Raw genomic sequence first — 110,590 nt, forward strand, 5'->3', positions numbered from 1 at the left:
TAGTCCTTTCTCTGGATACAGATGCCTCTCTATATCACAAATCTATTGAAATTGATCTGAATCACCTCAAAGAAAAGCACCAAGTCCATCACAGTTGATCACCACATAATCTTATTGTTGCTGTGTGCAATGTTTTCTTGATTCTACTCACTTCACTTAGCATCAGTTCATGTAAATCTTGAAATCAGCCTGCTGATCATTTTTTATAGAACAATAATATTCCATTATATTCACATACTACAACTTTTCAGCCATTTCCCAACTGATGGGTATTATTTTCTCTTTTTTATGATCTCTTTGGGATACAGACCTAATGGAGACATTGCTGGATCAAAGAGTATGCACAATTTGATAACCTTTTGGGCATAGTTACAAATTGTCCTTTAGAATGGCTTGGATCAGTTCACAACTCCACCAAAAATGTATTAGTGTTCCAGTTTTCCTACATCTCCTCCAACATCCGTTTATTATCTTTTCCTGTCATTTTAGCCAATTTGAGAGGTGTGAAGTAATATTTCAGAATTGTCTCAATTTGCATTTCTCTAATCAATAGTGATTCAGAGCATTTTTTTCATATGCCTAAAAATGGTTTTAATTTTTTCATCTGAAAATTGTCTGTTCATAATTTTATGAATTTTATTTATCAATTGGAGAATGGCTTGCATTCTTGTAAATTTGAGTCAATTCTCTACATATTTTAGAAATGAGGTCTTTATCAAAATCCTTGGATATAATTTTTTTCTGCAGTTTTCTGCTTCCCTTCTAACCTTGGTTGCATTGCTTTTGTTTGCAATGAAAACTTTTGAGCTTAATTTGATCATATTTTGCATTTTGCATTTCATAATGTTATCTAATTCTTCTTTGACTATGAATTCCTTCTTTTCCCACAGATATTAGAGGTAGACTATCTCTTGTTTTCCTAATTTGCTTATAGTATCACCTTTTATGCCAAAATCATACCCATTTTGATCTTATCTTGTTATAGGGTTTTAAGTGTTAGTCAATGCCTAATTTCTGTCATACTATTTTTAATTTTTCCCAGTAATTTTTATCAAATAGTGAGTTCTTATCCCCAAAGCTGAACTCTTTGGGTTTATCAAACATTAGATTATTATAGTCATTGACTATTGTGTCTTGGATACCTAATCTGTTTCACTCTTATTTCTTAGCCAGTCAGTACCAAATGGTACTGACTGCTGCTTTATAATATAATATTAGGTCTGGCACAGTTAAGCCATCTTTGTTTGCATTTTTTCATTAATTCTCTTGAAATTATTGACCTTTTGTTCTTCCACATGAATTATGTTATAATTTTTTCTAGTTCTATAATTTCTTGGCAGTTTAATTTGCATGACACTCATTCATTTATTTTTCAAAAATTTTCACAGTATTTTCTTTTTCTAATTACATGCAAAGATAGTTTTCAACATTTATTTTGATAAGATTTTGAATTTCAACTTTTTTTCCCTTCCTCTCTTATTTTCTCCCTCCACAAAACACCAAACAATCTGATATAGGTTACACATGTACAATCATTTTAAACATGTAATATTTGTTTTTAAAAAAAAATGTTTAACACAGTGTCTGGCACATATGAATGTTTTTCCTTCTTTTCTGGATGTGAGGGGAAAGCTCAGAGTTGTTTTGATTCACAAGTCTTTAGGTATTAACAATTTGGAGCACTCTAATTGAGGAAAATAACATATATAGGAGAATCTAATTGTAGAGCAGGCCCAGAGGTCTTAAGAGTGCATAGGGTATAAGCCCTTCATGGAAGGTAATATGGAGGGAAATAGTCCATCATTATTGGGAAAAGGTCTAAGGGTTAGAGAATGATGAGGTATAACCAAATGATGAGGTCTAGATAAGGGATACCTAAATAAAATTAGGTTTAGTTGAGGTCTAGTGGCAGGTTGGGGGTACAGGGAGTCAAATGGAGCTCCCCTGCAACCCCTTTGGATTTGGTGCAAGGATATAGAGTTAAATGAGTTCTAGTGGTGGCACTAGAGTCCCCTGTAAATGAATTTATAGGCCCGAAAACCTAGATTGATAAAAAAGGTTTATTGTAGGGTTTGGAAGTAAAATTAAAGTCTGGTTAGTAAAAGGAGTTAGATAGAGAAAGAAATACACCATAAGTGGTGGACAGAGAGTCCGTGATGCAAAGCATGGTGCTTGCATGTTTTGACCCTCTGCAAAGAGATGATTCCATCTTGGCTCTTTTATTTGCTTGAAGGGGCCTATAGGTGGATTCCCAGGATGATTCCTCGAGGGCCAGAACCCACCAGGTGAGGGTTGGGAAACCTGAGCAGATCATTAAAATGGGGGCTGGGTACAGCCCAAATTAGCTCAGATAGGGATCTCTCCCCTTGGAGTACAAAAGGGTGGTTTTGACCAGATCTTGTAAATCAAAGGTCAGTCCCAAAGGGGTTTGGGGATCAGAAAAATAATCTTAAAGGGGCTACTGCCCCCATCATTTTCCCCCTCAAGCAATTAAATGTTAAATTATTTTAAGAAAAAATTTTGGGGCAGTGTCTCTTATTTGAGGCAGGGTTGGAAGATTTTCTCCAAGGATCTTCAGTGTCGCAGAGTCCCCTTTTCAGAGAAGGTAAAGATTCTGGATTGCATTGGGAAGAAGTAGGGATGGGTGTCACTGGAAAAGAGGAAATCTACTAGATTTTGTCTTCATAGCAAGATCTATACCTTGGGATCTTTGGTGTTACACGTGGTTGAAGACTGGAAAGAATTAGAGTAGGAAGAAGGTAGTGATAGATAGTTCTATGGTTAGAGCAATAGTCACAGTCATGAAGACCTGAATTCAAATTCAGTTTTAGACACTTAATAGCTTTGTGACTCTGGGCAAGTCACTTAACCCTTGTTCATCTCTTTTTCTCAACTTTAAATTGGGGATAATAGCACCTCTCTCAGCATAGTTAAAGGCATCAAATAAGATAATAATTGTTCCTTCTCCCCTTCTGGCTTTAATGCAGGCCATATCTTTCCCAGTATAATAGCTTTTATATGGTAAGCACTTAACAAAATCTTACCCTATACTAAACTGGAGACATTGATGAACTAGTCACAGAGCTGATAATACCTACCATAATACTTTCCAATTAGACAGTAGAGTGAGAAAAAAATGGGATTCTCATGGGAGTATTGTGCCAACAACTTTCTTTAGTGCAAAGAAGGAAGAATTAGATGACAAAATTAGGAAACATCATAAACCTGGGAATGAAGCATTGTGTAACAGTGGGATATCTATTAGAACCCTCCCTGCAAAAAAACAACCCAGCTGATAAGTTGATTTGAATTCATTGAAATTTAATTCTTTGAAAGGTGGAGGAAATAATAAAGGGAACTTCTATTCTGGGTTGGATTGTGACCCATAAGGAGGAACTTATTGCACAAGTAAAAGTTCTGTAACCTTAGGGAGAAAACACTAACTTTATTTAGAATTCATAATAAGGAAGGTGAAGAAAGTCTGATATACATTAAAGATTTTGGAAGAAAATATTTTAATGTCCAGAGACATGAAGGTTAAGGAGGAATATAGTCACCCTAATTGTAATTTTAGCTCTTAAGTCCCCACTGATATGCCTCTATTTGCATAGACCAGTCACTAATAATAATAACAACACTTTGATATTTTGTTTGATATATTAAGCATGCTTTTTACTTGACATTGATTCAAGAGAAATAATAATTACTTCACAGGTAATTATATGTTAAAGTGCGCAAAAAATAAATACAGCCTAACCCATACATATATTGGAGTCACAATTTCCCAACAATATATTCTATATCTATGAGGGAGAGTGCCTTTTCCTTATCATGGAGCCTATGAATGACAAAACAAAACCTATGTGTTTGGGGGTAACTTAAAATTTCAGAATTATAAACTTCTTTGTCCTCATGTCTCAAAAAAGTTCATTAAGATTCCTTTATGGATATAGCTTCTGTGTTGGACATGTGTCTACTACAATGTGAAATCATTTTCTCTGAAATGAATTAATCCATGTTATACTTAACAAACATTTCATAGAACATGATACATCAGCCAAACTAGTCAATCTATTGGTCAACATGATTGATTTTTTTTTTTCTAAACTGTTCCTCTGATCAGTTGGACTTATTTTTCAAACATCACAGCAATCGAGGGGCAGCTAGGTGGCACAGTGGATAGAGTATCAGTCCTGAAGTCAGGAGCACCTGATTTCAAATCTGGTCTCAGACACAACACTTCTTAGCTGTGTGACCCTGGACAAGTCACTTAACCCCAATTACCTCAGCAAACAAAACAAAACAAAGTAAAACAAAAAAATCACAGCAATCACTCCTAGCTTCAAGATTAGTTGATACAATTTCAAAATTTGTTCTTTCATCTTCTGTTCTGCTCTTTCATATTTTTATTGGTTTCTGATCTCTCATATTTTTATTGGTTCTGAGAATGTCATCCCCAACTTTCGCTTAGGGTTGGTAAGCAAATTATCAGCTCTCTTTAAAATTGGATAAATTACATTTGTTCTACAATCACAGAATGTTCTTGGTATTCAAAGCTCCAAAGTATATTATAGCTTATCATATTGAAAACCAACAACTATCTTGGAAATTATCATTAGAGTAACTGCTTCAGTAACTGCAGAAACTTGAAAGGATATCATCCTTCACACAGGCAATTAATTTATAGGAAGGAGAAGGTACTAACAATCAAAGGGAATCGGGAAAGATTTTGTACTCAAAATGTTACCTCAGTTGGATCTTGAAGAATCTACAGATTCTAAGAGGCAGAGATGAGGAAGGCATAAATTCTATGAATGGAGCTAACTTGTTCAGAAGCATAAAAGAGAAGTGGCATGTTAAGCATATTAAACAGATAATTGAATAGTTTAATTAGAATGGAAAGTTCATTAGAGTAGTAATTTGAAATATCTGAAAAAGCAGATTGAAATATAAATAGTAATTGTCTGCATCAAGCAGCATAAAAAAAAAAAAAAAGATGGGGATGAGGAGCCTGAGAAGTGTCCATAAGTCAAATTAAAAAAATAAATTTAGTTTAATGGAGAGAAGATATTAGGGAAAATTTAAGATTATTATGTTGGGTCTCAGGACACATGGTTTTATTTGGAAAGAAACACTGACTCAGTGCATCTGTAAAAGGGAATGACTCTCCCTTAATTTCTCTCTTTCTCTTTTTTATTTCCTGACTGCATATCATATTTGTACTGTTTTAACCTGTTTCATGAGGGATAAGTGTATATCAACTTCTCCCATTTGGCAATTCAAGTAGGAGTTATGGGGTCAGTTCGACAAGTTTGACTAGATTTTTTGGCTGCCCCCTCAATTTTGGGTTTATTTGGCTGATCCAAAGTGATCAAACATTGACCATAAAGTGTACACCTAAAGGTTACCTTGTGAATTCCAGAGGTCTGGAGGTTCTGGGTCTCCAGAGAGTGCCAGATGGATTTGGGAAGGAGTTCCTGCTAACTACTATGATGTCTTACAGGAAAAATGACATCTGGTCATAAGATGAAGGATGGTGCAGAGATGAAGTGAAATGTAAAATGGGTATTCAGCAGTTCTAGCAAATGTTTTATGTTTTGATGGTTGTAATTGTCTCAATTAAGGAGCTCATTAATGGAAGGGAATTGGATAGAGCAATCCTTGGGCTTAATAGCATTTATACTGTCAGATGAGGCATATTAATTTTAAAACTGTATGTCAGATGGATTGGTTGGGGAAAAGATTGAAATCAGGAGAGATAGGGACAGAATCAAGAGTTGTGGAAGTAGAATTGACAAAATTTGGCATTTGATTGGAGATGGGGTGGGGTATGTGGTGGTATAAAAGGAAAAAGACGGTGATGATTCCAAGCATGCAAACACAGGTGGTGGGAAGGGTAGTGGAGCCCTTAACAGAAATAAGACCATTTGGAGGAGGGATATGTTCTTGGATAGGTTTTAAAGCTTATTCTTCAATATGCTAAATCACCTCTCATCTGAGAGGAATAAAATGTAAAAAAATAAAAATTTCTTTAAATTCCAACAGGTAATAGTACTGGGGAAATTCATATATTCCTCTGACCGTTTGATGTCATCCCATTACATCTATAGTCATTATTTCTTCACATTTTTCTGGATAATATTTAAATTCTTCCCAGATGATCTAAGGAAAGCAAGAAAAGCAAGAGTTATGTTTTAGAAGATTTGCATATAAATTGAGTCATTTTTCCTCCTGTAGAAATATTAGAAAGGGTTAATAATACTAGTGACCAAGAGAAGAGATCAGAAATGCAGATAAAAGTGTATAGTCCTTGTAGGTAACTCTATGTGATCCCTAAATTAGGGATTGGAAGACCCTTGTGTATTAGCTATATGCCTTAAAACATAACCTCTTTGAACTTTATCATCACATCTGCAACTCATACTATCTCCCAGTGTGGTATCATGGAAAGGGTTCAATTTGTAATGAGAGGACCTAAATTCCTAATTCTGGCTCTGCTATTTACTATCTTTGTGATTCTGATTAAGACATTTATGGACCTTAGTTTCCTCAAATTTAGAATGAGAGTTGGACTAGGTGACTTGAAAGTCCTGCCCTATTCTAAATCTCTGATCCTGTGATGCAGGTTTGGTGTTCTATTATGAGAAGAAAGGATGTCTCCAGTCTTTGAATATTTCCTTCTGATATGTGACAATGGGCAAGTCTCTTTATTTCTCATCATCTTTTTAAAACCGTTTCTGTATTAGCGGAAGGAGTTTTCACACTGGGAGTTCTTATTCTGATGAAATCATAAGACCAACCCTTTTATCTCAAACAGAAACCACTCATTTGGTTCCTAAAGAGATGAACGGCCTTGTACTATTATTTAACTTGTAGTGATTTGAACAACTTGTTAGCTTTTTCAAGGCAAAGTTTCTATCTGTAAAATGGGGATACAAATAATATCTATATATCCCGGTTTGTTTTGAGGATAAAATGAAGTAAAATTTATAAGGTGTTTTGTAAACTTTGAAGTTCTGTATAAATTCTAGTTGTTCTTCTTAAGAATAATCATTCTAAAACATCAGGATTTTGCTTAAAGCTCTCTGTAACAGAAGTATGATTCATGGTAGAGAGCCTTAGTTGGAGTTTTCTTGTGGAAGATGCTAGGGAGCTTCTTCCAGGAGAATTGTGATTAAGTTTAAGGGAAATACCTTATAGAGACAGACTGGAGCATGAGTAGACATTGTAACTGATTGTTCTGAGTTAGCCACAAGTTGAGAAGGAGGATCTTTGTCATTCAAAAAGCCTTATGTGCTTCAGTTAGGTATCAACTTAATTTGCTTTTGGAGAATTTTGGTGACTAGGTAGTTGATGATTCTCCTTTAAGAGAGTGGAGGTTCTGATCTTGGGAAACCAAATTGTGGGAATATGAGATCAAGTACTTAGGTTGGTTTTTATAGTCTTTGCAGCATTGGTGCCTCAGGCAGCAAAGAGCAATCTTTGGGAGCAACCTTTCAGATTCTGACATGGTGGAAACTTTCCTTTGGCATTTGTGAGGCACTTGGATTCTTCTGAAGAGAGTAGGAAAAATTCTATGTGGAAATTGAGCTAAGTTCTGAGCCTACTCTATTGGAAACTAAAGTAGTATAAGGGAGAGTATGCCCCAGAGGTGTTGGGGGAAAATATTTATGTATTTTGTTACCCCATTTGAAGTAAATGTTGTACAATCATTTTTTCCCAATCATTCCTGACTTTTTGTAATATCATTTTGGGTTTTCTTGACACAGATGCTGGAATGGTTTTCCATTTCTTCTCCAACTCCTTTTACAGACAAGAAACTGAGGCAAACAGAATCTTGCTTAGAGTCACACAGCTAGCAGGTGTCTGAGGCCAGATTTGAACTTGGATCTTACTGATTCCAGGATTGTCACTCTATCTACTGTAGCAAAATATTTCTTTATTAAAGGTATCTGATATGAAGTGGTTAAAATGGTATTGGGGGTGGTAATCACTGTCTGCCTAAAATGAGAAGAACACAACTGATGGGAAGTCTACCTGATAGCAGGGGAAGAGAAAAATCCACAAATCTCCTCTGAGTACCCAGGAACTCTAAGGAGGAGTTATAGACATGGCCCTAAGAGAATGAGGGCAGAGCTTACATGTTCCTCCTCCAATGAAGGAGTGTCTTCAACTTTTTTAGGGACTCTATTCCACTTTTGAATGGATCTAATTATTAGGAAATTTATTCTGACATCAATCCCATGTATATCAACCTTTACAATTCTTGTGAAATGAGGTTGAAATTTGTTGATTTCTGATGAGTCTTTCATATAGATTTGTCTCCCTGTGAATTTTCCCATGTGTTTCTTAGTAACCTTTGGAGCAAGACTGAATAAGTCAAATCCTGTTTTCACCTGACATCTCTTCAAATGTCTGACAAGTCTTTTCTTATCTAGATTAAACATTCACAATTTCTAGAGGCTGCCTTGCAGCACATTGGACAGAGCTTTGTTCTTGCAGTCTGGAAGACTTAAGTTAAAAATCTGGCCTCAGACACTTATTAGCTGTGTGACCCAGGGGACTTAACCTTGTTTGCCTCAGTTTCCTTAATTGTAAAATGAGGGTAATAATAGTGGCACCTACTTCTCAGAACTGTAGTGAAGATCAAATAAGATAACAGTTTCAAAATATCTAACACAAAGTAGGTGCTTAAGAAGTACAGTCTTCAAATGATCCTCAGAAGACATTATTTTCCCTATTATGGCTGGACTTTCCTAGATTCTTTTCAGTTTATAATGCCTTTCATAAAATAGGGTGTTCCAGAGTGAATTCAATACTCTTATTTTGGTCTGAACAGAACACTGAGATGACACTTTTTTGATTCTTAAAGTATGCTGAGCTTACAAGACACTAAAAAGCACAGATCTTTACCTTCATCTTTAAAGTGCCTCCGGTTAATGAATAATTAGGAAAATGAATGCCTTTGAAGTTGTGCACTTTAGGGAGGGGCTAGATTTTTTATTTATCTTGTCCCTTGACCTTGCCTTACTTTTCATTGCTCTTCACTTTTCCCTCACTTCTTTTCTCTTTTCTCTCTTTCTTTGTCTCCCATCTCTTTCCTTTGTCTGGCATTCTGTCACTTTTCTCTTTCCATCTGTCCATCAATCTCCATCTGCCCTTTTTGTGTCTCTTTTAGTTATATATGTACAGATTTCAGGAATACAGAGTTGCAAAAATATATAGGCAAACAAGTATTGCAGGGATTCACATATGGATGTGTGAGAGATATGAATTTTCAAGGGGACACTGAATTTGGTGAACTGATGAGGGAAAAGAACAAGATTGAGAAGTTGAGAGGGGTGTTTTAGAGAGAAATTAATCACTCTCTGGAGGGCCCATAATTAAAATAAAGAGGAAAACATCAATATAGGTAGATATCTCCTTAATCAGGTAGTAACTATTCCTGCTCCCAAATAATATGTAAGGGGGGGAAGAGGGGAGGCAGGAAAGGGGGGAGGTTGCAATAGGGATTCTTTGGGGTCTTTTTTTAACTTGAGAATGTGGAAACCTGAACTCATCCCTTCCAGATGTTAGAGTAGAGAGAATAATGGTTGAGGAGCTGGGTTTAAGCCCTGCCTATGACCCTTTAAATCTGTATGAATCTGAGTCCATTTGAACACCTCCTAGCCCTCAGTTTTCTCAGCTCTAAAGTGGGGGTGGTGGATTATATGGTTTGTAAAGTCCTTCCAGCTCTAATTCTATGATACCTGTAGTGACAAAATACAGTGAGATTTCTGCTCATTGGTATCCCTGGCATTTAATTACACAAGTTACTCTTGTCCTTTTGTGGTCAGATAATAAACAAAGGCTTTCCCAAGACTGCTTTTGTAGATAGGAAGATAACCCCTTCTCCCATCTTCCCTAAACCAAATATCTACATCTTTATCACAGTTTTTGAAATGAGGACAGTATATGGTATGGCAAGGATATCCTACCTGTCTATCCAGGTGATCACAGATGTTCACTTTGTCTTTAATCTGAGGAATTGGGGGGAATAATTTTTGCATTATACGGTATCTTGGAAAAAAAAGAGGAGAAAATAAATGAAAACCATGCAATAAGAAAGACTGTTCCAATCTGCCAAAGTCAATATTGCTCTGACAAGGAAGCCCTTTAATGCCAATGTTCTGGTGACCCATGGTGATTCTGATCTTTATCCAGAAAAGGTCAACTGAGCTATTAAATACCTGCCCAATTTTCTACCTACTGCTCTGAACATTCTAGATACTTAACAAATCATTTGGATTTAAATTTGTATTCTAGAAGGAAATACTTTAGAGATAAGGTAAAACAAACAGTATTTGACAAATGCCCTTCTATACTGAAAAGGTTAGATAGCCCAAAGCTCTTTCTTGCTTTAATCTAGTCTTAGAAAACAATATTAATGGTGTACTATTTTCAGATCCAGTACACTATTCACATTTCATGACTTTAAATATTGAGTTAAAAAAAAATCTCCCTTTGTGATCAAGATAAGATTATTTGCATTTTGATCTGCATTCCAATATGTGTATTGCTTTTTTTTTTTAGGGACAAATTCTGCCTGTGAGTTCAACCATCCTCACATTTGTAAGATGTCAAAATTGAATCATTCAATTAATAGAAATAATTCAGGGTTCAAAAAGTGCTCAAAACCTTTATGAGGTTGTGTGGAGCAAGTATGGAATAAGATATGGTGAAGAACAGGAATGTTAAATTCCTTTTCTGTATTCTATCTTCTCTAGGTCTTTGTGACCTGCATAAGTATGCTGACTATTAGCCAATATTCATTTAGATTTTAGATATATGTATTTAACCCAAGATGATGACATTTATCTCTGTTCAAGCTATCAATGTTTAGGCGACTTGTTTGATGTATGTTCCTCCCTGAACCGGAGAATCTGCTGTTTTTGGCACAAATAATAACATCCAATTAACTGGTAGGGGGCCACCTATCCCTTAATGTTCCCCAAACTCATGATGTAATCCTTTTCCAATTAAACCTATAAAAACTGTATATCTTCTCCTAGTTCTTTAGCCCTTCTACCGTGAACTTTCTTTCTTTCCCTCCTCATGGTGGAATTGCTCATTCTCAGAATTTATTAAATAAACAACTTTTCTGCTTTTTACTTTGAGAGGTCTCTGAGAAGTCATTTTTGGATATGATTTTCTATCCCCCTCACAAGGTGAAGCAATGTAGGTAGCAGATTTTTCCAGATGGTATGCTAGCTTTTGAATAGTATTATATTGTTAAACATATGCAGAATTTGGTCCAGTATCATCTCTGCATCTTTTTCAACTATTCTTATACATGATCCATCATTTTAATCTTATTGTGGACAATAGGACAGAAATTAAAAATTATGGGTATTATTATATCCATAATATGTGCAAAAAAGGCAAAATTCATGAAAAGGATAACTAGGTAGATAGAACATTTTTTCTAAGCCTAATACACACAATACAAATTATATTTGCTTGATTTAGGCAAATTTGATAAGTCAGAAGATCCATTTTTCAAAATGTACTCTATGGGAAATGCTTTAACCTTTCAATGAATCTGTCCTCTAATTTCTTATTGGGAAGAGAATACATTAACCAGCTGAAACAAATTCCTTCAATAGTGAAGAAAGTGATCCCTACTCTGTAATTCATATTTGTATTCTTTATTAATTCTCTTAAGGAAGAATCTACCTGATATGTTAGAGGTCTTTATTATATTAAGCTACATTCCATTATTATTGTTATTACATAATACTATTATAATGTTACAGGATCCATGGATCCTGGCAAAAACACTTAATCTATGTGTCTGTCATTCCTTGTTCTTTATATGTGACTAACCTATCTCCTTTTCTAATCATACATGTCCCTTTAGTGGCATAAGACTGTGCTTTAACTACTTTCACATACTCTCTCTCTCTCTCTCTCTCTCTCTCTCTCTCTCTCTCTCTCTCTCTCTCTCTTGCATTTTGGGAAAACTGCAATTTTGATTCTTTGGATTTTATATTATTCTAAGATTTGCAATTATAGAAATCTTAAGAAATAAGAAAGATCTATCTTTTTTTTTTGTATTGGGTGATAGCACTGGAACATTAAATATATAATAATATTATTATATATAATAATTGTTATTATGTAATACATATATAATAATAATTATATATATAGCATGTATAACACTTTACATTATTTACAAATATTATTGCATTTCATCCTCACAACAATCCTGGTTTATGAGTATTATCATTGAATCTCTTTTACAGATGAAGACACTGAAGCAGACAGAAATTAAGTGACTTCTGCAAAGTGATTGAGGCCATATTTGGATTCAAATCTTTCTGACTTGAGGTTCCCACTTTGCAGCCTAGTTGTTTATAAACAAAGCATAGGTTCAATAACAATACCCACAATCCAGGGTTGTTGTAAGAATCGAATGAAAATCACTTAATTCCAGTTATATTCCGGTTTCAACAGTGAGGATGATCTAAATTTATCTTTATCTTTGTCATCTCTTCTGCTGACCCACCTTGGAGTGACCTTGAATATTTTAAAGTTATAAGCCTTCTCTTATGAATTAAAATGCATTCTTGAGAAACACTAATTTCTTTGCATTGGTAAAGAGTCTAATTCTTTTGCAAAGTTCTTTTTAAATTGTTGAAACAGTATAACACAGCTGCCATGATATGAATATTCCACTTCTTTTTGTAGATAAGTCATTTTAGTAATCAACAAGGAACATCAGAGATTATATTCCTTCTTAAAGATTATTTAACTCCCCTATTTCTGTTTGTTTGCTTATTTGTTTATTTTGTGAGATAACTGGGGTTAAATGATTTGGCCAGAATCATACAGACAGTAAGTTTCTAAGTCTGAGGTTGGCTTTGAACTCGGGTTCCCCTGACTCCAGAGCCAATTTCTCCTATTTCTGACATCATATCTCCCAATTTACTTTCTCGTCTTAAATTTGGTTTCTTTGAAGTCTTTTCTTACTAGGAAGTAAAGACACTGACTAACTACTTTAAATATCTGCAGCTATTGGTAATTTTATTTCTCATTGTAAATTCACAAAAGGGCATCTAAGTGGGCCAGAGAATAGAACACTTAAGTTTGGGTTCAGAAAGATCTGAGTTCAAATTTGGACTTATACATTTACAAGCTGTGTGACCCTGGCCAAATCACTTATCTCTGTTTACTTTAGTTCCCCATCTAGGGAGATAAAATGAACTGGAGAAAGAAATGACAAACCATTCTGGTATCTTTGCCAAGAAAACCCCAACAGAATCATAAAGAATCTGAAGTGACTGAACAACAAAATTCACAAAGCACCTATCTAGGATGAACCTCTGCTTTTCTTATTTGTTAACAAAGCTTAATTACAAATATTATTTACCTTTTTCTAAAGAGAAATATGATAATTAATACAAAGACAACTGTCCCAAATACCATCAATATATAATTATATATAGGACTTCTTTTTTGTTCTGCAGAACTTCCTAGAAAAGATAAAAAAGAAGAAAATCCCCCAAATCTTCAATTTAATGAAATTTAACATTATCTATTTCAGCTTTTAATAAGTATTATGATAAATCACTGAGAAATTGTCCTCAATAAAAATATAATCCCATAACTATTAAAAATATTCATTAGCCTAATGTTACTGATAAAGTGAAAAACCAACAAACAAATAACCAAATATCTTCCATGATATAATTTTATCAAATAAGTTATTTACTTCTTTAAGTTTTTTATTAAAACTATCTGATAATCAAAATATAACTAATAGAAGTAATGAGGGAGATTCAAAACTGTTAGACAATGTTTGATTGAAGGAATTTATGAGATTTATTCAGCTTGGAGAAGAGACTTAGGATGCTCTAATTATTGTTTCCACATATGGAAGGAACTTGAAGTGTAAGATGTTATATTTATTTTTCTTAGCCTCAGAGAGCAGATCTGTAAGTAAGAGCAGTAGCCATATTTTTTAAAAAAGGACTTGTAATATGTATTTTTCCCCTGAGGCAATTGAGGTTAAGTGACTTGCCCAGAGTCACACAGCAAGGCAATATTAAGTGTCTGAGGTCAAATTTGAACTCAGGCTTCCTGCAGTGATGATGCTCTTTCTACTGCATCAACTAGATGCCCTTTGTCTTTTTTTTTTTTTTTTCAGAAGCAAGGAAGACTATTTCCTCTCCTCCCATATTAATCATGACATGAAAGAAGAAATAGACCAAAAGGAAAAAAAAAGCATGAAAAAAAAAATAAAGCAATTGGAAAATAGTATGCTTCAATCTGTATTTGAACCCCATTAATTATTTCTCTGGATATGGATAGCATTTTTTATCATGCGTCTTTTGGAATTATCTTCGAATTGCATTGCTAAGAAGAGCTAAGTCTATTATAATTGATCGTTGCATAACATTACTATTACAATGTTCTCCTGGTTCTGCTTCTTTCACTTAGCATCAGTTCATCTTTCCAGCAAACCTTTCCAGGTTTTTTTGAAATCTGCCTGCTCATGTCTTCTAAAACAATAGTAGCATTCCATTCCATTGATATATTGCATTTTGTTCAGTCATTCCCTAGTTGATGGGCACAACTTCAATTTTCATTTTTTTGCCATCACAAAAAGAACTGCTACAAATATTTTTGTACATGCAGATTCTTTCTCCCTTTTTATGATCTCTTTCAGATATAGACTTAGTAGTGATATTGGTGAATCAAAGAGTATGCACAGGTGGTGGGCTTCTTTGGGAGGGACACGTTGCTCATCTCTGGAAGTTTTTAAATGGAAATTACATGACTATTTGTTAGCTTGGTGTAATGTCTGGGCTAGCTTTCTCTAGGATCTCTCTGGAGTCTGGAGTCTGAGATTGAGCTCAAACACACACACACTGGAGTCTGCTTATTTCAAGTCCTCTCAGCCCTTATATACCATAGTGCAATTACATCACTACAGCACACTGAGCATGTGTCAATTGTAGAACCATTACACCACCATACTAAGTACTAAGTATATGTAAACTAGAGAACCATTATCTCAATAATCACCCTGAGTAAATACCCTGTTGTAAGTATGCTTGTTTCAAGTATACTTTTCCAGAATTCCTGCCCTCTACATCTCCCGATTTTTTTTTTTGTTTGTTTGTTTTTGTTTTTGTTTTGTTTTGTTTTTGAATAAAACCAATTAGAACACAGGTGATCACCCCTTCCTGACTTCTCAGGAAGTGAAGTGAAAACACCTCACCAAGGGAGGTGATTCTTTGTTGTAGAATAAACTCTTGTTGAGTTATGGGTTGAAAGAGTTGGCCTATGAGGTCCTTTTCAACTCTGTGTTTCTGAAGTTTTGCAGTTCTAGAAATAGGAAAGTTGAAGCTAGTTCAATAATAACTGATAAGAGCTTTTGTTGTTGCTGTTCAATCATTTCTGACTCTTCATGATACCTTTTGGAATTTTCTTGGCCGAGATACCGGAGTTGTTTGCCATTTCCTTCTCCAGCTCATTTCACAAATGATGAAAACTGAGGCAAATAAGGTTAAGCAACTTGCCCAGTGTTACATAGCCAGTAAGTGTCTGAGGTCAGATTTGATTTAGATCTTCCTAATTCCAGCCCAGTGTTCTATCCATTTCACCTAGCTGCACTAACAGCTTTGTTAATGACAAAGGCCTATACTTTGAGGTGGGTGTATATTTCTGTAATTCCTACTCTATATCCTATTATTAAAGGATAATCATTACAGTTGGTATTTAATTGAATAATTTGTGTTCTTGCTTTAATAGAAAGGGTTTATTTCATTTATCAAAAGGTTAAGAATTTGAATTATAAGTTTGAATTTATTTTCTCCCAGTTTTTCATCTAGTGGTAACTCTGAAAATGGAAAGCCTCACTATTCATCTGGTAGCAGCCATAAATAAATAAAGGGTAGGTGGGTTAGATTCTTGAAGAACTTAGTATCTCCTCCAAAAGTGGCTCTGCATTTTAAATTTTATTCATAATTCACTTTTTTAAAAAGATAATTGGGCTTTAGTGACTTGCAGAGGTAGTAATTGTATGAGGTCAGATTTGAGCTCAGGTTTTTCATCTATGTTCTATTCATTGCATCAACCTAGATGGCCCCATGTATTCTTTTAAATAAAAGAGTAAAATTCCCTGCATGTACATGCTATCTTTCCAGGCTTCTTAGGCCTTGCAGATCATCACATACTCTGTGATACAGTAGCATTGACCTCCTTGCTTTTTGAATAAGACACTCTATCTTTCTGCTGTGAGCATTTTCATTGGAGATCCTCCATGTTTAGAATGTTCTCCCTCCTTGCCTCCTATTCTTGTTTCTCCTGACTTTTTTCAAATCTATCTAAACTTCCAATTGTAGGAAACCTTTCTTCTATTGATTATTCTTCAATTATTTATCCTGTGTCTAGCTTGTCTGTACATAGTTATTTTCATGTTGTCTCCCCATTAGATTGTGAGCTACTTGAAGTCAGAGGTTATCTTTTTCTATCCTTCCTCCTTTTCTCCTTCCCTCTCTCTTCCATTCCTTCCTTCCTTCCTTCCTTCCTTCCTTCCTTCCTTCCTTCCTTCCTTCCTTCCTTCCTTCCTTCCTTCCTTCCTTCCTTCCTTCCTTCCTTCCTTCCTTCCTTCCTTCCTTCCTTCCTTCTTAATATTTTTATTTTCCCAGCTTACATGTAAAATAATTTTCCATTTCTTTTTAAAACTTTGATTTTTAAATTTCTCTCCCTCCCCACCAATTGTGAAGGGACATGTGAAGTTATGTAGAATATTTCCATAAAAATCATGTTGTGAAAGAAAACATAGATTTCCCCTCCCCCAAAAAACCCTCAAGAAAAATAAGGTTAAAAAAAAAGAGTATGCTTCAATCTGTATTCAGACACAGTCAGTTCTTTATCTATGTATGGATAGCATTTTTTATCCTAAGCCCTTCAAAATAGTGGGGGATCACTATATTGCTGAGAATAACAAAGTCATTCCCTGCTGATTATACCACAACTCTACTATTACTTTGCACAAAGTATATTTATCTTTGCTTGAGTTCATGGAGGATTTCCCAGGTTTTTCTGAGAGTACCTTGCTCATCATTTCCCTTAGAACAATGTGATTCCATCATAATCACATATAACAATTTATTCAACCATTCCCCAATTGAAAGGCATCCCCTGAATTTTCAATTTTCTCTAAGAAGAGAGCTATTGTAAATATTTTTGTACATATAAATAAATTTCCTTTTTTTTTTTTTTTTAATCTCTTTTGTGATTCATGCCTATTAGTGGTATTGTTAAGTCAAAGGATATGCATGACTTTATAAGTCTTTGGGCATAGTTCAACAGTTCATATCTTTTGATCATTTATTAATTGGGGAATGATATATACATATATGTAAATTTGACTCAGTTTCTTATATATTTGAGAAATGAGACCTTCATCAGAGAAACTTGCATCAAAATTCTTTCCCCAATTACTGTTGCTAAATTTATTCCTCCCACCCCGCCCAATTTATTCTATTTTCTCTCTCCTTTCACTCTAACCCTCCTCAAAAGTGTTTCAATATTAATTACTCCATATCCTTTCTTTTGTCACCCTCCCACCCCTGTCACCTATCCTCCTCCCCTTCTACTTTTCCAAAGTTTAATATAGATTTCTTTACCCAATTAAGCATGTATGTTATTTCCCTTTTGATTCCATTTTGATGAAAGGAAGGTTCACTCATTCCCCCTCTCCTTGCCTTCTTCCCCCCTCCAATATAAAAACTTTTTGTTGCCTCTTTTATGGAAGATAATTTACATTATTCCATCTCCCTCTTTCCCATTCTCCTGGTACATTCCTCTCATTCCTTAATTTAAGTTTTTATATATTACCCCTTCATATTCAACTCACATCTGCACCCTTTGTCTATATATACTCCTGCTAATTGCCATAGTAATGAGAAAGTTCTAAGGATTTACAGATATCATCTTCTCATGTAGGAATATAAACAGATAAACCTTATTAAGTCCCTTATAATATTCCTTTCCTGATTATCTTCTTATGCTTTTCCTGAGTCCTATATCTGAAAATCAGATTTTCTATTCAGCTTTGATGTTTTCATCAAGAACTCTTGAAAGACCAGTTTTGCTGGGTAGGAGGTTCTTGGTTGTATTGTACTCTGGAATATCAAATCCCAAGTCCTCTGATCCTTTAACATAGAAGCTGCTAAATCTTGTGTTATCCTTACTGTGGCTCCCCTGCACTTGACTTGTTTCTTCTGGATACTTGAAGCATTTTCTTCTTGACTAGAGAGTTCTGGAATTTAGCTACAATATTCCTGGAAATTGTCATTTTGGAAATTCTTCCAGGAGGTGATAGGTGGATTCTTTCAATTTTTATTTTACCCTCTAGTTCTAAAATATCAGGACAGTTTTCCTTCATAATTTTTTGAAAGAGGATGCCTAGGCTTTTTATTTGATCCTGGTTGTTAGGTAAACCAATAAATTTTAAATCATTTCTCCTTGATCTATTTTCCAGGCCAACTGTTTTTCCAATGATATTTAACATCATTTTCTATTTTTTTCACTTTTGATTTTGTTTTATTGTTTCTTGATTTCTTACAAAGGCATTAGCTTCCATTTGCTCAACTTTAATTTTCAAGGATTTTTTCCCCCTTTTGTTTCTCCTTTTCTATTTGGCCAATTTTGCTTTTTTCTCCTCATTAGCTTTTTGTATTTTCATTTGCACCACTTTCAATTCTCTTTCCAGTTTTCTCCCTATCTTTCTCATTTGATTTTCAAAATCCCTTTTGAGCTCTTTCATAGCTCATTTCTTGGAGGCTTTAGATGCAGGAACTTTGACTTTTTTATCTTCTTCTGAGTGTATGTTTTGATCTTCCTTGTCATCATAGTACCTTTCTATGGTCAGAATCTTTTTCTGTTGTCTGCTCATTTCCCCAGACTATTTTCTGACTTTTAATCCTTTGTTAAAGTAGTGCTCCATTTTCAAGGTGTCGGGTGCATTGTCCCAAGCTTTAGGGGTTTTGTGAAGCTATTTTCAGAGATTCTTTGACCACAAACATCCTTTTCTGATCTGGAACTCTGAAGAGTGTCCCACTCCACTGTGATTGTAAGTTCTAGTGTACTAAAGCAATAAAATCCTTCTTAAATGCTAGTTAAGAAACTTCCTGTGAGCTGAGGTTTCTGAAAGCTGTGGCAGCTATGACCATTCATGCCCACTCCTAAATTCCCAAGGCCATCTCACCTTATTGACAAACTTTCCAGCTGACCTTCCAAGTTGTCTTTGTTGTTTCTGTGCTGAGAGATCTGGAAAATGCTAGTACTGTTGTTGATTCAGAGACTCCTAGGATCATTCCTGCCTTGCTGGCATGGGGACTGGGGCTGGGGCTACACTGCACTGCCACAAACCTTTCCTGCTGAACTTTTAAGTTATCTTCAGCTGAAAATTTTTCCACTCCATCTTTTTGTATGTCTTAATGCTCTAAAATTTGTTTAGAGTCATTATTTAAAGGAATTTGGAGGACCTTAAGGATAGCTGGGTAAGTCCCTGCCTTTACTCTATCACCTTGCTTAACTTTATATCAATTGAAATTAGTATAGTGTTTGACACATAGTATAGATACTTAAAAATGTTTATTCACTGGATGATTCCTTAATGAAAGGTGCTACATATACCTATTATGGGAGCTTCCTGAATTGTAGGAACAAAGTAGGAATAGATGGGAGCAAATCTATGTCTGTAAAGTTGCTTTTGCATTTCCAAAATGATTGAGGTCAAATGAATCATCTAGTATTTATATATTTATTTAATAAAACAGAAATGTGCTTACCAAACTCTATAGGTTTACTCCAATAACCCCAACTTGCTCTTCGATGTCTTGCTCTTATTTTCAAGATATACTTTTCTTCCATGTCAAAATTTGTGTATACATATTCATTTTTTGTAGATCCTGGTGTCTCAATCTTGGACCAGAAAAAAAGAAAATAAGGAAGAAAAACAACATTTGTTATTGATTCCATGTCATGAGAATTGCCACCGAAATGTAAATTGTTTTATTATTATTATTTTTTTTTTAATGGAAAACTTGAAATCTCTAAAATGTTAAAGTGTTTAGTGTTAAATTTTCCTCAGCTTTGTGCTGATATGTAAATAAAGGATACTGTGGTACAAATAATAGATATATCTAATAAAAACTAATGGAGCATGGTAGAGATAGGGAGTATGTAAAATACCCATAGCTATTCTCTTTTAGATACAGAAATGAGAATTTGATTGATGGGAAAATGATCTACCACCTTTTTCTGTCAATTTTTAGGAAAGTTATTTAACACAAGTTTTAGAAATCAGTCAACCAATCAATCAATCAATCAACCAGTAGGAATTTATTATGCACCTGCTTTGTGCCAGATATTGTGCATAATAATATGCACCTCCTCTATTTCTTCCTCATTATGCTGGGACAATTGCAGTAGTCTCATAATTGACTAGAATTTGGTATCTTTCCTCTCTTCCTCATTTCCCACACAGCTGCCAAAAAGATACAAAATACTCATTTGAGCAGGTATGTCACTCCTCTGTCCAAGGTATTTCAGGTCTCATGACTCATCTTTTTGACATTTAAATCTTACCTTCTGCTCTAGCACAACTTTCTGGATTAATTACATATTGCTCTTCCCTTGTGTACTCTATGCTTAAACCTATTTAATCAAATGAGATAATACTTGTAAATGGCTTAGCACAGTGCCTGGCAGACAGATGGAGTTTAATAAATGCGTATTCCTTTTGTCCTCTCCTTCCCTTACTATTCTTCCTAATAAACTTTCCATCTTCTACTTCCATGTTTTTATATAGGTGAATATCCATAGATGGAATGGTTTTCCTTTTCACCTCCAACTCTCAGAACCACTGGATTCCGCTAAGAATCAACGATAAATCCACCTCTTCCAGAAAGCCTAGTTCTTAGTGTCTGCCTCTCCAATCACCATATTTTTTTTTATCTCCCTTTTAGAATGTAATATTTTAAAGGCAAGGACTGTTTTCATTTATTGCCTTTGTATATTCAATGTGTAACACAATGACTGGTGATCAAACTTAATGATTGGTTTATTGATTAATATGTTTGTGATCTTGGGAAAGTTTAAGAATCATAAAATTATAGCATACCCTCTATAAGGGCATCAAATCTATTTTCAGCTCTATTCTATTTCAAAAGTTTATAGACAGGATGGTAACAAATTTGAGTCATTAATTTTTAATTTTAGGTGCATTTTGGCATAAAATCACAACAAAAGACCAAACTTACCTGAATATCAATATCTGAGCCCTGTAATGAAAAACAACAAGAAGAAACCTGGTAAGTATTTTTACTTTGAAAAATCATTAAGAAAGTATATGGTTTAAGCCTCCCCTTTTGTGTCCTACATGGTACTTCCAGTAGACCTTCTTGATTAGGAGAGCTAATAGCTTCCCCTTCAACCCCAAGCTCAAGAATATGCCTGCATTGCAATTGTGGGTAATGGTTTGCTGCTAAATGTTTAACAACTGGCTTTATAAAAATTTAAGACACATATTTAAATTTAATCTGTATTATTGTCATCCTCTATCACTTTCTTAAATCTAGAAATCAACAAAACAATAAATCAAGCTGATTTGATTTTTGAAGTATAGATACTTACACTGAAAATTTAACAATAAGCTCTCCCAAATTGCTTTAGTTGGCTCTAATACAACTCTATGAAGACCCACTGCCTCCTTCCTTGACTACTTCTTTTCTATGACTTTTTATATAAACTCAGTCTTTATCTCTGGGCCTTAGCATCAGGCCATATTACCTGAATATATCTGAACTACTGTTCAGGAGGATTGTTTGAATACTATTTTTTCATTTTGTCAAATCCCCAGAAGACCTGAAGGACATCCCTCCATAGTTTTACCATAATGAAAATGAAGGTGTATCTCCTCTTCAATTTACAAAACCCATGTTTTCCTTTCTTTGTTGAACATTGTATCAAAAGAAGGTATAGATACAATAATTTACTACTCACACAGTACTTTAAAGTTTTTAAATAATTTTATGCATACAATTTCATTCAATCTTATAATAACTCTAAAAAAAGTACTTTTATCATCAGCCCTACATTACAGATATGGAAACAGAAAAGTGAGAGAGACTAAGTGACTTGCCTCAGGTCACCTTTAAGGATCTGAAGTAGGATTTCAATTTAGGTCTTCCAGAATCTAAGGCCAGCGATCTAAAACACTTAGCTGTATGAGTTCATTACTCAATGCATGTAATGATAGTGGCTTTTGGTTGTATCTGGCAGCCTGCCTAGTAGTACTCTGTGGTAAGATCCATTTGCATATATAACCAAATCTGAGTCATTGTAGGAAGAATCCAAAGGTGAGCCAGCTGTATTATTGGCAAGTTTTACAGTGATATGATCATCGTGTCTCCACCAGTCTGCTAAGATTGGGTCTTTTTTTGGTGATTACAATTCTGGCATGTGTGGGGGCTATATAATTCTGTCATATTTGTGTCTGGATGAAATAACAGGAGCACAACAAAGTGAATGGAAGACTGACTTTGGAGGGAGCCTCATTCTGCTTGTGACACTTAATAATCTGTTTGGGACCAAAATCATCTCTCCTCTCTGAGTCCAGATTTATTTATCTGTGAAATAGGGGAAATAACATTTGGGTATTACCTTAGATATATACCGTAAAAATCCTATCAGATTAATGTATGTAAATTGGTTTGCAAACTTCAAAACTCTATACAAATATCAGTAATATCAAATATCAGAGAAAAAATTCTTCTGACCTATAAAGTCATACTACAAAAAAACTGAGACATAGCTTTACAGAATCATATTGGAGTTGTGCCTTTGGGTCTGGACCTATGGCTTAGTGCAGTGGCTTAACGTAAAGTAAATAAATTCTTGATGATTGACTCTCTTCAGTCTTAGTGGAGTCTCCAATCCCATTTTATCCTCATACAGGGTTTTATTACTCTCCTTTAAAAAATCATTTTTATTTTTACAAATGAAGAAGTCCTGGTTTAAGGGACTTGTCCAGGTCACACAGTTAATAAGTATCTGAGACAGGATTAGAGCTGACACCAAGTCTCAGTACTCTATTCACTGGGCCACTTTTTATCTTTGAATCTTATTGAATAATATTTGATCTTATGAAGTAAGGGAAGCAGGACTTAATATTTCCCATGACCTAACTTGTTCTCTGGTTTCCATTTTAAAAAGAAATATGTGGGTTATCTTTAAATATAGCAAAGTTATAGCCCATGGGAAAAGCAGAAAGAATAAGAAAGAAGGGGTTTACAAGTTGCAGCCTTCATCAGCTGGCTGACAAGAGAGCTCCTGAAGAGGAAGCAGGACAGAAGTGTATGAAGGCAGATCAATGGCATTTGGTACCACTTTCCTTCCTTCCTTCCATAGTTAGTATTTAATGACAATCAAAATGACTTGCTTCATCATTTTTAATTTTAATGTCTCCTGGGTACATGAGGCAAAACAAAATAACAAACAAAAAAACCCCTTTCTTTCTCTGCTTCAGAGAATCTCTGTAAAGATGGATGGCACATTGTTCACTTCATTGCATCCACAAACAACATTACCTCTAAGTCAGTTTATTATGTTGGCCAACAGGCCTGCTGGCCTTTTTCTGTAACTAGACAGGTTTGTCTCATAGTCAAGGTTGTTGCAAAAGCAGTCCAGTGAAAATAGTGTGGAGTTTCTTAAGACCATTGGTGCACATTTACACAGAGCATTCACAACAAAAAAGGGGTATAAAGAAACATTTCAAACCATTTCATACTTACTAGTTTTTGTATGCAAAGCATGTATCTAAATTCAGAGTCACCAATTTCAATTCTTGTTCTTGGTTTCTGCCACTGTATAAGACAATCTGACTTTGAGCAGTTCACAGTGATATTAAATGGTGCATTATATTTTTCTGCAATTCAAAAGCAGTTCACAGTGATATTAAATGGTGCATTATATTTTTCTGCAATTCAAAATACCAAGATAAAATACAAATTAGAGAATTCCCCTAAAATCTTTTTCTTGGTCTTTTTTACCACCTGGTAAGTCTGATTTTAAGAAGCTTGTACTTAGCACTTATACTGTGTCTCACACATAACAAGTTCTCAGTAAATATTTGGTGAACGAATGTGTGCCTTACTAAGTCCAACCACATGCTAAAATCTAACAACAATTCTTCCCTCTTCTCTCCCTCTTTCTTTGTTTTCCTCCCTCCCTCCCTCCTTGCCTCCTTATCTCTTTCCCTCCTTCTGTCCCTCCCTTACTCCCTCTTTTTCTCCCTTCTTACTTCCCTCCCTTCCTCTCTTCCTTCCTTCTTTCTGTGCTCCCTCCCCTTTTTTCTCTTTATTCATACATCAAAAACTATCTTTTAGGCATTCTGAGCTCTCAAAATCAAATAGAACTCATCTTTCCTTCAAAATGTTTATTAAAACTTCATTATTTCTTTCATGGACACCACCAACATTCCAGTTTCATATATTTGCAACCATGGCATCTTCCTGTGCATCTCATCTATTCTTATCCCATATATCTAATCTTTTGTCAAACCTTGTAAATTTTAACTCCACAATAGATCTCAAATCTGTCTCTGTCCCTCATATGGCCATTATTCTGATCAGAGTCTCAATACTTTTACCTGAACTATTACAACCAGTATTCTATTTGGACTTTCTGCCTTAAGTCTTTCCCCTCTTCAATCTATCCACCATGCATTTATGATGTGATTTTGTTAAAGTATGGTCATGATCATGTCATTCTCCAGCTTAATAAACTTTAGTGGAATCCTTTTGATTCTGAGGATCAAATGCAAAGTCTTGTGCATGACACTTAATTTTTTTCTTATGCTCAATGGTTCAGTCAGACTGGTTTTCTTGCTGCTTTCTCATGAACAGATTCCATCTCTTATCTTTGTACATAGGTTTTTTCCAAGCCCAAGAATATATTCTCTCCTCAACTCTAGCTCTTAGAATTCCTAGTTTCCTTCAAAGTTTAGTTCAAGTGCCACCTGCTATATGAAATCTTTCTTGAACCACCTCTCTCCCAGGTACTAGTGCCATCATCTCAAAATTGCCTCATATTTTCTTTTCACATTTGATGTACACACTTATATGTATATATGTTGGTTCTCCAAATAGAACATAAGCTCCTTGAGATCAGGACCATTTTATTTTTGTTTTTAAATCTTCAACAGTTAACATATTCCTGGCACATAAAAAATTCTAAAGAAACACTTCTTGATGGTTTGATTGCTTTTTCAACTATTTCAACCTTCATTAATGCTAGAAAATAGTGATAGCATCAAGGGATTATAGATGGAATTTAGATTATGATCTTTGTCAACATTGCCAACTATGACAAGGCTCATGAGAGGAATTGTCACTAGAATACTTCCTATTTTTCCTTGGAGTTCAGATACCCAAGTCAATCACTCATTGGGGAGCCATTGAAGTTCATTGTGGAGCCACTGAAGTTCATTGCTTAGGACATTGAATGCTTATACCCATGCTTTAAGAAAAATACATGGTAAATGTGTGGAGTCTGTATTGGAGAAGGGATAAGCCTAAGACAGAAAGCCCAATTGGGACTCTGTTGTCATATATGGTTCAGATAAGAGGTAATAAGACTCTGAATTAAAGCAGGAGTTGTGTGAATAAAAGGCAGAGACAGATCTGTCTTGGAGTCATGGAGTTAGAATTGGTAAGGCTTAGCAATTCTGGATCTATAGGATGAGAGGCTATGAATTGCACAGTAAGATGTGATAATTGCATTTTTGCCAAGCTGAAATGAAGTCCTGTATTTCATTAACCAAAAAGTAAGTTGTCATTATATATGAGGAATCCTGTAAGTTTTAGTCATTCAATATATTACCAATATGAATATATCTTGACTGTTAATGTATAGGTAAGGTCATTTGCTTCTTACCTATTGAAAATAGTGAAATTTTCTCAGAACAAAAATTTTTGATTTTTATTCTTTTGCTGCTACCAGTTACAAGGAAATAAGCCTTGCCTCTAAATCTATTAAGTTCATCAAAGTGACATCCCACATGCCTCTTCTGGGAATCCTTTATGTAATTTGTACATTCTCTTTCTTGATTTTTCCTGCAATAGACCAAATGTTTCAGATTAGCAGGATGTAAAGCCTTGTATCATAATTCTAATGATTTTCATCTATAGTTAAAACTTACTCAGCATTCTGTGAATAAAGGTAATATTGGACATCATCTGGAGCTGCTTTGCCTACTGCCCAAGTGCAATTCATGAAATAAATATTGTAAATCACACAGGAGAAGTTTTTTGCAGCTGTATCTTCTCCTGGGTAGATACAGAAGGGACATTAAATGTATTTTAAAGTTAAAAGTTAAAATAAGATCTGATACTAATTTTCTGATGAGAAACAAAAGCAAGGACTTAAAATTCAAGATTTCTTACCAGTGGTATTAAAAATGAGTTCTTCTTTGGATGTGTTCTGATAAATAGTCAGATTATCTATAAGCTTAATTCCATGATTTAAATTACAATTTAAAAAGTGACAGCAGACTTTCTTGATATAGTCCGTGTCCTGAAAAAACAAACAAACAAAAAAAACAAAAACAAAAACAAAAAGAAAACATCATATTTACAGTAAGCATTTGTTAAATCAAAGAATGGAGCTTTAACCTACTTCTAAATATTGTTTTACCTTGTTTAAAGCTATGCCTTGCTGTGAATAAATCTTGCTATGAGCCTTGGTTAAAGATATATTTTCTCAAAGATATGTCACATATCTGAATGGCTGATGATGAAATCAAGGAGAATAAGTTATATGTATCTTAAAAGATCCTATTAATTACAGAAGCTCCTTTTAAATAGATTGTTCCAATATCATGTATCAAAAGAGCAGCTGGTTCAATATGGAGAACACAGAGGCTGGAAGTCAGGAATATATAAGTTCAAATCCAGACTCACGTACTTACTAAGTGGTGTGACCCTAATTTGCCTACCTCTGTAAAATAGGACACAATGGAACAGGAAATGACAAACCACTCTGGTATCTTTGCTATGAAATAGCAAATATAAAACTATGTCCATGGTTTCATGAGGAGTTGAACATGACTAAACAATAATGAACAATAGGTATCAAAAGGTCCCATTTTACATCTGATGAGACCAATAAAAAAGGAAATGAGACATGGTCATGCTTACCATCACTGGTGAATAGGATGTTTGCATTACACTTGTGGGTGTTGTGATATTGCCACTGTTGTCCCAGGTTAACTCCACTGTCTTTGGATCTTTTTTTGAGATTGTGACTGATAGTCCTGATACTTTGGCTGCAAGATCTTCAAAGGATCATTCATTGAGATTTGAGGTCATAAATTTGCCCCTCTTCTCCCTGATCATTTTTTTTTGCCTTTGCCTTAAGATCTCATTCTTTCCTCCTTCCCCAAAAGTTCTTACTTCCTCTCTATCATCCCTTTCTCCTTCATCTCTTAATTTACTATCTATATGAGGTAGAGTATCCACACAGTGATTCTAAGAACAGCTCACTTATAAGAATGCCATTGATGCCATTATTAGTGCTAGATATTTTTGCTGAAATATATGTATCAAAGAGGCAAAGCCAGTTGAAGACAATTTAATAAAATGAAACTGTGCTCAGTTAGGCATGTTATTATACATTTGTGGTCCTTGCTACTGGGAAGGTTGATGGATTATTTGAATTAAGTCTAGAACCAAAATAGTGAGCATCCCACAGGAGAGGGTCACAATGTTGCCTTAAGGAAAGAAAAATGGTTTCAGTTTAGAAAAACAGGAGGTCAAACCTTCTATACAAAAATCATTATTGGAATTGGTTTCATGAGTGGCATCCAATTTGAGCCTGAATGAGATAGATAAGAGAAACACCCCTCTCCCTCCCCACTGACTAAATAAAATAAAAGAAACTGCCCAGATCTTTGCTAATGTCCCTGGGGACACTCAACTAAAGTTACTTAATTATAATCTTGTGCTCACCTTCTTGTTCCTCTGTCAGACAATATACTGAGGTCAGTAATATTGATATCCAAATAAAGGCCATTAGATCAGCCATGAAGTAGGCCATTAGGAGCAGAACTTGTGAACTGGAAGAAAAGAAACAGTTTTCAGCATATTCTGAGATTTTAGAAAATCTGCTCCTTTATGCTTCTAACCATGAGAAATACTGGTAACATTCTCCAGAGGGGCAATTTAAGGTAACTTTGAATTAGACCCTACAAAAAAGTTAAGGATCACATGCCTCAAACCCAGTGTTGGTCTTCATAGGGGAAAATGACTCCATTTATTTTGTGGTGAAGTAGTCTTTTCTTCATGGAGCTAGGTAGCACAATGGATAGAATGCTGGACCTGAAGTCAGGAAAACTCATCTTCAAAAGTCATCAAATCTGCCCTCAGATACTTACTAGCTGTATGATTTTGGGAAAATCACTTAACCTTTTTTTACTACAGTTTCCTCATGAGCTAGAAAAGGAAATAATAAAGCACTCCAGTATTTCAGCCAAGAAAACACTACAACAGTCATGAATAGTCAGACACAACTGAAATAACTAAATAACAGAGGTGTTCTTTTTATTCATTTTGAATAGCTTGAAAGTGCCAGTCTCACTAACCAGGTATGATGATGGAGGAAAACACTGAACACTTGGCTGGTCCATGATCCAACTCTGACAAATAGGATAAAGAATCTGAATTTTCCTGATTTCAGGCTTGGTATTCTATCCATCACACCATCTAGCTCTGTCCCCATCTCAGGACAGTCTTGTATATTGTAGGTACTTAATAAATGTTTCTTGATTGATTTATAGTGCAGGTAGAGGACCAAATCCAATCCAACATCTATTTTATACATCCAGGATGCTAAAAAAATATTATATTTTAATATTGTTTTTAAAATATTAAAAGAAAGTATTTAGTAAATACTAAAGTTATATTTAGTAAGTACTTGTTATGTCCCAGGCCTTTGTGCCAAGCAGAATTTAATTTCTTAGTCATTGGAAAGCATTCTGCAGAAAAAACTAAAAGCATTAAATAGATGCTAACTATTTGGAGGGGAAATATGTTAGAAGACTACAAAGACAAAAAAAAACAGGCTAGAAAATAAAGCCACAAGTGACCAAAAAAAAAAGGTTTCATTTGATATTACTCATTATATTTTATTTAATAAGCCAGTATTCTTCACCTACTGATTTAACAAAAAAATTAGTCAGTTAGTCCATGAGTAATAATTTGCTGACCCCTGGTGTAATGGAAAAAGCACAAGTGTTTAGTTAGAAGATCTTGTGTTTCCCTCTCCTATCTTACCATTTACTAGATTCATGACTTTAGATAAAAGTCACTTTCTCTGAATCTTAGTTTCCTTGTTCCTAAAGTATAGTTATTAACTAATAAGATCATAATAAGGAAATATCTCATAAACTTTGGGGTATATATAAATGCAAGATTAGCATTATAATAAAACTTTCTATGGTAGTACAATACAATGCATGTAATCTTCAAGACTTTCTTATGGTGCAGGCATTTTGATTTGAGCATGACCCAGTGCTTCCTTGATTTTTCTGTTTTCTTCTCTATGTTCTCTATCTACTCTTCCCTAGCTTATTTAACCTTCTGTAGTTCATATCCCATTATGCCGATAAAACTGACATGATTAATCAAGGTCACTCTGTGAAAAGTTTTTAAGAAGAGATTTTGGTGCAATTGTCTTTGTAATTTTAATTGTACCTGCCAATTAGACTTTTTTAAATAGTTGCCCTGTAAACATCTCAAACTCAATCTACCCCAAACAGAACTTATTATTTATTTTATCTTCAAATCTTCCTTTTAATTTTTTTCTCTTTTCTAAGAGTACAACCATCCTCCCAATCCTGCAGGCTCTCAATCTGTTAACCTTTTTCAGCCTTAGCTTCTCACTCTTCCTCATCCTATATATCCAATTAGTTACCAAGTCATGTCAATTCTCCTTCTGCAATATCTATTGGAGATATCTTCTTTTTCCCACTCACAGATTTAGTACAAATCCTTATTATGGAACAATGTAGTAGTTTCCTAATTGGTCTCCTGTTTCCAGTTTCTCCCCATTCCTCTTCATCTTCCACACAGTTTTCAAAATGATTTTCCTAAAATATGAATCTGACCATGTCACTGACTTATTAAATAAAATATAATAGCCCCCTATTGTGACTAATATCAAATAAAACATTTTTTTGTCACTTGTGGCTCTATTTTCTAGTTTTTTATCTTTGTAGTCTTCTAACGTGTTTCCCCACCAAATACTTAGCATCTATTTAATGCTTTTAGGTTTTTCTGAAGAATGCTTTCCATTGGCTAAGAAATTAAATTCTGCTTGGCACAGAGGCCCGGGACATAGCAAGTACTTACTAAATTGACTAAATGAGAGTGGAAAGAGGTACTTTTGGTGTTGATGTTAGAAAAAACTTTATAAATGATTAGAATTTATCAAAAGTGAATTAGGCTGCTTTGGAAAGGAGGGAGCTCCTTTTTACTGTAAGGCTTTAACCAAAGATTAGATGGATCATTCTTTATCTATATTGTAGAGAGAATTCTTTTTCAGATGTAGATTGAACTAGATGGACTTCTAAGTCTAAAATTCTATAGAATGTCTTTTAGCAAAAGAGTATCCTCAGAAAGCTCTGATGATATTTAGGTACTATCTAGAAACATATTTATGCTATTTGTCAGAATTATACCAGGTATAGCACATACTTTAATAAGCCAGTGCAGTAGTATATATTTTCCTAGATACATAATACAATTTATAATGACAATTCCTAAGAATTGATAATAGGAAGTAAACAGGATGAATTGTATTTCATAGATTGCATGGAACTTTTTTTGATCTTAAGATGCACCCTGAAGGAGAAATATATCTTCCTGATACCAATATTATCCTACTCCCTTCATACCACTCTATTCCAAGTGATGTGGTATTTTTACATTATGAAATACTGTAGCCTCCAAAAAGATCACAATCACAGGAAGCTCAAAGAGTAATTGGGGGAAATATATATATATATATATATATATATATAAAACAATATTATAAATGACAGTATGTGGTAATATAATATAAACAATATCAATGATGTCCAAAAAACAATATAAAAGGCAGAAACCAGGAAATGTATGATTGGTAAAGGAAGTTGTCCAGGTGTGGGGAGGAATAACAGACAGATGAATTCTGTAGTAGTGCCCAAATATTTTCTCAAGTTTGAGGAGAAGTCTTCTAGTATCTTGATTGACTGTTATATAGATGATGTATGGGAGGATGTGGACAAGTCATAGAGGATGAGAAGTGTGGGTAAAAATTTAACTGCTCCAGTTAAACTGCTCCATTTAGAGATAGAAGAGACCTCAAAAATCATTTGGTCCAATGTCCTCATTTTATAGCTAAGGAACACTAGGGTTAGAGTCTGACAGGTAATAAGTGAAAGGTCTGAGATTCAAATCCAGGTCCTTTGGCTCAAATTTTCAGCGTTCTTTTCATTGAAATGGTAAGATTTGAAGTGGTACATGGGAGAAATTTTGGTAATTTATACTACAGGGAAAAGACTGTTAACTTGCATCATCAGTGTACTGGATACACACTGAACGTTTCTTGTCAAGATCCCATTGTAAAGATTGGGTCCTCTTGAGAAATAATACAAGTCAACTGAAAATAGAAGTATAAGGTTGAAATTATCTGTTCAAGTCTATTAGAATTGCAGGTCTGACTATGAGTATCACATGATTACTTTAGGTAACTGTCAGGGAAATCTGCTTTTTGAATATGTGTTATAATAATATCTATTCATGTCCTATTCAAATGGATTATTGTGATCTAGAGGTGATCCTGGGATCCCAAAAGCTATACTGGGAGGATAGAAGCTTTAGTATACTTTGATGGGCTGCCTTTGCATGTGAAGGGACTAAAATGAGATTGAACTTGTAGCAGAGCCAATGTACTTTGTCCTTTGTTCTCAAAGAGGACCATGACATCAGGGAGGTGATACCATGACATATAGATGGATTAGATTTAAATTGTGGGAGAGCTATGCAAAGTCACCAGCCTTACTTTCTCCTCCAGAGCACTTATGTGTCCAGTAGCATGATATAGAAAAAGATGACTGGAGATAGCCCTGGATATACAGTAGGATGTTTTGGCCTTTTTAAACTAAGGTCTTTAACAAGTCTCAATTTAATTGAGACAACCACTCATTCAGTTAAGAAAGAAAGGAAGCAAAAATAACCTTTTTTTTCTACTAGTTAAAAACAACAACAAAATCTATACCCTGGGGGAAGACTCCCAGGATTTTTGGCCTCAAATTTACATTCAATCTGAAGCAATCAGGACCCCAAAAAAGACCAAGAGGGGCTTGGCCCAGGACCTTTTGTTGGCCAATCAATGAGAGCCAGAATGATTTGTGTTTAAAGCATGATCCTTCCTTTAGAAATAATTCTAGCCCATGAACCCCAAGATATGTTGTGAGGTTTCAGAGCTCAAAAGTTAGATTTTGTTGGGCAGAGCACCCATAGGAAGAGAAAGAAAGAAAGGAAAGAAGGAAGGAGGGAAGGAAGGAAGAAAAGAAAGAAAAGAGAAAGAAAGGAAAGAAGAAAAAAATTAAGTTCTGACAGACAGATGTCTTCATCAAAGTCTGAAAAATGCTTTTCTTGCTCTATCCTTACACAAAGATTTTTGCCAAGCTATAAAAACTTTGATAAGAGATTTATTGACATTGATTGAACGTCTGTCATTTATAGGATTGGCCTTGATTAACTTGTAGAAGCTCATCATGATTAACTTGTCTTCAGGGTGGTGACTTTTGGAGAGGGGCATCTTAGCTATGGTCTACTTGGTTGGGAGTGGAAGATCCAAATCTCTGGATATCTTTTCCCTAATATACCTTCTTCCCCAATCACATTCCCTTTCAGCTGCCTTTTGTGGTTGCTTGTGGAAGGCTGATTTGTTGACTTTGGAAGTACCTACACAATTGAAATTATATCTTCTTTAAAGTGGAAGTTATAATAACTGCATGAACACAAGCTTTAATGAGTGTAACAACAACCACCACCAACAACAATGAGTTCTCTGTCTTAGTCAGAACTGCCAGGGTCATAGAGAATAAATGTAATACATGTGTGTAAAGTCTCAAAATGGTAACCTGTGTCCCACACTTCTTGTTCCATAGAAAATTTGAGCCATTTATTTGGCATGAAAAAATCCTTTTTAAGTAGACTCAATTTTTATTATCTTCTGTATATTAGAATTTAAATGAATATCCCTCTGCTTTGCTTTTCACAAAATTATTGCATATTTGGAGTTGGAAGGGACCCAGGAATCATCCAGTGGTCCTCAAACTTTTTAAATAGGGGGCCAGTTTACTATCCCTCAGACTGTTGGAGGGCCAGACTATAGTAAAAACAAAACTCACACTCTGTCTCCGTCCCTCAGCCCATTTGCCATAACCTGGAGGGCTGCATAAATGTCCTCAGTGGGCTGCATCTGGCCTGCGGGCCATAGTTTGAGAACCCCTGGTCTAAACCAATCCTATATCTGAATGTGAATCTTTATTGCGATGGTCCCTAAAATAGTCATTTAAATTTCATTTGAAGAATACCAGTGAAAAATCTGTAAACTGAATTCTGATCTTCTGTAGCAAAGTATTGCACATTATATTCACAGGTAGCTTTCTCATCATTGAGTCTAAATTTGTCTCTGAAACTTCTACCCATTGCTTCTAGCTTTTTGCTTGTTTCTTGTGTTTGTTATGATACTTATAGTCTTTTAGTTCAATAAAATCTAATATTTATTGCACAAATTATTATTTAACCATTTTTCACACATACCTACATACACACATACAATTTTAAAAATAATTTTTACTTAGTCTCTGCCTCCTCTTCCCTTCTAAGCTATTTTTATGATTCTTTTTTTCTAAATTCCCACATCTTCATTAACCACCTTTTTTTTCCCCTCTTCTTTTTTCACTTTTTGTTTCTCTAAGTTTTCTTTCCCCTTTCTATGATTTTCTGTTCCCCACTGTCAGTTCTCTTTACTGTTCTCCATTTACAACAACTTCCCAATGACATTTCATTTGAGGAAACCTTGTCAAAAGCAGTGAGTTTACTGAGGATGACTGAGGATGTTTCAGGATCTATTAGGTGACCACAGAAATATTACCACTCTGAGTATAGTGGTTTTGTCTGACATGAATTGGTCAATGTAAATATGCCACTGTGGAGTAAAGTTACCATAAATTCTCTCAAGATGGAGATCTCAGATTGTCAGAATAGCTTGTTCTGTATTCATAGGTTCAATCCTCGTTTAGACCACTTGTCTTTATAGTTAACCAATTTCCAAATGTTTATTATTGGTTTCAAGAGAGACAGATAAGAGTATGAATCTATTAACTCTATTCCATCATCATAATTAGAAACACAAATCAAAGGGCATAGTGATTACATTTCAATTTCAATCAGAAATATCTTTAAATATAGAAGAAAGCTTCCGTCTGTACAGCAAACCATTTCAGAAAAAGATTCTCTTTCTTAGAGTTTCAGAGTAGTTATTTCCTATTGATACTCACTTAAATCCAGATTTAATTTTTCATTTCATGTTTTTCCTCCTTTCCATGGTCTATTTGCATCAAGTCACTGATTTCTGCATCCTCAGCCCCTCACAACACCAAGTTTATAGTCAGTTTTTTTCAAAGAATTGTTCATATAGCTTTAAGAGCATACTAGAGTTGGAAGAGATCTTAGAAGCAATTTAATACAACCTTTCATTTTTCAGACGAAGAAACTCATTATATCCATATCAGCTGCAACATGTTCATATAGTATGAAATCAGATTGTATAGGAAGTTTCTTACCACTAGCACTGTCTTTCCTTTTGCTTCAGGTTTCTTCCCTCCTGGCTGTTTCTGTGTAGAAGCTTTCTTTTTAAGTGTTTTAATCCCTCAGTGACTCACTGTTCTTCTTTCTTGTCTCCCCACCCCTAAAAGATTACTTAGCTTCCTCATCTGAATTTAAGAAACCTACATGATTTCTCCTACTCATTAGTTATAATGACAGCCCCAAAAGAAGCAGGTTATTTCTTTTTATTCAGCGAATTTGAATAATTCCTTGTGTTCCTGATCCTTCCAAACACACACACACACATTCATAGAGACAGAATTTATTTTCATAATTTTAACAAAGGAGAAACATGTCACAAGTCAAGTGAAATAACAGTCATGAAAGTAAACTCTTTGCCCATGTAAGGACTTTGGCAGACCATGATACATCTGCTGCAAAGGTAAATGGAAGGATACAGTAGAATAAGCCATCCATTAACTTTTTTTTTTTTTTTTTGTGGTGAGCTATCCTTCAAATTTTATAAAATAAAATAAGTAATTAAAAATTAATTATCTCATTTCTCTTCACAGGACTACTGCAAGACATTATATACTCATTTTTCAGGTGAGGCAAACAAAGCAAAAAGAATTAGGTGACTTTTCCAGAGTCATTCTAGTAAAAATCTGAGGTCATTCTCAAACTGAAGTCCTCCTAACTCCAAGCCCAGCACTATCTGTAAACATCTAATTTACTTATTTTCAGTGCCCAGCTGTGTGAATCTGAATGTTCAGATTATAAATGTTATAAGGAGAATTGGTGCCAAATACTAATATTGCCAGGTTCCACTTTGTGAAAACAATAAACCTGAGACATCAGAGGTCTTTGAAGAGTATATATAGCCTTCCTATCAAGAAAGGACCTCTGTCATAAGGGTTATATATTGAGGGCTTGTTTTATATTTGTTGGAATTGTGTGTGTGTGTGTGTGTGTGTGTGTGTGTGTGTGTGTATTTGCTTTTTATTTTATTTTTTGAATGTAGACATTCTTCACTAGAAGTAGCCAAATAAGGATAGCACTCTTGCAAACACCAGGGCTGGTGGGGACTTAGAGCCTAAAGAACTATACAGTTGTGCATTATTGAGTGTGAATGTGAATATGCATGAAGGTGGTGAACATGAGTGCTGGCTCAAAAGGGGACAATTTGCTGCTTATTTGGGGATTGTATATGAAGTTTTGGGGAAGACATTCAGGATAAATAGCTGTTGCTTTATGTGAGCTCCCTGAAAGTATGCTGTCTGATCACCTGACTCATCAGCTGTCAAGAATTTGGACTGACAGAAATTAACACTTACTATGTACTAAGACTTCTGATAATGGCAGAATATTATAGAATTATTGTCTCCTTACTTATGAGTATCCTAGATTAGTTTAACCAATTTTTTGGCCTGCCACATCATACTGTAGACTCATTTTAAGCTAACTGTTCATTAAAATCCCCAGCTTTTTCTCAGATTAACTGATAACTATTATTGCTTCCCCCATCCTTTTTTTTTTTTTTAATGAAAATTTTTTTTATGGGTAAAACTTTATCCTTACTATATTTCATCTTACTAGATTTGCAAAGTGTACTAGCCCATGAAGAAATTTTATTATACTGATTATGTTATCTAATGTTAGCTATATTTTCTAGCTTTGGCTGGTTTGCACAACTGATAAGCAGTTTTGCTCAAGTCCCTGATAAAAATGTTAACCAAGAGTAACATCTAATAGCCAACCATCAGTGACTGCCTTTTGGATCTGATTATTAAACTACTTATAAATTTACCTAACCCACATCTGTCCCATCTTTTCACAAGAATAGCGTGAGATATTTGTAAAAATATGTTTCTAAAATCTAAGAAATCTATAACTAGGCAAATGAGCCTCAGTGAAGCAACAAGGCACTCTGAGAGAGAGCTGGAAAGTAGCATGTACCAGGCAAATCAAACACCACCATGACATGGACCATCATCTCTTCTCAGAGCTCAGTGGAGACAACCCAGGACCCTGAACTCAAGAAAGCAATGCTTTCATGCCAGCACCAGCAACTATCATCCTGGAAAGCAGTCCCTGTGAAGACACAGCCTGGCAATTGCTCTTACAGATGCACCAATCACAACTAAGATTGTTGTTCTAGTCACTAAAGTTTTTGGCATTGTCAAATCATAAACACTGTCATCTGCAATGTCATGTACTGTAAGGAACATAGGACTTTACCATCTGACTTGTAGCTAAAATTTTCTGAGTCATTTTTTATTGAAATGCATATTTTTTGAGAGCTGAGACTGTCTTACTTTTCTACTTGTACTCAGGACTTTTGCTTTTCACAAAGTAAAAGCTTAATAAATTCTTTTCCCCATTCATTAAATAATTTACAATATTCCTCTGATATAGTTTAATAACCCAACAGAAAAAGAAGCTAGCACTCTCTCCCTCTCCCTCTCCTTCTTCTTCTCCCTCTCTCCTCTTCTTCCTCTCCTCCCTTTCCTATCTCTCTCCCTTCTCCCTCTCTATGTCTCTGCCTCTCTCTCTTTCTATGTTTCTGTCTCTTTTCTCCACTATTTACCTTTTTTCCTTTCCTCTCTCCTCCCCTTCCCTTTCTCCTCCTCTCCTCTTCTCTGTTCTCTCTTCTCCTCCCCTCCTCTCTGCTCACTCTCCACTTCTTTCCTCCCCCCACAATCATCATTCTATGCATCTTAAGCAGTGATCCTGTTTTGATCCCCTTTCCCCAACTCCCTGTCCCAGATAGTTTCAAAACAAAATAGAATAACAAACCTTTTACTCTTTGTACAAATATCCCATCAGACTCTGTTTCACTCAAAGAGTTTTTAGAAAGCACTTTTTTCTCTCAATAGTGTTTTATTTTTCCAAATACATGTAAATATAGTTTTCAACATTCATTTTTTGTAAAGCTTTGTGTTCCACATTTTTTACCTTTTTGTCATTTATTATTATCCCTTTCTTATTTTTATTGAGTTAAATTCCTGCATTCTTTCCTCTAACCTGACTTGAGTATGTATTAAAACCCTGTTAAGAAAAGGTTAAGTGAATTCTAGGAAGTACAATAGTGTGAGGACCTCCATTTCCCCTGGGTCTCCTTCCCCTGTGATGTCATAGTGATGCGTGGGGTTTTCTTGGGCTCTGTCCCAGTCAGGCTTTGTAAATTTCCTACTAAATTCTCTCATGCAGTTTGTTCTAATATGGAAGCAAGTGATGGTGGTAGCAATGACATATAGATTGGTCTCATGTTCCTTATCTGAATCCATATCAGCTGAACTTGAGCTTATTTCCTGTTCTATTTCTGGAGGAGAATGTGTCCGTCTCTGTGTCTCTGTGACGTGTGTGTTTGTGTGTATGTGTGTGTGTGTGTGTGTGTGTGTGTGTGTGTGTGTGTGTGTATGTGTGTGTAGGATAGAGATGTACAAGGCAACTTTGCAGTTAATCCAGTTCATTTCAGAAAGTTTATTTCCTCTATTTCTGTTACTTTTAAAGGTCTTACCACTAGGTTAAAAAAAAAAATCAACTTCACAAATAAAAAATCAGAAATGTGTGGCTATCTAGCAATTTATCTATCAAAGTTCCTTGGGGTTTAGTGAACTATAAATGCAATACAAGTCACTATTATGATCTCACTGTCAAGAAGAGTAGTTGATGTTCTAACTGATTGAATTTGTCTTCAAGTCTAGCAGATTTCCCTCCTCTGGCGTGATTTTCAGGAGCTAGATACTAGTTATAGTGTCCCTAACCTGTTAGGCCACATTTGGTGAGTTGTGTTTAGTTCTGGATGTTATATTTTAGTAAGGACACAAAAAAGTGTTTTGAAACCTTTTGGAATGGCCATGAAATCTACACAGGTGCCATCATCAGAGATAGCCCTAACCCCACTTTTGTTCCCCACTCTCTCTCTCTTTCTTCCCCAGGCTTTTCCAGAATGCAAAACAGCTTCAACCAGGTATTACTATTTTCTTATTTCTGCCCCTCTCCTGACCTGGTCTGTTGAGAACTGGGACAGGAAGAACACCTTTCCATCTTGTCTGGTCTGTTTGACTGCTCATGATGGTTTGAATGAAATGGAAGTCTAGAATTCCATTTCTTCTAATGAGATGGAGGATTCCCTAAGATCCCTCCTATTATTCTCCAGGCCTAATCATCTTTCTTGTCTCTGTGTCCTTCCTTTCAGTCCTCCAGTTGTGTTATCTTAGTTATTTGGGTAATCTAAAGAATTTTATTTGCCCTGCAGTAGAACTTTGTTGTATGTGGTATCTTCCTTTAATTGGAGTTCTGGAAGCAGGGTTTATCTCATCTATTCTCTGCTATTGACCACTATCTCCTCTTTCATTCCTGTCTCTCATGAAGAAAATGCCTTTTTCTTGGCCAAGGAAAACTTCTATCCATATAGTAGGATCCCATTTCATTGTCTTTTCATTTAGCAGATTCCTCACCATCCCCATCAGCCTTACTTTCCAGTTAATTTTCTATTTCTCTGTTTCCTGGCTATTTACATATAGCCTACAAATATTTCCATTTCCCTAAAGCCTTACTTAATCCATTAACACTCCCCACCCCACCCCTTTTTTTTAATCTCATATCTTTTCTACCTTTCATAGTTAAACTCGAAAGCCTTCTGGCTGTCTAGGATTAGTGCTCGTACTTCCTTTATTCTCATTCTCTTAAACTCTGTACAATCTGGTTTACAAATTCTCCATTCAATTTTAACCGTTTTATTCTAAATTATAAGTAATCTCAATCGACACATCTATTGGTCTTTTCTCAATTCTCATCTTTCTTTACAACCTTTCTACACAATCAATTCCTGTCTCTTTGATATTATTTTCTCTCTTCACTTTGATGAGATTGTTCTTTCCTGGTTCTTCTCATGTCTATTGACAATTCTCTCCATACTCTCCTTCACTGCATTTCATCTAGGCCATTCTCACTGTAATGCTGGAGAAACTGAGCAAGATAGAGATTAGAGAGTATTTAATAATTTATTAAATAGAGAAATATACTGGGATCAAATTGGATCCATGGTTTGGTCCCAGGGCTGAATGAAACTATTGTCTCCAAGAATCCAGCCAACAATCAGAGTTCTCAATGACATATATACAGGTGGCTCAGATTCAGGTTGACAGGCAGGGGCGGAGTTGGGATACTGAGAGCAGGAACGGGATTCTGATAGGGAGTGAGCCTCTGGGGAGGGGATGATATAATCAGGGGGAGGTACCCTGGATAAGGGGACAGGCATCTTGATAAGATATCTGACATTCCAATAGCTTGGGATGGGGAGAGGCATTTTGATATTCTAAAACATAAGATCTTTTATCCTTATCAAGTATTCAGATAAAGAGGGAGGGGAGGTTTTGTAGAACTGAGAAGCTGGGAAACAAAAGCAGGACTGATCAGGATAATTAGGGAAACTGAGTCAGGACAATAAAAGAGAACTGTGGCATAATATCACTAAATGTAAGTGTCCTCCAAAATTCTTTTCATGAGCTGTCTTCTTTTTTCCTTCTATATATTATTTCAATTGGTGATCTCATTGACTCTGATTGATTTAATTATAATATCTTTGCCAGTGGTTTTAATATCTACTTATTCTGCCTTAACCTCTCTTCTTAAACTCTAGACTCCTGAATTAACTATTAGATATCTCAACTTGGATGTTCTGTAGCTATAAATCAAATCAAATTCATCAAATAAAACATCTTTGCAATTGAACTCATTACCTCTCCCCTCAAGCTTTCCCTTCTTGTATTCAACTCATTTGTTGATTAAATAATATGAAAAATAAAGATATCTGGAAAAGTAGATGTCGCAGAGAAAGAGATTCTTAGACCAAGAGAATAATTAGATTGACGAGATTGCTTTTTGAGGATTCTGGAGAAGACTTTTTTTGATCTTGGCTAGCTTTGCTCCACACAAAACTGATCATAAAAATAGTATGAGAATATGTCAAAACATAATCTCTTCTTTCTAGCCTTAAGAAGGAGCTGGTCTTTATAACTAAGTCTCAAGAGAAGGAAGTAAAGTGATGTAGTTGGAGATAAAGACTTTCTCTATTAATGCTATGATATCACAAGATAAGGGAGTGACACTACAATGTACCATGGCTTTAATAAAACTAAGGATTACAATAAAAACTGACAGATTGGAAACTGACAAACTGGAAAATGACAGAGTTACTCAACTTTTACATGTATAGAAAGATTTAAAGATGAGTATATATGTTTCCTTTTTTTTGTGCTGAAGATTTTATATATATATATGCATGTGTATTTGTGTGTGTGTATGTTTACATTCAGCAGTTGGTGGCATGTAAATATCAATCAAACCTTTAACTTCTTGGTTTATAGTCTCAGAAATTGTTCTAGGTCCATGGACCTCAAACATAAGAATTATAAAAAATATTCAGCAAAATGGAATTCACATTTCCCTCCAGTTGCATACATTTAAATCTTGTGTGTTTGATACAAAACAATTTTTTTTCCCCCTGAGGCTGGGGTTGTGACTTGCCCAGGGTCACACAGCTAGGAAGTGTTAAGTGCCTGAGATCACATTTGAACTCGGGTCCTCCTGACTTTAAGGCTGCTGCTCTACGCACTCTGGCACCCAGCTGCCCCTACAACCAACTTTTTAAGGAGAAAGGTATATTTTAAAGGTACGTTTTTATCAATGTCAATGATTTAGCTTATAAAACTTGTGAGAGAATTTGAAGAGTAATCTTGTTCAGTGATTGTGACTATCTTAATAGCGCAGGTCTGAGTGAATTGACTAATTTTCTTATAGAACTAATGAGAATCTTTTATAGTCACATTTGACTATATGATAAGTCATATGATAGACATTCTTTTTGTGGGGGTAGCCCCTTTAAGATTCCTTGTCTGATCTACCTTTGGGACAAGATATTCCTAAGTGAAAAGATCTGTATCTGATCCAGTTTGGGCTGTACCCAGCCCCCAATTGGTTTGGGTTTTCAGCCCCCTTTGATACAAGATCTGGTCAGAACTAGTTTGGGCTGTACCCAGGCCCCCCACCGGATCTGAGCTGGCTTGGATAAAGCCCACCAAAAATCTGGCCTTCAAGGAATTAACCTGAGCTCCGCCCATTGCTTCTTCAAGCAGATAAAAAGAGCAAAGCTAGAATCATCTAGGGTCAGAGATTTGAAAGATTCCGGCTAAGATGTTTGCATCAGAGATTCTCTTTCCCCTCTGCTTTTGGCCTGTATCTTCCTCTATCTAATGCCTTTTACTAACCAGACCTTAACCTTGCTTCCAAACCTGGCAATAAACATCTTTTTACCCATCTAGGTTTTCAGCCTGTCAATTCATTTACAGGGGACTCTCCAGGCCACTAGACCAGATTTAACTTTGTATCCTTGCGCCGAATCTTAAGGGGGTTGCAGGGAAGCTCCATGTGACTTCCTGTACCCCGAATCCTGCCACTAGACCTCAATTAATCCTATTGAGGTATATACCTCATGATTTGATTCATGTTACTTCATCATTTTGAGGTTCCCTATTACCTCATCAATTCTTTCTTTAAACATACATAGTAAGTAAGCTATAACAGCAGTGAAGGAATGGAGATTGAATTCTATCAAGTCCTGGATGTTCATTGCTAAATTCAAGATTGACATAATTTTTTAAAAAGGTAGCATTAAAGCTTTCAAATCTAAATTTCTCATTGAGCTGAACTTAATATATATTGATTTTAATCTCTAAATCACCTAGCCTGAAGAAAGGAGAACAGTAAAAACAAACAAAGAAACAAGAAACCACCAAAAGAAAAAACACCTGAATCATTTAAGATCTCTATTTTTTTTTTTTTTTTCTTCTCTTCATTTCTTCCATACACTTTTGGAGTCCTTGTGGTCAAGTAGTTCATTTCCTTCCCTTCACCTCCCTACCTAGAGTTCTACTTTGATTTATTTGTGGTGATACTGTCTTATTTTAGATTAATCTAAAAGGCGAATTTAACCCCATAATTGTTTTTCATTGTATTTAGGCTTTTTTTTTTTTTTTTAAGTTCTTTCTCTACCTTCAAGTTAATGATTTGGAACTTTTTGTTAAAGACAGATTCCACTTAGATAGGGAAATGCCTGGTTTATTCTGTTTATCATTACTGTGCTCCCCACACTATAGTTTTAGATTAGATGGCTAGTTCTTGGACCCCCTCACTTGCCTTGATCCTCAGGCATAGTCTTGTCTTAGGATAGGGAACTGCGTCTGCTCTAGATAGAGAGAAAAAGAGATAGATAAGTAATACATTTATTAAACATTGCATGTCAGTTTCTGTGCTAAGTTCTAATCATACAAATATAAGTCTAGCTTCTAGGAGTACTTTTTCTAATGGAGAGTTTAATACAGATTAAGGATGTTAGAAAACAAGGAAATATCCTAAGGCAATGTAGGGGAAGAGAAAGAGTGGAATTTGGAGAGTTGGTACAGAAACATGGCTAGGGTCCCTCTCCAAATGGTGATCCTGCGGAATCAGTCACCAGTAAAAAGAAGAAGAGCCCAATTTCATTTGCTTCTGTTTCCTTGGTGTCTGATATGGTGCTCACCTTGGTTTAGTTTCATCTCTTTCATCTCTTTCAACTTGACCACTAGGGTTCGGCTGTGTCCTCTGCTTTTCTAATTTTGGAGATTCCACTGGCTTCAGGCTTCCTGGAAGGATCTTAGGCCTGAGTTCCCCGGGCGTTGTCCCATCTATGTGGCTCCTTGGGCAGGGAATGATTTTACCCATTTTGACATTCACAGGATATAAGAGATAGCATTGTATATTCTTGGAGACCTTTCTCCTTCTCTCCCTTCTCTGCCCTTTCATGCACTACTTGGGGCAGACTCATCAGTCTGTTTTTGCAGAGACCTGTTAGGAACTGATTTTTTTCCCCTAATATGTCTTTTATAGTCTAGAGCATACCAAATAGTATTGCTTATTTGATTTCCTTTTACTAGAGATTGCACTAGTTTTAGACCTCCCAAGATTAGAGCCTTCTGACTTATGGTGAGTTTTTCCTGTAGTTGTGGGCTGAAGGGAGAAGCTTACTGGTATTTCCCTTTTGTTTTACTCGTCATTGCTTCACATGGTGCCTTTTTAAATATTTGCTGGGGAATCCTTAGGGAAGCTGGGCTTGGCCATATAACCTTTTGTGTTGCTATGTTTATCAGAACTCACTCTAAGCAGACTCTTTAGAGAGGATCCAGTTCTGTCTTCTCTAGAAGAGAAAAGTATGGTTGACAGGGCCTGAAATTTTCCTTTCTGGGCAGAACTAACTTTGGTGACTAAAACCATGGTTGCTCTACTCCTACACAATCCCCTGTCTTCTTGTTCTCTTTTTCTAGAGAACAGAGATAGAGAAAAAGTCTAAATTTGGTGTGTTGGGGCAAAATTAATGTAGAATTGTGAGAGACAGTAGGATGATTCCTTCACAGTTCATTCATCTAGGTTTTCAAATTAAATGCAGAATTTCATTTTGGAATTCTCTTTTCAAGATTCAGCTTAGGTGCCATGTCTTATAATTAGCCTTCTTTGCTCACTCCAACTTCTAGTGTAATCCTCCTCCTTAGCTTTCTTCTACTATAATTTTTCTGAATACATGTTGTATTCTTCCAATGTAATGTGAACTACTTGGGATCAAGGAATGTTTTGTTTTTATCTTTGTGTTGTTATTATCTAGTGCAGTCCCTTTTCCACAGAAACTAAGGGAAAAAATGAAAAAAATGTCCCCTAGCCTTCATATATTGTTGGTTTACTATCGAGTTCCTTTCATGGTAAGTGTTAATGAAAATCTGTTAAGTTGAAATACATTGGGATCACAATCTACTTCATGGTTATGATATCCATTATGACTGTTAAAAAGCAAATGGAGTGTAGTTTATACTTTTTAGTATTGATGACAAAAAAGGAGAAGCACAAGTATGGTTTGCTTTTCTAAACAGACATTGAAAATCATGTAAATTATTATCCTTGAAGAGATTAGTAATCACTTACATGAGCTTGCTCTGTTTATACAGGAAAGATTTGAGATGGAGATTGTCCATTGCCCGGATTTCAATATGTATTTAAATGGATACCTTATAGAGATTACATAATTCATAAACCTAGACATACTTACATGCATATATGCATATATGTATATGTGTGTGTGAATGTGTCTATTTTTTCTATCTATCTAAATAAATCTTAGATAGACAATACAGATGAACAGTAAGCTAGATCCAGAGTTGGAAAAAAGAGAAGAGGGCAAATTGCGTTGTCAGAATGCAAGCCTCCCCTCCCCCCCTTTTAAACCACAATCTTCCCATAATAACCATAAACTATTTTTCAATATAAAATTTTTACTAATGTTGCTATGTGGCAGTGTGACCTGGAACATTATTTCTTCTGAACAACTAAAGAACTATGAACTGTGTACTACAGAATGGGCGATGTAAAAGTGTATGGTAGGTGGGAGTGGCCTGTGATTTATGATGGATGAGGAACTCCCAACACCAGGACTAAAGTATGTCATCAAGGGATTCCATGACAAGAAGAGATGATCTGGTGGTGGGTGAGAGTAAGAGATGACTGATAGATTTTTAGGTTCTTACTAAGTGCTAATGAGATAATGAGATGTTAGGTTCTTGCTAGGTGCTGGGTCAGTACTTGCAGTTCTCTGGTTCCGGCCTTTACTGGGAGTTTTGCCCCTTTGGACTTCTGGGGAGGAGCTTGCATGCTTGGGAGAAACAAGTTCATTGGTTGAGGTATTTTTTCCCAGAAGCCCCTGAGTTGTTCTAAGCCCATTCTCTGGGAGGATAAAAGAAGCAACATTGAGCAAGTTAAGAAGAGTCTCTACTCTAGGTCAGAGTTGGCGGCAGTTGAGTGTAATGTGCTCTCCTGGCAGTTACACTTACTAGTCTGTCCTAGACCCACCAGAGTACCTTTGACCACTGTCCTTTGCAGTGTGAGCTCTACCCGGCTCGCCTCCTCTGAGGCCTTCTAAGGTCTCTGGCCACAATCTCTTGAATCTATAGCTTAATAACCGGTAGCGCACTCAAGAACAACCACGTGTAATCTTAAAAGCCTTTATTATACCTACTCACATAATGCCCTAACTGATGCCCTGACTTGTTGGTTCCCGAGTGAACACCTGGTCAGAAGACCCATGTGTTCACTACCAAAACCCTTACCTCTTTTGGCTATCCATCTTGGCTTGGCCACCCAGGCTGGGGAGCCAGGGTGAAGAGCACGAGGTTAAAGAGAGCAAATGCTGCCTGCAGTGGGCTTACATAGGGCCTGTGAGGTCACACACATAGCCAATCAGCGAGAGAGTCACCCATTACAAAGCTATCTCAATATGGCCAGGATCCCGCCCAAGGGCAGTCCTAATATCCACAGAAATTACTTCCGGGCCTCAATCTCCTGATGCGCTGTGGCGCCCATTTAAAGGCCCTTTACAGTTGAGACAGCAGATCTCCTCTCAGAGAGCTATTGGCAGTTTTGGGAGATAACAGAACATTACATATTGGCGCCCAACATGGGCTCAATGCAAGAACCTAACATCTCATTATCTGATTAGCACTTAGTAAGAACCTAACAGTAGATTATCATAATGTCTACATATAATTTCATGATGTCTAGACAAAGAAAGGAAGGTCTGTAACACTTCTGGAAAGACATCTGGAGAAACCAGTCAAATTGATGTGATAGTAGAATTAATTTGATTGTGTATTTTTGGAAGTCCATTATTTTAAAGGAATCCTGGGGTAAAAAGTCTTATAATGTGAAGAATCTTATAAAGTGAATAACTTATAAGGTGACTCCCTAATTTAGAATTTTTTTTAAAATTATATTTTCATGTATTTTATCTACTTAAAACATATCATTGTCATAAAGTACTTGTACACTAAGGTATACAAAACACTTTTAAAATTCTATCTCATTTTATCCTCATAATAACCTGGGAGGTAGATCCTATAGTTACCTCCATTTTATAGATGAAAAAATGGAAGTGAGCAGAGATTAAATGACTTTCTCAGAGTCACATAGAGTGTATGTGTCTGAGGTAGCATTTGAACTCAGATCTTCCTAATTTTAAGTCTAGAGCTTTGCCCAGGAAAGATGAACACAATTCCATCATAACAAATAAAACTGCAAATTTGTGATAAGAGCACAAAAAATCTTGAACTTAGAGGCAAGGACTATGTACTAGAAGCTTGGCTCTGTGACAGTTGGTATCATTTCACCTTTATGTGTCTTCCTTTGTAATATGAAAGTATTTGGATTGGATAATTGCCAAGTTATTTTCTATCTCTAAAATCCCATGAGTTTCTGAAATTACAGTTCTATATAGCAAACTTATTTGTTAAGTTCCTGTGCACTGTCCATGGTAACAATGTGTTTCCTTGGTTTTAACAAATCCTCTCTAAATATTCTTTGGCAACATAACTTTCTTTCCAGGTGGGAGAAAAATCACTGGAACCTGGGACCATAATTGTTAGCAAGTTATTATAAGTTAGATTATATTTCTCAATTAAATATCATTATTATATATTAAATTCTCTTTGGTGATGGGGTGAATAATTGTTATCATTTCAAATATTCACAATGTACCACTAACTTAATTGTACTAGGTAAGTTCTTTGATTGGTTTACCATACTCATTGTCTGTACTAAATATTTTATTTGTTTGTATTACTGATAATCTTTTTTTGTATAAGGTACAAAAGTCCTTATTATCCACTGACAAAGACTTTTATTTTGACATCAATGACTTCTTCTCAGCAAAATAAGGATTTCTTGCCTTGAGCTGCTGTACTAGTCATTTTGAGAATAATTGATTAATTTACATCCAGGAACTTTGGTTATGATGGGAGTTGAGGTCCCTTTAAGATTCCTTTCTGATTCTTCCCCCTCCTCCCCTCATGGCTGAAGAAGCTAGGATCTTTGATTCACAAATCCTGGTCAAAAAGCACCCTTTGGAATTCCAATGATATCCAGGCTTTCCCAGTCCCCCACTATCTGCTCAGGACAACCCCCACAAACAACTTCTTCCTTATCTAAAAACCCATTGAATTCTATTCAATGCTAACCCTGGCTGAAACCAGCCAGGAGCCTGGCACTCCACCCACCTTCAAGATCACCAAGAGGCCCCATTATAAAAAGGGGCAACTCTGGAGTCCACTCTTTGCAAGAGCCTTAAAACATGGTATCCAGCCATATAAAGGTTCCTGTCCACCCAGCGACCAACTCTGGCCCTGGCATCTTTCTACCTTTACCTTTACCTTTACTTCCAAACCCTTATAATAAACCTTTTTTTTTTTTTTTTTTTTTTTTTTTTTTTAAATCAATCTAGGTGTTTGGGCCTGTAAATTCCTTTACAGGGGCCTTTGCGCCATCACTAGACTATCCTTGTGCTGAACCAAAAGGGGTTGCCCCTTTCCTAATTCTCATCAGTTACACTCTTTAAAAAGGATTTTGGAAGAGGGTCAGACAGGGAAGAATTTTTCAAGCACACATTGATTTAGTTCCTTGGAAGGAAATCTGTTCAGTCATTTGACTTCCCTAGGCATCTATGTGTTTCAGGGAACCATATGATCTCAAGCATGGTACCAGATGGAAAAGTAATTGAGCAACATGGAGTTTCTGGACCAAACTGAAAGCTGCAAGAATATTACCGCCATAAGTACAGTGGTAATATTAAAGTGCCTAAGTTTTTGTACAAAGTGGAGAAATATCTAGATTAAGGAGCTAGAACTGAGGAATAAGTAACAGGATAGGAAGGAGGAAATTTAGACTTTGCCTTTGCTGCTACTTTGAGTTATGTGTATTGTGCATGATTGAGAAGGGAGTTTGTGTCTATTATCCCGAGTGCTTTCTCATGGTGGCAATGGGGAGGTAAGGTTCAACAGAGAATTATAATTCTCAAGCACTATATAAGTTTCTTGGGAGCAGTTTGGATTCACTAGTTGGAAAGGGTTGCTTGACTCTAGCAAACTTGTATGATTTCCCTCCCTTGGCAGTGGATCACAAAGCAGTATTCTAAATTTGTAAATTTGTAAATAGGTCCATGGAATCACTGAGCAGTATTGTAAATATGTAAATAGGTCCATGGAATCATTGAGCAGGAAGAAGAATTGTCTTTACTTTTTCAGATGTGAGTCTTCTGGCATTTTAAAATTGTTGCTGGTGTTTTATTAGCTTGTAGGACTCCAAAGAAATTGAGGTCTCTTTTCTTATTATTATAGGAATTGTTGTTTCTTCTTTCTCCAGAGGACCAATGATACCAGGAGGGTGGTATTTTGACTTACAAATGAATTGGATTTTACTGAGAAGGGACTGAGCAAAGCCATTAGGCGCATTTTCTCCTCCAGAGTTATCAGAGTCCAGTGGTAAAGGTCATGGGGAGTGACAATGGCCTCAGGAGACACTCATAGATTTTGGTCAACAGCTTCAGAAACCCCTTTCTGTCATTTTCAGGTGTGTTTGACTTATTTAGGGTTTTCTTGGCTAGAACACTGATTTCTCATTTTCTTCTCCAGTTCATTTTACAGATAAGGAAACTGCGGCAAATGGTTTTAAATGAATCACATATCTGAGATCAAATTTGAACCAGGTGCTCTATCCACTGTACCACCTAGATGACTATTTTATTTATCATAGAGTGGTGCCTAATTAAGTGGGAACATAAGTAGTGTGACCTTATAGAAAATCTATAAGCTATCAGTAATTGATGGCTTCTGATCTGGTTGTGTTATAGAACATAGATGAAGGAAAGAAGGAGGAAATGGTAAAATTATCATTAGCTCTTGCTCCTCTGCAGACCAGACAGCCTAGCAAACCACTAAACCTTTGTGGGACAGTTTCTGATGAGGTTTAGATTTGGGGTACCCAAATGAAATTAGGGTTTCTGGTGGTTAGGGAATTAAATGAAATCTAGTGGTGGCACAAGGTCCTCTATAAAGGAATTTATAGACCTGAAAACCTAGATTGATAAAAGAGGTTTATTATAGGGTTTGGAAGTAAGATTAAAGTCTGTTAAGAAAATAGGTGAGACTAAAGAGGCACTGGAAACAGTATTCCAGTGGGCAGAAACTCTTTGGGATGCCAAGCATGGTATAGCTGGCATGTTTGGAACCTCTGCAAAGAGAGGATTTTAGACTCTTTTTTATAATGAGAGATTTAGCTAAAGGGAGCCCATGGATGGAATCTCAAGTTGGCTCAGATCTGAGGGCTGTGAGAGCCCAAGTTGGCTCAGTTCTGGTGGGGGCTGGGACAAGCCAGATCTCCTATAGGAATTCAAAGGGGTGCTTTTGACCAGGATTTGTGAACCAAATGTGCAGGCTTCCTGAACTGATAATGTATCAGCCAGGAGGGGCTAGGAGTAATCTAATTCACAAATCAATTTCTTAAAGAATCACAAATCAGTTTTTTAAAGGGACCACAACCTGCTTCATTTCCACATCAGTAGTAGAAAGGACTATAGTAAGAGGGCTCCCAATTGCTAGCCTGCAGTAAAATTTTGCCACCCCTTTAAACTTATAAAGTAGACTTCTACTCCTTCTTCCTCTTATTGGCTCCCCTTTTCTGTCCTCTTGCTCTGATAATTATTTGCTCTCTGGCTCCCTAGCTTTTGCCTCTGAACCACAAAGAACTATCAACCCTTCTATTAAACCTATGGAGGATCAGAACTTTTCTCTCTATACAAGATTTAGACAATTAATTGATCCTTAGGATAGTTTCACTTGAGAACCACTAAATGCTTCTTAACCTCTTAAAACCTAAACAGGTTTAGGATGTCTGTTTTTGTCTGGTATAGAAAAGTAGGCTTGGGAAGGCAAATTAGAATTCTTCTCTCATCAGCTCTCATCAATCTTTTGTGAAAACTCAGAGTATATAATTTTTTAGGGTCTCATCACCCTAGCATTTACCTGTGGGAGTCCATGAGTCACTTCCTCTTACTGAATAGATTCTATGGGTAAACCATTTATTGTTTCTCCTCTTTTGAGAAAAGATAATCCTAATTAATCACATCCTAATCATAATGTTCAGTGTAGACATTTTTCCTCAAATTATCTTTTCTGCTATTAATAAAGACAATTGCTCTCTATTTTGTATATTTTCCTGATTTTATAAAATTTTAATCATAGGATTAGGGAAAATCTATCCCTGGATGAGAGACTGTATGTGAGTGAGTGTGTTGTGTGTATATGTGTATGTGTGTATGTGTCTGAATGAAAAAAAATTTATGAAGCATTTACTATGTGACACTATGCTAAGCACTTGACAGAAAAATAGAAAAGGGAAGCTGCTTATGCTTTAATTTGGGATACAGAAAAGTGAAGAGAATTCAGGTTCAGGGAAGATGAAGCTTTCAAATCCTAAGGGTGTAATAATGGGGTAGATGTGGAGGTCCAAAGATCCTTAGATTATATAAATATATATATGGCAGTGTCAGAGTAGTTAAGGTAGTTGGTAATGCTTTGATGACGAATTTTAAGATGGACTAGAAGCTGATAAAATGAAAAAAAATCTTTAAGAAGAGCTCACATCCTAAGGAAGTGAATAGAACTTATCATCTAAGATAAAGTAAGATAGAATCAAAATTTACCTTTTTCCCTCTTCAGTTTTCAGAGAAATGAAAAGGAAGCTCAGAGACATTAAGCAATTTGCCTAAGGTCACATTATTAAACCAAAGGGCAATAACTTGAGCTCCTGATTTTTGTACTTTTGCCAAGGACATATTAATTGGGTTTGGAGGTCTCATCTCTGTTCTAAAGAAGAGCTGAAGTCTAGAGACAGGATTAGAAACTTAGTAGAAGGGGCATGATGTGAATTCTACCTTTGGCTTTAGTTGAGAGTGGTTTGGATGTTAAGGGTAGATTGGATTGAAGTTTAGGGGAATGCCTTCTCAAGTCAAGGTATTTACTAGCAAAGGAAAGAAAGCCCGTTTTCACAGAAATTGACCACAAAGGAGCCCAAATAGTTAATCTCATACCCAGCCCAGAGGAGTTTTGCTAAGACAAGTTAAAAAAAAAAGTTTTAGAAATAAAGTAAAAGAAAAATTGTTACTCCCTTGATACTCTTTGCAGCTCTCATCTGGTCCCATATCCTACCTCAGATACCCATTTCTGGAGAAATTTTGAAAGTAGAGATAATACCCTGTTTAGATTCTCAAGGCACCTAAAAAGATGCCATATAGATAGTTATAGGACCATAGAGAAAGTCAAGAGGAAGGAAGAAAGGAAACAAGCATTTATTAAGCTCCCACAGTGTGTCAAGCACTATGTTAATAACTTTACAAATTTCTTACTTGATCTTCATAACAACCTGGGAAATAGGTACTATTATTATCATCATTTTACAATCTGTGAAACTGAGGCAGAGGTTAAATGACTTGCCCAGATAGTAAGTGGATAGTAAGACTGGATTTGAACTTAAGGTCTTCTGGACCTTATTGTACCAGGGTTCATTGGTACAATTCATTGTACTAGGGTTTGATTTATTGTTTGGTTAAAGTGATGGAGATTGACACATTAAACTTAAAAGTGTGTCATACATATATATTTTTTTTTCTGAAGAATCAATTGTTAACCAGCATGTTGCTGTATATATCCCATTCCATAACTCTGAACTGGCCATTCTCCCTCCACTTAGATGCCTTTAAGGCACCTCAAAGGACATCTAGACTAATCTTCCTCTCCAATCCAAAATCCTTTATAAAATACTCTAATGGTTAGTCAGATGCTTTTTTCATGAAAGAGGATTTTGCTGCCTCAGGAAACAGTCCAAATTCCCTGTTTAATTATAGGTAATCAAGAGAGCTCCAATTATTCTACTTTGAACTTTAGTTAGGAAGTAGTTTTAAAGTTGAGGAGGACCTGGGCTATACTGAATATTTATGCTGTTTTCAGTCTTTATCATACATAGTGATGCATCCTGGTATAATGAAAAAATTTCAAATCCTGCTTTTGATACTTTCTACCTATGTGGTTCTCCCCCTCATAATATAGTTTAATAATAATAATAACAAAATGATTACATATGAAATGGTAAATCTATTATATACAACTTGCTAATCCTTTTAAATATACAATAATGTTATCATACAAATTTCTTTTTTTCCCTTCCTTTTCTTCCCTCTCTCATCCTAGAGACATAATTTATGTATGTTTATATTTATGTGTATATATATATATTTACATATGTACATATATAAGTTTCTATATATACATATACACAGATATATGTAAAATAATTCTATACATATTTCTATTTGTCATTTCTTTCACTAGATGTGTTCTTTGTAGTTAACTTGGATATTATAATAGTTAAAATTCACTCAAAGTTGTTCTTAAAACAGTATTGTTGATGCTATATGCAATGTTCTCTTCTGCTCATTTCATTGTGTGAGTGCATCCATCTTTTTCTAAGACCATCAAGCTCATCATTTCTTATACCACAGTAATATTCCACCAAAATTGTATACCACAATTTGTTTAGTCATTCCCCAATTGACTGGCAAACCCACAATTTCTAATTCTTTGCTGCTACAAAGACAGTTACTGTAAATATTTTATAAGATAGAAGTTTTTTATGGTTGGTGAAACACTTTCTTCATGACAACGTTTTTAGATATATGGTATATTATTATCCCCATTCAACAAATGAGAAATATTAGTATCTTCAAGGAACTTCTATTTCAACTTTTGGTCAGTGGCAAATGATAACAAAGTACTGATGACAAAACACACATTCCCTATCTCCTGCTAAGGAGGTGATAGATTTAAAGTGCAGAATTTTGGACATGTTTTTGGCCATGGACATTGTAGAAATTTGGTTTGCTGGATTATGATATTTGTCATAAGGATTTTATTTAATTTTTCCCCCATTGCCCAAATGGGGAGAGGAAGTAAAAGGGAGATAACAAATTCATGCAAAATAAATGAATAAATAAAGTGATTAAAAAGTTTGAAGGAAAAAAAAAAAGAGAAATATAATTGCAAAATAGTACCCATGGTATTACAATTAGTAAAAAAAAAAAAAAAAAAAAGTAATAGAATATGTGTGTATTATAATTAGATGTTTTAATACAATATAATATGTTATGCAAACATCTAAACTATTTAAATGCACTGCATGATAATATTAATATTATATAATATATAATGGTATATCATTTCAATATAAATTATGTAATACAATATATTTGCATAATGCTATAAATTACAAAATACTAATAATATTTTATTAACATAGATTTTAAAAGCACTTGAACACCTGGTAGTAGCTAATTATTTGCTATTTCTTGAGTTAGATTACTTCCCAAAAATTTATATAATGAAAATAAAGAAATTTAAAATCCTCAGACAAATATATGGATGAGGGAACCATACCCTGCCATTAAAGTAAACTGAAATGTTTTGGATTATGTTGCTAATTTATGGAACTGATGCCAAGTCTTATCTTTTCATAACAAATGCATTTTTAATATTTCAGGTGGTGACAGAAAATGCTAATCTTTTTATCTCATTAACTAAAAACTTCTTGTTCCTACTTCCAGATGAAGTCATCTTGCCCTCTAGTGGTTCCACCTAATCCTAGCACTGTTTTCCAAACACCTTGTAAGAAGGGAGAAAAAGGTAAATGCATTATATATAGACCACTAACAGAGAAAAGTAATATAGTAAATGTATATCTCTTCCATTTTCTCGTTAGGGTTCACACTCTTTCTTTTGTATTAGCAGAAACTTCTGTTTCCCTTCTGCATATAGTAGTGGCAAGCAAGTATAAGACACACTAGGATTTAGAATCTTCTGTTAGTTAAGTTGTTACCTTTATTGCGAATTGCTCTCTTTGTCTTATCCTCAGACTGTAGTATAGCACATTTGCAAAAGTGGTACTACAAGACAAAAATAAAATAAAATGAAATTGTATATATATATATATATACACACACATAAACACACTATACATATGTGTGTGTGTGTGTGTGTGTGTGTGTGTGTGTGCGTGTGTGTGTGTGTGTGACTATGACTGAATAAAAATTTACTTTGGTAGATTTTTATACATTATGGTATAAAGGTGACTAGTTCTGAATGGTTATTCTAGTAACAGGTTCTTCCAAACTGGAAAGACATCACATATGGATAACAAATTGTTCCTGGAAGGCCAGCCTAAGTAAGCTCAGATAGATGACATGAGATAAATATTTTGATCCCAGTTAGCTTACTAGGTAGCATTATACAGTTCTTTAAGATTTGCAAAATGTTTTTACAAATTCTCACAATATTCTTGGGGGTTGGGGAGTAGGGTGAGAAAATGTAGATGGGTTTAATGACCTGTCCAAAGCCATACAGCTAATAAGTGTCTGAGATTGGATTTTCCTGACTCCAAGTCTAGCATTTTATCCATTGCACTACCTAGCTGCTTCATGAAAATGTCTACCAATACTGAAAAAGAATGAAAATATTGATGGAATATGGTCCACTCTGAAAACAAGTGGGTTAAATCAGTTTTTGTGATGAAGCTTTTGTTTTGAGTAGAAATTACCTTATGAATCAAGTAAAAAAGCATTATATTCAAATTAAGTCAATGAGCATTTATTGCTTCCTATGTTTCAGGCACTATGCTAAGCATTTAAAATACAAAGAAAAGCAAAAACAAAACAAAACCTGTCCCTCAAGGATCTCAAAATGAAATGGGGAAAACAACATGCAAACAACTATGTAAAGAGCATAAGGTTACTATGTTATACATACAACATATACATATATACATATATAACACAATATATAACATGTTATATATTATATACATGTATATACATATATATGTAAGTAGATATATAGATTTGTATATATATATGCATGCATGTATATACATATATGTGCATGTTTATATATATATAGTATATGTATTTATGTATCTTCCTTTCTCTTAGGCCAGAGAGGCAGCATAATATATTATGGAAGAATAAAATAATTCACATGCCAGATCTATATTTACTAATTATGTAATTAGTAATTATATAATTACTGGAGAAGTAATTTGACATTGAAATTTTTGTATCCTCATCTGTAAAGTGAGAATATTTGTTCAACATTTAATCAATTAATCAAAAATTGATTGATGAACAGAGAAAATATTGACTTGCATTAGTGAAGGACCTCTCTTCACTTGGCAGTTCCATATACACCATTGAAGTCACAAGCCCAATCTCTGTCTTTACTATGTACTACACTGTATGCAAGGTGCTGAGAAAACAAAGAAATAGCAAAAGTATCCCTACCCACAAGAACTTATATATTTACAGACTTTGGAAATATTAGAGTCCTATCACATTTATACATATGAAACATTATTATTGATGGCTAATTGCTCAGTAAGACACTTTAGTTTGGCAGATAGAGGGTGAGCCTGGGAGACAGTAAAACCTGACTTCTAGTCCCATCTTGGACTCAAATTGCTTCTTTGATCACTGAGCAGTTACTTAACACCTCAGTACCTCCAAGGCAGCTCTCTAATCTCAGTCATTAAATTGCAGAATGGGTGTAGATGTGAATTAGTTCGTGTCATTTTCCTTTCTGGGTGCTCCCTATACCAGTGTAATCAGAGATATGAACCCCCTACTCTCATTCCTTACAGAGAAAAACTAAACCAAACCATTTGTTTCTAAAAGTATATTTATGCCATCCTGATCTCAACTCTTTATTCTCCCCCAAGGCAGTTCAGGGACAAACTGACTTGAAAGGATCAGATGAGGAGAGATCCAGGCACCTAGAGGCCAGAAATACATCCTTCCCTGATAATCCTGCTGCCAATTTCAGAGACTCAGTGTGATATAGAATGTCATTGAACTGGAATAGTGGTGATTGAATTGCAGGTAGAGGAAAATCATAGTAGAGGAAAATGTTCTCCTCTGGTCTGAGACCATTCTATCCAACTGCCACAGGGGCAATTATGATCCTTTCTCTTCTATTGCCAGCTCCCTCATGTCAACATCTTAAGACAAAACTTGGTAGCCATTGCTACTTCTGATTACCGATTTTTATATTGGTTTATAAATTTATATGCTTATTGGTGGAGAGCCCAATAAGCTTCATGTGAGTGGAAACTTTAAATAATATAGTTAGTGATAAGTGAACAGGGAGTTAGAATCAATTTTTTTTTCTTTATTCAGTTTTTTTTTTTTGTAGGAACTGATTAATTCATGTATAAATGGGCATTTTTTTTTTTTCTCCTTGTAACTGGTTTACATTCTGATAGTGATTAATTAGGGGAGTGGGAGTGGTACCTTTCACTTTGACTCCATGAAAATGGGAGAAAGAAAAAATGGTCACATGGTACATCATGTCAAATTGGGTTTTCCCATCCTTCTCCATGAGCAATGAACAATGAGCAACTTGAAAAGATCAAGGGTGACCACCAGAGGATAGTCCAGATTGAAAAAAAAAAATTGTCTTCTCTTAAATCTCAAGTTCATTTCCTGTTCTATGAATTCCAGATCCAGTTCCTGCACTGGACATATGAGGATTAAGACTGTTGGAAGCACAAGTCAATTCAAAACTGTATTGTTCATCTTCTTTTACATACTCAAAGGAGCATTAAATGGTTTATTTCTTAGAATGTCTAGTTCAACTTGAACCTTTGACTGGATACTTTTAGAATTTTTTTCATTAAAATTTTATTTTTATTGATTTCTTTTGTTTTTATATTCTAGGAATTTGTTTAAAAATTTAAAAATCATTATCAATTATTTTCTATTTCCTACTTAACACTGCCACCTCCACTAAAAAAAAAAAAAGAAAAGAAAAAAGAAAAAAGAAAGAAACGAAGGAAGGAAACCCTCAAAACCAATTTTCTATGACCAGAAATTGGATTTGGAGTTAGAAACTCATGAAATTGAGGAGATCAGCATGTTTTAAACTCAGCAGATATTGCATATTTGATTACCAGTCCTGTTCTGGGTAAAGACAACTGTATGTAGTATCTAAGGATATTTAGCTTCTTCTATGAAGATTTCATGGAATTTTGTTAAAGAAAGAAATGGCAAACCACTCCAGTATCTTTTGCAAGAAAATCTCATGGGTAGCATTGGAATGCTATGGTCCATGAAGTTACAAAGAGTTGGACACCACTGAATAACAGAACAACAACAAATAGAAATTTTATTTCATTATGTAATGCTCATACATCTATGGACCCATGAACCATAACAGGAGGGAGTTTTCCAATGGGCTTGGGCTCAAGTGCTTGTTTCTGACTAATTCCACAAGTTCACATAATTCTTTCACTAAGAATTGGTATTGCCTTTCCCAGAAAGGGAGAATTAAGGGATAAGAAGGTCATCTGCTCTCTTAAGGCAAGAGCTTGAATATTCATTCTTGGATTCGGAATCATTTTCTGGACTGGAACCTTTAAATGTCATTTGGTGTTTAAATACATTCCCCTTAGAATCAGGAAACAACTGAGTAATGGACTCAAAAATTTTAAGATGTTTCAGTGGCAATCAGATCCAGGGGGTAGATGTGGTAAAAGAGAAAGATCTTAACATTCTGTCTCCTGTTTCCTGTTTTTAGAGCTGATCTATAGATTTAGGGTAAGTGGTAGGTAGTGGTGAAATGGAGATGATGTGATTGAGGGGGTAAGAAAAGAGGAACAATTGCTTCATATTTCCTATATGTTTCCATATGTGGCCACTGAAAACTCAGACATCTAAATCATATAAGTAATTGATAGTAGTAGATTTCCCAAATATAGAGTGAGTGAAAAGCCATTGAGATTTTACCATAATTCTATATTTGAATATTATTCCATTTCCTATCTCCTAGATGAAGTTTCAAAAACAATCAATGAGAGTAATTAAAGTAGCTCAGCCTTGTCCATAGTAATAGTAGGAGTAGTCTAAGTATTTGTAGATTGGATTGTAGATCACAGTAAAGATCCTGTGAGAAAGCACTCAAATGTCTACTTGATAATCTATGAAAAAATCCAGTGTTGGTGGATTGAGAATATTGTCACCTGGTGGATAAAGTTCATATTACATTCCCTGTTGGTTACCAAATGAATGAATGAAGAGATAACCTCCTTTTCTGAAAAAAAAAATTGCTAAAAAGAGGATACCAGTCAGACTAGGGAACTATTGCTCCTGTAGCTCCTAGACAGTGACCTACATGTCACATAGCAGAAATTTTTCTATTTCTTTATTCTTTTTAATAACACTCTTGGGGGAGGGGAGAGAGGGTTAAGTGACTTGCCCAAGATCATACAGCTAGTAAGTATTACGTGTTTGTGGCCAGAATTGAACTCAGGTCCTCCCAAGGGGCCAGTACTTTGCCATCTAGCTGCCCCTATTTCTTTATTCTTTGCAACAAAAATTGGTGCAGAAGCTGGAGTTGTTTTTAAGGTGGTGCCCCTCACAAAATTAGGACTTTTATATCTAATATTAGTGTAACAGGTTTTTGGGGGATGCCCAGATTACCTGACGTGGAGGCAGTAACACGGGAGACACCAAGACCAGCTTCTGGAATACATTCTATATCCTCCTACCATCTGGGTGGGAGTAGCCTCTTTTTATTGAATGCATAGGTGGAACAGATTGCATTTTTAAAATGATGACTTTGGGACAATAGCTCTCTTTGTCCTTTGGCATCTAAAAAGCCTGAAGAGCACAATTCATCTGCATCATAGGTTCCATGCACTAACCTGGTTGCAAAAGGATGGGTTGTCTATTTTCTCCTTTTTAGGCCACGAGAAACAGGCTTGGAAGGTTTTTTTTTTTCCCTTTCTATTTTATTTCTTATTTTCAGTTTTAGGTATAGGCAGTGGAATGAATCCTGGACGTAGGACCAAGATGTGATGACCTTAAGAGGCTGGATTCTAAGGGGCATGTTGCTGTAGGTCAGTAAATTAGCTCTAAGAAGCTAACATACCTGGCATTGAGTCCAAAAAGGGTTTGAATTTAGAATTTGATGGGAATGTGCTATATAGGAAATGAACTAAGCTTTAGATCCTTTTCTAGAGACTGAAGTGTTATAGAGGGGCAATTATGCATCCCTCCCATCCTTTCCAGGAGTTGGGCAGTATGTTTATTCTTGCTATGCCTTTGAAATAAATATTCTTTTAAACAGCTAATATGTTAAACAGTTAAATGAAACTAGGTACAGAGACCCCTACAATTTGGAGAGCATTGGTTTGAATTGGAGCTAATGACAGAGAGAATGGACACCCCCAAACTTTTTTAAGCATGGGAGGGAAGAGATAAAATGTAGCATACTTTGTGGGGACCAAGGTAATCATTGTTACATTCATTAATCTTTAGGGTGCTGAAGCCCCCATTCAATGCTTTGAGACCTAACCCTTTGAAAATCCCAGATAGGCAGAATACAGCCAATCTATACAAAATTATGAAATTAGTTTTCTCTCTCCCTCCTTCTTAGTCTTGCTTCCACTTCTTTAGAATCCCTATCACAATCCTAGTCAAATGTCCTGTACTGGTTTCCTACTGCAAACCCACAAACCTCACTGCCCCCGATTTCCTCTTCTTGAGACTTCCTTCCACCTACTCCCTCTGATCCTGTGACATCACTGGATGACTGTTTATTACACCAATGCATCAAAAGAAGGTTGGGAACATTCATCTCTATCCAAGAGAAAGATTTAACATACACAATTATAATTTTGGTGATTTCCATCATTGCTTGAACATACCATTTTCTTTAAGACTCCCCAGTTTGAAATCTCTGTTTTGCTCATGGCTTCCTCCTCTGATGCAGCTTTTTAGAATTTGTTCCTTCCGAGAAACTCTGGGTCTTGACCTGGTCTGTGGTTTATACTTTATGCTTTCAGTTTTTATTCCAAATATAAGCTTTTTTTCTTTTCTTTTTTTCCTTTTTCCCCTTTCTTTCCTTCTTTCCTTCCTTCCTTTCTTTCCCCTTCCTCCTTTTCTTTTCTTTCTTTCTTCAATTTCTTTTCCCTATATAGGTCCCAATCTCAGATGGCAAACTATCAAGTCACTTGCTGTCTTGCAAACTCCATAGCCTGGGTTCCAAAGACCTTAACATCACAACAATTGGAATAGAAATTTAAGGAGATTTTGCACCATTTATAATGCTGTGGTCAGCTAACAGCTGGATTTGACATAGTTAGCACCTTAGTTTATTGATATTATATAGTGACTCACCTAGATTATTTCACCAGTCAGTTCCTGATACTATCTAGTATTCAGACACTTCCAGGACTAGGGTCATCAGATCTCAGCCACTTATTATAATACTGAAACCAGCTGCTGGTTCTAAAACACTATCTTACAGGGAATAAACATGTCTTAGACAATTTGGAGGGCTTCTTTCAGGAGCTCATGTGAAAGTTTTCAGCCTTTATAGAGACTACCAAGGCACCATAAAAAGTTCTGCCAGGTCCTTCTAGACAGTGGATGAAGTTGCATTTTGAAATACTGCACTGCTGTGCAGAAATCTCTGAGCTTCCTTCCAGTTAATGCAGTTATCCAATTAATATAATACAATACAGTAATACAATAAAATACTATACAAATACAAATAATACAATACAATACAAATAATAATAATCAATCTGTGATATTCCCAGACTTCTTTAGGAATAGCCAAGCCCTTCCAATAGATTTCTAAATAAAAAGGACTTAATCCCACCTATTAAAACATTTAGCAATGTTGTAATCGGTAGTAAGAGGAATTAATACATAAGAATAGTCACGGAATCACATACTATGTAGTTCAGTAGATAGAGTTCTAGACCTGGAATCAGGAAGAGCTGAGTTCCAATACAGCCTCACTAGCTGTGTGACCAGCAGCAAGGGACTTACCTCTGTTGGCCTTAATCCATTGGAAAAGGAAAGGCAAACCATTCTAACATCCTTGTTAAGAAAATTGTAAGGACAATGTAATTCATGGGGTCACAAAGAGTCACAGGACTGAATGAAAAAACAAATCCAAGTCTTCTGACTTATTCTACTGTGCTATCTTTGAGGCTACTTTGCCTCATCATAACTATGGATTTGGATGTGAAACAGATCTTAGAATTATAGAGATTTAATCTGTCTCATTTTACAAATTTGAAAATTAAGGCATAGGAAAGGGAAACATCTTGTCTACAGTCACACAGCCAAAATCAGTATCAGATTCCAGGTAATGATGCTTTTGTTGTTGGGAATATTTTCTTTCTAACTAAACTGCTTCATTGGTGCTATTTAGATTTTTCCAATAAGAATCTCAATGTTACTCCTATATCGCTTAATTTTTCACGTTGTTTCATTGAAACAGTCTGCACTTAAAAGATGGACTTTTGACTACCCCAATTTTGCCAAACCCAAGAAGCTGACAATATGCTTTTCCCCTGTAATTATTTACACTTACCCATTTCTTTAGGTTATCTTTCTGCCAGGAGAAGAAAGATATGGAAAGTCTTTTTCTTTCAAAGTTCTCCTGAGATGGAAGATGTCCCAACAACAGTAGTTCAAGAAGAAAGAAAGTGAAATCTTTTTTGGGAGTAGGGTTGGTCTAGGGATCTCAGGCGAGTATTTAACTGTTTTTTCTAAAACAGAAGCACACAGAATGAAAAGTTTCAAAATAGCAGGAGTTAAAATGATTCAATTTCCTCTTCCCTCTCCTGCACCACATTGATGGTGCGCTCTCTCTCTCTCTCTCTCTCTCTCTCTGTCTGTCTGCCTGTCTCTGTCTCTGTCTCTCTCTCTGTCTCTCTCTCTATCTCTCTCTGTCTCTCTGTCTCTCTCTTTCTGTCTCACTGTCTCTGTTTCTCTCTGTCTCTCTGTCTCTGTTTCTCTATCTCTGTCTGTCTGTCTCTGTTTCTCTATCTCTGTTTGTCTACCTGTCTGTCTCTGTCTCTGTCTGTCTGTCTCTGTTTCTCTATCTCTGTCTGTCTATCTGTCTGTCTCTGTCTGTCTGTCTCTGTTTCTCTATCTCTGTCTGTCTATCTGTCTCTGTCTCTTTCTGTCTGCCTCTCTGTCTTTATCTCTCTCTCTCTCTCTCTCTCTCTCTCTCTCTCTCTCTCTCTCTCTCTCTCTCTCTCTCTCTCTCTCTCGCCTCTCCTCCCTCTTCCCTTCCCTCCCTCCCTCCCTATCTTTTTGTTTCTCTGTGTCTCTGTTTTGTATCTCTGTTTATCTTTCTCATTCTCTGTTGCTCTCTTTTTCCTGGCAGTAATCACTGGTACCAAGAAACTCTATTTCTTAGGCAATCATTGACAAAGTGTAGGGTCAGGAAAGGCCAAAAGGTTCTCTTGGGGAAAAAGTTCCTCTCTCTGTGTCGTGTGTGTGTGTGTGTGTGTGTGTGTGTGTGTGTGTGTGTGTGAGAAAGAGAGAGAGAGAGACAGAGAGAGAGACAGAGAGAGAGAGAGAGAGACAGAGAGAGAGAGAGAGAGAGAGAGAGAGAGAGAGAGAGAGAGAGAGAGAGAGAGACACAGAGAGAGAGAGAGAGAGAGAGAGAGAGAGAGAAATTATTATTGTTTAGTGTTAATGGAATCAAAAGAGTCTTGAAGGAAATGAGTGACTTTTAATGACGGTTATATTTCTTCCAAGGATCTCTTTTCATGGAAAAGGAAATAGTACTACTTATGGTTCTTAAAGATAAGAAAGATGGTGAAATAATCTAGGTGAGTCATTATATTATATCAATAAACTAAGGTGCTAACTATGTCAAATCCAGCTGTTAGCTGACCACAGCATTACAAATGGTGCAAAAGATAAGAAAGAGAGAAATGAACATTGCAGACTTGGATTTAAATCCCCTCTCTGTCCTTACTGGTAATCTGATCGTTAAGTCTCTTCAATTCTCTAAGCCTCAATTTCCTAGTTTCCTCATCAAATATATTATTTCCTGCCTCAAATTCTCTCTCTTTCTCTCTCTTTCTTTCTCTGTCTCTATTTTTCTCTCTCTCTGTACACACACACACACACACACTACTAGCTAGATGGCAGCTTTTGTTATTATGATCAATACCAGTGGAAAACAATGAGCAAACTCATGAATGATTCTTCTGTTTATCTTTCAATTTCAATGATTAATTAGTTAAAGTCTGGCCTTTACATGTAGATCCCTTATGCATCTTAGAGGTATTGCTTTATGAAAGTGTTGACTGATTTGATTCTTTTTAAATATAATTAAATATATTTATACATATAAATATAATATAATAAATTAAGTAAATACAAATATAATTATGGTATTTAAATATAATTATAATTTTATTTTTAATGTGAAATAAAACAAGCATTTTCATTACAGTAGAATAAAAAAAGATTAAAACTACAAATCTATTATGTATGATTTGTTAGTCCTTTTAAATACATAATAATGTTCTCATGTAACTTTTTTTTCCTTTTTTTCCCCTTTCTTCCCCCACCTTCTTTTCCTGATCTAGACACTGACTTGATTCTTTAGTGTAAATGAAATGTAAGGATGGTGAAATTCAGACTTCAAAAGCTGGTTTCATTTATTAATGCTGGTTAAATGTTCATTAGATAAGTCCTTTATCCAGAATCTGCACACAGCATCATAAAGTTAGAAGGTCTTCCAAGATCATCTGGTCCAAACTGCTCTTGAACAAGAACTCCCTTTTTGGCATCCTTGACCAATACTCATGAAGTCTTTGCTCATAAACCTTCATACCCAACAATTCCATTCTTAGATGATTGATATTGTTGGAAAATTTTTCCATATAATGAACCTCAACTTGATGATTTACATGTTTTACTACTGTTTCCATTTTAATCCTCTGGGGCCAAGCAGAAGATGCTTAATTATAGATATATTATAGCTCTTTAATACTTGAAAATAGCTATAATGTACTCTAATCTTTTTATCTTAGATAGGCACCTCTAGTTCTTTTAGCTTGTCAACAGATTTGAGACCCTTCTTCATCCTGGTTACCCTCCTCTGGACAGTCTTTAGCTTTTCAATGTCCTTCCTAAGATAAAAAATTGAGAACTGAACATAATATCCCAGCTATAGTTTATTCAGGGTAGAATGTAGTTAACTTCCATTGGTCTAGGAGATATTCTATTTTATATACATATATCTTATATAGTTATGTGCATACACACATGCTTATGGGTAAGTATGTATCTATATGTACATATGCATGTGTTTATGTAAATGTGTATACTCATGGATACCTTATGAACAATTGAATCATATTGAGCTTATAATTCACAAAACCTTCTAGCTAATTTTTCAGGCAAATATCTATTTAGCTATGTCTACTTTATCATGCATTAATTAAGTTTATTTTTTTTTAAACTCAGATTGTAATTTCATTCTGTTTTTGTCCCCAACATTATAATTTCATTAGTGTAGGAAACTTGTTGTGTGGAATTCTCTTCACTAGTTCTAGCATTCTGTAACTTATTGCCTTAGTTGTATTAGGGACCCTGGGAATTTAAATGATCATCCATAATCACACTGCTACTGTGTGCAAGAAGTAAGCTTTTAAACTAGGTCTTTCAGATTCTTAAATTTGTCTTATTTTTTCCCACCAGGCTATAATTCTTTAAATTTAACACCCTTAAATTTCATCTTATTCAAATTTCATCAGCATTTTAATCTGTCAAAATCTTATGGAATTCTGACTCTCCTCCATAGTTTTCATTTAATCTTGTTTGTTTCATGTTTTCTATATATCCATGTAGTCCTAGTGGAAAGTGCATTTTTTCCTTTGAGTGTTTATAATTATTATCTTGTTAGTCTTTAAAAGAAGGGGCTCCCCTCAAATGAAAGATCTCATATTTGAATACTGAGCAGTGTATTCCTTGGAATATTTATGTTTTCTGTTTTAGTTCCTTAATTGGGAATTTTTGCCAGGATCAGGTTTCACTCTCTTGCTTGCGTAAGTGGTTGATTATGTTGATCTCACCCTATATCTCCTGAATTCCCACAATGACCTTTTCATAGGAATTGGCCCTCTTGATCTTTGAAATGAAAAATACTCAAGCTTTAGGGCTTTCTATTGCATCTTAGGATAAGGAAATGGGGAGCACAGGGGTGTTCTGTTAAGCTATTGTGCCCTCACTGGATATTGTGCTTGTGTTTAGAGTAATCCTGGAGCTTTCTCAGGAAGCCCTCCTGTTTCATTGCCTTCTAAGAAGAGACCTGCAGGTTACATGCATCTTTAGCTCTTTTCTAGTTGCACTGGGAGTATTAGGGCTTTCTTTAAAAACTTTGCTTGTGCTCTTTTTTATTGCTAGGGGCTTCAGATTGATATTTGGGGAAGTTATGGGATGGAAAAAGCTACTTGATGCAGCTCTGTAATTTCTCATTGAATTTCTTGATCACAATTTTGTCCAATACAAATTTTAAGTTTTTGTTGGAGTAAGTTTAAGGTAGGTGAGCAGCCTGCAGCTTTTCAGGAAGTCATTTGAACAAAGAACTCCAGATGTACTGTTGCATAGAAAATCAATATGCACTTCTTAATAGTGAGGACACTGAACTTGGAGTCTGAAATACGTGTGCTCAAAGCCTATCTTGGATGCTTACTAGCTATGTGATCCTAGGCAAATCATTATATATTCCTCGATTTTTTCATCTGTAAAATAAGGGCTAATCCCTTGATGATCTTTAAGATTCCTTTTAACTCTAAATTTGTCATTTTATAATTCTGTAATCCTAAAATTTAGTATCTGGGCTAGCTCTCTGGAGGATCTCGGGACCAGTCTTAGTCTTAGTAGAGGAGTGAAGAAGGCAAGAGAGCCACCAGGATGATGGTCAAAGATGGAGTGTGTCTCATTTCCAGTTCTCTCAACCCTTATATACCTTAGTACAATTATACCACTACAGTACACTGAGCATGTGTCAACTGTAGAACCATTACATCACCATACTAAATATTAAGTATATGTAAACTAGAGAACTACTATCTTATCAATCACACAGAGTAAAACACCCTGTTGTAAGTATCCTTGTTTCAAGTGTACTTTTCCAGAGTTCTGGCCCTCTACACTAAAATCTTTTTCTCTGTCTCTCTTTGTACTTCTGTCTCTGTGTCTCTGAATTTATCTCTCTTTCTCTTTGCCTCTGTTTCATACACACATACATACATATTCCCTTTAAGAAATTAAAGTTAGCAGACGTCAATAAGACAGATAATACAACACCAAAGTAATTTGCAGATGTGATTATAGAACTTCTATTACTATTTGAAAAACTACAGAAAACAGAAGTACTGCAACACTTTCAGAGAGGAAGGCTACAGATTCTTCAAATCAAAGACCACTAAGTTTGCCTTTAGTTTCTGACAAAATTCTAGAATGTTTTATTAAACTGATTGGTTAGAAAGGGAAATTAAACACTATTGACCCTAACTCTAACTATATCACCTTGGGCAAAGGATTTCACTTCTGTCTCCTTTAGTTTCCTCAACTTTAAATTGAGGATGATAATAGCACCTCTCTCCAAGGATCATTGTGAGGATTGAATAAGACAATATTCGTAAAGCTATACATAATAAGGTACTCAGCAACTGTTGGTTTCCTTCCTTCATTCTTTCATAGGTTTATTAACGAAAGGGGGGTAGGTATGTCAGACAAAAATCATTTATATTTTTGATAGATTGCTAGTCAGATAGATTAGAGGAATGTCAACAATGTCTGGATTTCACAAAGTCCGTTTTTTAAAAGTCTTTGATTCAGAGATATAGCTCCAGTGATGCTAGAAATCAGGTGAAATGATAATGGTTTTCATAAAAGGACCTAAAAAGTAGTGATTAATAACAGATAATAACAGATCAATTTAAACTAGAGAGAACTCTGTATAAAGTGCTCTATGGTGCTACCGTTGGTATTTTGGTACTTGATATTTTTATTATTGATGTAAATGTAGGTATAGATATTTAGCAAATCTGGATATGCTTGGGCATGTTGCTCTAGGCCTGTAATCACATTTACTAGAAAGGCTGAGGCTAGTAGTCCTCTTGAACTTGGGAGTTCAGACCTGCATTGGGTTATGATGACTGGGTGTTCACACCACTGGGATCAAGTCTATGAATAGTTCTTATGCTTCCAGCCTGGATGAGATGGGGATATCTATGCATATGATGCCTATGATTCAAAGCTGGGTAGGTTGGCTAAGATATTGAATTGCAAAATGAAAGCCCATTAAAGAACTTGACATGTTAGAGGGAGGGGTAAAATCAAATAAGATAAAAATAGTCTCTCACACAATAGAATATAAGATTTTTGAGGGTAAGGACTGTTTTCTTTTTGTTCTTTTGTTTTTGTTTTTTTTTAATAGCACAATCTAGCTCAGTGCCTGCTATATGCTCAATTTTTTTTTGTGTGTGTGAAATTAATTTTCGTACTTGCTTTAACAAATAATTGCATAATCTAAAATAACATTAATAGAAGCATAGTATTCAGAATGCTTTTCTCTGTGCTGATGAAGGCATATATATATATATAACCAGAGAACATGTATGGAAGTAGGGAATACATATGAATTAGGGTATATAAATGAAGAAACAAATAAGAAACACTTGTGTCCCTAATAAGAAAAGCAATTATGCTCTTTTCTGGGTGCCACAATTTAGAAAGAATATTAAAAAAAAAGAACAGTGACTAGAAGAGTGAAATGAGGGTTAGAATCCATGCATTATGATAATTAAGGGAAGGAAAATGGGAATTCGCCCCAGAGGACAGAATAAGGAGCAATGGGTATAAATTATTGACACATAATTTTTATTGCTTGAAGAAAAAGAAATAACAAAATATCTTCGTAATAATTGGAACTCTCCAAAATTCAAATGAGCTGATGGGAAGTAAGGAGCTCCTCCCCAAAGTCTCTTCAAGCAGAGATAAATAGGCATGTCAAATTAACAAGCATTTATTAAGTATGTCCTATGTGCCAGGTCTTGTGCTAAAAACATTGCTTGTCAGAATAAAAAAGAAGTAGCTAGTATTTATTATTGCTTTAAGATTTGTAAAACACTATCACGTATTGTCTTATTTTACCCTCTTAGCAATTCTGAAAGGTAAGTGCTTTTTATTATCCCATTTTACACATGAGGAAAATGAGATGCAGAAGTTAAACAATTTTTCTTGGATCACACAATTAGGAAGCAATGATCTCAGATCCAAATATTCAAACATTGTGTCACCTCATTGCTGGCATATAGTGTAGGGGTTGTTGATCATGTATGGATGGGACTATATGGTTTCTGAAATCTCATATAAATCTGGGATTTTGAGATTCTGGACATACGTACAGGAAGAAAGGAGTGAGTGAAATAAGTACGCTTTGCATCAGGAAACTCTTGCACCACAGTGTATCATGGCTGTTAAAAAAAAAAAAAAAAACAACTTCTAGTTCCCTGTGAGTCTGTGGAAAGACTCTATTTTCAACTTGTTCTTTTTATACCCCCCTCCCACCAATCACATGACTTATGAGAAAGTCTTGATTTCAGGCCAGTTTCAAATTAAAGACAAAATAGTTCTGAATGTTCATTTGGGTGTTTCACTTATGGTAATAAATATTAACAGGGAAATGAAGGTGAACAATTGCTTTTGGCATGTAGCTGTGGATAACACATATAAAAATTGCTTCCATTGTCCAACTACTGAAATGATGAGAAAATTCTCAGAATTGATGGAATTTATTATACCTCCCTTCCTCACCCAGCACACACTGAAAAAAGTTCAGGACTTATATTTTTCTTTTAAAAGCATAATTATATCATTTCCCCAAAAAAGCTTCATAGAGCCAGAGAGAGCATACTAGAAATAATGCTAAATTTTTTATATCATGTTTACAATCTTATAGAAAATACAGTTTAAAAAAAAGTTCTACTTTATAGATGTTTTCTAATCTTCAGTTCTTGCCAAGAATGTACTGTGGGAAAATAAAAGTAAATGATGGGACTGGAAAGTCTATGAACATTATTTCAGGTTGTAATGTTCTTCTCTAAAGATGTAATTTTCTCTGAAAGCAGGTTTCTTGGGGGGGGGCTTCTGGGAGCAGCCTTAGTTTCAGCTCAGAGTAATAATCACCTCAAATGCAGCCAGGAGTTAACATCCAAATCCTTTACTATCTCCTTCACTTGGGGTTCAACTAGTTTTCTGGAGGCTTTCTGGATCTTGGTTTCAGTGTTCTCCTGCCACCACTTCTCTGTCTTCCTTCTTTCTGGCTGACTTGTGAATCTCCTTGACTGAATCCTGGCTCTGAATCTCCCGAAGTCCTCTGGCCCTGAGAGCTTCTTGCTTATATGCTGCACACTGAGGATTCTCCAATCATTACATCACTAGAAAACCATTATTTGTTGTAGGATTAAAATGCCAAATTAGATTTAACCATTGTCTCCTCAATTCCACTTAGTACCTTGTTTGAAGTTCTGGCCCATAACATCTCCTTGTAGGATCAGATTAATAATACTTTACCATGCTAAATTAGATAATTATTGTCTCTATCAATTCCACTGTCTTAGTACAATTATACTTAGTACTTAGTAGAATCATAACATCTCCTGCTTTTTAAAAAATTTAGAACATAAGGTGGTCATGACCTCCCTGACTTCTCAATTAAGTGAGAACCCCCAAAAAGAAGGGGATTACAACTTCCCTGACTGCTCAAAAAGGAGTAAAAACACTATAAAAAGAGGTGATCATGCCCTCCTTGACATCTCAGGAAGAGAGATGAAAAAACCAAAGGAAATAGGAAATCAAATCAGATTAGCGGGTTTCTGAAGGGGCTCACTTGAAACAGGTATACATAAATCCATTAATATGGGAGGTAATACACATAATTACATAAGCACATAATAATATAACACAGGGTAGTAGTGATGTACAAATAACATGAATCAACATGAGGAGTTATATATGTCAATAAGTCCTAGAAATAGTCCAAAAGGAATCCATTGTCCATTAGTTCATGTGCTAGGAATCCAATAATTCCTGCAAGTTTCAAAGTCCTGCAGTAGTCTCATCAATAATTTTTCATCTCAAGGAAGCCAATGATTCCTGCTGGTTTTCAAGTCCTGCAACAGTCTCATCTTGTGTTAGGGAATCCAATGATTCCTGCAGATTCCATGTTCATCATAGTCTGGTCATAATAAGCATTTATGCCTGCTGTGGCACAGCATCTTATGATCTCCTCTAAAGGAGCATGTTTGTGTAGTCCCCACATAATTCTTCTGCAAACCTCATTGGCATTTTCCTTAGCCAGATGTCATTGGTCATTATTTCTGTAGCTACATTTTCTCCAATGGTTCTTGTGACAGCTGTTTGTAAACATCCCACAAAGTATGCAAAGGTTTCATTGGGACCTTGCTCTATTTTTGTGAAGGCTTTATCTTCATCTTTTTCTGGGAGAGAACACCAAACTTTTATTGTAGCCTTAGAAATTTGCTCATACACTGTAATCTATTCTGAATTCTCTCCATACTGACCTTCACCGGCTAGTTGGTCATAAGTGATCTGTACATTAACTCTTGTTTTCCTATTTTGTCTGGCTTGAATCCTACATAATTCATGATACTCTGAAAGCCACAACAAGTTTTGTCCAGGTTCTAAATATGCCCATGATGCGGGTTGTGGTCCCTTTAAGAAACTAGTCTTTTTAGATTTATTTATTCCTTTCTGATTCCCAACCCTTCCTAGCTGATGCATTATCAATTCAAGAAGCTAGGACCTTTGATTCACAAATAAGCACCTCTTTGAATTCCAATAGGAGATATCTGGGCTCTCACAACTCCCATCAGATCTGAGCCAACTTGGGCTATCCCAGCACCTATTCTAATGATCTGCTCAGGTTTCCCAACCCCAATCAAGCAATTCGTACCCTCACTGAAACCCAGCAAAGAGCCAACTTGGGATTCCACCCATAGGCCCCTTTAACTAAATCTCTCATTATAAAAAAGTCAAGCTGAAGTCCTCTCTTCGTAGAGGTCCCAAACATGGCAGCCTTATGCCTGGCATGCCAAGAATCTGTTCCCACTGGAATCCTGTTTCCAGTGCCCTCTTATCTCTACCTTCACCTTTTACTAACTAGACTTTAACCTTACTTCTAAACCCCATAATAAACCTCTTTTATCAATCTAGGTTTTTGGGTCTGTAAATTCCTTTACAGAGAACTCCTGCAGTGCCACTAGACCTCATTTAACTCCATATCCTTGCACCAAAACCAAAGGGGCAGGGGAGCTCTATTTGACTCCCTGTACCCCGAACCTGCCACTAGACCTCAATTAAACCCTAATTTCATTTAGGTACCCCAATTCTAAACCTCATCATCCTTGTTATGGATTTCCAGTCACTTGGGGTTAGGATTTCATCTTAACAAAAGATGATGTAGTCCCATAAAGAATGCAACCCTTTTTCAAATCCTTAATTTTTTCCAGATCAAAAGGAGTATATCTCCTCCTTTTTTGGCTTGAAGAGTCAAGCTCTTCAATGATAGGGTATGCATTTATTTTTAAATCAGATATATCCTGTCCATTTTTTGCCTTAACAAATGCCTTTTATAATCGTCATAGGCTGCTTCATAGGAGGTCTTGAATGTGTTACTGCCTCTCCCCCTCCTCCTTTTTCCTCCATTGATGAAGGATTAATTGATGGAGGTAGGGAAGGAGATGGGAAATGCTCCTGTTGTGAAATGCCATGTTCAGAATTATACTTAACTCTATTCTTATCTGATTCTTCATTCTTTTCACCTAGTTTAGTTGGCACTTCCCCCTCCTGCTCTTTCTTCTTTTTCCTTATTCTATAAGTTATATCATTTCCTAAAGCCAGTTGTATTAAATTGTATGTATTAAGTGTGTCTTTGGAAATTGAGTCAGGTGCATTTTTATTGTAGAATTGACAAAGTTGCTCTCCTACTAATTTCCACTCCTCTAGATCCAATTCTTTATCCATAGAGAACCAAGGAGATATGTACTGTACAGTTTCTAAAAGTTCAGTGATCTACTCCCAAATTATAATCAAATCTTGGCTTTTCATAACCTTGACAATGCTCTCTACATATTTTCCTTGAATTGGAAAAGAAGGCTGTTTTCTAAATATTTGTCCCATTTTAGCTGAAACACTATTTTAGCCCTTTAACAAAGTTTCCTTGTTGTACTCACCCTAATTTCTGGGTCAAGGAGATTATTCCATTGAAATCAGGATCAGAGGCTTTTCCACTGAAATAAGGATCATGTCTGTCCCACATTGAGTGTTAAAATATAATGTTCTTCTCTAAAATGTATGTTCTCTGAGAGTAGGTATCTTGGGAGGCTTCTGGAGGCAGCCTTCCTTTCAGTTCAGTGTAATAATCACCCCAAATGCAGCCAGGAGTTATAGTCCAAATCCTTTATTGTTTCCTTTTAAGTTTTGTCTCCTTCCTGGGGCCCAGTTAGCTTTCTTAGAGGCCTCTCTCCTTGGTTCCAAGAGCTCCCTCCAAATGTCTCTGAATCCAAAGGTTTGTCCTTCAGCCTCCAGCCAGCACAAAGGTAGAAAATGGAATGAATCTGACTCCGCCTCTGAGAGTGGGCTTGTGGGTTCCTGTATCTGGCCCTGAGAGCTTCTAGCTTATATGCTGTACACTGAGTATACTCCAATCATTACATCACTAGGAAACCATTATTTGTTGTAAGATTAAATCAATGCTAAATTACATTTAACCATTGTCTCCTCAACTCCACTTAGTACCTTGTTTCAAGATCTCCTTGTAGGATCAGATCAATCACATTGAACCATGTTAAATTAGATAATTATTGTCTCTATCAATTCCACTGTCTTAGTACCTTGTAAGAATCATAACATCAGGTGAAAAAAAAACTATAATTTCCAAGTCAAAGATTGCATTTGACTGAATTGCTATATTTTAGCCTAGAACATTTGCTTGTTATCACCCATCTCTACTATTGTATTAGTCTCTTAACTCATCTTTCAATCTCTAAATTTTTTAGTCTTTTTTTTGTCTTTTTCATGTATGTGTAACACCTGGGGTCACCTCTCAATTTGTGGAACAGATGCCCCAGTAGATGGCCATAACATAATTAAGGTACTGTGTAGGCCTATATCTCTTAAACCATAGTTCACAATCTCCCACCAACATGTTTTACTTAAATAAGCAGCCAGGGATCACAGTGAAAACTTTCCTCCATAAACTTGAAACACATTCTTCCACAAATACACAATGCATTATGGGAAAAGTCTGCATGTTCAAGGAATACAATTGGAAAGGCATATAATAGGGAATGTATGTATCCAGAGCACATATATGGAAGAAGGGATATGTATATATTAGGGTGTATAAACAAAGAAGCAAATAAGAAACACTTATGGCCCTAAAAGAAAAAGATGATTACACATAAAACAGCATATCTATTATGTACAACTTGCTAATCTTTTAAAATATATAATGAAGTTATCATGCAAATTTCTATTTTTTGTTTTTGTCCTTTTTTCTTGCCCCAACCTTAAAAATGGCTACCATTAGCCATTACACATACCAGTGTGTGTGTGTGTGTGTGTGTGTGTGTGTGTGTGTGTATGCAAAATTATTCTATACACACTTCTATTTATCATTTCTTTCTGTGGTTGCACACAGCATGTCCTTTATAGCTAATTTGGGCATTTATAATAGTCAATATAATAGTCAAAATGATTTATTCACTCTAAGCCATTCTGTTACTGCATATAATGCTCTCTTCATTCTGCTCACTCCACTCTTTATTATTTCTTGCCAAGTCTTTCCATAATTTTCATTGAGCTTATTGTTTTTTATAGCACAATCATATACCTCACAACCATATACCACAACTTGTTCAGCCATTACCCCATTAATGAGCATTCCTGCAATTTCCAGGTCTTTGCCATAGCAAAGAAAACTGTTATATATTTAGACATTTTGTGTATTTGGAAAGGCTTGCTCAGCTCCAGATACCAAGATTTTTAGAATAAAGAACATGTCAAGTCAATAATCATTTATTAAGTGCTTATTAGGTGACAGTCACTATCCTAAGTGCTGGGAATAAAGGCAAAGCAGTTCTTGTCCTCAAGAAGCATCCAATCTAAAGGGGACTATTACATTCAAACAACAATGCACAAAGAGGATAGTTTGAAGATCATCTCAGAAAAGAAAGCACTAGTATTAAGAGGAACTAATTTATTCCTATACTATTGTAATGCTGGAGAAACTGAGGCAAGATAGAGATTAAAGAGTTTTCTTTTTTTTTTTTTTTTTTTTTTTTTTTTTTTAATTTTTTTTATTATATATATACATATTTTTTATAATATTATCTCTTGTATTCATTTTTCCAAATTACCCCCCCTCCCTTATTCCCTCCCCCCGACGACAGGCAATACCATACATTTTACATGTGTTACAATATAGTCTAAGTACAATACATGTGTGTGAATATCATTTTCTTGTTGCACAATAAACATTAGAATCCAAAGGTATATGCAACCTGGGCAGACAGATATTAGTGCTAACAATTTACATTCCCCTCCCAGTGTTTCTTCTCTGGGTGTATCTACCTCTGTCCATCATTGATCAACTGGAAGTGAGTTGGATCTTCTTTATGTTGAAGATTTCCACTTCCATCAGAATACATCCTCATACAGTATCGTTGTTGAAGTATACAGTGATCTTCTGGTTCTGCTCATTTCACTCAGCATCAGTTGATTTAAGTCTCTCCAACCCTCTCTGTATTCCTCCTGCTGGTCATTTCTTACTGAGCAATAATATTCCATAACTTTCATATACCACAATTTACCCAACCATTCTCCAACTGATGGACATCCATTCATCTTCCAGTTTCTAGCTACAACAAAAAGAGCTGCCACAAACATTTTGGCACATATATGTCTCTTTCCGCTCTTTAGTATTTCTTTGGGATATAATCCCAGTAGTAGCGCTGCTGGGTCAAAGGGTATGCACAGTTTGATAACTTTTTGGGCATAATTCCAGATTGCTCTCCAGAATGGCTGGATTCTTTCACAACTCCACCAGCAATGTATTAGTGTCCCAATTTCCCCACATCCCCTCCAACATTTGTCATTATTTGTTCCTGTCATCTTAGCCAATCTGACAGGTGTGTAGTGGTATCTCAGAGTGGTCTTAATTTGCATTTCTCTGATCAGTAGTGATTTGGAACACTCTTTCATGTGAGTGGATATAGTTTCAATTTCTTCCTCTGAGAATTGTCTGTTCATATCCTTTGACCATTTATCAATTGGAGAATGGTTTGGTTTCTTATAAATTATGGTCAGTTCTCTATATATTTTGGAAATGAGACCTTTGTCAGAACCTTTGTTTTTAAAAATATTTTCCCAATTTGTTACTTCCCTTCTAATCTTGTTTGCATTAGTATTATTTGTACAGAAACTTTTTAGTTTGATGTAATCAAAATCTTCTATTTTGTGATCAATAATGATCTCTAGTTCTCCTCTGGTCATAAATTCCTTCCTCCTCCACAAGTCTGAGAGGTAGATTATCCTCTGTTCCTCTAATCTATTTATTATCTCCCTCTTTATGCCTAAATCATGGACCCATTTTGATCTTATCTTGGTATATGGTGTTAAGTGTGGATCCATATCTAATTTCTGCCATACTAATTTCCAGTTTTCCCAACAGTTTTTTCCGAATAATGAATTTTTATCCCTAATGTTGGAATCTTTGGGTTTGTCAAAGATTAGATTGCTATAGATGTACCCTTTTTTGTCCTTTGTATCTAATCTGTTCCACTGATCTACCGGTCTATTTCGTAGCCAATACCAAATGGTTTTGGTGACTGCTGCTATATAATATAGCTTTAGATCAGGTACACTTAGACCACCTTCCTCTGAGTTTTTTTTCATTAGTTCCCTTGCAATTCTTGACCTTTTATTCTTCCATATGAATTTTGTTGTTATTTTTTCTAGGTCATTAAAATAGTTTCTTGGGAGTCTGATTGGTATAGCACTAAATAAATAGATTAGTTTGGGGAGTATTGTCATCTTTATTATATTCGCTCGGCCTATCCAAGAGCACTGAATGTCTTTCCAATTATTTAAATCTGATTTTATTTTTGTGGCAAGTGTTTTGTAATTTTTCTCATATAATTCCTGACTTTTCTTTGGTAGATGGATTCCCAAATATTTTATACTATCAACATTTGTTTGGAATGGAATTTCTCTTTGTATCTCTTGCTGTTGCATTTTGTTAGTGATATATAAAAATGCCGAGGATTTATGTGGATTTATTTTGTATCCTGCCACTTTGCTGAAATTTTGAATTATTTCTAGTAGCTTTTTAGCAGAGTCTTTGGGGTTCTCTAAGTATACCATCATGTCATCTGCAAAAAGTGATAGTTTAATTTCCTCATTTCCTACTCTAATTCCTTGAATCTCTTTCTCGGCTCTTATTGCCGAGGCTAGCGTTTCTAGTACTATATTGAATAGTAATGGTGATAGTGGGCAACCTTGTTTCACTCCTGATCTTACTGGGAAAGGTTGCAGTTTATTTCTATTGCATATTATGCTTACTGACGGTCTTAAATATATACTCCTGATTATTCTAAGGAATAATCCGTTTATTCCTATACTCTCAAGAGTTTTTAGTAGGAATGGATGTTGGATTTTGTCAAATGCTTTTTCTGCATCTATTGAGATGATCATATGGTTCTTATTAATTTGATTATTAATATGGTCAATTATATTAATAGTTTTCCTAATATTAAACCAGCCCTGCATTCCTGGAATAAATCCTACTTGATCATAGTGTATTATCTTGGAGATGATTTTCTGAAGTCTTTTTGCTAATATCTTATTTAAGATTTTAGCATCAATATTCATTAAGGAGATTGGTCTATAATTTTCTTTCTCAGTTTTCGATCTACCAGGTTTAGGTATCAGTACCATGTCTGTGTCATAAAAGGAATTTGGTAGGACTCCTTCATCCCCTATTTTTTCAAATAATTTATATAACATTGGGGCTAATTGTTCTTTAAATGTTTGGTAGAATTCACATGTGAATCCATCTGGCCCTGGGGATTTTTTCCTGGGGAGTTGATTAATAGCTTGTTCTATTTCTTTTTCTGAAATGGGACTATTTAAGCAATTTATCTCCTCCTCTGTTAATCTAGGGAGCCTATATTTTTGGAGGAAGTCATCCATTTCACTTAAGTTATCAAATTTATTGGCATAAAGTTGGGCAAAGTAACTCCTTATTATTTCTCTAATTTCCTCTTCATTGGTGGAAAGATCCCCCTTTTCATTTGTAAGACTATCAATTTGATTTTCCTCTTTCTTTTTTTTGATCAAATTTACCAAAGGTTTATCTATTTTATTGGCTTTTTCATAAAACCAACTCTTGGTTTTATTTATTAATTCAATAGTTTTTTTACTTTCAATTTTATTGATTTCTCCTTTTAATTTTTGTATTTCGAGTTTAATTTTTGGTTGGGGGTTTATAATTTGGTCTTTTTCTAGCCTTTTAAGTTGTAAGCCCAATTCGTTAATCTTCTCTTTCTCAATTTTCTTCAAATAAGCCTCTAAAGATATAAAATTTCCCCTTATTACCGCTTTAGCTGCATCCCAAAGATTTTGATATGATGTCTCATCATTATCATTATCTTGGGTGAAATTGTTAATTGTTTCTATAATTTGCTCTTTCACCCAGTCATTCTTTAAGATGAGATTATTCAGTTTCCAATTACTTTTTGGTCTATTTACCCCTAACTTTTTACTGAATGTAGCTTTTATTGCATTGTGATCTGAGAAGAAGGCATTTATTATTTCTGCCTTCCTACATTTAATTTTGAGATCTTTATGTCCTAGTATATGGTCAATTTTTGTATAGGATCCATGAACTGCTGAGAAGAAAGTATATTCCTTCCTATTGCCATTCAGTTTTCTCCAAAGGTCTATCATACCTAGTTTTTCTAATGTTCTATTTACTTTTTTAATTTCTTTCTTGTTTGTTTTGTGGTTTGATTTGTCTAAATCTGAGAGTGCAAGGTTGAGATCTCCCACTATTATAGTTTTACTGTCTATTTCTTCTTGCAGTTCTCTTAACTTTTCCTTTAGAAAGTTAGATGCTATACCACTTGGTGCATATATGTTTAGTATTGATATGGCTTCATTATTTATGCTACCTTTCAGCAGGATATAGTTTCCTTCCTTATCTTTTTTAACGAGATCTACTTCTGCTTTTGCTTGATCTGAGATAAGGATAGCTACCCCTGCTTTTTTGGCTTTACCTGAAGCATAATAGGCTCTGTTCCAACCTTTTACCTTTACTCTGTATGTATCTCCCTGCTTTAAGTGTGTTTCCTGTAGGCAACATATTGTAGGGTTCTGCTTTTTGATCCAATCTACTATCCGTCTCCGTTTGATGGGATCGTTCATCCCATTTACATTTACAGTTAAAATTACTAATTCTGTATTTCCTGCCATCGTATTATCCCCAGATTATGCTTTTTTCCCTTGACCCCCCTGATCCCCCTCCCCGATATTTAATTTACAGACCCCCCTTGTGACGCGCAACCCTCCCTCTTTTTTTTTTTTTTTTTTTTTAGGATCCCTCCCCCCTCCCTCCAAGTCCCTTCACTTATTCCCCTTTTCCTTTTCCCTTTTCCTCTCCCCCCTTTTAATGAGGTGAGAGAAAATTCTCTGAAAAACAAATATGTTAATTATTTACTCTTTGAGCCTCTTCTGATGAGAGTAAGATTCACACAATGATTCTCCCCCTCACTAAGTTCCCTCAGATATGGTGTATTTTCTATGTCTCTTCCTGGGATGTAGTTTCCCTCTTTTTATCACTCCTTCCCCTTTTTCTGAACCGACCTCCTTCCCTTTACTACACCCCCCTTTTTTTCTTTTATATCAGTAAAATCAAATTATCCTTGAGTATTTTTTATATACCCACAACAGAGTTACAGTTCTCAAGGGTTCTGTGTACCTTTTTCTGTTTCTCTTCAGTCTTGTGGATGTAGATCAAATTTTTTGTTTAAGTCTGGTTTTTTTCTTAGAAACATATAGAATTCCTCTGTTTCATTGAATGACCATCTTCTTCCGTGGAAAAAGATGCTAAACTTAGCTGGGTAGTTCATTCTTGGTTGCAGTCCTTGATCTTTTGCCTTACGGAATATCAGGTTCCAGGCCCTTCTATCTTTTAATGTGGAGGCAGCCAGATCTTGGGTGACCCTTATTGTGGCACCTTGGTATTTAAATTGTTTTTTTCTAGCTGCTTGCAGGATTTTCTCCTTTGTGTGGTAATTCTGCAGCTTAGCCACAATATTCCGTGGTGTTCTTTTTTTAGGGTCTATTTCAGAAGGAGTTCGATGAATTCTTTCCACATCTACTTTCCCTTCTGTTTCTATTATCTCTGGACAGTTCTCTTTGATAATTTCCTGTAAAATAGAATCTAGGCTCTTTTTTTGGTCATAGTTTTCTGGAAGTCCAATAATCCGCAGATTATCTCTCCTAGATCTATTTTCCAGGTCTATAGATTTTCCCAGTAAGTATTTGACGTTGTTCTCCAGCTTCTCATTTTTTTTGTTTTGTTTGACTGATTCTTGGGTTCTCTGTGAATCATTCATTTCTATTTGTTCCATCCTGACTTTTAAGGAGTTATTTTCTTCTTTCACAGTTTTTAGTTCTTTTTGTAAATGCCCAATTTCGTTTTTAAATGAATTATTTTGCTCTATTGAATTTTTTTCCATTTCCCTGATTTTTTTTTTTTGAGAATTATTTTCTTTTTCCAATTCAGAAATTCTATTTTCTTGAGACTTTTTTATCTTTTCCAATTCAGAAATCCTACTTTCCTGTGTTTTTTTAACCTTTTCTAATTCACTAATTTTGTTTCCCTGCATCTCCTGTGAATTCTTTATTTTTTCCAACTCCAATTTCAGGACGTTGTTATTCTCTATCATAACTTCTCTTTCCTTGCCCCATTTTTCTTCAATCTCCCTCAATTTCTTAAGAGCTTCTTCTAGGAGAGAGTTATGTGATGGGGGGCAGGAATCGTTCCCCTTTAGGTTGTTATCTTCTGAATCTTTGCTGTTAACTTCCTCGGGGTTGGATACCCGCTCTTTCTCTGTATAGAAGGAATCTATAGTTTTTCTAGATTTTTTGCTCATACTTAAAAAGTGTTTTGGGGTCTGTCCCTGGGGTAGGAAATTATTTACTTCTTTACCAGCTTCCTCCCAGACCGGATGGATGCAGCGGCCCCTGCGCCCGCGCTAAGAGAGAGCTCTGGGAGAGAGTTCCCCACCCCCTCCCTGGAAGTGCCTCAGAGGTGATTAGCACTGCTGTGCTTTGAGGGCATAGAATAGTGAAGACAGCAAGAAGCTCAGCCTATGTGTCCGGGTGGGGAGTGGACGTCTGCAGCAGGTGACGTGAGAAGCCCCTGCGCTCAAACTGGAAGTGTCTGCCAGAAACCGCGGTCCCTAGTTCAAAGGTTCCGCTTCTCTGGGACTTCCTGGAGCTGAGTTCCACTCCCTCCAGCTAAGCTAGGCCGTGTGTGTTGCCTTGGGCCGTATCCACCCACTTGTCAGTCTCTTAACTATTCTCAGGAGGTAGCTGAGGCCACACCCCCTGGTGCCGAGTCTGCCCCAGGGTGGGGGGGGGGGAATCTAATCTGAGTTTTAAAATATTTTGGCTTTCTCTTCTGAACTGCTAAATAATTAGCAGAGAAGAGCTAACAGCCTGTGCCAGATTCCTTTACCTCAGTGGCTTCTCTGATCCCAGAGCCCCTCCCAGCGCAATGGGCGCAGTGTGCCCCTACCCCACCGTCTGTGCTGGTCTTTCTTATTCCTCCCCTGAGAACTGACCTTTCCTGTTGAAACTCCAGATTCTCTTCAGCTGGTAAGTCGTGCTTCCAGTCCTTGTGGTATCTATCAGTCCTGAGCTAATTTTGAGACTTAATTTATCTAATTGGTTGTGAGGGAGTGAGGACGTTCACTGAGTAGTGTGTTTCTTCTCCGCCATCTTGGCTCCCTCGATTAAAGAGTTTTCAATATTTTATTAATTGGAGAGTATAATTGACTAGATAGGACTCTCATCTCAAAGTATTCAGTGACAAATGTGAGAATCCCAAGTCTTTTTATAGTATTTTGAAAAAATGAAAGAAAAGAATGTGAAGTTTTCAGAATCATTTGGTTCTGTCAAGATCGGGGGATGCTATAAATTCTTACTAGAAGGCAGAGTCAGGATGTCTGAATAAACAGAAGTAAAGATGTCAATGAGGTATCCGGGATAGTCTTATCTTTTGGAATATTTAGAGGGGTAGGGCCATAAATTCTTGAGAGCAGAAGGAGCCAGGAAGTCTGATCTCTCCCTCATCTTGAGTCTTCCATAGACAATTTATAATCTTAGAGCAAATGGTCCTCAGTCTTAATGAACCAGAGGGGGGGTTTTACAACTAAGGGGATTGAGGCAGAACAGTTAAGGAAACTGAGGTAGAACAATTCAGGGAAACTCAGTCAGGACAATTAGGGAAACTAGTGCAGAGACACTGAGATAGAACAGTTCAAGGAGAACTATCTCCATCTTTACCTATCTCACAGAGTGTCCAATGAGATCATATCACAGATGAGAACAAAGTAAGAAGAAAGGAAGTGGGGTCACTAATTGTAGATGGCATTCTCAAAGTATTAAGCTACAAAAGAGAGGAGAGATATTGTATAATAACTAGCAGGAATGTGTGGATCAATTAACGTCTTTTTGAAAGTGAGAGAAGCTTGGGCTTGTTTGGGCAGCAGGGAAGCAGAGAGGAGACTGAAGAATTGCAAGATTGTGGGATGATGGGGGGTGGCAAATATTTGGAAATCAGGTAGAATGTTCTTGTAGAGGGATTTGCCTTGATTGCCACTTCAAATGAGAAAAGGATCAAGTTGAAGATAATAGGGGAAGAAATGTGAGTGGTATGAGATGAGGAAGAGGGACAAAAGGGTGAACTCTTGCTAAATGTCCTCAAATTTCAGTGAATTATGATGTAAGGCTTTCAACTGAGAGGGTGTGGGGAGAGAAGCCATAAGAGGTTTGAGAGGGAGATAAAAAGGTTTGGAAAAGTTGCCTTAGTGGGGGTGATGCTGAATCAATTAGGGAGGCTTAAAATAACTGCCTTAATAGGATAGGGACCCAGGCTATAGACTTACAGACAATAGACTTATTAGCATAGTTTAAACATTTTCTCAAGCATTATTTAGGAACATTTGAATAACAGAAAAGGCAGAAGATTTTGGCAGTAATTCAAGGATAATTATGCTTATCAAGACTATCTTAACAATAGAATAAGGGAGCAATAAATTAAGAAAAGAGGAGAGTAGAGTAGAATTGGTTAAAGATAGAAAGGCAGGGAATAGAAAGCCAGTTGAGGACCGATAGCCTGGGAAAGAACAGGGAGGTGGTAGGATTGGTGGTCAAGGTGATAATGGTGAACCTAATGAGGGGCCATAAGGCAAAGAAGATATAAAATGACAGTAAATTATTATCAGATAAAAGAATTTGAGAGTTCGCAAAGGTGGAAATATGTTGTGATACAGGAACCACTCAGACCTGTAGAATGGATCTCTTCATGTGAGAAGATGATGATGGTACAAGGAGACTGAGAGGCAGTTGTGTTCTCTGATCTCTCTTCTCTTACCTCTTGCCTCCAATTTATTTCATTCCCAATCCACAAGAAACATCTGTGAAGGCTGCTTTGCAACTCCTTCAAGTGTATTCACAATTGTGAAGGTTCTCAGAGAATTGACCAGCCCCTTCACTTAGGCATGGTCCTCAACAGAAATAGAACACAGATGATAATAAGATTATAATTAGGAATATCTCTTCCTGTGGATAAGTTCAAGTGGAAAAATAGTTCATGGGAAACAAATACATTAAGAAAATGACAAATTGGGGCATTTGAAGGATTATCAATATGTATTTTGAAGTCTTAGTATGAAGGAAACTAGGGATGAGAGAAAGACTATGAGTCAAGCACTAAACTTATTGTGGAAGGAATGTAAGATGGAAATTTTGATTATATTAAATTGAATTTTTATTAGCACAAACAAAATGAACAATGTAACCAAAATTAGAAGGAAAACAGAAAAGTGGGAGGAAATTTTATAAGAAATATCTCTGATAAATGCTTGATTTCTCTGATATATAGAGATTTGAGTCAAATTTATAAGAATATGTTATTTTTCAATTGATAAATTGTCAAATGATATGAACAACCATTTCCCAGAAGAAAAAAATCAAAACTATATGTATATAAACCTTTATATAGCTTTACATATACTTTTAGATAGTTATATCAAAACATACTCTAAATCACTATTGATTAAGAAAGTACAAATTAAAACAACTTTGAGTTATCACCTCCCATCAGATTGGGCAATGAGGCAGAAAAGAAAATGATAAATATTGGAAGGGATGTGGGAAAGTTGGGACACTGACGCACTGTTGGTATAATTGTGAACTTTCTTTACAAAAATTTTTTGGAGGCAATTGGGGTTAAGTGATTTGTCCAAGGTCACATATCTAGGAAGTAGTAAGTATCTGAGGCTAGATTTGAATTCAGGTCCTCTTGACTCCAGGGTTGGTGCTCTATCCGCTGTGCCATCTAGCTGCCCCTGATTTGATAATTCTTGAGAGCAATTTGGAACTATGCCCAAAGGGCTTTAAATCTATGCGTATTTTTGACCCAACAATACAACTACTAAGTCTGTATCCCAAAGAGATTTTAAAAGGGGGTAATTACATTATTTGTAATTATAGCAAATAAATGCATTTTTTTTAAATGGCAAAGAATCGAAATTGAGGGGATGCCCATTAATTGGGGAATGACTGAACAAGTTGTGGTATAGGGTTATGATGAAATACTATTGCACAATAAGAAATAATTATAGGATGCTTTCAGAAAAACTTGGAAAGATTTACATGAACTGACAAAGAATGAAGTGATCAAAACTTGGAGAACATTGTACACAGTAATAGCAATATTGTAAAATGGTCAACAGTGAATAATTTAGCTATTCTCAGAAATATAATAATCTAGGAAAATTCCAAAGGACTCATGATGAAAAATGCTATCCAAATCCAGAAAAACAAATAATGGAATCTAAATGAATCATACCTTTTTTAAAACTTTATTTGTTTTTGTTTTCTTTCAGAAAGTGACTAATATGGAAATTTGTTTTATTGAACTGCACATGTATAATATATATCAAATTTCTTGGTGTCTCAGGAAAGGGGGATTGTAAGGAAGGAAGGAAAGAATTTGGAACTCAAATCAAAGAAAAAGAATATTAAAATAGCTTTTACATATAATTGAAAAAAATATTATCCAAAAATAAACAAATAAATCCCTTTGTAACCTGTTCTTTAAAAGAACACACTCAGAAATAGTGAACGAGTCCTTACTGTTGCCCCCAGCCTGAATCCAACAGAAATCCTTTATCATGGGTTTCACCTTTATTTCTTTTCCTGGGAAATTTTGGTCCCAGCTCTTTGTCAGTGGAATAATAATCTTGTCCCCAACTCACTCTGCTCAAACCTGCCTCCAGGCCAATCTTTACAGAAATCCTTAATCACTCACAGACAGGAAGGTCAACATGCTCTTTAACTATGCCAATAGGTTTAAACATAACACTGAAATAAGCCAAAAAGAAATTGGCACCATTAGGATGTGAAACAGGATAACGAACTGCAAATCACCAAAGGAACTTCCCCAAAGTGATGCCTGCACACTTTCTTTGCCTTGCTATCCTTTGATTATTTAGTTATGATATTATTTATGTGCATTAATATCTCCTCCCTACCCCCAGTGGACTTTTCTGTATGAATTCTGGTTAACTGCATATATAGTTCCAACAAGGTCTTAGGACCTCCCCATATTAGCAAACTCCTCCTGTAACTCCCAAATTTACATATCTTCTGATGTAATTAGAACACTTTATAAAAATCCTTGTCTTTACTGAACTACTGATTCTTTCAGGGAATCAGCCTGCTTATTGAGTGCATAAATCTCTTTAAAACATCTTTGCTTGGATTAGAGACTGAGTTTGAATTCTTTTAGGGACAACACTGTGACATACCCCTGTTACCTCAACATTAACATGTTGTAGTTCCATGCTCTACTCAATTTCTACATGATCCTCTTTTTTTTTTTTTCATTTCTTTTATTATTATTATTATTTTTGCTGAGGCAATTGGGGTTAGTAATTTGCCCAGGGTCACATAACTAGGAAGTATTAAGTGTTTGAGATCAGATTTGAACTCAGGTCCTCCTGACTTCATGGCTGGTGCTCTATCCACTGTGACATCTAGCTGCCTCTTTAAAAAAAAAAAATATTTTAAAGCCTTTTATTTTCAAAACATATGCATAGATAGTTTTCAACATTTACCCTTGCAAAACCTTGTGTTCCAATTTTTTCTCTCTCCCTTCCTCCCACATTCTCCCCCATATGGCAAGCAATCCAATATATGTTAAACTTGCAATTTCTCTATACATATTTTTACAATTGTCATGCTGCAAGAAAAATCAGATCAAAAAGGCAAAAGACGATAAAGAAACCAAAAATGCAACCCAACAATAACAAAAAAGTGAAAAAACTATTTTGTGATATACACTCAGTTCTCACAGTCCTCTCATTGGGTGCAGATGGCTCTCTCCATCATAAGACCATTTGCTTGAGTCACCTCATTATTGAAAAGAGCCATGTCCATTAGAATTGATCATTGTATTATTTTGTTTTTGCTACTGTGCATGATGTTCTTTTCCTTCTACTCATTTTATTTAGCATCAGTTCATGTAAATCTCTACAGGCTTTCTGAAATCAGAGGATCCTCTTTCTTAAGTGTTGTCACTTACTTTTTTTCCCCTTGGGCAGTATTTATTCATAAATACCTGAACTTTCTTAGAAATGGAGGCTGTATTTCCTTCTGACATTGTTGTTTTTCTTGTTAATTTATCTGTTTATATTCAAGGTCTTTGAGTTTTCTCATTTTTTACATCTTTAATACTTTCAGTCATCCCTCTAACTTATTTTCCTTTACATTAACTTTTTTACTTCCTTTCCCTGGATGATTATTTGGGTTAGATCTCAAAGCGTCCCAGTCTCATCATACACTACAATTCATTGCTTGCCAAATTAGTTTTCTACTCCATTTGACTTTTGGTTGATCAGAACTAGCCGTAACTTGATACTGGATTGTTTTTTAGAATACTGCACAGCTTTCCTCATTCATATGATGTTCTGTCGTGCTCAGTTCTCTGGTCTGGCACTAGTAGTTCAAAAACTGTTTTCCTCAGTACTGGCAGTTAAGTACTTTGCAACATTAGCGCTTTTCGGTTGCCATTCTTCCCTGGGGGCTTTTAATCTTGAAGGGCTGTGGCTAACCTGGCTGGCAAGGCTTAAGCAAATTTCCATACTCTGGAACTGAGTCTCCATGGCACTGGAAAAAAGGAAGGATGACCAGGTACAGGAATGGCTGTATACACACACATACACACACACACACACACACACACACACACACACACATTTGTGTTTTGTCTTTGGATCTATTCATTCTGTTATGATGCTGGTAGTGTGTGAGGTAAGAGAGTGGCACAGTAAGCTCAGGGTCAATTAGTATTAGTTCCTGTGGTTTTTAAAACCATATTTTGTATTTTTGGTGTCCTAGAACATAAAGAAAGATGAAATTGCATTAAGTTCTGTTTTGAAGAAATTTAAAGGTCATAGGGATAAGAGAAAATACATAGTCTTCCCTTTTGTTGCTAATGTGAGTTTTGTCAAGCTTTAAAGCCCAGATCAAATACAAACATTTGAAAATGATTAAAACTTTTAGCCTTTTTCTCGTTTATTCATAACTATTTAGATTAGTTGTAAACTGGAAAATAGGAAAATATTCTCTTAATGACTGAAATTATTCACAATTTTATTAGATTACACAGATTTAGAGCTGAAAAGCTTTCAGAGATCATCTATTCTAATCTTTTCTAAAAAATAAGGAAACTGAGATCCACACAAATTCTGTAATTTCCCAGAAGTACAAAAGAAGTAAATTCAAAGCTAGAATTTAAGTAAAAACTTTTTGACTCATTATCTAATGGGCTTTTCATGTTTTCCTCATCCTTGTTATATATGATATATATATATATATAATAACAAGCCTATGATATATATTTCAAGTTCCTGGTCTGATAAAATGATCTTTACTTTATTTTTAAAAGAAAGTGTTTATTTTTACCACTGTTTTGTGATAGGGCTGATTTTTTTTTTCTTTTCTTGGTATACAGAAATACCTGGAGATGTATGTGGCTTCTCCTCCTTTATTTTCCTAGATGTTTAGAGAAGTAAGCCTGGATAATTTCAATAATAGTGATATTTGAAATTTATATAACTCTAAAAATTTAAAAGTGCTTTATTTAATAGATAATATTGCTTGACCTTTTCAAAGTGTTCTGTATAGATCATATTATTTTACCTTTATTCAATTCTCTGAACTAAGTGCTATAATTTTCAGTATCCTAATGTAAAATAAGGATATTTCTCATCAGTAAATGATGAGAAAATGAGGCTCAGAAAGACTAAATGAGTTAATTATGGATTCACAACTACTACTAAGTTTTTAAATCAAGGTCTTATTCTAAATCAAGGACATAGTATATAGTTACAGTTATAGGGGTAATTGGATGGCAGACAGAAACACAATTAGGGAAAAAATGAAATAATACTCTTTCCTGAGCTTTTAAATTCTGGAGTATGTGGTTGTCACTTTGCCAAAGTTCTCTGAGAGAGAAAGCACACACTGATAAATTCCCATGAGCCAACAAGAGAGAGACTTATTTGTAAGATTCAGGGAAAGATAATTTCTCATATCTCTGGGAAACCAACATTGTGTGAGCACTGAGGCTATGGGAATCATGATATAAAAAAATCTTCAGAAATTGAGTTACTCTGATGCATTTTGAGCATTCTAGTCACTCTCATAAGATGTACATGCTGAAATAATCTTCCCTTACAGGCCAAGATAAACTAAACAAAACAAACAAGTAAACAAAACAACAAAACAACTCAAAAGCTTTTTTCTTTGAGAAAAGAAATGAAGGCCATCTGGTGGGATATAAAGAAAACTGCAGGTTGAGAAATGGGAAAGACATAATCCCATACAGAAGAGTCTTCTGGTGCCCATCTGTTGAAGTCTACAAAGAATTTGAGAAGAACAAAACATGATTTTCATGGATAATAGCAAATGAAGAGCATCTAATAAAAATTGCAATAAATAGGATTGCAAAGAGAGCTTGTGACATGGAGCAGAGGCAAGAGCTATTTGCCAAATCTGGAGGCAAGAACTTCAAGAAAAAAAAAAAAAAACACCAAACAAAGTTGCCAAGAGTATCAGAGAAAATATATCTATGGGGAAAAGTAACTCCTCATCTACCCATGTTAGATTTCTACCCTTGATACTATAAACAACCAAGATTGCACAGTTTCTAATGATAGTGCTGCTCATTGACAGATTTCTGATGTGTCTCACAAGTTTCCCTCAATCCTTAAATAAAACTATATGTGCTTTGACTCTTGCTAGCCTCTCTGCTTTTAAGGAGACCTTGTGACTACAACATGGAATCCTGGTGTGTGTGTGTGTGTGTGTGTGTGTGTGTGTGTGTGTGTGTGTGTGAGAGAGAGAGAGAGAGAGAGAGAGAGAGAGAGAGAAGGGGAGAGAAAGAGAGAGAAGATAATTTTTAAAAATTATTGAACTAAATACAAAAATAGAAAAAAGACAAAAAAGAGGAAAATAAAAACCAAAACATTATCATGTGCTCAGCAGAACATCAGAGAGGAGTCAAAATATATAATAGTAAATTTCCATTTCAAGAAAGCATATATAACAATAGAAAAATTATATTTATGGGTGTCCATCTTTTCTTTACTTCTTTGTAGATTATTCTTTTGTTTTCTGTTGCATAGTTTTTATTTTATTCTTTTCTTTTTCTTTCATCTCTTCCCCCCAACTTCCCCAAGCAGGTTACATTTAAGCACAGATATATATATATATACACACACACACACACATATACACACACACATAAACACATTCACATCCACAGATCTCCACCCCCACAAAAAATACACACACATACACACATATATAGATCTACATGCATACATGCCCATATATACTCAGATACACACATACATATATAGGCACATATTCATGCATCCAAAATAATATTAATTTGGCTGACATAATGTAAGTTTCTCTCTTGATTTAATCTTTAACTTTGACTTTGTCTGAGATCCATGATTACTACTTTTTTTTTTTGTAGTAAATTCTACTCCTGATCCTGGTTATAGTGTTTCTGTATATCTCTTATTTCCTATCCCTAATAACTCTTCTACTTTAATTCTGCTCTTTAACTTGCCTTGCTGTTACTTAATACCTCACCAATGAATCTCTCACTTACCTTCTCTCCTCATCCTTTCCTTTTTTCTTTGTCTTATTCCCATTAATCTACATTCCTTATCCCACTTTTCTGTTCCTCACCTTATCCTGTGTTACCCGTTCTCTCTCTTTTTATCCCTTGTCTATTAGTCTACATATTTTATCTTACTACCATAAATCTACACATCCTTCTAAATTTATCCTATTCCTTCCTCATTCCCTCCCCCCTCTTATTTAATAGATTCCAGAGGAGTCTAACTTTCATGGTATATATGTGGTATTGCCCATCCTTGATGTGAGTAGGTTGTCAGACTATGAGTACTCCTCCTCCCTCTAATGCTTTTGTGTCTATTTTTCCTCTGCACCTCATTTGTTTAGCATAATTACTATTTTATTCTTAACTAGACTTTTTCTTTTAGAATCAACTCTGCTCCAATCTTTCTTCTGAGCAACCCAATTATTGATGTTAATCTTAAATATTCCAATTTTTTTTCTACATCCTCTCCAACATTTGTTATTTTGCTTATCTATCATTTAAGGCACTCTGATAGGTATAAATATCTGCATTTCTCCAATTGATGATGATTTAAAGCATTTTTTTTTTTTTTTTTTTTTTTGTAGAGGCAATTGGGTTTAAGTGACTTGCCCAGGATCACACAGCTAGGAAGTGTTAAGTGTTTGAGGCTAAATTTGAACTCAGGTCCTCCTGACTTTAGGGTTGGTGCTCTATCCACTGCACCACCTAGCTGTCCATTTAGAGCATTTTTATATGACAATAAATTGTTTTAATTTCTTCATTGGAAAACCTGGGCATATCCTTTGATCGTTTATCAATTGGGAAATGACTTGCATTCTTATAGATTTGATAAAGTTCTTTATATATTTTAGATATGTTATCTTTATCTGATAAACATATAATTCCCCCCACCCCCCTCCCTCTGATTTTCTGCTTTCAAATATTGGCTATACTTGTTTTATTTGTACAAAAACCTTTTAATTTCATTTATATTTAATTTATAAAATTATACATTTTACACCTATTTTTTCTCTCTTATTTACACATTAATTGTTCACTTATCTATAAGTCTGACAAGTTATATGTTCCATATTCTTCTAATTTTCTTGTAAAAATCTCTCTTTTTTAATAGCTTTTTATTTACAAGATATATGCATGGGTAATTTTTCAGCATTGACAATGGCAAAACCTTTTGTTCCAACTTTTTCTTCCTTCCTCCCACCCTTCCCCCAGATGGCAGGTTAACAAATACATGTTAAATATGTTAAAGTATAAATTAAATGCAATATATGTATACATGTCCCAACAGTTATTTTGTCTTATAAAAAGAACTTTGAAATATTGTACAATTATCCTGTGAAGGAAATAAAAAATGCAGGCAGACAAAAATAGAGGGATTGGGAATTCTATGTAGTGGTTCATAATCATCTCCCAGAGTTCTTTCACTGGGTGTAGGTGGTTCAATTCATTACTGCTCTATTGGAACTGATTTGGTTCATCTTATTATTGAAGATGTCCATGCCCACCAGAATTGATCATCATACAGTATTGTTGTTGAAGTATATAATGATCTCCTGATCCTGCTCATTTCACTCAGCATCAGTTGATGTAAGTCTCTCCAAGCCTTTCTGAAATCATCCTGCTGGTCATTTCTTACAGAACAATAATTTCCATAATATTCATATACCACAATTTATTCAGCCATTCTCCAATTGATGGACATCCACTCAGTTTCCAGTTTCTGGCCACTACAAAGAGGGCTGCCACAAACATTTTTGCACATACAGGTCCCTTTCCCTCCTTTAAGATCTCTTTGGGATATAAGCCCAGGAGTAACACTGTTGGATCAAAGGGTATGTACAGTTTGATAACTTTTTGAGCATAGTTCCACATTGCTCTCCAGAATGTAAAATCTCTTTTTATGTAGAGGTTTATATCCATTTTGACCTTATCTTAGTAAATGGTGGTAGATACTGATCCAAGCCCTATTTCTGCAATACTGCTTTCCAGTTTTTCCAATTATTTTCACCAAATAATGAATTCTTATCCCCAAACCTCAAGTCTTTATTTACACTTGTCAAATACAAAATAATTTTGTTTCTTTGCTGCTATAAATTGCTTCATTACATTTATATACCTTGCTATTTCTTAGCCAGTACCAGATAGTTTTGATAATTATTATCTTATCATACTGTTTAAGATCTGGTACTGCTAAAACTCCCTGCTTTATACTTAAAAATTATATCTGATGATATTCTTGTTACTATTTTCTAACATATCTTATAATTCTTTCAGAATTCATCACCAGGTGACAAATTAATCATTAATTACAATTAATCAAGGTTCTCTCATTATGTACTTTAAAAATATTTTTATAATTGTATTTTAATATAATTGGTATCTTTTCTAATAATATGGATTTCATTTCATATATTGAAGAACATTATCATAAAGCCTATTTCTTAGATTTTGCCACAATTCTAAAAGATCAATGACATAAAAAATATTAGGGACCTTGACACTAAAGAGACATTGAGAGGGAACATTTTCTGGGAAGAAGTAAGCTCTATCTAGCTGCCTCAGCACTTAGGGGAGGGAAGTTTAAGTATTTGAGTTGAGTTCTGAGCTAGAAGTATCAGACATGTGGCCTGCCAGCTGCATGCATCATTACCACTTCCTGAAGGCAGCTGTTTATAGTAGTTAGTTGTGGTCAGACATAACCCTAATGTTATTGCTTGCAAGAGGTTGAAGTAGTAGCAACTGATGCTGGGGTGTGATGGATTGCCAACAGAGAACTTATGTTTAGAGTGATTCAGTAGGTGTGAGTGAGTGGAAGAGAGAGAATAGTATCATGAATGAATCAGTTTTCTACATATGAGGGAGGACTTGTAGCTTAGGAGCTCTTGTGATGTATGTGTGTGGGCATGGAGTAGGAGAAAGTTGTTTGTGAATGGAAGAGAGGGGAGGAAATAAGCTGAGATGTGCATGGTGTACCTCAGAAAAAGAGATTCAATTAAAACCCAGGTCTGGAAGGGACCTCAGAAGCCCAATCCAACCCCTTTTTCTACCAAAACAACAACAACAACAACAACAAACAAACAAACAAAAGAAAAAAAATGAGGTCCAGATAAGGAACCTTCCAGAATTCACAAAGATAATAAACTTTACTTTAAAGTAAACTTTAGAGGTAGGAATTGAACTCATGGACTCTGACTCCAGAGTCAAAGCTTCTTCCATTGCACCATATTATCTCCTTCCTTTCCCTAGTGTGAGTCTATAGATTTCTTGTTGTGAACCTTTATGGTTTTAGGGGAGGGAAGGATAGGGGTTTGAGCTGTGCTCTGGGGTAGAAGTATTAAATTGGGGGTTTGGACTAGATGATCTCGAGGTCCTTCCAATTCCTAAAAAATCTTATGTCATTCTGAAAATTTAAAAATGTTTCTCACTTTCCATTGAAAATTCCATTTCTGTCTACCATCAGCTTACATGTTTTTCTTCTGAAATAATTTTACCCTAGAAGGGTCAGGAAAGAGATACTAATTGTGTTTATCTTGGAAATTATTTAACTGCCTCATCTCCTTATCTGTAAAATGGGGATAATAATAGTAAATACTTTCTAGAGTTTTCATGAGTATAAAATGAGATAATATTTGTGAAATATTTTGTAAACCTTAAAATACTATATATTTCCTAAATTTTGCTGGCCATTGTAAGCTTGAGAACCTGAATGAGTCTTTCAGATATGATACTTTTATTAAGACACTTTAACTCCTGGCCTCAGTTTCCCAATTTGTAAAATGAGGGGTGGATTAAATGATCTTTTATGTATATTAAAGATCATTTAATCCAAATCCTAATTTTATATATGTAATTTTATTATCTTGCCCAAATTAAAGTAATTTCAAGAGACAGATATGGTTTAAAGGCCAAATTAGTTGTAAAATATGAATTTTACACTTCAAGTCTGAAGCTGACTTTCCTTATCTGATATCTTCATCAAATCAATTCACTTCTTTCCATATATCTTCTATGGTATATCATGTGTCTTAAATGTCAGTTTAATTTATGACACTGCTTTACTGTTCAGTGATCAATGATCTAGTATTAATTTGGAATGCCTTTCAACTTTTCTTCCTTTATGTGGAATTTGTCATTTCAGTGTTAATCACTGCCCTCCCATGCCCACCTCCACCCTAACTTTAGTTATCTTACTACAGAGAATGGCCTAACACTAAACAAAATATTATCTTTTTAATTCCTTTCACTAAATTATTTTGTTAGTTCTCTTTCACTTTTATCCTACATAAGTGCAAAATATATTTTAAAATTTGTAATAATTATGACCATGCCAGGGACTACTTTTTTTTTTTTTTTTTTTAATAATCAAGACTTGTTTATTTTCTTTTTTCTTCTTCTTTTTTATTTATTTATTTTTTTATTTTAATAGTTTTTATTTACCAGATATATGCATGGGTAATTTTACAACATTGACAATTGCCAAACCTTTTGTTTTAATTTTTCCTTTCCTTCCCCCCTGCCCCAGATAGCAGGTTGACCAATACATGTTAAATATGTTAGAGTATAAATTAAATACAACATATGTATACAAGTCCAAACAGTTGTTTTGCTGTACAAAAAGAATCGGACTTTGAAATAGTGTACAATTAGCCTGTGAAGGAAATCCAAAATGCAGGCAGGCAAAATTTGAGGGATTGGGAATTCTATGTAATGGTTCATAATCATCTCCTAGAGTTCTTTTGCTGGGTGTAGCTGGTTCAGTTCATTACTGCTGTATTGGAACTGATTTGGTTCACCTCATTGTTGAAAATGGCCACGTCCATCAGAATTGATCATCATATAGTATTGCTGTTGAAGTATACAACGATCTCCTGGTCCTGCTCATTTCACTCAGCATCACTTCATGTAAGTCTCTCCAGGTCTTTCTGAAATCATCCTGTTGGTCATTTCTTATAAAACAATAATATTCCATAATATTCATATACCACACTTTATTCAGCTAATCTCTAATTGATGGGCATCCACATAGTTTCCAGTTTCTGGCCACCACAAAAAGGGCTGCCACAAGCCTTTTTGCACATGTGGGTCCCTTTCCTTTCTTTAAGATCTCTTTGGGATACAAACCCAGTAGCAACACTGCTGGGTCAAAGAAAATGCACAGTTTGATAACTTTTTGAGCATAGTTCAGGGACTACTTAAAAGAGCTGTGACTTGGAGATAATATAATACAATTGAAGAGGCCTTGATTTGGAAGTCAGAGCCTATGAGTTCAATGAATGAAGAATCTACTTTACATAATTGACATCTTAGAGATTTGAGGAAATTGGGTATTGCCAAGCTATAGACAATATAGGAAACAGATGTTTGGTGGGCAAATAGGGGATATCCTGCTGAATAAAGGGAACCAAGTATTAGTAACAAAATCTGACTGCACATCTCATTTTAGTGAGATAGCTAGGCAATTCAGAGTATTGTGTTTTACCCTCATGTTTTGATGCACAATACTTGGAAACAATTCCTAAAGACAGTTTTCTTTCTCATTTAATGCTACTTTCTTACTTGGGAAGTTCCTAATTGAAGAAGGTCAATTTATTTCTAATAGGTAGATGCTTAGGTATAGAAAAAAGAGCAAAAGAACCTCAATATCCATAGAACTAGAGTTGGAAAGAACCATAAAGATCATAGAAATGGGACTTAAGAGGTCAGAGGTGGAACAAAATAAATTCCTTTGATTTCAGAGTCAGCATAGTTTTCATTGTATTATCCTGTTTCCCTTTATAATAGCATAGTGAGTAGAGAGCTGGCCTGAAAGACAAGGGGTTTAAATCCTGCATCTAAAACATATTGGCTGTGTGACCTAGCAAGTCAATTAATCTTTCAGTCCCCAGTCAAGTATGAGATCATATACAATTGTTGCTAATCATTATTGCTAAGGGAGTTTCCCCATAACTATGAATTTATGTTTTGGAATCTAAAGGAAGCAGATAAACTAAAAATGACATTCTACATGTCAAATGCAAGATGTTTTAGACCTAATAGTCAAATTGGACATATAGGTACCAGCTGATATCTACTATAGAGTTTATAAAGATAAAACTGAAGAACTTTGGCTACAACATGTAAACTGCTATTAAAAATCAATCATTATATCAATGAATTGGAAAAAATACACCTCAGCCCTAAGAAAAACTTCAGAAATGATCTCAGGAACTATGAATTTGTGAGTTTCATTTCTATGCCTCCAAACTGGCCAAGTCCTTGATAAAATGTACTAGTACAAAAAGAAATGTATCTACTGAGGGAAAAGGCTTGCATGTCATATTTAGTTCATAATCAAGTCTCAAGTCAGAAATAATGGAACTAGAAAAGATCCAGAGAAGTCAGTTGAAATGGACCAAGGAGAAGAGATGAAGAGGAACCTTGGAATAAAGGCATGAGTACCTGACTTGTAGATAAGAAAGAGATTTGGGTTTGACTTAGGCTTTGATGACTTTTTCTAGCTCTGTGATCATAGTAAAATCACAATTTTGCTGAGCCTCAGTTTCTTCATTCATAGGATTGAGAAAATGATACATGCATTATCTATCTTAGAGAATTATTGGCAATCTATAAAGCACAACATAAAAAGTGCAGTATTTTAAGAAGAGTCAGATAACTTTGGAATTTGAAATTCAAAAGTGGTATCAAAGATTTGTTTAATCTGATTTCATTTTTTTAAATGGTTGAAAAGAAACACACTACCTATGATTACTATCAATAAAAACTAACAAGAATTGAGGAGTAGTGGATAGTGACTGGACCTCTAAGTCAAAAAAACCTGGGTTCCGATTTCACCTCTGACACATTAATTTTATTATCTTGACCAAAGTTATTTATTCAAATACTTAGAGACAATTCTCTTTTGTGGAAAAATTGATTGTATATATTCTTTAATCAGTCTACATGACTATTTAAAACATATTACATGTTTAAATCATTTAAATTCTATCCATCCAACACTTTTTCTTATCTCTTCCATACATTGAATTTTTTTTTATTTTTTCTTATAAAAATTCTTCAGTATTTCATTTTTCTGAATTACATGTAAAAACAAAATTTAACTTTCATTTTTAAAAATTTGAATTCCAAATTCTCTCCTTTTCTCCCTACCCATCCCTCTACTATAGATTTTTAGCTAATCTGCATCACTGCTGGGAGTTTGTCTTTTGAGTGGTTTATCTATACCAACGGATTTAATTCTTCTAGACTAAAGTGATGATTTAATCACAGCTTTTGCCAATGCACAGAATGAGGAGGAATGTCAAAGACAGAAATGGTAACTAGCATTCCAATGTGGCTAGAATGTTGAATGCACAAAGGGACTAATATCGGATAGAACAATCTTAGAAAGGTAGCCTAGATCCAAATTGTGGAACATCTTAAAATGTCAAACAAAAAAGTTTGTATTTTATCCTAGAGGCAATGGGAAATTTTTTTTGAATAGGGGTGTAACATTGTCAGACTTGTGCCTTCCAAAGATTATTGGGAAAACTATGGTGGATGGAGAGAATTGGAGATGGCAAGAATCTGGAAGTGGAGGAGCCATTTAGGCAGCTATTGCAGTACTCCCTATGAAACATTATGCAGTCCTAAAAATAGGGCAGTGACCATGGGAGTGAAGAAAAGGGGACAATGCTATTATGGGGCTATTATACAAATAGAAGAAACATTATATGCTAATTGATTATATATGGAATATAAGAGATAGGGGAGAGTTTAGAGATTCTGTGACTCTCTATGAACCCAGGTGACTAGGATAATGGTGCCTTTAAAAGAAATAGGAAAGTCTGGCACCAAACCTATTTGGTGTGAGAAATGAGTATTTTTTGGACATGCTGAATTTAAGATCCCTATGAAACATCTAGCAGAACATATTCTTTGATGATGCTGTCAGATACAGCTCCATAGACTTAATATTGAATTTCTTATGCTTGTTATGGTTTTATAATCTTTCACTACCTATGTTTAATGAATTCCCCTATTTGACCCAGAGATGTCAGTGGTCAAGTAAGTTAGAATATTACCTTTCTCCCTTTTGAATTCAGTATATTCAGCCAGATTCATAAGATTGGTCCATCACCTTGTTGATCCTTCTCTGTTTTTTTGTTTTGTTTTGTTTTGTTTTGTTTTGTTTGTTTGTTTGTTATCCCAATATTTACTCATATCCCAATATTTAATCCTATTGTGCTTTATGCTTGTTTCTGGGAGACTGCTGCCACCCACTGGGGATTAATTTGATTCACTTATAGCTAAACCTGATTGTCTAGAGGAGCAGAGGCTTCTGGAATACAGCTATGTAACAGCAAACCAGAGAAAGTCCTTACCATTACAGTTTTAGGATTGCTTATGATTGATATAGGCTCCCTACCCTTACATCTTAATTTCCCACAGCAAAACTCAAGAATCCAATCTGTCACAAGTGGGAAAGTCCAATTTCAATGACTGGTTTCTTCTTTATAAACATTTGCAGTCCTGGTTTCATGATTTCAACCACTGATACTTAGTATTCTTCTATACTAAAGCCTCAGCCTTTTTGAGTGGACTCTTAAAAGTCTTGTGAAGCATATGGATACTTTTTCACAATAACATTTATAAAGGAATAAAATTAATAGGAATCCAAAGAAAATCAATTATATTAAATGAGCTATCTTTTTTTTTTAAGAAAAGACCCCTTGCACCTACATATTTACAATAATCAATATGTAGTTCAATTCCAAACTTTTGTTGCTACTCTAGCATTTTTATTTTTATTTTATTTATTTATTCATTCATTCATTCATTTATTCATTCATTTATTTACTTATTTATTATTTATTTATTTATTTATTTATTGTTGAGCTACATGCATTCTAATCCTGCCCTCTTTCTCGAGGGATTTATTCACAAGGAAAAAATTAATTCATCAGGATGGCACAGCAGAAAAAAGCAATGGCTCTGAAGTCAGAAGACCTTAAATCCCATCCTGTGTGTCTCTACATGGATGTTTATGTATGATATTGGGCAAAACATTTAACATCTCTTAGACTCAGTTTCCCCATCTGTAAAATGAAAGAATTGGTGTGAGGTCCTTTTAGATATATGATTTTAATTAAAAGTTTGTAACATAAAATCTTCCTAGAGTGTTATAGATAGTTTATAGACTTCCAAAATCAGCTCAATTATCTAGTTCTTTCCCAATATTTATTTGGAGCCAGTTCTTGCACCATCAGGATACCTGACATCTTGGATCAGAAAATCATTAATGAGCCTTTGCTACCTCTACACTTCCTGTTCAACTTTATATCTTCATTTTAGTATCACTTGTATATGGAACTAGTTTCCTCAGACTCGAGCTTCCTGCTTATCATGTAGAAGAGTTTAAAAATTTTATCAAGCAGTTAATTAGTTGTATTCACGGATACTAATCTGGTCCCAGGTACTTTATCAGCATCTAACCGGGTGACCTGAACTTTCACTGACTAAATTCACTAATCTCTCCCTGCCCCCAGCTGTTGAGAAAGTTAAAAATTCCACTATACCAAGTGTAATAACATTTTCCTTATCAATCAAAACGTTAGATTCAACCCAATACTCTGTTCACTTCTACATTCAAAATTTTATCTAAAATACAAGATCTGGTTCCTTTGTGAGAAGGAAAGATGTGCTGATTAGGTTTGTCAATTGGGTTATAGAAAGGTAAATTACCAGTGCAATCTTATTTTTAAAAGATCTCTGTCTAGAGAGCAGACTAAGTAGAAAACAATGGATATTTGTTTTAGGAGTACATTCAGCAGCTGTTCCTTTTTGTACACAGCTGTAGCTAGACTGGATTGTGTGTTAGAGCTGGATACTTAAAGTAGTGTACAAACTGAAGTAATTCTACAGTTGCATATAACATAGGGAATACTCTCTCTAACCTTCCTCTCTCCAATTAGATGAGACCTTTCCCTGGCACTGATAATCATGGTTTGATTTAGGTGATCCTCAAGGGAACAGTGTTGAGAGCTGATAGTGTTGGAAGTATCATTTCATAAATATGGGGTTCTTGCATTAAATATGTCTTGACTTGTGAATATGTTTGGATTTTCAGTAATACTTATTGAATTAATGTGCATTATCTATCAGTAGGAATGTCAAAAGTCAGTATACATATTTGTTGGAAGCTGCTCAGATATAAATCTCTATGGTAATTTATGGGAATAAAAGTCTATGAGAATACTTGCCTTCCCTTTCACTCTAGACTTGACAACAGTGTGTGTGTGTGTGTGTGTGTGTGTGTGTGTGTGTGTGTGTGTGTGTGTGTTTGGGCTTTTGAGAGTGTAGATAAATATCGGGGGAAGAAGGTAAGAAGGGTATTAGACAAACAAGCCCTACCTATACTTCAGGTAATACCTTTCTTTTCAATTTAACTTCATCTGCTTTCTTCTGTTTCTGTATCTGTCTCCCTTCTCCCTCTTTTCTTCTCCTCTTCTTCTATGTGCTCCTTTTCCTCCCTCTTTCTTCCTTCTTTCTTTCCTCCCACTCGTCCTCTCTCAAATACATGTAAATATAATATGTATCTTACATTCATCTCCCTCATTAGAATATACACTCCCTTGATGGCAGAAACCATGTTTTTGCATTTCTTTGTATCTTCAGTGCTTATCCCAATGTCTGGCATGTAAGTACTTATTAAATGTTTGTTGACTGACTAAGAGTTCTATATCTTGGATTGATATTAGAGGTTATGATGACAAAGCATTTAAAGAATTTTTATATTGTTTTGGACAGTTCAAAGATGCAAAAGAAAAGTCCTAGGGAGGTCATACACCCAGGATTGGAGTATGAGAGCTATGTGTAGAAAGTTATTGTAATGCTATCCTTTCAACTACTATTCTTTTTAGACACTAGGTGTCACTAAGTACTCTCTAAAGCAGTAATAAACCTTCATATTGCAATTGCTTCTGTAACTCTCAACCTTGAAGGAGCATCCTTGACCACTGGAGACAACAACAATAACATCATCAAGATATTGCCTGTTTTATAGATCTGATGTCTTTTGGTTTTAGCATTCTTTAGTGAATCCTAGTGGGAAATAAGGAGCCACTTAGGCAATAGGATATATGGTAAATTATAGGATCATAGTTCTATCCTCAGAAAGAGCTCTAAAGGCAACTTAGTAAAATTCCCTCATTTCCTCAGTTGAGGAAACACATCTTGAGTCACAAACTCAAAATCATACCGATGGCAGTCATCAGAAGTAGTATTTGAATTCATTCCACTGACTACTGAGTTAAGGATCTGTGTCTTCTGAAAACTTTGGGGCATTAACATAGTTTGAAATTAGAAAAATATATATTTTTAAATACTTTGTCCTTAAATTCAGATAATATCTTCCCTTTCAAATGAACTTCATCCCCCTTCTTCTACATGCTCCCTTTCCTCCCTCTTTCCTCTGTCTTCCTCTCCCTCACTCTTCCTCTCTAAATACATTTAAATATAATATGTATCTTACATCTTTTTAATTCCTTGTCTGTGAAATGAGAGGTAGAATAGATGATTTTTAGGGTATCTTTTCAGCTCTAAAGTTTAGGATCCTATGATCATACAAAAGTCACTTCACTTCAATTGTCACATAAAATGATGGTAAGGATAGCTGATATAAGGAAAAGATGAATGTATTGTTATAAAGAGTTGTGTAAGACAAATGTATAAGAAAAAGAAAGAGTATGGATGAGAGTTATTTAAGTATTTTACCCATCCTAAAATAGCTACCAATATTAATAGGTGGCTATGTATTAATATCTTACTTAATTGAGAATCCTTCTCAATTTAATCAATCATAAATTTTTGACCAATTGTGGAAAAAGTCCTTAATTATATTGATGTCCTTGATCAATTGAATGAACTGGAATGTTGTTGCATGGATTGGTTGAGGAAACTTGGTCATTTATAGCCCTGCGGGTTCTGTGTAAGCTAATATAGCGCTTTAGAATCAAGAGGAGCATTTGAGTATCTAACAGTGTAGGATGAAAGACTTTTACCCAAGCCCTTGAGAAGGAATCACTTGTAGGGGGAAGAGGAGAACATGATCTTGGCTTTAGTTACCTATTTTCTTTTGGCCAGAGGAAAATTTTTGTGACTGAATATAAGAGAATTTGCACTTTTTATTGGCCTCAAGTCAGCGTCTCCAGGGTAACAGAGAATAAGGTGGTATCTATTTTGGAAGCTTAGGACAAACTAAATGCATGGAGGAAAGATAGCTTTAAGATGCTAATTAGAACTTAAGATAAAGCTTTAGCATTCTGATAAGGAATCTCAGTGAATATCCCCAAATGGCAGAAAAGCACTGGAAGCAACAACCAGGTATTGAGAAGTGTGCCTTTGTTACCTGTAATTTCTAAGTTTGAGACTACTTTTCCTTGGACTGGTAGGTGAGTATATCATAGATTTTTGGTGAGGAATCTTATATACCAACAGTCCTTATTATTAGTCCTTACCCATACCAACAGTCCTTACAACATGGTAAATACTTCTTTCTAAAACCTAATTTAGTCTAGTTGGTATCAGTACCTGACAACGAGACAAACCCTCCACCTGTAAAAAGATTACATCTCACAGAAGGTTCAGATGATGATTAGCATTTTTTCTTAGCAATAAAGTATTTTTAAATTAAGGTATGAATATAAATTTTTAAAAGACATAATATTGCATATAGTAAACTACAATGTAGTGTAAATGTTACTTTTATATGCAGTGGGGAAATTTTAAAAATGTTGTGTTATTGCAATATTTGCTTTATTGTGGTGGTCTGGAACCAGACTCATAAGATTTCCCAGGTATTCCTGTACATACTAAAGTATTTGGGATCAGTTTAGAGTTTGACTATGTAAGTTCATTCTCCCGTACCCAAGGAGTATTTCTGGCAGTATGATATACTCTTCAGGAATTCATCTGGTTGTTAGATTGTTTTCATATTGAAGAATAAAACAAAACTTGTACAAAAGCCTCCTCAGTTCCCCAGTTGCTCTCATTTATATAGTATTTTGGGCATTAGCACGACAGAATAGATAAAACATTGACCAGAGAGTCAAGAAGATCTGAATTCAAGACCTACCCTTGACACATTCTTGTTGTGTCCAGGAAAAGTAGCACAAACCCCACTACTCTACTTAATTCTCCAAGACTGAGTTGCAGAGAAGGTGCCAACCTGTATTGGTAGAGGGAATTTTCTCATCCTGGAATTCCCTTTACAAAAAATCCCAGTTTCAGTTCCTATTCTTTTTTTTTAAAGTTTACCAAGTATTATCTTCATTCCAACCTTATGAAGAAGATAATACAATACTTTGTAAATCAACTGATAGTTTTATAATACTTTAAGAATTTCAAAGTGCTTAACATAATTTATATCACTTGATGCTTAAAATGACCCTATAACATGTTTTCCTTACTTTAAAGGTAAAGGAAGGGGAGAAGAAAAAAAAATGAAATTTATGGGATAATTTTGTTGTATATTTTAAAAAAATAGCAAATTCTGTATAATAGATTTACAGTTTAAAAATTTTAGTGTTATAGAAATTCTATAACAAATATATATAATCTATAAATTATGTATATATATATATATATATAAATTCCATAGAAATATGTGATAAAAATTTCATAAATTAAAAATAAAATAAAATAAAGAATTAGTATGAGAGAAATTGAACTTTCCTAGAGAGAATCTACTATACACATAACAGTATTCTCAGCATTTAGGATAATAGGAAATTGAGATAAGATACAATTCCTCTCTTTAAGGAGCCTAATAGTTTCAATCTAGTTAGAGCAAATAGTCTAGAAAAAGAAAGGAATGGCTTTGAAACTTTAAGCCCGGATATCCTTAGGGAAAATAGGATAGTAAACAAACTTTTCCCCACTATGAACCTCTTTTTTCCTATATTCCCTCACCTCTTCCCTCAACAGTTGTCATTTTTTGCTATTCACTGACATTAATTTGCCCAAGATCACAGATAAATGCACATAGGCACATATCAATAAAATATAGCCAAATCACTTCAATGAAAAAGCTCCAATTCTTCTAAGTCTAGGGTTTTTCTTTCTTTCTTTCTTTCTTTCTTTCTTTCTTTCTTTCTTTCTTTCTTTCTTTCTTTCTTTCTTTCTTTCTTTCTTTCTTTCTTTCTTTCTTTCTTTCTTTCTTTCTTTCTTTCTTTCTTTCTTTCTTTCTTTCTTTCTTTCTTTCTTTCTTTCTTTCTTTCTTTCTTTCTTTCTTTCCTTCCTTCCTTCCTTCCTTCCTTCCTTCCTTCCTTCCTTCCTTCCTTCCTTCCTTCCTTCCTTTATTCCAGTTTCCTCATACATAAAATGATTTGGGAAGGAAATGGCAAGCCACTCCAGTGCTAAGAAAACTTCAAATGGGGCCATACAGTCAAACCAGAGTGAAAATAATTGAACAAAAGTTGATTGGTATCTTTGTGGAATGTGATTCTTGAGCTAATTTAAAGAAGGCTTAGTTGCTTCTGGAATGCATGGGGGAAATTAATGCATATGACGTGATATTTTCCACTCTTAGCTTTTTTTACAATTCTTTTCTGTATGACTTACTCCTACAGTCTCAAGCTTTTCTTCTCTTGTTCCTTGTTCCAGTAGAGAAAGAGGAGGGGAAGGGAGGGATTGAAAGGAGTAGGGAGAGGAAGAGAGAAATGTAATGATCATCTTTTAAGTCTTATTACTCTGATGACAAAATATGGATTCTCTCTCTCTCTCTCTCTCTCTCTCTCTCTCTCTCTCTCTTTATCTCTCTCTCTCTCTCTCTTTCTCTTTCTCTCTCTCTCTCTCTCCCTCCCTCCCTCCTTCCCTCTCTCTCTCTCTCTCTCTCTCTCTCTCTCTCTCTCTCTCTCTCTCTCTCTTTCTCTTTCTCTCTCTCTCTCTCTCTCTCCCTCCCTCCCTCCTTCCCTCTCTCTCTCTCTCTCTCTCTCTCTCTTTCTCTCTCTCTCTCTTTCTCTCTCCTAAATATAGGGATTTTGTTTGCTTTTTTAAATTATTGAATGTTTCCTGGGACAGGAAGTTTTTATTTGATCACTTGAAGTTGATTCCCCTTGAATATTTTTATTAGAGAATGCTCTTGTGAAATAGCACCTCACTTTGGGAGTTAACATATCTGGAATCCCAAATATTGATATTGAGAACTTGCTTGAAGTTAAGTATCCCATTTTACAAAATAAACCTGTTTTCACACATTTCGTCTGGTTAATACTAACTTTATAAAGTTCAGATTTTTTTTTGAAGGTAGAATCTATACATGTAACATGGAGAATTAAAGCAATACTTCAGGTAATCAAGCAACATGAGCACAATCACACTTATTTTTGTTTAAAGGTAGTGCAGGTAATATTATTTTGGCATGAATTATTGGGATGATTGCTGTAATTTCCACTTCTCTTTAAATGTGTTGCTACAACCTTGAAATACAATCAAAATACTTTCCTCCTGACTTGTTAGCCCCCAAAGGGAAGTCTATGATTTGCCTAAATTTGCAAAAAGTAGTCATTTTTTGAGACATTAACTACAAAATGTTCCATGTCAAGATATTGCAGGAATGATTTTGTCCTCTTTTTGCAACTGATAGTAAATTAGATACTACTAGTGGTACATTTGGTCTGCTATTATTTAGTAATTTACAGTTAATGATGGTCCAGTGACTTTTATGGTCCTTGAATTCCCCCTGCCTCAATCTCTTCAATTTTTAGAGCAATACAGCTCACAAGATATGGGCATCATTGACTACCTGGTTCACTTTAAAGGTTTCTAAATGAGGAAAAGTTCAAAAGAGCACTTGGGGATTTCAAAAAAGCCATTTCTGAGCCAACAGATTAAGCTCGGCATGTGGTTCTGAAGGTTATGAGGCTAAGTTTCTGTAAGCTAGCATTTATGATGATTCCCACGAGAGAAATTTCCTCGGATATAATATCAATTTTCAAGGTAAAGAATTCAAATGTCAGAAGACTGACTCATAATGGTCACTTATTTTACAATTCCTGAATCTTGAGTTGTAATTTCAATAGCACATAAGAATTAGAAGGTATTTTAAAATGTGTTCCATGATCTTTTGGAAGAGTGGTTGAATAGCTTATTTTTTTCTACTTAAAATGTCAGTAAAGCAGACATTGAGATAGAAAGCCAAGAGGTCTTTGTTGCTTCTAATAACATTGTTAAGTGCTCTGAAGAGCACTGACAGAAATACAGAGGATGGATCCCCAGAAATGAAATGCTGATTGTAGTCATGAGTGTATCAGTGAAGAGAATTTTTTTTGGGGGGAACAGCATTTACATTCTTATATTTTAACATCTCAAGTTTATTGAAATAAAGGTATTAATTGCATATACATATTCTTTATGCTTGCTTTTGTTCAACACTTCTTCCCTTTCCAAAGACATAATGATCTTGCCTTTGCTCTCCTTTCTTCTTTCCCCTAACTTTCTCTGGGAAAAACAAACCAAACAAAATACAATAGCTACTTTGAATGTGATCTTTAATGGATATGCGATCTCCTCTGCTTTAGTTTTCTCTTCTGTCTTCCCATCTTGGGTGATTCTTGTCCCTGTTTTTCATATAGGACCTGCCCAATATGCTGAAGGTCTTTTCCTTCATCTTAAAAAAAAATCAATTGTTCCAGTGGAACTTCTGAGTAGTCCATCTATTATCCCTCATACCTCTTTTCACATGATTGACCAACTTCTTTTCCAAGCACATATTTCCTCATTGTCATATCTTATAACACCACAACAAAACTCAATTTCTCTTATAGCAGGTCTGATTAGAAGAATCCCTGACTTAGTCTTATGAGTCCACTGATCAATATGGTGGGGTTTTTCGCAGGTTTTTGAAGAGACATTACCCCCAAAGAGCTAGAAGCTCACTTTATTCTCCTGATTGGTCCTAAGGTATTGGATTGACCCAAAGATGATTGAGGAAAAACTCCAATGGCAAATAAACAACTCTTGCTAGAGGAATCTCATCCTTCTGTGGTTTTGTACTAGTGCTGTAAAGAAGCTGCTTCAACCTTGGAACACTTTTAATTTCTCTTTGAGTCTAGTGAGAGCAGAAGGGAATTTCCCTCCAGTTTCTCCCTCTTTCCTACAGAAGCAATAATTGTTTACAGAAGAAACACATTCCAGTGGGAGATGTGCTTGTTAAAGTGAGCTAGAGAATGGAGTTTCTAGGACTTCCTAATTCTTGAATGCCATCTTTTTTCCTGTTTCTTCTTATGAGTACAAGTCAGCAATTAATGATCCTAAGAAATGGATATTTCTAGTCTTTGTGGATAATCCTTGGTTTGAGAGCTCCTAAGTAAGAGAGACAAGTTAATGCTTAAGAAATTTTATATGAAAGAGAAGAAAAAGATCATTGAGTAATTGAAAGACAAAATGGCAGAAAAATCTGAATCTTGATGAGTACTTTATGGGAAGCACAGGATAAGAGGATTAAAAATATCTTTTAAAGGTGTCTCACAAAGGGTCTTTGCATTCTAAAGTGGGTTATTTAAACATTTTATGCTTCTGCATATATTTATGAGCTCTTATGTATCCTTTGTACACATGGCATTTTCTCTGGTAGAGAAATAGAAAGCTGCCTTATAATAGATAATCAAATTGTATATTGAGCAACTTTTGTGGTAGAAAATCATTTACTTATATACTTGGAAAAAATAGACATAAGCCATATCTAAGCTTTATTTTAGGAATTTTCCTGAAGTTCTGTTCTGATTTTGGAAAAAAAAAATCAGAAAAATAAACTAACTCTCTCTAAAGGATGGGATCCCAGGATGGACCAGTGTCTTTGAGCTCAAAATCTTTTGAAGGGAACAAAATTAAAATGAACTAAATGATTAAAAACAGGAAAAAAATAGACAAAGGAAAAGAAAGAGGCAAAAAATAACCAATAAACTACAAGCTACCCTCACTTTTTAGGGAAAATTGAGTTTCATATAAACAACCAAGGCAAGTGATGATTTCTAATAGGGATTTAGTACCTGGAGTTGGCTAGAAGTCAGTAGCTTACCATTAGGTGAGAAACCAAGGTATCTTCTTTGAGAATAATCCTATTTGCTCCCTATAGTACATAGAATAATTTATAAATTTCTAACATGTATTTGTGTAAGAGGGCAGATCCAAATGAAAATCTGGATGAAAATCTCTATAGTAGATCTAAAAGGACCCTAATTTTTCTTTGGTGCATGTCTGTAAAACATAGGTAATTCTAACAGAGATCCAGATCTACCCTACAACAACAAAAAAAGTATCTCAGACAAATTTAGATAAGTCCCAAATATATGTGAAGCTCTCAAAAAGGGATAAAAATGTTCACTGAAAATCAGATTCTACATTCTAGGCAAACTCTCAAGTGATATTGAACACATATTTCCCCTTTACCTCAGACTTGTAGTACCAAAGCAATTCATAGCAATTATTATTTAAGCAGGTTGCGGAAGCCCAGATTTCCTGCTCATCCATGGCATAGTTTTTTATTCTTTGGCTATAAAAGTTTCCTGTGGGTGCTCTTTTCTTTTATCCTCTGAGAAGCATTCTGTTATGGAAATCTCTTTCTGAGTATTTAGAATCCGATGCTCTAACTCAGGAGATCTGAATTCAGTATTATACATGAGAGAAAAAGCAAGGCTATAATCATCAGTTTCTTAGCATTGTCAATTGGTGACCTATGTTCAGAAGAGAAAACAGAAAGACAGAAAAGGTGACTAGGAATTTAGAAGATGCAGAATTTAGCTTCCAGATCACCTGGAAAAGCACATGTGTCCCATTTACATGTGCATCTGTTGTAAGTTACTATTACTGTTGAGGGGATAAGCATAAAAAGAGGGAATATAAATCCCTTTCTCTCTTCAGCTTTAACTTTTTTAAAAATTGATTTTATTTTCACTTCAGGGAACAAAACAAGCATTTCCTTGACAGTATGTGATTGCACATGAAACTATAAATCTACTATGTACAACTTGCCATTTCCTCCAAATATAATAATTTATGATATATGTTTCTTTTTTATGTTTTTCTTTCCCTTTTTTATTAAAGCTTTTTATTTTTAAAACATACACATGGATAATTTTTCATTGCCCCTTACAAAACCTTGTGTTCCAAATTTTGCCCTTCTTCCCCCAACCTTTTCCCCTAAATGGAAAGAAATCCAATATATGTTAAACATGTTAAAATAAATGTTAAATCCAATATATGTGTACATATTTATATAATAATCTTGCTGCATAAGAAAAATCATATCAAAAAGGAAAAAAAAGAGAAAGAAAATAAAATGCAAGCAAACAACAATAAAGAGTGAAAATGCTATGTTGTGATCCACACTCAGTTCCCGTAGTCCTTTCCCTGGTGTAGTTGACTCTCTTCATCATAAATCATTGGAACTGACCTCAATCATCTAATTGTTGGAAAGAGTCATGTCTATCAGAATTGATCATCATATATCCAGCAAGAATTTGTAACCTTTTCATTTCTAATTTTCAATCAATTTGATGTAGCCCAGACATTGAGGACCAAAATAGAGGATTTTTCTCTGTTCTCTTAGTGAGAGGAGAAAGCAACATGTCTGGCTCTGTAGAAACTGCCTATTTCAAACAATGGTCTATATCAGAAGTATCAAATATATGGCCAGTACCCCATAATACTTCCCAATCTGGACTGGGGACAACATGGAACTGTAATTGGGAAGCTCTCAATATGATAAATATATGATATTTAATGTGATAAAGATACAATATATAATATTAATGTGGTTTTCTAAGCCAGAATGCTACTAACTTATGTAGTTCCTTATATAAGGTTTACTATCTCCATTTCTAGTTGTGATTGACACTACTAATCTACATGCTAAAAAAATCCTCATAAGTATAGTTTGAACTAAAATCAAATCTTTTCTGCAACATACTACTTCTATTTCAGGGGAATGAATAATATAATCAAAATTAATATTTTTGAGTGAATAATATTTTTGACAAAATAGGATATTATAGGTGTAAAATAAGTTAAATCAGTCATAATTAACATACTCTTACAAATTAAGGAATTAGTTATAGGATTCCAACTTTGAAAAATTTTGTTAACCCTTCAATGCATCATTTTTCAAATTTCCATTAGAGTAATATACAATATCTTTGTTAAAATCACCTAAGAGATAAGATGTCTCAATTTATAGCTGATATC

The 110,590-nt window shown here is 35.2% G+C and overlaps 1 protein-coding gene across 1 annotated transcript; it reads right to left on the minus strand.

Moving 5' to 3' along the window:
- Nucleotides 1-3,645: 3,645 nt before the first annotated feature.
- On the minus strand, nucleotides 3,646-62,639 carry LOC141561127 (granulocyte-macrophage colony-stimulating factor receptor subunit alpha-like). The gene is made up of 13 exons (XM_074300257.1): nucleotides 62,342-62,639; nucleotides 54,783-54,849; nucleotides 28,074-28,180; nucleotides 27,264-27,400; nucleotides 26,511-26,640; nucleotides 26,267-26,393; nucleotides 26,002-26,180; nucleotides 23,859-23,992; nucleotides 21,327-21,347; nucleotides 19,854-19,986; nucleotides 13,415-13,517; nucleotides 9,978-10,059; nucleotides 3,646-6,162 (listed from the first exon to the last, which is right to left on the minus strand). Exons 3-13 carry the CDS (start codon nucleotides 28,159-28,161, stop codon nucleotides 6,091-6,093), a joined length of 1,206 nt encoding a protein of 401 aa, XP_074156358.1. The 5' UTR covers nucleotides 28,162-28,180; nucleotides 54,783-54,849; nucleotides 62,342-62,639; the 3' UTR covers nucleotides 3,646-6,090.
- Nucleotides 62,640-110,590: the final 47,951 nt, after the last annotated feature.

This window comes from Sminthopsis crassicaudata, chromosome 3 (assembly GCF_048593235.1).
Source record: "Sminthopsis crassicaudata isolate SCR6 chromosome 3, ASM4859323v1, whole genome shotgun sequence".
Classification (NCBI taxonomy): domain Eukaryota; kingdom Metazoa; phylum Chordata; class Mammalia; order Dasyuromorphia; family Dasyuridae; genus Sminthopsis; species Sminthopsis crassicaudata.

Bases quoted from the DNA above. Each gene is read 5' to 3' on its own strand.
- LOC141561127 (XM_074300257.1), bottom strand. From the start codon at position 28,161: ATGGCCTACTTCATGGCTGATCTAATGGCCTTTATTTGGATATCAATA. The intron at 26,394-26,510 runs GTAAGAAATCTT...GTATCTACCCAG, and splicing joins ACTCATTTTTAATACCACTG to GAGAAGATACAGCTGCAAAA. The intron at 21,348-23,858 runs GTAAGTATGAAA...TTTTCATTACAG, and splicing joins TGCTTTGCATACAAAAACTA to GGCTCAGATATTGATATTCA.